Source organism: Rattus norvegicus, chromosome 6 (genome assembly GCF_021556685.1).
Source record: "Rattus norvegicus strain SHRSP/BbbUtx chromosome 6, alternate assembly SHRSP_T2T, whole genome shotgun sequence".
Lineage (NCBI taxonomy): Eukaryota > Metazoa > Chordata > Mammalia > Rodentia > Muridae > Rattus > Rattus norvegicus.
The window spans coordinates 142,993,524-143,137,702 of NC_141539.1; the positions used below are offsets into that span (position 1 = coordinate 142,993,524).

Here is a 144,179-nt window from a genome sequence, read left to right on the forward strand (position 1 = left end):
CAGGCATTTTTGCGATTCCTCTCTGTAGGCTTCTACTTGTTCTCTAAGGGAGTTCTTCACATTTTTCTTGACGTCCTCCAGCATCATGATCAAATATGATTTTGAAACTAGATCTTGCTTTTCTGGTGTGTTTGGATATTCCATGTTTATTTTGGTGGGAGAATTGGGCTCCGATGATGCCATGTAGTCTTGGTTTCTGTTGGTTGGGTTCCTGCGCTTGCCTCTCGCCATCAGATTATCTCTAGTGTTACTTTGTTCTGCTATTTCTGACAGTGGCTAGACTGTCCTATAAGCCTGTGTGTCAGGAGTGCTGTAGACCTGTTTTCCTGTTTTCTTTCAGCCAGTTATGGGGACAGAGTGTTCTGCTTTCGGGCATGTAGTTTTTCCTCTCTACAGGTCTTCAGCTGTTCCTGTGGGCCTGTGTCTTGAGTTCACCAGGCAGGTCACTTGCAGGGGAAAAGTTGGTCCTACCTGAGGTTCCGAGGCTCAAGTGTGCTCGTGGGGTACTGCCTAAGTCCTCTCTGCGGCGGCAACAACCGAGGAGATCTGCGCCGCTCTTTCCGGGAGCCTCCGTGCACCAGGGTTCCAGATGGCGTTTGGTGTTTTCCTCTGGCGTCTGGATGTGCGCAGAGTGCAGTCTCTTCTGGTTTCCCAGGCGTGTCTGCCTCTCTGTAGTTTTAGCTCTCCCTCCCACGGGATTTGGGTGCAGAGAACTGTTTATCCGGTCTGTTTCCTTCAGGTTCCCTCGGTGTCTGAGGCGCAGGGGTCCTGCCGCTCCTGGGCCCTCCCCTGAGGTTCCGAGGCTCAAGTGTGCTCATGGGGTACTGCCTAAGTCCTCTCCGCGGAGGCAGCAACCGAGGAGATCTGTGCCACTCTTTCCGGGAGCCTCCGTGCACCAGGGTTCCAGATGGCGTTTGGTGTTTTCCTCTGGCGTCTGGATGTGCGCAGAGTGCAGTCTCTTCTGGTTTCCCAGGCGTGTCTGCCTCTCTGTAGTTTTAGCTCTCTATTCCATGAGTTTTTAAATAGAGCCAGTCCCAGGTTTTTGAGGTGACATCAAAAATGTGAGATTACTTTGGGGGCTGTGCTTATTCTGGTAGTCAATAATGGCTTTGATAACCTGTCCCAGTGATATAACATACTGATACAGGCCATGATGCTCTCGATCTAGTAAGAGGATTGCCAAGAGAAAGCATTTCAGAAGAGCTAAAATGAGTGGTAGTCTCAGGAGCATTCAGGATCTGAAAGTGCAGCTGGGAGGAAAATGGGTGTATGTGCTTGATGAATTACATTAGCCCCTTTCATTTTTTCAGAAGATTGAAAATGCCAGGTAGCATAGGAATATTTAATTTTAAGAGAGTTATTTACTCCTTAGGTGATATTGGAAAGTGAAAGCCTGGCCATTTTTAAACTGTAGGGGCTGGAGAAGCACAAAGCAGAGAATACTGTGTCCTATAAGACAGTGGTTACCTCTGAAGCTCTTTCTATTTTGCCGGGGAATTCTCTTATTCACCCAGTGAAAATCTACTAATAAAAGCAAATATTTGAGTCCTTTATGTAGAGATATAGAGTGAAATCTATTTGTTAATTTTTCCCTCAGCATAGTTGTTCTACACTGGATGGATTATGGAAGGGAAATAGGTTTGACACCTCAGGATTGGTCTGACAATGTGTAGGATCTGGCTTGGAAAGGAATCACAAAGTCTAAAGGATTTCTGTGGCCAGGAAGAGACTCTACAGTTTGAAGGGCTTTTGTCCCCAGGTGTGTGGTTTGAAAAAATTAATAGGTATTTTCCCATTCAAAGGATCTAAGGGACAAAAACCAGCTAGGTTTCTGGACTTTGGAACCATCCCTCTGGTGCTTATCCCTCATCTGGATGCTGTTGAGCTTCCTGTGGGTATATTATGAACATTGATGGGGGATTGAGAAGTAAGCCTGGAGTAAGCTGCCTGTCCTTTGAAAGATGTCAGAATAGAATGTGATAGGCCGTGCAATGTGTAATGGCTACCTGTGTGGTATCCAGATAGCTTCTAACAGAATCCCAGAAGCATGTTTCATAGAATATGACAGCAAGCAAGGAGGTCCTTGTATCTCCAGATGACTGCACAGGCTTAGGTTATGTAAAAAGCAGAGACTGACTCTGTGCAAATGTTAAGTCTCCAGCTGGAGAGCCCTATTGAGTACAACTGGTTCTGCTTTGGGGGCTGACACTGAATTATCCAGAAGAGCCCAGATCCCATGACCTTTGTAAAGCTTACTAATGCATACCCTGGAAGGCTATGTCCTGCCTCCATAAAACTAACACCATCTGTGAACTAGGTAGCCTATGTGTAAGCAAGTGAGGAATCTTGTAGGTCTGGTCTAATGCTGCAGGTCAGACTAACTGTCTCCACACAGGAATGCTGCGGAAAGGCCACAGAGCTGGGATCTGGCAGTCAGATAGCAGAATTTAAAGTCTGGCCAGGATCTAGTCTAATGTTTCTTCCTCATAGCTAATTCAGATTCCTCCCTAACAAAGAGAACCACAACTCCCTGTGCCTTGAGTCCAACCCTGTACCCAGGCCTAAGATCTGGGATGGAAAATCAACCTAATTCTGGAGAGCCCCACATTTTGGGGTAGAACTCTCGGTGCTAATCATTGTCACTGACGGAGACCAAACGAGAAGTGTTTAGGAAGACCAGAGAAATCCAATGCTGGGGCAGAAGTCCAGAACCTTTATTAGTTTAAGGGTCTAATCCCAGAGCTCTTCCTCTAAGTTTCTTCAAGACTGATAGAGGGCTATGAAGCGTAACAGAAGAATCCTAATTCTGCAAAAGTACTATCACATCAAAGAAGTCCCTGAATTGTTGTTGTGGCTAGGGTCTCCACAGTGAAATTGATATCCCTGTGGTAACTAGAAAGAGTCCTTATGCCTGGGTTTAGTACAAGTCTGGTGTCCTCAACACACTGATGTCAATCAGTGAAGACACCTCGGCAGTCCTGTTAAGCTTCTGAGTAACCTTAGTGGAGCAAGGTCTTATAATTCAGAGGCATCAGGGGCTAAGAGTCTAGATGGATGAGAATCAAAGGAAAACAGTTAAAGTCTAATCCCAGCGGCCAGGAGGCTTTGAAGGACATCTCCACGGTACAGAATCTACCTATGATGGTTAATCTTGGTTGTCAACTTGTTGATTTCGAATCACCATGGAAATAAATGTCTGGACACATCTGTGAGGAATTTATCCAGACTGACCAATCAAGTTTGGAAGGCCCAACCCAGATGTGCATGGCTGGGATTCTAGACTTGGAAGAAGGCAAACTGAGTGCAAGTACTTGTCACACTCTGTGAGACACAAGGTGGCCAACTGCCTTAAACTTGTGCTGCCATGACTTTTCTGCCCCATGGGCTGCCACAGTCATATTGTGAGTCACCATAACTTTCTGCCCCATGGGCTGCACCATCACACTGTGAGTCAACAGTGTGACTCTTTGTTAAGAGCTTTGGTCAGGCGTTTTTCATAGCAACAGGAAAAATAACTGTTATAATGTGTGGTGTCTTTATTGCCAAGATAGGGCTGTTGTGTGAAGAGTTACATTTATGTGATACACTAGTAGCCAGGAAGTTATGAATGAGAGGCTGTGAAACATTCTCTGTTTCCTGATCTAAATGGATATTGGGGCCTTTGAGGAAAGTTGTTAGGGCCCTTAAGGGCAATTGTGACAGGAATGACTGTGAGCTTCCAGGAATGTAGATGTCCCACACTATGGGAAAGAACTTGTTGGGCTTGTAGAAGACTCTATGGAAGGACACTGAGGCCCCAAACATTCTTAGGTTACTACAGGGCAGGAAACTTGGTGTCAGTATGGTATAAGACCCTCTGGAATTAAAAAAAAAAATCCATAAATGAATCTAAACATTTAGACAAGATGTCCCCACCTAGAAGAGGAATTAAGCAGCTAGGTAGGAACAGCAAGGAATGTGTGGTAGTTTGAATAAGAATGGCCCTTACAGGCTCATACATTTGAATGCTTGCTTATCAGGAAGTGAAACTGTTTGAAAGAAAGGGAAGGATTAGGAGGTATTGCCTTACTGGAGTAGGAGTGGCCTTGTTAGAGGAGATGTGTCAATGGAGGTAGGATTAGAGGTTTCAAAAACACCTACCAGGCTCTATACTGCTCTCTCTCTCTCTCTCTCTCTCTCTCTCTCTCTCTCTCTCTCTCTCTCTCTCTCTCTCTGCCTGTAGATCAGGATGTACTCTTTAGCTCCTCCAGCACCATGTCTGCATGCCACCATGCTCCCTCCTCACCAGTCAGCCTCAATTAATTGCTTTCTTTTATGAGAGTTCTGTAGTCATGGTGTCTCTTCACAGTGAAAGAACAGAATGAGTGAAAATATATTTTTGTATCACGCAGGTAAAAGAGAGGTGTAACATGGGTTAGTTAGAGCTAACCATTAATTCTAGTGAGGAGGCCAAACCGGAAAATGGGTTTAGGATGGGGAAAGTTGATTCAGGGTTGATAAGGAATATATTTTCTGTCTCTTTCACATCGAGGGCCTGAATAGTCTCATGGTTCTGTCAGTTCTCAGTGTGACCTTTTTCTGTTGAGTAACTCATGGTCTAGGAACAGAGCTGGGGCAGGTGCCCACTTTCAGGTTTAATTTGAGTCTGGGTTCCTTGGGTGAAGATTGGCCTTCTTCATGAGGTAGAGAGACACATTTTTGTTTTTAGTAGGCACCTACTTTACAGATTGAGCATGGCCCTAGCAGAGGTGTTTATAGTTTGATGGTCTTTCGAACTCTTGACTGACCTGTCCTGGCTTACCACAACAATAGCAGGAATCACTCATCCAAAAACTAGATTTGTTCCCTTAGACTGAACCAGATGGTTACTACATGAATCCTAGGATTTCCTGAGTTAGGAAGAGAGTAACCTTGTGTTAAGGTTTCAATTTTATCTTTTTACTTGTTCAGTGTGGCCCTTCTGGCTTTTGAGTTATTAATGACTTCCAGGGCCATGTTAAATAAGCATGAAAAGGAGTCTATGGTCTCTGGTATAGTTTTTGAGTTTAAGTCTAATGTCTGGAGTGGGTTGACTTAAATAGAATGGACAGATAGTATGGCTGGGTCTTTTGACACTCAGAATCTATACTATTATACTTGTTTATGTTTTCAACTAGCCTGGGTGGAAGGGTTCAAGTACAGCAGGATGGAAGTTCCCTGTGTTATTTCCCACAACTTGCTTTGTTAATAGGTTAATACTGACCTTTTCAAGCCTCTCTAATAAGCAAATAACTAGACAGTTCCAAAGGATCCTTCTTCATAATGTCCTATGTTGTGGCTTATATGAGCAGTGAAGCTCTATGTCAACAGACCTCGGGGGGGGATTGTAAGCATGAGTCTCATCAGCTCAGATATATACTAAAGACTGAGTAGGAGACTGAAATGGCCTCATTTGTAAAGCAGGAGGTTCAGATAATGCAGATGTGTTTCTAGGTTAGATCAATAGTGGCAGTAATCCTTTCAAACACCTTAATAATGGTGGAGGAGTCCTGGATAAACAATCCTAGTTTGTGTTATTTGGGATGGTGCAGACACTGGAAAGGGTACATGTACTCTTAGTGGGGTGCTGAGGTCCCACTAAGCTCCTTGTAAATGGAAGGGATGTTCTCTGAGGGAGAGGAGATGCTTCCTTGAGTTGCCTATGTGAACTCCCTGAGCTAGTGTGCATGAGAGAGAGTGTATCTGGGTAAGGAAGAGAAGATATGGAAGCTGTGCGGGCAAGAAGCAGGAAAAGAGGGTGAAATGGCAGCAAGAGTTGGCAGAAGGAGGGGCAGCACACAGAAGCCAAAGGTCAAGCAGGGTCTTGAGTGTGCCCGAAGGAGAGCTTTGCAAGGATGTTACCTGGGTTTAGTTCAGGGGAAACAAGCTGCTGCCTGAGACTTATCAAAAGGCAAGGCTTGGATAAAGACATTTCAGAATTCTTTCCTAAATTATGACAAAGGAGATACAATTTTAGGATGCATTATTTATACCTTAGAATTATTTATAGCTTAGGAGTTCCTGGCGTTCTGATCTGGGGGAGTTATAAGTACCACAATTTGTCACAAGGAAAAACAGCTTTTTTTTTTAATGATTAAGGATAACATTTAGACCAATTGATTCTTGAGAGCATATCTAGGAGTGAATCAGAGGAAACAGAAGGAATGAGACCTTTCATATGTAGCATTCCCCAGAAGTTCTTTGAGGGCAACAGAGGCCCCTGTTGTCAAGGGTGAGACCTCCTCTTAGCTGGATGACTCTTGAGAATTAGAGATCCTTTCATTTTGAGAAGTGAAACCTGGTTTCAGTCCAGAGTCAAACATGCATAGTTGATCAGGCTGGATTGACTTTGAAGGAAGAACACAAACTGAAACTATGAGTTAGTCATGAGGAATTGGCCATGGGTCGTCACACCATGTTGGAGAAAGCAAAATCCTGGATAACCTTTGGACCAGTTTAGTTGGAGGGAGAAACAACAGTCCTAAACAACATCAACCACTGGCTTTTCTCCTCACTGCCCCAGAAAGTGGTGGCAAATGCTAGGACAGGGAAAATGAGTGAGAGAGGAGAGGTTAGAGTCCTCAAAATATTTGTTGATCCATTCTGGATGAGCTACTGTTTGCAGCCATGCATATTGACAGTGAAGGAGACCCCAGAAAAAAGTCAAGGTAGGGTCTTTACTCTTAGGGACTTTCAGTGGTCATTCTCAATTCTCTATTGCCTTCAGGTTTCAATGAAGAGTGATTTTAGCCAAGATCCTGCCATTGCAAATGGAAGCATAGGCTTTCTGCAAAAGCCTGGAGGCAACTCCTTAGCGTGTACCTTGACAAATAACCACAGTCCAGAGTCACAGCTAGAGTACGTTTGAATCTCACTGGAGAGCAGCTCTAGCCAGCCCACAGGCTGTCACAAACACCAGTATGCAGTGAGATCAATGGAGGCAAGGAGAGAGCTCCCTACCCAGGACACTAACGTGTTGGACTGGAGATGATGTAGCAAGTCAAAGTACAGGAGTAAAATTATTTATAAGATTAGAGCAGCTATAAAGACATTTATTAACTAAAATCCACTGTAGACACAGAGCCAGAGTCACTGAATTCTCAGAGGAACAATGGCTCCCTGAGAGGGAATAGGGCTTCTGTTGTAACAGGGAGGTTGGTGTGCTATTTATTTGGGGTCTATATCTGGATAGGTAAGCTACCATCTCAGTATCTTGGTAAATGGTATATTTTATAGCGCACCAATTGTCTTTAGTGAGATCGACCATATCCAGTGAGATGCCATGGATCATTGTGAGTTAGGTTCTAAAGTTTTGTTATAAGACATCACAAATCACTAGGGTCAGACTTTTAAGTTATCGGGCTCTGATTGTTAAAGTATTAGAATTTCTGTGAGGTTGAGGCAGGGTAGAAAGTCAGAGAAATTTTGGGGGGCATGAGAAGAGTAAATATCTCTTCACAGGAATCTGGCTTAAGTCTCTTACCAACAAAGCATTCCAGCCCAGCTAACTGCATAAGACCTTTCTCTCTCACCATGTGAAATTTCCAAGGAATCTCACAGCAAACGCCATTGACAGGGAAAACACGTGCACCAAATCCCTGTACAGTTCTAGTGGCTCCTGCTTTCTTTTTCCTTACCAGATTATACTCACGTTCAAGACATCTTCAGAACTACCCCATTTATCTCACAGTCCAAATGAGAAGTGGGAAAATTTCCTAGCAACCTTTTGAGAGCCACTGAAATGGTATATGTGGGTAATGCTGAGACAGTTATTTGCTTAGTCTCCCTTGAGGAGTCCATGCTACAGTTGCGTATATCTTACTTTCTTCCGAGTGCCTCTCTTTACCTTGACCCTTGTGTTTAGCCTATATTAAAATCTCTACTGTGCTGGCTAGTCCTGAAATTATTTCACTATCAAAGCCATGGATTTCAGTTTAGCCCGAGTTGGGAATCTCTAAAAGTCTGGAACTCCTAATGCTGCTGAGGGTGGCAGTGTGGAACTATGAACCTGATGAAAGGGGTCAGGGAACAGGTATTTGGGTTCCACAGCCAGCCTAACTCATTGCTTGAGAGTTTCTTGTTCAGTTTTGATAGGAATCATGCACAAGCAAAGTGTAGCAACATTGCTGTTAACAGTTCTGGGCTTTGAGTGTTAGAGACTCAGCTTTTAGTGTTAGCTCTCTCCAAAGCTTTCATAGCAGATAAGGGTTAGCGCCTCTCTCAACAGCTTCTTGGAGAACTCGGCAGGTCTCTTTCCTCTAGCTGTTCTCAAGAGATAGCAGCCCTTTTTGTTACTGGCTCTCAATACAATTCACTCAGCCTGCTCTAGACATTTAAGTAAGAAAAGTAAAACCACAAGAAAGAAGCTTTATCAGGATTTATGCTGCATCACAGTACAATAATACACTATGCTGCTTGGAGCAGTAAATAGGACAGAGGCTTGTCTAGACTGACCTGAGGAGAGTAAGTGAGACCAGTGCTGCCTGTGCAGACAATCAGGGAAGCTGTGGCATGCATGCAATCTCCTTCCTGCTGCTGAAGGAGACTCCAGCATAGGGTCGCCAGTCTTCATAGACAAGCTGGACTTGATGCTGGTGGTGTGTGAGTATCAGAGTAGGAACATCAGAGTGGCTGCAGAGGTAGGGAAGAGAACATTCAGGAAAGTTTCAGGGCATCCGAAGCTGCTGTAGTCATCATAAAGACTCCTGAGCTCGTCGCAAGGTATCAAATGTAGCCAAGGTTTTGAGCAATCCTCTGGAATACCTGTGGGGTTTATCAGAAAGGCTGGCTGTGCTCCCATGTGGCAGCTATCTCCAGTAGCTAAGCCTAGAGGAAAGGCAAATAAGTCCACTTGTTGTAAAATTATTTAAAAAATGCTGGCTTTTACCCCGCACTAGATCTGGCACCACAGCGCCCCAAGATATCTGGTAGATATCTTCATCTCAGTCAGCAAAGCCTCTCACCCACTCTGCTCTATCCCATATCACACTGCCAATGGCTTCTCTTTGAGCCTGGCAGCAGTCTCTCTACCCATCTAGTACCCAAGGCAGGTGGCTACCGTGCCAGACATACACATGTCTCCAGCCACCACACACTCTCTTGAATTCAATTAAATTGGTACATGAAAGAACACACAACACAATAACTCTGATCCAATTGATAAGATATAATTGCCCACCTAGCAATTATATCAGTTAAAAATTCAGTTTGCGGGGTTGGGGATTTAGCTCAGTGGTAGAGCACTTGCCTAGCAAACGCAAGGCCCTGGGTTCAGTCCCCAGCTCCGAAAAAAGAAAAAAGAAAAAAAAAATTCAGTTTGCTCATCTAGGTACAAAACATCCTGTACACATCCATCTCTTAAGAATATTCATAACAACCTATAAATGTGCAGAGAGGAATCTTAACATCTGCCACCATGTTCTCTTGGCTGCTCCTCCTTTTCCAGTTTCCTCTTCCTCTCTAAAACTTTTCTCCCGTCCATCTTTCCTTCTCGTCCAATGACAGGTCTTGTTCTATCTTGTACCTGCCTACTTGCATAATGACATCATCCTACATTTCACCCTTTCTGTCTAATTAAAAAAAAAAAAACTTTTCTCTCAAATATAAGCTGAGCACAACTATTATCATTTCGTAACTAAAAGCATAAAATATATCTAACACCCAGTCCAACATTTTATCAGTTAAACAGAACATTTACTTATCCATTCCAGCTTAAGAAAGGCTTAAAATCTATGTTATATCCTGGCTAGTTTGTATACTATCTGATAACTGTCTAATAAAATATGTATTATCTAAGTTAAACAACATGATAAGCTATGAGACTATAATCAGTCTTCAACCCTGTCAGAAATCTGAGAATGACCAGTAATCTACAAACATAGGAAGCTTGACATGGCTTCCAGAACTGAGAGGTTGTAGAGACAAATCTCCACTAGCACAATCCTCTGTTAGCAACTTGTGAGCGCAAATCTTCAGCCTTCTGGCCTAGAATCAACTGACAGACTCTTGAAATGCAGAAATTTGAAGGGCTGATTACTCTGTCTTGACAGAGATTATCAATCAACTATTCTGCATAATTTGTCCCTTTGTGGACAGTATTAGTCTGTACTTGAAATAGGCAGTTTTGTCCAGTGGCTGCCTAGCCACAAAGTATTGCCTCACCTGGATGTAGAGATGTTCACATTCTTCGTTAAATCCGCCAAAGGGGAACTGTTAGGAGCAGATATGTCTCAACAAAAGATAAATAACTTGAAATGTCATAATTTGTGGATTTCTGACATTTTTGGAAACCATCTATCTATATAAGGTAATCAGAGCTATTGTCTGTTAACTTATTATATCATCTTCAAAGCACTCTGACAAACTTAGAGCCATGAATTTGCTATTTGGCCCTTAACTCACATGTGTAATCAACTCAGAAGTCTGTAACGGTATCAATGGAAGGACAAAGTAAACCTTGTACTTTTAAAATTTTTTAACAAATTAATTCTATACCAAAGTAAAGATATATTTTTAGCTTAGTTACCAAATGAGAGATTATGGCTGTACAACTCAATCTAGCTAACTCCTCCCTGTTAAATTATGACCATTTCTAAATCCCTCATAAGAACGACCTTAGAATAACCACTTTTAGCCCACTCATATGTCCAGGGAATTGGGGCGATGACTCTTCCATAGCCTCTTCAAGCTGTACGTGGGCACTGAGATATTCTTGGAGGATAGAGGGTAGGGGGTAGGGAAAATTGAGCAAATGTAGCCTGATGTGACGGTCTTGACTGGACCCAGCTGAAAGTCCTTGAGGTCAGGAATCCAAACAGGTGCATTCTGCAAAATATAACTCTCAAGACAAATGTTTACAATCGAAATGTGTTTTTGTTTGATTCTCTTGAATTTAGTTCTTCGGGTGGTCTCCTTCTATCAAATCTGATCCATACGACTCTGGAAGGTGGCCAGAGCCTAATCACCCTTTTTAAAAACACAAAGACAAAACCTTTCTCCCAAAATACTGTGTTCCTTAGTCTGTAACCAGAAAAGCTTGTATCTTGCACTGTCCCCCAGAGGAATAATATAACACATAAAACTCAAAGTCAAACCCATTGTGAAGATTTAACAATTTTTTTTCTTTTTTTTTCGGAGCTGGGGACCGAACCCAGGGCCTTGCGCTTGATAGGCAAGCGCTCTACCACTGAGCTAAATCCCCAGCCAAGATTTAACAATTTTAAAGAAGGAAGTAAGTTAAACAATAGTGTGTGAGCCTGTCAGGCTTTTCTAATCTGTCATCTCAGGAAATTAACCCAAAATTCCTGTGGAGCCCACACTAAGAGAACCTGAACTTCCTGTTGTAGTAAATATCAAAAATAACCAAAAACTCTCACTAGCTGGCATCAATGAGACATATGGCCTTTAGCAGGTAATTTATAAAACAAATTAAATACCTTCTATCAATTCTAATACCAAAAAGCAAGTAACTTATCAAACCAGGACTTTAGACTAAAATATATTGATCTGTCAAACTCTCTACCCAGAGCCTCAGATTTTTATTTATTAATAACTTCTATAATATATGTCTGTATTCACTCTGCCCGGTGTTACAGACTTATATCACAACTCTCTACTTGGAGTCAGTGACTAATTTTCCCTAGGTTCCAAGCCATGGGTGAAAATCTCCACATGATTCAGCTAATCTCCGTACTCTCTCCTTCTAAAACCAACTTAATCACCTTCTAATAATACCTGTCATTAAGAAGCAGCTTGTCAGATCCCCCGCAGTCCAGACACCGCCCGGACCTGAAAGGAACTACTCAACAGTTCTCTGCACCCAAATCCCGTGGGAGGGAGAGCTAAACCTTCAGAGGGGCAGACACTCCTGGGAAGCCAGAAGAGACTACACTCTGCCCACATTTCTGGATCCAGAGGAAAACACCTAACACCATTTGGGACACCGGTGCATGGGGGCTCCAGGAAAAGGTGGCGCAGGCCCTCCTGGTTGCTGCCCTCACCAAGAGCTCAAAAGCAGCCTCCCACGAGCAACTTGAGCCGTGGGACCACAGGTAAGACCAACTTTTCTGTTCCAAGCGACCTGCCTGGTGGACTCAGGACACAGGCCCACAGGAACAGCTGAAGACCACTAGACAGGAAAGACTACATGCCCGAAAGCAGAACACTCTGTTCCCATAACTGGCTGAAAGAAAACAGGAAAACAGGTCTACAGCACTCTTGATACACAGGCCTATAGGATGGTCTAGCCACTGTCAGAAATAGCAGAACAAGATAACACCAGAGACAACCTAATGGCAAGAGGCAAGCGCAGAAACCCAAGCAACAGAAACCAAGACTACATGGCATCATCAGAGCCCAATTCTCCCACCAAAGCAAACATTGAATATCCAAACACACCAGAAAAGCAAGATCTAGTTTCAAAATCCCATTTGATCATGATGCTGGAGGACTTCATTTCTTAGACATAAATAACTCTCTTAGAGAAATGCAGGAAAACATAAATATACAGGTAGAAGCCTATAGAGAGGAATCACAAAAATCCCTGAAAGAATTCCAGGAAAACACAATCAAACACTTGAAGGAATTAAAAATGGAAATAGAAGCAATCAAGAAAGAACACATGGAAACAACCCTGGATATAGAAAATCAAAGGAAGAGACAAGGAGCTGTAGATAGAAGCCTCACCAACAGAATACAAGAGATGGAAGAGAGAATCTCAGGAGCAGAAGATTCCCTAGAAATCATTGACTCAACTGTCAAAGATAATGTAAAGCGGAAAAAGCTACTGGTCCAAAACATACAGGAAATCCAGGACTCAATGAGAAGATCAAACCTAAGGATAATAGGTATAGAAGAGAGTGAAGACTCCCAGCTCAAAGGACCAGTAAATATCTTCAACAAAATCATAGAAGAAAACTTCCCTAACCTAAAAAAAGAGATACCCATAGGCATACAAGAAGCCTACAGAACTCCAAATAGATTGGACCAGAAAAGAAACACCTCCCGTCACATAATTGTCAAAACACCAAACGCACAAAATAAAGAAAGAATATTAAAAGCAGTAAGGGAAAAAGGTCAAGTAACATATAAAGGCAGACCTATCAGTATCTACGGCTCCTTGTCTGTTCCTTAGGTTTTCTATATCCAGGGTTGTCTCCCTTTGTGTTTTCTTTATTGTTTCTATTTCCTTTTTCAATTTGTTCATCTGTTTGGTTGTATTTTCCTTTAATTCTTTCAGAGATTTTTCTGTTTCCCTTTAAGTGCTTCTACTTGTTTACTTGTGTTTTCCTGCTTTTCTTTAAAGGAGTTCTTTATGTCTTTCTTAAAGTCCTCCATCATTATCAAAAAAATGTGATTTTAGGGGTTGGGGATTTAGCTCAGTGGTAGAGTGCTTGCCTAGGAAGCGCAAGGCCCTGGGTTCGGTCCCCAGCTCCGGAAAAAAGAACCAAAAAAAAAAAAAGTGATTTTAAATCTAAATCTTGCTTTTCTGGTGTGTTTGGATATCCAGTACTTTCTTTGGTGGGAGAACTGGGCTCTGATGATGCCGAGTAGTCTTGGTGTCTGTTGTTTAGGTTCCTGTGCTTGCCTCTCACCATGGGGTTGTCTCTGGTGTTTGCTTGTCTTGCTGTTTCTGGGAGTGACTTGACCCTGCTGTATGCCTCTGTGTCAGCACTCCTGTAGAACTGTTTTCATGTTTTCTTTCAGCCTTTCCTGAGAACAGGTGCTCTGATTTCAGGTGTGTTGGCGCTCCTGGAGACTGTCTTCCAGCTCTAGGCATGGGCAGGAATCAAAGCGTCCTGCCCCTGATTGCTTGTAGGTCCTTGCACCCAGCGGGCACAGTTGGCACTACGCAATTCTCTCTTGGGTCTGTATTGTGGGCAGAGGGTAGTCTTCTCTGCCTTCTCAGGAGTATCCACACTTTTGAGGGTCCAGCTCTCTCCCCCACAGGATTTGGGTGAAGGGAGCTGTTTGGCTGGTTCAGTTTGGTCCTGGGTGCAGACTAGAACCGTGGGTACCTATATCCTGTGTATGTTCCTATATCCAGAGGCACTGTGCAGTTTCCCCTTGGACCAGGGATGTGGGCAGATATTCCAGAATTGCTGCTATGTTGTGTTCTTCTCAGAACACCAAACTGGTACTTACCATTTCAACCTGTCTCATATCACACTGGGGTTGTATACTTCTTTTTCCTCTGCATATTAGTGTCTGTTGGCCTTTTTCACCACAAATTCTCCATTTTCTCTGTTTAGGTATCTCCGTAAGTCTTTCTGGTATCATTTCCCATCAGTCCTCCAGCTTCCACCCTGCGTTTCCCTCAATATTTCAGTACTGCATCGGTTCTACTAGGAAAGTTGCGAAAAGGTAATTTTCACTCTGTTGTTTCTTTATTAGTCGGCGTTCTAATGCTAAAAGCTTCCTTCTTCATTATCTCTTTTCCATATTTTCATCATGAATTCATCCACCTGTTCAGGATGGCTTGAGGGTTCTTATTTTGCTTACTGGAGTATAAACTGTTCTCTTAGCCAATTATCTGCTCCATTATTGGGACAAGATTCCTAAGGAAAACAACCTAAGAGAGAGAGAGAGAGAGAGAGAGAGAGAGAGAGAGAGAGAGAGAGAGAGAGAATTTTTGTCATGATTTGAGATTTCAATGTGTTGGCCTCATTTACTGTGGACTTGTGTTTGTAGTACAGCCAGTTTAAGTATAACCCTGACTAGCTTACAAATAAATGAGACTCAGACAGTCACTGGGGGTAACCCCTAATCTATTCTCCTAACTGCTGACCTCGCTACCTCCCCAGCAGGTTCCCCAGATACTTGCTGTTTCTCCTGACCATGTTCTCATGGTCCATCTCCCCTCATGGTGGCTTCCTCTCCCTCCTTTCCTTCTTCCTCCTCTCTCTTTTCTCTTTCCCAACTAGGTCACTCCAAACCCACTTACCTCTAATCCCTCCAGCAATTGGCTGTAGCCAATTCTATTTAACCAATAGTTCTAAATCGAGGAACAAGATTTGCAGAACAAAAGCTTGCAAACTGGAGAAGTCACTTGTAGGCCTAGACCTCAGCATACAGAATTTAGTGATACAATATAGCAACAGACCAAAGCTCGACTGTGTTGAGGCAAATAGTCTGCCATAAGTTCAGTTGAACAGAGGTGCTTACTTCACGGTGGCCTGGAAGCATGGAACAAATGTATGTTGTTGTCAACTGGATTGTAATTAAAGTCATCTAGGCGTTGGTCTCAGGGTTTGACTATAACCAGAAATGAACTCAAACTAGGGTATAGAAGGATTTCTGGAGGCTAGGAGGCCAGCATTTATCAGCATGTGAAAAAGCATTGCCATCTGCAGAAAGGAGTCATTTCCCCTTCCCTGGCTGAAGGACAGAGGGCTACCTGTGGTGCCTAAGAGCACATCAAAGCCCATTCTGGCCTCTAGCTTCCCTCAGCATCACAAGTACCTGTTAGGCATTTCAAAGTCCATACCATTCCTGGCCCTTCCCTTCCCACAGCTATTTATTCTCCCTATAACCCACATTTGTTCATCTGAGTACACTCTATATCTTGTCAATTATCCCTCTCTTCTTCCCCTTTCCCCTCCCCCTCTCCATCCCCCTCCCCTTCTCTCCCCTCCCTTCCCTCTTCCTGCCCCTCTTGCCCTTTCCCTCCCTTCTCCTCCCCTTGTCTCTTCCCCTCCCCCTCCCCTTGTCCCTTTCACTCCCCTCCCCCACTGTCTCCCTCCTCCCTTTCCTCCTCCCCTCCCTCCCCTCTACCTTCTCCTACCTCTACCTCTCCCTCTCTCCTTCTCTCTTGATATCTTCTTGCTCTCTCACTGTGCTCTGTTCTCTGGCTACCCTAGCCCTGTTCATTTACAGTCTGCTTTCTTTCTCTGTGCCCTAGACTCTTTCAAATATCTCTGAATATTTTTCTCTCTTATTCACAATAATAGGTTTCTCCTAATAGTGGAGCGGTCCTATGAGAAGTTTCTTTACTGCAATCCCTTCCATACACTAAAATCTGTGAAGCGTGCCTCTCATGTATCTGTGGCGTGTTTCTAGAGAGGCATAACATTTAGAAGAGTATCTAGGGAGGGAAAAGAGCCTCCCTGAATGTGGACAGCACCAGATAAAGGAAAGTTGGAGGAAGGACATTCCATTACTGCTGAGTGTTTCCATCATTGCTCCTTCAACCTTTTGACATAAACCCAACACTGGTGACTCTCCAGGAGTATCCAGACATTTGCTGTCAGAAAGAGTTTACTGAAGTTTTCAGCTTCAAGGATGGAGTAGCCACCGTTAGGTTTTAAATCTGTCCCATGCCAGGATAGAAAACACCAAACCACCATGGTTCCAAGTGGAGAGGTTTAATGAGAGGAGAGTAGAAGAGCAGAAAGGCGGTCGGCCGTGGGCTCGTGGAGGTAGTAGGGGTGGAGTGGGGAAGAGGGCATGAGCAGGGAAAGAACAAAGAGTAAGAGAGAAGTAAGACAGAGTAAGAGAGGGCAAGCAGCCCTTTTTATAGTCAGGCACAGTTGGCTGTTGCCAAGCAACTGTGTAGCTGAGCATACCCGGTTGCTGCCAGGTAGCTGTGGGGGTGGAGCTTAGACAGAATACCAACAGCTACCACATTCTCTACCTATCCTGTGTCCAGATGCCTATTAGGGCTACCTAGCCTTCTGTTATATAAACCAATCCTCCAAAACCCCCTTTTTTGTTCTGTTCCTCTATAGATCTTACTAATGAAAAGAGAAGGCAAATCCCCAAGGACCTATTTCTTCAACTAGACCCCACTTCCCAATAGTTCATATCAATTAATTTGTCAATAGACCCATCTCTTATAGGTTTAGAGCCCGTGATTCAATCGCCTCTGAATGTTGCTACGTTTGGATCGAGTCTTCAGACATGACCTTTGAGAGAGAGTTTGCCTCCAAATGGTAACATCTGCAAATAGCATTGTGTTTTGCTGCTCAGGTTGCTTTAGATTTGTCTAGTACAGGTCCCTTCTGAGAAGCTTTCCAGGTCCTTCATTGCCAAATGGTTCTTTCTCCTTTTTATACTACAAAATATTCCAGTATTATTATGAGTCTAAGTGAGTGTATGTTTTGTGTATGCAGGAACACATATGTCAGAAGAGGATGTTGAATCTCAGTTGGTTATCCCATATCAGGTGGTTAGCCTTGAAATCATATAAATATACATAAACATACAAAACATAGACTCTGTGTGTGTGTGTGTGTGTGTGTGTGTGTGTGTGTGTGTGTGTGTATGTATACTGAGTTCAAATCCCAGCAACCACATGGTGGTTCACAACCATCTGTAGTAAGATCTGATGTCCTCTTCTGGTATGTCTGAGGACAGCTATAAATCTTAAGAAAGAAACAAAGAAAAAAAGAGTGCTTGCTGTTTTTTCAGAGGAACAGAGTATGGTTCCCAGAACCCATTAAACAGCATACAAGAGGAATGAGAAGCATGAAACAGGACCAAGGCTCGAGGAAGTCTAATGCAGCTCACCTCTCACACACCCTGGAGCCCAGAGGCTACAAAAACAGGCAATCTGACTTATCTCCCATCTCAGAGATTTTGAAAAACTGTCTAAATGTATATAATACAATGTGTGCATTCCTAAATATATAACTATAACATATATGTATTATATACATATATACAAATGTGTGTGTGTTTGTGTGTATGTGTGTATGTGTGTGGTTTGAATAAAAATGGCCCAATTGGCCCATAGGGAGTGGCACTATTAGGAAGTATAGCCTTGTTGGAGGAAGTGTGTCAAGTCACTGGGGTTGGGCTTGATGTCTCAGAAGCTTAAGTCAGACCTAGTGGCTCAACGTCTCTTTCTGCTGCCTGCAGATCTAGGATCCAGATGTAGAGCTCTCAGCTCCTTCTCCAGCATCACGTCTGCCTGCATACTGCCATGCTTCCCACCATGATGATAGTGGAATAAACCTCTGAACTGTAGGCCAGCCCCAATTAAATATTTGCTTTCTTTTATTAGTGTTGCCATAGTCATGGTCACAGCAATAAAACCCTAAGATTAAGACTCTCTCTCTCTCTCTCTCTCTCTCTCTCTCTCTCTCTCACACACACACACACACACACACATTGTGTGCGTATTAACAACAATTAAAGAAAAAGAGGTCATGAATTTGAGAGAAAGCACAAAGAGGGGTATGTGGAAGGGGTTTCGGGGGGGGGGAAGGAGGGAATAATGTAGTTATAATTTCAGAAATAAAAATTACTTCCAGGAAGAAAAAAAGAATTAAATGAGCAGAGCATAATGAAAGGATTAAATCTCATATTGCCCTCAGTGGCAAGAGTAGACTTTTATTTCTCTGAGAATTTAGATCGCAAGACCCAGTGGTCAGGCTGTAAGAGAATGCACAGTTCAGTCTGAGAGGTGTTTTGTAATTGAGAGTAGGGAGGGGTAAGAGCATAGCATCTCCAGTTAGACAGTTTTTCAAAACTTTGAGATGGGAGGTAAGTCAGACTGCCTGTTTTTGTAGCCTCTGGACTCCAGCATGTGTGAGAGGTGAGCTGCATTAGACTTCTTCGAGCCTTGGGCCTGTTTCATGCTTCTGATTCCTATTGTATGCCTGTCTAACGCGGGTGCTGGGAACCATACTCTTTTTTTTTTTTCTTAATTTATAGCTGTCTTCAGACACACCAGAAGAGGGTATCAGATCTTATCACGGTTAACCAACTGTGAGCCACCATATGGTTTCTGGGATTTGAACTCAGGACCTCTGAAAAAGCAGTTAGTGCTTTCAATGGCTGTGCCATTTCTCCAGCCCCAACAGCAAACATTCTTAATCATTGAGCTCTCTCTCCATCCTGGGATCTCTTATTCAAACTTATTCAAATTTAGCAGCATTCAGAGCATTAACTTGATGTGGGGAGGTGAGTTGCCATTTGCTATTTTGCATATTTATGGTTTACATAATGTAATTTCATTTGGAGGCACACAAAATAAAGTGAAAGAAAAAAGGAAATACCCTTCTTGTGTGGCAGTTTGAATAAGAATGGCTCCAATAGGATCAGAGATTTGAATCCTGGGTCATCAGGAAGGGGCACTGTTTGAAAGGATTGGGAGGTTGGCCTTGCTGAGGAAGTGTGTCACTGGAGGTGGACTTTGAGGTTTCAAAAAGCCCATTAGTAGCCCAGGGCTTCTCTCTTCCAGCTTTCTGAAGATCTGGATATAAATCTCACAGCTGCTTCTACAGTGCCATATTTGCCTGCATGCCATGGTGCTCCCCGCCACGATGATGCTGTACTTAATCTCTGAAACTGTAGGCCAGCCCCAATAAAATGTTTCCTTTTATGAGTTGCCTTCGTCATGGCATTTCCCTGCAGCAATAGAACTTTGTGGAACTTGCTTGGTTTACTACCCTTTGTCCAGCAGACTACTACTCCCTCTCAAACATGGCATACTTCTGAAATGCTATAATATATATTCACACATATGCAGGGGAAAGTCTTCCACAGGTGACTTTGCATTTGTTCGTTCGTTCAGTACTTACTACAGGAACCAGGCATTTTTCAAACACATTGGTGAATCAAAAACATCAGGTTGCTGAAACTTGGGAACTTTGTTTCCTGTAGGTTTCAGACACTGATGACACTGGTAACTTTGTGTTGGTGGAAGGCAGTGGTTTGTTAATACATTCCAAAAAGGTTTTTACTTGAATCACAAGGATTGTGGCATAAGATCAGACACAAGAGATAGGCAATGAACGGATACATACGGAACAAAATACAGTCCGGGATAACTTGGCTCTGAATCTGCGACATTCCAGTCATAGTTGTGGAATTATCCTCCTGGGAATTTTTCTTAAAAAGTATACCTATGTGTGTCTGTGCACATGTGTACAGGTGCTTGCAGAGGCCAGAGGTATTAGATCCCATGGAGCTGAAGATACAGGCGCTTGTGAACAGCCAAATGTGAATTCTGGGAATCGACTCAGGTCTTGGGTTCTTACAGCTCCTCTCCAGCAAACTTTAAAGTAGATGTCTTTTTTTTTTCTTTCTTCCTTCCTTTCCTTCCCTTTCTTTCTTTCTTTTCTTCCTCCCTTTTTTTTTTTTTTGTGTGTGTGTGCAAGCTTCACATATGTCCTCTAAAAGGAGTGGGTGGGTGGGGGTGGACCCTGGCTGCCTTTTTAAAACAAAACAAAAAAAAAAAACCTTCATGACAACTGTGCTTTCCTTTTTTTTTTTTTTTTTTCTTCTTTTTTCTTCGGAGCTGGGGACCGAACCCAGGGCCTTGTGCTCGCTAGGCAAGTGCTCTACCGCTGAGCTAAATCCCCAACCCCACAACTGTGCTTTTCTAAGCTCACTGGGGCCATTTTGTTTGGTAAATCAGACCTGAAGGAGTACTGGACACAGAGGTGCCAGACACCACACAGTAAGGGTGCAAATCGAATTTTATTGCAGCAGACACAAAGTTCTCATTCCACTCGGGCAGGCCCAGGAGCCATCCTCCTACCCTAGGCACCGGCAAGTTCAAGTTCTCAGTCAGGGAGCTAGGAGTGGCAAGAGGTTGGTTGGCCTAAGCCCCGAATAGAAGCCGCTACACTTTAGAAAAGAACTCATCTCGCTAGCCCTCCAACTCGTCTGGGCCATTGCTCACTTCCAACACCGGCGAAAGCCACGCTTCCCTCTCCAGCCCTCCTACGGAGCAAAGTCCGGGTGTGTCCGTCTGGCGCGCTGCCCACCCTCTTAGAGCGCAGAGGGAACCGCCCCTACAGGTTAGGGGGTGGGGCCTGCCTGGCGTGATGGCGTCGCCAGCTGCCCATTCCTGGTGTAACGACCGGGGAATAGCCGCGCAGGAACACTAGAGTCGGGGCGGGGCGGACCGCGCGATGACACCCTGCACACAGTCCATTCGCCGCCCCAGGTTCTTTTCCGAGGGCGCTGGAGAGTGGGCGGGATCGGGTTAGCGATTGACATCTCGCCCCGCCCAGATTCTTTTCAGCGTAGACTGTCTCTGAACAGTTGATCCCCTTAAGGAAGAGCCGGGCGCACGGTGATTGTGTCACCAAAACACGCTCTCAGCCCATACTAGACACTCTCCCGGAGACGCCTCGGGTGGAGGAGGGCCTCGCGCACCGTGATGACGTCGAGTCCCGCCCGTTTGAGGAGTGGAGCGGTGGCGCCCGCTGTCCCCCTCAGTGGGGCGCTGGCGCGCGGGGTAGAGCGACCTGCTGTCTGTGGGAGAGCCGCGCCCGCCTCAGCAGGGAGGAGTGCTCTGCGCGGCTGGCGATGAGCAGCGCGGGGGGCGAGGGGCCTGAGGCCGGTACTGGCCGGGCCGGGGGCCGTTCTGAGCCCGAGGCCCCGGGCAGCGCGCTGAGTGTGGACTTGCCGGGGCTGCTGGGGCAGCTGGCGCGCAGTTTTGCGCTGCTGCTGCCGGTGTACGCCCTCGGCTACCTGGGATTGAGCTTCAGTTGGGTGCTGCTGGCGCTCGGGCTGCTCGCCTGGTGCCGCCGGAGCCGCGGCCTCAAGGCCAGCCGCCTGTGTCGCGCACTGGCACTGTTGGAGGACGAGGAGCAAGCCGTGCGCCTGGGAGTGCGAGCCTGCGACCTGCCCGCCTGGGTGAGTGTTGTCCCCCGGACCTGAGCAGAGTCAGGTCCGCACCACCCTTCTCCCCTTCTTAGGGACGAGTGGGGGACTCAAGCTCCAGCCCAAGTGAGGTGTCAGCTACCCCTGGCCTCAAATCTCGGTCCCATCCGGGGTCCGCACAACCTGGACCCTGGACCAAGTCAGGTGTGTGACCTTACTGCTGTCTACTTCTTTCGCTGTCTACCTACCTAAACTGGTGTTTTCTGTCAGCACTCTGCTTACCGCCTTTCCTCAGGGGCGGGGAGTGGTGGTGGTTCTGGCCACCGTGGCTCTGAGCAAGGGCCTGCGTCTGAGTCTGATTTGTGTCAGCGCACCCACCTCCCCCACCTAAGTCAGGTGTCCTCATTGCTGTCCCCACCCTCATCCAGGGCGGAGGTGTCCTGGTCGTTATCTGCTCAGAGAGTGACCGTTCTCAGTCCTCTTCCTGGCTTTCAGTCCTCGCCCATCGCTAGCAAAGTGCACAGGTAGTGAATACTTCCTAACTTGGCAGTATCCGTCATTGTTAGTTGCTGGATCCTTTTCCTCCTCTCTCACTACTGCCCTGAAGCACACTTGGTGGTCAATGAGCTGACTGAGATCTCTGTTGTCCCGAGTGATTCTGTAAACCTTTTGCCAGCATGGCGCAGCAGGCCTGGAAACGTCCACATTCTCCTTTCTGATTTAAAAAGTAGTGACAGCCAATGCGGAGAAGTTAATACAAAAATCAAGAAGACTCCTTCATTTCTTAGCTGTGTCTAACATGATTGAAGTGTTCCTGGAAAGCTTATGTTAGAAGAATTGAAGTGTTTGTTTCATTGTTTAAAATACCGGACTGATGACGAGACACTTTCATGTGATCGTTAAGATCCACAGTGAACATGTAGAGGGAGGTTTTGAAAGAGTGAAAAGTAATGATTAAGTTATGACATTATTTTTCCTAAAATTGCTTTTTACTTATTGAGTATTTGAATCTATTGGAGAAGGCTTTTATCATCTTTTTCTCTTCACTGTCTTTCTTAGCAAAGAGTGTTTCAGATAGAAGGAAATAGTGCATATTTTAAGAGAAATGTTGCACAATATTAGGCTTGATGTAATTGTCTGTGGAAGTAGATAGTAGTGAATTTTAGAAGGGAGAATGAAGGAATTTAAGTGGAGAAAGAACATGGAGAATGTTCCACCTTTCCATCTAGGAAACACCTGTGAAATATGGCATGGAATATGCGGTACAAATATAAAAAAAAAAACAAAAATTAAAAAGTAAGAGTTCCCCAAATCAAGAGGAACATAACATAGGTAGCAGTTAGCAACTGAAAGTTAAAACTGTAATAGTGAGGCACTTTTGAAGCTTAAAAATCTGCAGATACATGGTGAATGTGTAGGACAGGGGTGTTTTGGAAAATGAAACCAACTGGTATGATACATCATTTAGCTAGCAGTAAAGGAATGTATTGAAAAACAGGAAGTTAGAGTAGCCAAGGTGAGAAAAAACAAGAAACAGTGGTGCCCTGTAGAATGCTGTAGTGGTGTCTTGTGTCTCTGCTAAATTAAATGCTGTCTAGAAGCTGGTAAAAACTGGTAGTTAAATGACCGAAGAACAACATAAATAAGACTGGAGTCTTCAAGAGCAGGGTGGCACTGACGTCCAGAAATTTGATTATTAAGCGATTGATGTAGACTAGCTTTTAAAACATTGTTCAGAAATGCAAATATTTTCACAAAGGAAATAAAATGCAGTTGCTGCCATAATGAGCCAAAATTTTAATGGAATAAAAGAGTAATTGACCAGTTTTGTCTTTGTTTTTGTTTCTGCTTGTTTTTCGTTTTTAGTATTAGAGTCAGACCTAAGGCTTCCAGCATGGCAGTAAAGTGGTCTACCATTGAACTACATTGACAACCCTGTGCAGAGTTTTGTTTGTTTGGTTTGGTTGTTTGGAGACAGGTCTCCTCAGCCACAGAGTGGTGGGGCTACAGGTATGTGTGAACATGCTTATCTGGGTCCTGGGGTTTCTGGATAGTGGCTTGATATTTGTCTTGAACAAGACATACATGCCAAAGACTGTAATGCACATTGATGACTATGACTCATTGTGGAGAAGAGACATGAGAAGATATGAGCTAGTATAGTACCAACTTCCAATTCCCACCATTAGATAAATTCACCCACAGTTTTTCATTTTATGTAGCAAAAGTAAGGATCGGGACAATGCTGCACTTATATTTTTATTTGAAAACCCAGAACTTGGTAGAATAAAGTGTGATTCTTTCCTGTTTTTACTACTGCCAGTAAATACTGATGTTAAGGCTGCAGGCATAGAAACATCACCCTCTTGTGTACATTGTTGCTTAACGTGGTGAAAGTTGTTCTTTTTGTGTTCATTGTGAGGACTGTTGAGAATCGGAACAGTCCAGTTTCTTTGGATATGTTCTCTTACTGTGTATACCTTTGGGGGGGAGACAGCCTTCTTCCCAGTGTTTTTCTGGAAGTTTAGGAGAATGTAGCTCCAGCCAACATACAATACCATAATCTAAGAGCAAAGTAAATAAAAGAGTGCATGGTGAACAGTTGGCTGTTTGATAATTTCACAGAGTTTTCTGAGACTGGTATCAGCTTGGTATAGAGCTGAATTATTTTCACCTGAGTACTTCCTAGCACTCAGGATGAAGCGGAGGTGCTGCTGAGTTTCTTCTTTACATTCATGCCTGGTTATGCCCAGATGGTACAGGTTGTGCCAATTAGATTGCATTGCCCTATGTGTTCTAAGTGTTCCAGTAACTTAGAACATAGTGCCAAAAAATAATTGGCAAATACCTGGGTTGTTTAAACTACAGTAAATTTAAATTTACTATGTATGTACCTATCAGCCTCTATGTTAAAGCTTTAGTTGTATTATTCTCATTTTAAATTTTGACTTAGATCAAATATGAGTACTTTACAGATACAAAGTAAATCTATAAATCTAGTGTGTAGTTTGCTTTGTGTGCCTATAATTTTACAATGTACTATGTGTGGTTTTTTTTTTTTTTTGTATTTTGTTAACAGTTTATCATATCCTTTTTAATTTCCACGACAAAAGAGGAACTTAATCATACTGTTATGGTGAAATCTAAAAAGTCGTCTTGTCTTCACATTTATGTTCCTTCCAGGTAGAAGTAACTGACAGTCTAGTAGGTAGGCTGGTGATAGCCTCAGGCAGCATATTGTTCACTTCCAGCTGACCTGTGCAGATCTTATCTGCTGAACTTGGGATTTGAGGGCCTGAAAGAATGGGCAGACTGCAGCTGAATGCTGTGGACCATCTTACTTCAGTTTCAGTGTACTTTTATACAAGAATATAACAAAGTAATGATCCAAGGAAGGTTGAGTTCAGAAAAAAGCATGATGAGATAAGCATGTAAACAAACCCCAGTAAGCACGTACTGAATATTAACAGCCCTTTCCCATAACTTTCTCAGGACAGGCCAATTTAAACACATACTATATTATGTGGCTGCTACATAATATAGGTTATAACTGGGAAAGCATGAAAACAAGGCAGAAGGCCATGTTCAGATTCAGGGCACACTGGGAATAGCACTTGGTATATTCTTTCACCACATTAGGTTCTATTGGCTATGTTCTGACATCCAATAAGAAAGAATAAGAATACCTTGTAGGCTGAATGTAAATGTTTGTCACAGGAGGCATGAAATCCCATTCAAGAACAAAAGGCACTTGAGGTAAAAGGCCCTCTGCCTTTTTTCCTGGAGCCTCTCTTTCAGTTCCCCAAGACATTGTTCACCATGTGTCATTCTTTTGACTGTGTTCAAACACATATGATTTGAAGAAAGGATCAGGGAGGGTTTTTTGGTAGGGGGGGTTATGTATAAAAATGAGTGTCAGACCCAGTGGGGATGACATTAGCTGAAATACCCAACACCAGGAAGATAGAACCTACCCAGTGGGGATGACATTAGCCGAAATACCCAACACCAGGAAGATAGAACCTAAAGAGACCACCTCCAGTGGAAGACATGGCTTCCAGTGGAGGGATGGGGCCCATCCATCTAAAAAAATTTTTTTTTCATTTTTTTTTTTCCTGGAGCTGAGGACCGAACCCAGGGCCTTGTGCTTGCTAGGCAAGCGCTCTACCACTGAGCTAAATCCCCAACCCCCCATCTAAAAATTTTTAACTCAGAATTGTCCTGTCAAAAGAAAATGCAGGGACAATAATGGATCAGAGGTTGAAGGAAAGGTCAACCAGACACCGCCCCACTGTGCAATCCATTCCATCCCTGCACACACCAAACCCTGACACTATTGCTGATGCCAAGATGTGCTTGCAGACAGTGGCCTGGTATGACTGTTCTATGAGAGGCTCTGCCAACACCTGGCTAAGACAGATGCAGATACTTACCATTGGATTGAGCCTGGGGACTCCAATGGAAGAGTTGGGGAAGGGCTGAAGGAGTTAAAGGGGATTGCAACCCCATAAGAAGAACAGCAGTATTAACCAAACCTTTCAGAACTCCCATGGACTAAACCACCAACCAAAGAGTACACATGGAGGAACCCATGTCTCTAGCTGCATATGAGGACTGCCTCATTTCGCATCTGTGGGAAAGAGGTACTTGATCCTGTGGAGGCTTGATGCCTTAGTGTAGGAAAATGCTAGGACAAGGCAGGATAGAGTGGGTGGATGGGAGAGCACCCTTATAGAGTCAAAGGGTAGGAGCATGGGGTTGGATTGGTGGAGGGGAGACTGGGAAGGGGGATAACATTTGAAATGTAAACAAATAAAATGGTTAATCAATTTTTTTTTTTTGGTTCTTTTTTTTCGGAGCTGGGGACCGAACCCAGGGCCTTGCGCTTCCTAGGCAAGCGCTCCAACCACTGAGCTAAATCCCCAACCCCAATCAATTTTTTAAAAAATGAGTGTCATATTCAGTATGAACAATGACAATGATGGCATGTTCTGTGAGAGAGAAGCCCCAGAGTCCAGGAGCGCAGCAATGGAGAACAGTTAGAAGTTGTTCTTCTGGACCACCTTCTCTGGAGAGAACTCTACTGAGATCTGTTATGCTTTAAATTCTTCACGTTATAGAAAAGGAACAGTAGGAGGGTGGTGGCACAGCCCCTTAATCCCAGCGTTTGGGAGACAGAGGCAGGAGGATCTTTGAGTTCAAGGGCAGCCTGGTCTGTAGGGGATGTTCCTGGACAGCCAGAGCTACACAGAGAAAGAAACCCTGTTTCAAAAAGAACATAAGTACATAACCTACATACACATGCGTGCGACACGCGCGCGCGCACACACACACACACACAGGCAAAGTCTTAAAAAAAAGTAGGCCAATACACCTTGCAAGGACAACCAGTAGTGCCCATTGACCCTACTTAGATCATAAAGATTGAAGAATACAAGTGCTCCCACTGGACTCTCCCAGGCTCTCAGGTATGAGGAGCAGAAGTGCCCACAGTGGATCTGCCCAAACTATTAGTAATAGACACAGGAATGTTTTCTCTGAACTTTACATAGGCTCTAAAGAATGAGGGGGAAAGGTGTTCCTTCCTTGGGTTGCCCATACTCTTCTGGCAATTTGCAGGTACCTAATTAAAAATATCCCATGTTCCGTAGACATGTAGAGCTTGGGCATAACCAAAGAAACAGTAATGTACTCAGATGTAAGTTTGTGAAATCTGAAAGGGAAACTTACAGCATGTTTTGAACTTATTCCCATGTCACTTTAGTTTCTAGAAAACGTTGAAGCAAAATAGTACTTATGGTGTTCTGTCCTGTACATTTTGTGTAGGTGGAAATTGTGTATTTATAGAAGATTGTTAGCCACTATGTAGGTGCTGAGAATCAAACCCTGGTTGTCTGGAAGAACAGTCAGTGCTCTTAACTGCTGAGCCATTTCCCAGTCTAAGCAGCATAGTTCTTAGAGTGCTAATGTCTCTGTAGTTGTCTTTGCACAAGATCATTTTCCCACCATTTTATTTATAGGTATCTTCTCCTGGTTTTGCTGTCGTTTGGTTTTTATTTACTTATTTTTATTTCATTTTAAAAGAGGCTTGAAAATAATTTATTTTTACATGTTAGTGTTTTGCCTGCATATTTTTAAGTATATTCATGTGTGCAATGCCTGTTGAGTGACAAAAGAGGGTGTTAGATACACAAGAACTGTAATTATAAATGTTTGTAAGCTGCTGTTTGGGTGCTGGAACCAAACCCAGGTCCTTTGCTAGAGCGTCCAGTACTCTCAACCACTGAGATTTGTCAACACTAGTATTCATTCAGCACCAAGTCCTATAATTTTTTAAAATGGGGTCATTTATTTTTGTTAAGTTCTTTTCTAGAATAGATTATATTTGAAGGAACTAGCACAATTCATGGGCAGGGTGTTAAAACTGTTGCTTATGGGTTTGTTTGCTATTTTATAATGGGAAAAATCTTAGTACTTTTCAAGAATTCATAAAACTGTTATTAATATAGAGTTAGCATGATCTACAATAGATACCCTGAACCTATTCCGCCTAACTGAAATTCATATCCTTTGATTAATAGTTCCCTTCTACTCTTTTCTGGTTTTCTTGTCTTGTAAAAGTTAAAAAATTATTAAAATAGTTACGGTTTCATTCTTTTATTTTGTTCCTCATTTGAGAGTGGGTCTCACATATGCCAGGCTAGCATCAAATCACTGTGTAGCCGAGGATTGTCCTCCTGCCTCCTGCTCCTGAGTGTCAGGTGTGTGTTACAGGTGTATACCTCCATGTCTGCTTTGTATGGTTCTGAAGTTCAGGACCAGGACCTCGTATAGCCTAGGTGAGCATCCTGCCAACTGAGTTATATCTCTAGCCCTAAAACTGTTTTTTCATTCAGGAAAGATATATTGAATATGTAGTCCAGAGGCTGGAGAGATGGTCCAGAGATTAAGAGCACTTGTTGCTCTCCCAAAGGATCTGGGTTTGACCACAGACACCCACATGGTAGCTCATAGTTAACTGTAACTCCAGTTCCAGAGGATATATGCCCACTTCTGACCTCTTTAGGCACCAGACATGCACGTGATTCACATACATATATTCAGACAAAACACATAAAAAAATGAATGGACTAAAAAATTAATAAAAATTAGCCTGTAATGTTCAAATGTCCTTTATGTCCAGAAGATTATAAACTAAATGAGGTTGCTGTGTACTTTTCTATATTGGTAAGTATACTAAAGATCATTTGTTTGGGAAAACTCTGGTGTAAAACTTTAATTTTCCTGGGCTCTGAACTACTGATTTTTTTTAAAGGTTATGTAGCCTTTTTTATTAAGTCATAGTTGGTAAAGTATATGCTCTTCTTCCTCCCTCCCTCCCTCCCTCCCTTCCTTCTTCCCTTCCTTCTTCCCTTCCTTCCTCCCTCCCTTCCTCCCTTCCTCCCTCCCTTCCTTCCTCCCTTCCTTCCTCCCTCCCTCCCTCCCTCCCTCCCTCCCTTCCTTCCTTCCTTCCTTCCTTCCTTCCTTCCTTCCTTCCTTCCTCTCGTTCTTTCTGAATGCTTCTAGAGCATTTTGTGCATTGAGTAGGGCAATAGTAATAATCTTTAAATCAATCCAATGTTAAAAAAGTGTTTTCATTTCCTTTTTGAGGTGGCCTTACCTCAAAAAGCCTCGTAGCTCAGGCTTCCTGGAACTCCCCGTGTGACCTGATTTGTTTCTGAACTCAAAGCATACTTTCCCCTAAGTCTCCCAAGTGTTAGGATTACAGGTGTTAACCTCCAGGCTTACTCAGTGATAACAAAGAGTTTCTGGATAAGAATTAAAACTATAAGGTGTACTGATGGTTATCCATGTGTGCAGATAGTTCTAGTCTTGTGCTGTGTTACTATTAATTGTTTTTTCTTAGGGATGCTTTATGGGCATTCTTTTCTGGAATGCCTCTGAACATCTAGTTCAACAGTGAAAGTGTCAGTGCAGAGGAAAGAGTCTCTTTTAGGTCACCGTGTGTACTGTCAGGTTTTTTTTTTTGTTTGTTTGTTTGTTTTTTGTGCCTGGTGACTGAACTCCAGGACTAGTCTATCCCACAGTGCTGGTGTGAGATCAGAGTAGGACAGCATCCAGTAGCCTTCATCCATGTTTGTAAAGCTATAATTGAAACCGAAATTGACTGTGTTTGTTGTTTAGTCAGACACCAATTTTTCTTTTCTTTTTAACAAATTTTCAATTATATTTTTTCTTTATAACATACGTTAGTGGATTAATAGGTATTTGAAACATAATTTTCCTGATGTAAGAAAAAATATACCCTCATTCTAGAACATTTTAAGCTTCCAAGAAGAATAAATGTGGGGGGAAAAGTAACCTCAAATCCTAATTAGTGATAGCCATTACTGATATTTTGGTAGGAAATTTATATCTACAGATATAGCTATACAGTTTTTAGTAATTTCAGGGGTTGAACCCAGGGCCTTTCATATACGAGGCAAGTGTTCTTTCTACTATTGAGGTACATGCCAAGCTCTTTTTTAATTTTAATATTTTTCTCGAGCTAAGTTGTTGACCTTAAGCTCACTGCATAGCTCAGGCTGACCTTGAACTTGCCTCTGCCTTCTGTCTATCTGGAATTATAGGTGTATGCTACTCTGACTAACATTTCTTAGTCCTGATATGTTTGATGTTTGGATGTGGGATATTATATATATATTACACACACACACACACACACACACACACACACACACACACACACACACACACACACACACGCAGGCGTGCATATAGTATTTTTGATACAAAACAGCTCTTGTTCTAAAGTAAGAGGAAGTTTACTTTGTAACAAATATAAGTAACCATGGCCCAGAAACAAATTCAGTTGCCCTGAGTATATAATTGGTTATATGAACTCTCTTTTTCTTCCGTTTTGTTTTTAGTAAATGACAAGAAAAGCTGCAACATCTTCCTTAGGGTTCTGAGCTACAAAAAACAATGTTTTCATGGCTTATTTTAAAACTCCATGTCTCTTAAGTGAACGTTGTGTCTTGCCTTTCCTCTGCTGTTTTCCTTCCTAGCTTTCTTTCCTACACTTTTGAAGGGTTTCACCTTGTTGTCCCTCCCAGTCTCTGGCTCCTGGATGAGAGGATCCTTTTATTACAGACCCTGGAATACCTGGAATTATAGGTGTGGTCCACCATGCCTGACTTCTTATGAGGCACTTGTAAGTGAAAGGACAGGAGTTACCCATAGATTTCTAAAATTTCTTCTGAATTGATCCAAAACATATGCAGACAAATAATGAAGAGAAATCTGGGACATGGAGGCAAGGGTGTTTTTGGGCTTCTGGTTTGAAGAACTGGTTGATTGCTGTGTCTGTGAATTAATTCCTAACCTAAATTGTCACTCATGGAAACATCAAAAGCCTTTTATAAGTTAAAAGTTTGTTGATACCTGCTAATGGAGAACTATCAGAAATTCTGTCTTTGAGACTCACTTCACAAAGGACTAGATTCTTCCAGACTTCATCTCTACTAGAAATTGGCATGAGGATATTCATCCAACGTATTGAAAATTGATTACAATTCCCACAATGACTTAGGTCATTTTCATCCTCTCCATTACATAGTGATTGCATGAACTTTTAAACCCTCAGAGTAAATACAGTCTTAACTTGGTGTGTTTACCAAATACATTGATGGGGACATCTAGTAAACAGTTTATTACCAAGTAATCACTTTTGTATATCTCAGATCTGTCTAATGACATTTTTAACTTTTGGGTTGTATTAACTTAGTAGTAGATACAGAGCTAGGCAATAAATAGCTTTTCAGGCTACTGAAGATAAATCTAGGTAATTCAGGCTCTTGTGTGTGATACTCCACATTCAGGAAGTTACAATCAGCTAATCAGTCTACAGAATCTTCAACCCAAGTGTGGTTTTCTTTTTCAGAAAACAACATTTTACTGCATTTTCCTTTCTCTATTGGACATTATTTTGTGGGTGTTATCTTTTTAATCTTCAGAAATATGACTATGATTTTTGGGATATTGTCTGTCTTATGGAAATATTATTGTTTGATAGAGACATTTGAAAAGCAAGAGTATTAGATATTATGTGGTCAGAAAAGATAAAACTAGATTTTAAGTGATTTCATCTGTTTTTTCAAGTTACAGAGAATACTTGAGTTACTTAAAGGCTATATGGATGATTTTTAAACACATTAGAATGATATAATAATTATATACTTAAACGTCTAAGTGTAAGGTAGTGTTTGTTTTGAATGGTAAGACATTATGAGATATGATAAAGGGGCTTGAGAGGTGAAGGGTTCTAGCTACTCTTTCAGAGGACCTGGGTTTGATTCCTAGGTTCACAACTGTCTATAACCCAGTTCCAAGGACTCTGAGCTCTCTTCTGGCCTCCACAGGAGTCAGGCATGAACATGGTGCACAGACTTGTATGCAGGGAAAGTACTCATCCACATAAAGTAGAGTTGCCTTCTTACAAAAGACATGGTAGGTTTATTCCCAGCTCTTCTTATAAAAAATGACTTTTACAAAAGACATTCCCTCCACAATGAGTCATAACTCCAGAATGTTCTTCCTGCGTGGGCGATATTAAAATTTGTTGACAAGAATGTTCTCATCTCAAATAGTGGTTTTATGTAGTACAATAAGATGATAGTTGCTTTGGGATTTCTGAGACTTGTTGGATTGTCTTATTCTGTAAATTTGCTCACATGGCTAGTTCATGCCTTGGATGCATTCATTTCTAATTGCTAATTGTGAGAAGTAGCCAGCAGAGACCAAGAGTTAAGACTCTGGATCTGGTCCTTGTGAATCACATCTCAATGAGAGCCACCCTTCCTAATTTTGTGCTTTTGGATAAACTGATGGCCTCATCAGAAAGAATTGAAATGACCCTCACTATACCCTGTGAGGCTGGAGTAAGGCAAGGTTCAGTGAAATGCTAGACACAGACAAGCAAACATATTCTTGGGTCACCACCTGAGTTAACAGACATGTGCAGCTTTGACTGATGTGCTCTAGCCTTCTGGCCTTAGACACTTCTCTCACTACTGTAGATACCCTTTGCTGCCTCTGTTCCCACTTCAATTGGAGTAGACCTAGAAGCCCTGAAGTTTTTGTTTCACTATAGTGTATCTATTTTATGTTGTCGCTAAGAAGTTATCTACCAGATTTTTGTTTGTACGCTATTGGGAGTTGAATCTAGGATCCTTGTACGTGGTAGCAAACACTCTCTCAATGGGTTATTTCCATTTTCTACTGTAGCCCTAGTACCTAAGAATTGAGTGTTTTGATATAGAATATATCCAACCAAATGTAATAAAAAAGACCACATAATTAGCAGAAAGGCAACTCTGAGAACTGAGATATCTCAACAGCAAAGCATGGCTCCGAAATACATAGTAGAGGAGTTTAACTTTAGCTGCCAGACCCTAGGTAAACATCAAATATGGACTAGTGCGGTAAGTGTTTTTTAAGAGACAAGCTGGTCAGTAACAGCCAGAGGGTCTGAAGATGAAGAGGAGGCCAAGTTTCATGGAAATGGTGCTAGGAGGGGAAAAGAAAAGTAGAAAAGTAGAAAGGGGGTGAGAGAGAATGTGAATGACAGCTCCAGGTGCAGAAATGGTGGCTCTGCCAAGAAAGATGATTTGAAAGTAGGTCACTGGAGGTCAGGACGGGAGGTTATTAAGTCAGTATTAAATGCCTACCCTGAATCTGCTTGCTGTTTCAGTAGGTTTACCTAGTCCGGATAGTTCATACAAAAATAAAATTGCGGGGCTGGGGATTTAGCTCAGTGGTAGAGCGCTTACCTAGGAAGCGCAAGGCCCTGGGTTCGGTCCCCAGCTCCGAAAAAAAGAACAAAAAATAAATAAATAAATAAAATAAAATTGCACAGCATGTGCCTAGTTTAATTTACTTGGTATATTAAAATATTTGTGTGTGTGTGTGTGCATGTGTGTGTGTGTCTCTATGTGTGTGTGTATGTGTGTGTGTCTGTGTGTGTGTCTGTGTGTCTGTGCGCGTGAGTGTGCGTGTGTGTGTGTGTGTGTGTGTCTGTGAAGGCACACTCGTGCCATGGCATATGTAGAAATTAAAGAGCAGCATGCAGGAGTCGGTTCTACCATGTAGTCCTGGGAACTGAGTTCAGGTTGCCGGTTCTGGTAGCAAGTGCCATCCAAGTTCGCTATCTTACCAGCCTTTAGCTGTTTGTTTGTTTATTTTTTTGAGACAGAGTTTCTTTATGTAGTCCTAGCTGTCCTGGAACTCACTGTATAGCTCAGGCTAGCTTCAGACTCAGAGATCTTCCTGTCTCTGCTGCCCATGTGTTAGAAGCAAAGGCAGGTACTACCACTTCCAGCTTATGGTTTTTTTAAGATTACATTCTTAAAGCTGGAGAGATGAGCCAGTAGATAAGAGTACTTGCAGAAGCCAAGGTTTGATTCCTGGAACCCACATGGTGGTTCACAGCCATCCTGACCTCCAGTTCCAGGGGATCCAGTGGGCTCTTTGTCTTCTTTGGGCACCAGGTATGCAGGTGGTGTACATACATACACATACAAGTGAAACATTCTTACACAGAAAATAAAAATAAATAAATCTCAAAACTTTAAAAATAATATTTTTATTAATTCTTTTAGAATTTTTATGTGATTTACTTTGACTCTTCTCCTTCTAAATCTACTCAGACAGCTCTATGTCTTGTTTTTTTGTTTTTTTTTAAACTCATCGAATTAATTTGTGCTCAAGTACCCTTCAGGGAGGGGGCTACTCTGAACACAGTTAACCTAACAGGGATTACACCCTTAAAGAAAATCGATTTCTCCTGTCCCAACAATTAGAAATTGCTAATAACTCCTTAGCTAGGGGTAGGATTTCATGCTTATCTCCCATAGCAGGCTGGGATTTTTGAGTTTCCTGTTTGCTTCCACAACTGTTATGAACTCATATGTGCATCTGTCCTATTATCTGGAAAACACTTTCCTTTTGGTCCTCCACCTCTGACAAATCTTTCTACTCCCTCTTCAGAAACGATCTCTCAGTGAGCCAGTCAGTCAGTCATATATTCTCTCTCTCTCTCTCTCTCTCTCTCTCTCTCTCTCTCTCTCTCTCTCTCTCACACACACACACACACACACACACACACACACACATCCCCCATTAATTGATGTCTGCAAGACACTTCTCTGATGTGGGCTGAGAGGTTTATAATTCTGTGGATGAACACATCTTTAGGGTTCATTTTAATACTCTGTCCACTTAGAAGAGTAACAGTAGTAGTGTCTGTGACCTGTCTAGTCACAGGTTCTTAGCCCTGCTAATGTATGGGCTGTGTGTGCCATCTTATGGATTAGGCCTGTAGATCAGTCTGAAAGTGCTTGGTTACCATTTTGGTTACTTTTCTATTGCGATGACAAAACATTCAAACACCACGGTCCACTCCCTGGCGCCCATAGGCTGGTAGCCATATAATAATACAAAATGTATTTAGTTCAAATTCAGAACTCTCCATGGTCTTTCAGTCTCAAGACTGTTTAAGAGTCTATCATCTCTTTGGAGACTCAAAGCAATCTCTTAATTATAACACCCTATAAAATCAAAAAGCAAATTACATACTTCCAATGTACAAATTATATACAATGGCACAGAATTTATATTGCTCTTCCAAAAATGGTGATGTGGGCATGGTGAGGAAATACTGGGCATGGTGAGGCAAGACATATTCCAACAGGGGTAATAAATCCTATAACTCCATGTCTGATGTCCAAGGGTTAGATAGTTTCATTCTTCCAGCTTCGCTGACTAGAATATACTTCTCTCTTTTGGGCTGGTTCTACTCCTTGTATGCAGCTCTCCCAGGTAGATATCCCTTAGCTCTGGCACCAGTATTTTGGAGTCTCCAGTGCAATCCAGACTTATAACTTTTATAGCTTCGTACAGTGTCCTCTCTGGGCCTCTATTCTCCTGGTCCACAGCTGGCCTCAGTGGCTTTCTTGAATCATGGAGTAAAACTAGAATCACATGGATGATGCTGTCAAGTTCTGAGACCTGCTTTGGATGGAACCTGTCCTCCACTTTGGATTGTGTTTGCATAAGCTATGGTTTTTTGTTGCTCTTAGGAACATGTAATTCCTTGGCCTTTTTTTCTCCCCCCAGATTGCAGACTTACCTGGGTGGGATCTGGCCCAAGGGCACACTCCCTTTATTACATTTCTCCCTATTTCTGTCAACACAAGATTTGGCTCCAATATGAAATTTCCTGGTGCTCTTTTTCTCTTCAAATGGTACATTTTTATTTCTTTTGCTCTGCTTGCTCTTTTTCATTGTACATCTGCATAAGAGTGATCATTAGTAACCATGTATATAGTCAATACTGGTCTGTCTTGAAGTTGTCTCTGTCAAAGAAACTAGTCTAAAATGTTTCAATTTAGCCTTAGACAGATTCTTAGGACAAGAGTAAAAGCCAGCCACTGTCCTTGATAAAATACCACTAGAATGGTCTTTAGCCCATTTGCTAACATTCCTCTGAAACTTCTTGAGCTGAGGCCTTCATAGCTCTCAACACTTACATTTTCTACGCTCCTACTGTGATGGTACATCAAACCCTACTTAGAACATTCAATCAATTTCCTAGTTCAAAGTTCCAAAGTCTTTACACTTCTGAAAAAAAAAAAAAGAAAAAGAAAAAAAAAGAGAGAAAAATGAAAGCAGTATAGTCAGGTCTGTCAGAGCAATACCCCACTCTCAGTACAAAATTCTATTTCTGTTACTTTGCTATTGTCATGACAAAACACCATGACTAAGATAACTTATAATCATTTAATATGAAGCTTATGATTTCTGGGGTAGTAGAGTCAATACATTTGGCAAAGAGCATGACAGCAGGCCGGCAGGCATGGCACTGGAGAGATAGCTGAGAGCTTATGTCTTGAGACACAGCCACCAGCCAGAGAAAGAAAACTAAATACAAATAGCATGGGTTTTTTGAAATCTCAAAGCCCACATCCAGTGACACACCTCCTCCTATAAGGCCATACCTCCCAGTCCTTCCCAATTAGTTCCACCAACTAGGAGCCAAGCATTCAAGTATATGGACCAATGGAGACCATTCTCATTCAGACCACAACAGTTATTCCCACAACATTCTTGCCACTATTGAACCTGTGGACATGCCTTGCCAAGCTAGTTGTTATAGCTCACAGAGTTCAAAGCTAGGTAAGACTGATGCTTACTTTTCTTCTCCAGTAGCAGCATAAGACCTTCCAGCACTATGAAAGCTAACTAGAAAGGATAAAGCTCCAGGATGAGTAATAAATAGCTTATTTTCTCCATGTTTTGTGATTGAAATTATATGGTATTATTTTCCTAACAGTTGAATAATGCACCGTCTAGTAAATGTACCACATTTTCACTATCTCATCAGTGTCTGTTTCTTGGTTGTTGTTACAGAGTAGCCATGAAGCTGGATGAGCAAGCAGCATTGTAGTAAGATGGAGACCTTTGAGTGTTTGCTCACGAATAGTTGTGTTGGTTTGATGAGAAATGTCCCTCATCATTGTAGGTGTTGCTACTTGGTGTTGCTCTATGGCAAAACTTAGGAGATGTAGCCTTGCTGGATGAAGTATGTTGGACTTTGAGAATATATAGCTTCACTGCCTTATTAGAGTTTTATTGCTGTGAGACACTATGATCACAGCAAGTCTTATAAAGGAAAATGTTTAATTGGGGCTGGCTTACAGTTCAGAAGTTCAGTCTCTTATCATCACGATGAGAATCATGGCAGTGTGCAGGCAGACATGGTGCTGGAAAAGGAACTGAGAGTTCTATGTCTTGATCCAAAGCTAGCAGGGACAAAACTGGATTGAGTTTCCAAGATCTCAAAGCCTACCCCTTATTGTCATACCTCTTCCGATAAAGTCACACCTACTACTCCAACAAGTCCATACCTGCTAATAGTGCCATTCCCTATAGGCCAAGTATTCAAACACATGATTGTGTGGGGCCATTCCTGTTCAAACCACCACAGTCACCGATGTCCACTCTCTTCTTTGTGTCTGCATTTGAAGATGTAAGCTCGCTCTCAGATTCCTGCTCTTCCTTGATTCCTGCCACTTGCTTCTATGCCTCTTTTCAGTGATGAACTCTTACCCTCTGGAACTATAATCTCAAGCAAACTTCCACCTTTTATAAACTTCTTCTGGTCATGGTGTTTTATCATAGCGACAAAAAAGTAACTACTACAGTAGTTTAGTAGGATCATGTGACAGATCTCTTTCTAGCTTTTCAAGAAACCTTTCACACCGACCTGCAGATTGTTTGAACTAGTTTGCACTGATACTAACAAGGAATGAGTGTTTCCTTTTCCAACTATTTATTTATTTATTTATTTATTTATTTATTTAATCTTAGCCATTCAGATCCGGATAAGATGAAATCTTAAAGTAATTTTAATTTACATTTCCCCAATGGCTGATGTCCTAGCTAGTTTCATGTCAACTTGACACAAGCTAGTCATCAGACAAGAGGGAACCCAATTGAAAAATTGCCTCTATGAGATAGGGTTATAGGTGGGCCTGTAGGACATTTTCTTAATTAGCGATTAACTGGGGAGAGTTCAGTCCACTGTAGGTGATGCCATCCTGAGCTGGTTGTCCTGAGAGCTATAAGAAAGTAGTCTGAGCAAGACGCCAGTAAGCGCACTGCACCACGGCTGCCGCATCAGCTTCTGCTTTCAGACTCCTGTCCTATGTGAGCTGCTGTGAAGCTTCTTGGGTGATGACAGTGATGTGGAGTTATAAGCTGATAAGCCCCTCCCCCTCCCTCCCCAAGCTGCTTTCTGTCATGGTGCTCCATCACAGTAGAAACCCTGACCAGGAGAGAAGTTGAATGTTGGAGAAAATGTTTTTCATTCGATTTTCATATTTTTCAAACTCCGTTTAGTTCCTTTCTCCAACATTTAGACATTTTTTCATGTTTAGTTTTTTTAGTTCTTCATGTAGAAACTAACCTCTGTCTAGTATAAAGTTGTCCTCCCACCCCCACCCCCCAACACACACTCGGTGAACTGCCTCTTCCCTGGAGTGAGACTGTTCTTCGTTATAGAGACGCTTTTTCCTTCAGGTGGTCCTATTGATCAGTTGTGAATGCGCAGAGGTCCTGTTCAGAAAGTTTTTCTTGTGTCTATAATTTCAAGTGTATTCCCTCTTTTCTTCTCTACCCAGTTCAGGGTTTCAGGTTTTATATTGATTCCTGAGGTTTATGCAAGGTCAGGGTTGAGGATCTGGTTTTATTCTCCAGCATGTAGCTATCAGTTTAACCAGCACCATGTGTTGAAGATAACTTCTTAACCTCTTTTATCCAATGTGGATTTGTTTGTTTGTTTTGCTTTATTTTTGCCTCTTTGTAAAATAATTAGGGGACTCATATCCAGGTTCTTAATTCTGTTCTATTGATTAATGCATCTATGTTTATGCCAGTAACATGCTATTTTTATTGCTATACATCTGAAGGATTAACTTAAAAGTCAAGGATGGTAACACCTCCAGCAGTTCTTTTATTACTCATGGTTGTTTTGTCTATCCTGGGTTATTTTTGCTTCCAGATGAAATTTAAGATTATTTTCAATATCTGTGAAAATCGTCCTGGGATTTTGATGAGGACCGGAACTAAATGTGTAGATTGATTGCTTTTGGTGTTGATTTCCATGGTATCTGTTGTTATTTCCCCCTTTTCATCTCTAATTTTGTTAATTTGGATCTTCTTTCTCCACCTTTTAATTTGGATAAGATTTGTCAATTTTATTGATTTTTTTTCTCAAATCAACTCTGTTCATTAATGTTTATATTTTTGTTTTTGTTTTCTTGTTTTATTTTACTCTTGAGTTGGGTTATTTCCCACTATCTACTCCTTTTGGGTGTGATTTCTTCTGTTTTTCTAGAGCAGGTGTGCAGCAAGTTGCAAGTATGAGCTCTCCTCAGGGTGGGGTTTTTTTTTTTTTAATGTTGGCAGTTAGTTCTATGAACTTGCCTCTTAGAACTACTTTCATTGTGTCCCATAAGTTTGGGTTTGTTGTGTATTAATTTTCACTCAATTCTAAAAACTCTTAATTTCTCTCTTGATCCATTTTTCATTTAGTAGGAAGTTGTTCAGTTTCCATATTTTTATAAGGTTTCTCTTGTTTCCGTTGTTGATGCCTGGCTTTAATCTGCGGTGGTCAGATAGGATGCAGGGTGTTATTTTGATTTTCTTGTGTCTATTGAGACTCACCATGTGTCTGAGTATCCAGTCAGCTTTGGAGAATGTTCCATGAGGTTCAGTGAAGAAATGTTCTGTAAATATCTGTTAGATTCATTTAGTTTATGACATCTGTCCCTTATTTCTCTCTCTCTCTCTCTCTCTCTCTCTCTCTCTCTCTCTCTCTGTGTGTGTGTGTGTGTGTGTGTGTGTGTGTAGGCTTGTTGCCCAGGCAGAAATTAAGACTGAGACCCAGTGGCTCAGGACCAGCATTAAGCTGGGGTGGGGGGTTCAGGGGAGGTGTTAAAGCTTCTTCCCCCTGGCCTGTCTTTGTGTTCTACTGAGGCTTAGCAGACTTCATTAAGGCCCCTCTCCTTCAGAGCATAGCAAGCGGACTACGAATCCCTGCCCTTGTTTCTTTTGGCTGGAGAAAGGATGCAGGGGTTGCGTTCTGGAGTTCAGACCTCCAGTTCCAGAAATAGGGTTAGGCTGGAGCCTCCATGCACAGGGAAAAAAACTTGACTTCATCGGTTCCTCAGAGCCAATAGATTGGATTTTTTTATTCCATTATTTCTTTGTTTTGTTTTTGTCTTCATGATCTGTCCTATTCGTGAGAGTAAAGTATAGTAGAGTATTAAAGTCTCCCATTATCAGTGTGTGAGGGTCAATATATGATTTAAGCTATAGTATTTTTGTTGTTTTGTTTTGTTTTTTAATAAACTTGTATGCCTTTGTGTTTGGGACATAGATATTACAAAATGCAATGTCCTTTTGGTGGATTTTTCTTTTGATGAGTGTGTGGTGTTCTTGCCTATCCTGACTAGTTTTGGTTTGAAATCTATTTTGTCAGAAATTAGAATAGGTGTACCTGCCTGTTTCTTTATTCCATTTGCTTGGAATATGTCTTCCCACTTTTTAGCCAAAGGGTGGTGACTTTCTTTGAAGGGCACTTCTTGGAAGCAACAAAGGGATGGGTTCTGTTTTTTTTCTTCTAGTCAGTTATTCTATATTCCTTCATTGGGAAATTGAGACCATTAATATTAATAGTTTTTATTGAACAGTGTATATTAATTCCTGTCATTTTGTTATAATGATGATGTTTTCTTGTTTTTCTTAACTGATCTAGAATTGTTTATTCTCATTCTTTCTTGGGTGTGTTTTTTCTTCAAACTAGAGTTTTTCTTCTGTTTTTATTATGGAGAGTGTTTCTTTGTTCTTCAATCCCAACTGACAGTTTTGCTGAATTTAATACTCTGAGTTGCTTCTGTAATCTTTCAGAATTTGTAGAACACTGTTCTAGACCCTTCTGGCTTTTCTAGTCTCTATCGAAAAGTTGGGTGCCATTAAGGGTGCTATTCAATGGGCCTGCCTTTTATATATAACATGGATGTTCTCTCTTGCAGCTTTCAATGTCCTTTCTTTGTTCTATGATTATTATATAATGTAGGGAGGTTCTTTTCTGCTCCTGTCTATTTGATGTTCTATATGCAACTTAATAATATAGGCATCTCTGTCCTTATATATTTTGGAAATCTATGATTTTGTTAAACTTTAAACCTTTAAACTAGGTTTATTCTTCTAATCCTATGCTGTAGGTTTGATCTTTCAAGAGTAAGCGAAAAGATTGTAAAAGCCAGAGGTGATGAAGACTCCAAGAAAACAGTGTCTCCCAGTCCCCGCCGGACTGATGCGCATATGAACTCACAGACCTGACTGGGAGGCTCCATGCTGCTGCAGGGGAAGCTCTGCTTTCTCTGTGTCTCAATTCACAGTTTGCAGCTGCCAGAGGTCACTGAGTCAGCAGCAAATTCTTAGTCCCCATTCCATCACAGAATCTGTTTTGAGCTTTCTCAGAACAAAACCTTGCAAAAGCTCTAATTTGCTCTTTGGGGAACTAGAAGAATCTTATCTTTGGAGCTTAAGAATTTATTGAGTTCCTCATTAGTAAGGTAGCTAGCTTTCTTTCTTGTGCCCAGCTGTCCCAGACTTAAGTTCCTGTCTCCTTGTCTTTGAGATACCTCTTTCCCCACCCCCTTTTATCCTGTCATTTTCAGCCTCATTTAGCTGGATTTCTCAGCCTTTTAACCATACTTCTAGGAGAATAGCCACAGAATACTGACTCTTCATTGCTAACAGATCCTTCTCTGCAGTTAGCACTTAGGTCCTTCCTGTTTAGAAAACTCCTAACAGTGTTTTTAGGTAGAGGGGTCTGTGTATGTGAGTGAGTGAGAGAGTGTGTGAGTGAGTGAGAGAGAGAGAGAGAGAGAGAGAGAGAGAGTGTGTGTGTGTGTGTGTGTGTGTGTGTGTGAGAGAGAGAGAGAGAGAGAGAGAGAGAGAGAGAGAGAACGCGAGCGAGAGCGCTGAGCTGTCCACATGCATGTTTCATCTTTATTGTCTCACTGCACACTCTGTTGTGACATAGCCAACATGGAAGATAATTTGGGGTTCCTAGTGGTGAGGTTCTCTTCCTCAGTCATCAGTAAGACTCACTTAGGTACCAAATGGATAATTAAATGTCTGATTAGTGCTGAATTAGACTAATAATTTATTTCTTGTTCTCTAGTAATACTTGATTCTATCAAGTTTTAGGAGGTACCTGATTAAAATTAATAAACAGTGGTAAGATGAAAAGACTTTAGAGATGGATTATGGTAGGAACCACACAATAGTAGTGAATGAATAAAGTTTGTTTTGATCCTAGGTTTTGGCACCAGATGAATGAAAAAGACAAAAGGAGATAAAAAGAAATAAAAAAGGAAAGGATGTGACTAGTCTGAGGTATGGTAGAGGAGAACATTTATTGTAGGTAAAAAGGAGACTATAGGTAGAGGCAGGGGCCTCTGGAAGAATCCCAAATGAACATGAGCAGACTGAACCAGGCCGTGTGAAGAAGGGGGAGAGATGAAGGGGAGAGCCAGACCAAGAGGCCAGGAATGTAAAGGGTGGATGCAAAGACAGGTAACGAGATGGTTAGATTATATAGGGGAGGGCAGCCCAATTACTGGGCTGGAGAAGTTTATGCCAGCCATACCTCTAATAGGTAGGGTCTTAGGGATGCAGGGAGAACCTGGCTACCACGCCCACTTTGATATGTTAAATAGGCCATTTGTCTCAGGGACTATACATGGACTGACCCAGGGCTCCAACTGCATATGTAGCAGACAATAGCCTTGTTGGGGCATCAGGGAGGGAAAGCCCTTGGTCCTGCCAAGGTTGGACCCCCGGTGCAGGGGAATATGGGGGGGGTGCAATAAGGGGAATGTATAGGGAGAATACCCTTACGGGGGAGGGGGAGGAGAGGGAATGGGGGCTTATGGACAGGAAACTGGGAAGGAGAATAACCTTTGAAATGTAAGTAAAGAAATATATTTAATAAAAAACTTTTAAAAGTTAATAAATAAGATGTGTTTGATGTCAGTTATTCAGTTAAAATGGCTAAAATGATCATTTATGATATACATGTTTTGCCACAGTTTTTTTTAAAAGATTATTCTGAAACCAAAAAATGATGTTGTGGTGGTTTGAATGAGAAGGGTCCTCATATATTTGAGTGTTTAATCACTAGTTAGTGGAACTGATGGGAAGGATTAGTTGGTGTATTAGGATTCTCTAGAAGAATAAAACTTACAGAATGAATGTATATAGATGTAGGAAGGAGATTTATTAGAGTGACTTACAGGATGTGCTTCAGATAGCACAACAATGTCCGTTACTAATGGAAAGTCCAAGAATCCAGAAGTTGTTCAATCTGTGAGGCTGAGTGTTTCAGTTGGTTTTCAGCATACACAGGAATCTCAAAGAAGTAAACTCTAATGCCTGTGAAGGAATGGACGTGCCAGGGAGAGAGCGGAAAACAAAGAACCACACAAAATGAACCATAATGCAGAAAGTACCCAAGAATGTAACAGGCAGAGACCAAAAACCCAAAAGTTAGAGAATTAAGGATACTGACTGTAGTAATCCTCTCAGCTGTGGTAGAAGTGTGTCAACAACTGTGCTGGTTTCATGACTTTTCCCCATTTCCATTGGATATGGCTGTGCCAGAGAAGACTACTGACTGACAGGGCAGACCTCAGGACATTGTGCTTCATAGGTCAGTCTCAGAAGGACCAAGTGTGCGGCTCTAAATACATGTAGTTCTTATTGTATTGATGAGATTGTAGAAATAAAGAACAGGTTAATGTTTACCAGCAATGGCAGGGGACAGTGAAAGGGGTGCCTGTGTAAAGGAGCATCCAGGGGACCATTTATGGAATTTTGAAAGTTCTGTGCCTTGATTCTGGTGGTAATTACACTTGATGAAATAGGTAAGAGGGCTAATATTGCATCATCTTCCTTTCTTGTAGTAACAGTCATTGGGGAAATGCTTTTGTAACCTCTATAATTATTTTAAAAACAAAAAACTTTAGGGGTGATTTTGAGCTCGTAAAGCACAGCGTTTCTGATGTGTAGATTTTTTTTTCACCCAACAACTAATTCTCTGTAGGTAGTAGCTGGGTTTCCTATAATTCAGTTCTACAGTGGTCTTACTCAGAATTAGTGGCAGACCTCACAGCTTCAAGGCCCTATTCCATGGGATTAACCAGCTTCAGATACCAGCCTACTCATGTTACTTCCCAGATGGCTCTTATGTTCAGGGTTCTTAAAAACAAAACCAAACAAACAAACAAAACCAAACAAATCTCTCTCCCTGTCTGATAATTTTCTAAAATGACTCATAGAACTTAGAAAAGTATATTTTATTTACTTTTATTGGTTTCTCACAGAGGATATGTTACAGAACAACCAGGCAGAAGAGATACATTTGAGACAGATATTGAGATGTGACATGGAGTCTCTTTGTTCTCTTCAGTCACACCACTCTTCCAGCATCCCTGTGTGTTTACCAACCAGAAGCTTTCTGGACCCAGAAATGTCTTTTCCCATCTGGCACTGGTATATAGGCAGGACTGACTTCATCACTGGCCTTTGGGTATTATTTTGACCCCAAGTCTCTAGTTCCAGAGGTTAGGAGTGGAGCTGGAAGCCCCAGCTTTCAGGGTCTGTTTGGTCAGTCTAGCGCCCAACATTCCTACAGCTATTTGAAAACCTACCAAAAGTCACCTGTCCTAGTTACTTTTCTATTGCCACTTCAAAACACTGTGATCAAGACAGCTTATAAAAGGAAGCATTTAACTGGGGGCTTGCTTACACTTTCAGAGGATTAGTCCATGAAAGAGCTGGCAAGGGAGCATGGCAGCCAGCAGGCACGGAGCTGGAACAGAGGCTGAGAACTCACATCCGATCCACAGCCACGAAAGAGGACAGTTAACTGAAAACGGGTGGGCTTTTGAAATCTCACAGATGAGGCCTCTTCCAGGAAAGCCACACCTCTTAGTCCTTCCCAAACAGTTCCACCACCTGGTTCCATCACTTCTGGTGACCAGGTATTTAAATATTTGAGCCTATGGGGGAGATTCTCATTTAAATTACCATACCATTAAATTAATTCTCAATTAAATTAAATCACCTAATTAGAACAGAAGATGCTTCTGTTTATGAAATATCACCCAGAACATTCCATGGGATTTAGGAGCTGTCAGGGACTAGCAACAAAAGCTGAATGTCTATTTTTCAATTCTATTGCAATGCTCTTATTATCTAATTCTGGTTTTTATATGCAATTATGCATGCATAATGCATAGATTACCAAATTTTCAGTAAAAATTGAAGCAAACTAAGAAATGGATCAAGAGATATACAAACTTTTATCATTTTTTTTCTGAAACTGAAGTTTGGTCATCACTTAGTATTCCTTTTGTTTTTGTTGTTAGTCTTTGGTTTTGAGATAGGATCTTTCTATATATCCTGACTGTCGTGGAACTCACTATGTTGACCAGGCTGGCCTTGAACTCTTAGAGATCCTCTTGCCTCTGCATCCTGAGTGCTGGGATTAAAAGTGTATGTTTCCACACCCACCTATTTTGTAAGATCTATTTTTATTCATGCACATATGTGTATATCTGTGAATCTGTACATCACAATGTGTGCGGTGTCTGTGGAGTCAGAAGGGGTCCTCAGTTCCCAGGAACTGGAGTTACAGTACTGAGGCACTCTGTGTGAGTGCTGGCCGTCAAACCCAAGTTCTTTAGAAGATGAGCTAGTGCTGTTAACCACTCAGCTATAAGACTCTAGCTCTGGTTGAACTTAACCTTGATGTGACTTCTGATTGGGACACTTATGCTTTTTTTGTTTCTTATCTTAATTCTAAAGGATCTGAATCCCATTTTCATAATCATACATATATATTTAATGCTACAATTGCATATCAATCTTGTTCATTCTAGTCAAAACACAAGTGTGTTCAATTGCTTGGCAGTATTGGATTTGGATTTTTAAAAACCAACCAGATTGTCTGTATTAAAGATAGACTTCCTCTTTTTGGACTCATTTTAGCATGTGATATTGATGAAGCTGATGCCAAAAATCCCAGTTTTAATCAGATTATCAAATAACTGTAACTTTCTGTTAGTAGTAACAAAAGGATGTTTAAAGATTTTGAAAATTTTATTAAAATATGCTTTAACTTTAAAAAAAAAGTCATTTAATGAGGTGTTAATAGCCCTAGCTATAAGCTATAAGCTGTCACTGTGTTGATTCTGCCATTGACTATCATCAGTCCTGACTTAGATTTTGCTGTCATGCCATACCTATGATGTACTGGCTGGTTGTGTTTGTCGACTTGACCCAAGCTGAAGTTATCACAGATAAAGGAGCCTCAGTTGAGGATGTGCCTCCATAAGACCCAGCTGTAAGGCATTTTCTCAACTAGTGGTCAAGGGGAGAGAACCCAGTCCATTGTGGGTGGTGCTGGTGGTCCTGGGTTCTATAAGAAAGCAGGGTAAGCAAGCCAGTAAGTAATATCCCTCCATGGCCTCTGCATCAGCTCCTGCTTCCTGACCTGCTTGAGTTCCAGTCCTGATTCTTTTGGTGATGAACAGCAATATAGAAGTGTAAGCTGAATAAACTCTTCCCTCCTCAACTTGCTTCTTGGTCATGATGTTTGTGCAGGAATAGAAACCCTAAGACATATGATGAAACATAAAATGGCTTAAAATCAAGCAGTTATATGAATTCTGTATGCCTGTTGTACATATGAAATTCAGTATGCTATCTATTACTGAAATAGAAGAGGTTTTTAACCAAGCATGTTGGCACAAACTTATAATCCAGCACTTAGAGACTAAAGCAATTTGATCACAAGTTCGAGACAGCCTGAACTTTATAGTTAGAGCCTTTCCCCTGAATATAATTGGCTTTCAGATAGTTTATACTTCTTGTAATAGACATTATACTAGAGTCACCTAGTTTAAAAATATATTCTACTCTGTTTCCTTAAAGTAGTTATCTGTCATTCAATAATAAGGAGACAGTGAATTATCAAATATAAAAGGCAAATGGCTTTGGACACACTGATCAGACACGTCCTCTCTGTTACTTCCTGTTCCTCCTTCAACTATCAGGAGTCAGAGCTACACCTCCCTCCCAAGCTCATCCTGCTGGCTTTCTTTCTTTCTTTCTTTCTTTTTTTTTTATTAACTTGAGTATTTCTTATATACATTTCGAGTGTTATTCCCTTTCCCGGTTTCCGGGCAAACATCCCCCTAATCCCTCCCCCTCCCCTTCTTTATGGGTGTTCCCCTCCCCATCCTCCCCCCATTGCCGCCCTCCCCCCAACAATCTAGTTCACTGGGGGTTCAGTCTTCCTGCTGGCTTTCTTAAGCAGCCATTCCTTGATTCAGACCTTTGCAGTTTGCAGTAACATAGGAAAGTTAAAATTTTACCTTAACTCTGTTAGCCCCACTTTGTGAGGAGACTATACTAGAATGATTGTGATCACCTATTGTCTCAGGTAAGGACTTGAGAGATGTTAATGCTGTGAAACATGCCTTAATGCTGTGAAACATGCCTTACTGAAATTTCTCCTTGGTAACCAAGCACCTAGGAAAGAATTTTAAATGTTCTGGTTTGGAAGCAGCCTGAGAAGTATATTTAGTATGTCAGATTACATGCTTATAGTGACCAAAGCTACATTACCATGGCACAAACCACTGACAAAATTATAACCTTGTGGATTAAAGAAAAATTTATTTATTTTATGTGTATGGGTAATTTGTCTGCTTGTGTGTTTGCTATTTTTCTCCAGGCCCTTGATCTCTGTTCCTTTTCCTGTCTGGTGCAGCCCATAGGACATAAAGAGATGCACTTGACTTTTTGTATCTTTCGTACCTGGAAAGCACAGGGAAGAGCGTTGCAGATGTTGGGTTGCTTGCATGCCAGCTAGGAAGGCAAAGGAAGGAAGATTAGCTATGCCACCATGGGCAGCTTGACCTCACCTTATTTAATAGTTCCAGCAATAGTTCTTGAGCAACCTTTCTGTCTTGGCCTCCCCATTGCTGGAATTACTGGTGCGAGACCCCAAACTCCACTCTGCTAGGCAGCTTTGTTGTGTAGATAAATATTTTGAGCATTTTTAACTTTCTTTAAGCACTCCCTCTATTTGCATAGATTTTAAGACTGGTTTATATGCAGACAAAAATCATTAACTATTTAAAATATTAAAAATATCTCTAGCTAGCATCTTCTCAAACTAAACTCTCTGTGTGCAGACCCTCTGTTGTAATAAGCTGAAGTATACAGTGTGCGTCTAAGTGCAAGTGTTTCCATGAAGGATTCATGGAGAGCAGCTGAGACTTGGCTGTGAGTTTTTGCTGCACCACTTTATGCTCCCTGCCATAGGCTGGGCACTCCTAAAACTTCCCTTGCCACCCAGACCCAATCGGGAAAGTGACCCTGAAAACTCACATGGCTGGTTGACTTTATCTCCTGTTTCTACTGTGTCCCCCTTTTCTTCTTCCAGTCCTGGCCATTCTCTCTGCCTCCTACCCATTCAACTCTAAGTGCTTTGCCCCATGCCCAGCCATTAGACCCTGGCATCTTTATTGATAGATTAAGAACCAGTTGGGGACAAGGAACTTCAGTTTCTGGACACAAGGATTGAAAGCATTAGCACCAATCTCCAACCCTTGGCACTCTGAGAGGCCAGGAGAGGCCACTGGTGAAGATGCAGCTTCAGTGGCAGTTGATACGCAGGAGTGAAGTGGTCATGTAGAGAAGTTGAGGCATGGCACCATGGTGATAGCCTATGAGAGGTTATTGGTGAAAGTGCAGTCCACTTGTATCAGAAGACCCCAGCAGTTTTGGAAATGCCAGTTTCATAGGACAACTCCATAGCAGCAGCAATGGAGCAGCAGCCGGAACATAGAAGACAAGCTGCATATGCTACAGAGGGCAGAGCTGGAGAAGTGACCTAAGCCCTTTGCAGGAGCCCAGAAGATTGTGGATTCCAGACATTGACCTCTCAGTTATTTATACTGTTGCTTAGTTTCACTTGGTTCAGATTGTGATTATACCCTCGCTCTTCCCCCTCGAAGAAGGTATTTAATCTAATTTTGATTTCTTATAGGAGCCCACAACTGAAAAGCCTTGAATTTTTAAGAGATTTTGAATTTTTAGAGAGATTGGATATTTTAAAGAGTCTGAAAATTTAATTTGTAAAGACTGCGATCAGTGAGGGAGGGCCCCATCCATTGTGGCTGGTGTCATCTCTGGGCTGTGGCACTGGGATCTATAAAAAGCAGGCTGTTTCATTGTAACAATAAAACCTAGACTAAGTTACTCATCTACTAACCTATTTTCAAGACTATGCTAGGAGGGCAGGGAAACAAAACTACTTGCTTAAATCTCTCTGTTTACATACTTTAGTGGGATCTTCCATATGCTATAGGATGGTTATTGCATTAAAATGGTGTCTTAGTTAGGGTTGCTATTGCTATGATGAAAGCCCATGACCAAAAGCTACATGGGAAGAAAGGGTTTACTTTGCTTATGCTTCCACATCACAGTTCATCATCTGAGAAAGTCAGAGCAGGAACTTAAATAGGACGAGACTCTGAAGGCAGAAGCTAGTGTAGAGACTGTGGAGGGGCACTCTTACTGGTTTGCTCATCATGGTCTGTTCAGCCTGCTTTCTTATAGAACCAGGGCCACCAGCCCAGGAATGGCACCACTCACAGTGGGCTGCATCCTTCCTCATCAATCACTAATTAAGAAAATGTCTTACATGCCTGCCTCTAACCCTGTCTTGTGGAGGCAGTTTCTTAAGTGTGTGTGTGTGTGTGTGTGTGTGTGTGTGTGTGTGTGTGTGTGTGTCTCCTCTCAGGTAACCCTAGCTTGTGTCAGTCAAGTTGGCCTAAAACTAGTTGGCACAGATGGTGTGTGAACTTGTCACCCAGCTGTGTGCTATGGCTGGAGATACAGCAGTCGAGGTGTGAACTGAGGCCCTGCTCATAGCCAGGCTGATAATCCCCTTTACTTTTCTTTCTTTTTTTTCCTGTCCTGCTTCACTAGCATCCTTGTCTACAAAGGGCTTTAGGAGCTACATGTTAAGGGCAGGGTCAGGGACCATGTATGTGTATGAGGTGAGGTGTGTGTGTATGTGTGTATACACACAGTGCACATATGTGTGTGGTGTTAAACATGCATACTGTCTAATTGTGGAATGTTAGTGAACCATCCAGGTAAGATCAGATCCCTAAACAGTGCTCTTCCCTCTCCAACACAAGTCTCTAAATGATGTATGCATGAGTTCTTCAGGTAGAACTTCAACATGTGTGCAGTAAGTAGTCATCCAGTGGCAAAAAACACTGTGAGGAAAGTCAAGGTTCCCAAGTGTTCACAGGTGATGGTTTTTGTTCTGGTGCACAACTGTGAATAGAGAATCCTTCAAGTTTGAATAGCATCATTCCTGGCCATAGTATCTGGCCAAGCTGGATAGCATTCACTTTGCATTAGCAGCCAGTGTTGGAAAGCAGGAAGGCTCCCACTCTGGAACACTCCCAGGAGTCATTGCATTGCAGTGTATTGTCAGACTGATGTCTGGTTAACTTGATGATTTGAAATTTTCTTTCAAATTTGGAATATATTGCTTACATTTTAAGAAAACCCTACTCTCTTATAAAGTATTCTTCAATTTGTGAAAATATAATTTTCATACAATTTTTATTATTTTATTAAAACTAGTACTTCTATGTTAGGAACCTTTCTCTTTCTTTCCTTTTGATTTGAGACAGTGTCTCTGTAGTACCCAGGCTTCCCCTTTCTGCCTCCTTTAGCGCTAGGGTTGTAGATGCATCTCAACACCCAGCTTGCAACATTGCTTTTTCTTTCTTTTTTTCTTTTTCTTTTCTTTCTTTTTTTTTTTTTTTTGGCAGTTTTTGTGGTTTTATTTGAACACAATAGGCACACAAGCCATCTATTCATTCTCTTTGCTGCGTAGCCTGGCGTTGGGATTGGTGACTCTGATGGCCAGCTGTGCTGCTCTTGCTACAGTGGCTTTTCGGTTCTTAGAAGACACATTGTGAGCAATCTCAGCACAGTAAGAGTTGTTGCACATCAGCAGCACTTCCAGCTCCATGACACTGTGGACCAGAAACTTCCGGAAGGAAGCCGCTAGGCAACATGTGCTTGGTTTCTTGTTACTCCCGTAACCAATGTTGGGCATCAGGATCTGGCCCTTGAATCATCTCCGCACCCTGTTGTCGATGCCTATGGGTTTCCGCCAGTTTCGCTTAATTTTCACATATCGGTCCGACTGGTGCCTGATGAACTTCTTGGTCCTCTTTTTGAAGATCTTGGGCTTCACCAGAGGCTGAAAGGCAGCCATGATGCTGCAAAACAGATGGCAGCCACCTCACAGGCAGTGCCGAGGAAGAAGGCAACATTTCTTGATCTTAATGTAATGATTAGCAAATTAATATTTGGTTGTCACAAAGAATTAAACTGTAACAACAGAAAAGAAAAATCAAGATTTTTTTTTTTTGGTTCCTGGTTCAGTACATATTTTTGTGCCCTGCATCTATTTACATATATTTTATGTATTTACATATTTACACATATATACACAGACACAAATATAAACACGCACACATATATGGCTACACAAACAATGTTTTAAGATTGCACGGCTCCTATAAATCACTTTTTATTGGTTGGAAATCTGGCTGTAGCTTGTATTACAGGAGAGTTCATCCTTAAACTTTTCGAAGACATTATTGGAAGCCAGAAGTTCATTTGATGGTATTTACAAATATGATTTAGTGTAATGTTTTGTCTGTCATGTGGCAAATGCTGACTTTCAGAGAACTGTAGCACTGTCAGTGGAGGTCTGGTTGGTCTCTAGGTGGCAAGTGCTGTGAGGGAAGCTGACCAAAACTAAAGTGAGCTGGTTCTTAGCGAAGGGCTGGCAGGAGAAGGTGGGAAGAGCATCATTCCATGTCCACAGCCATGGCTGCTCTGGCTTTACTCAACTGGGAGTATGAAGGTGGGGTCTTTGAGTTGTGACCCAGAAAAAATGACTGCATTTCATTGCTTTTGAAGCTCAAGCCAAGAAAGTTAAAAGGATTCGATAAACACATATGCACTCAAAGTCTTCAGTAAGGTGACTTGGAAAGGAAGTTCCTGTTTTCTAGAATATTGTTCTGTTAGCTAAATTTAGTATTTGGGAGGCCAGGCCAGGAGAGGCCTTTGGGGGAAGCAGGTGAGGGCAGTCAGACATCAAAGGGCAAGTATATTCAGGAGTTTGACCCTATAGAAATTTCAATGTAGTGTTCACTCTGAAATTGCAGAAGTTTCCATGTTAGCGAACAGAAGATATTCAATACTTGCCTTTGGTCTGTTGCTTCCAGTGGTTGGTTGGTTTAGAAGGAAAATGTAGAATGGGAGAGAGCCTCACAATAAATTAGAAGGATCTAAATACCTGCTTTAATGCTCTGCCTGCCACTCACTATCCCGTTCCTGATTTAACTACTAAACTACTTCCAAGTAATGCAAAGGAATGACAGTGTACTGATTACAAATGAATTGATTTTATGACCTAATTTGATGTCTAACAAGACTGCTCTCCTCGTTGTAACCATGAACGTTCATCCTCTCTCTTAGGGAGAATGAAGCCTTTTCTTGTACACTTGTTGATTTGGGTTAAATTTGCCCCTTTGATGACAGAGCATAGCATCTAGAGTTAGGCAAGCATGAACAGCCGCCCACTGACCTGACCCTTTAGCTTGTTGAATGTTGTCTTCCCCAACTTCTAAGCCATTGTCCCAATTCGGAAGGCTTTTGCACTCCCCTCCACGCCAGTGGATTTATGCTTATCTAATTTAGAAATAACTATGTCTACTCACTCTAGCATGTTTCATGGTTCAACCAAACATCCTTCACATTTTATGGTTCAAGGGAAGTAAAGCCTACTTATGCTTTTGTAGACACAGAGGGAAGCCATAACTACCAGTGTTACTACCCTGCTTATTTCCCTCTTGCTGACACTGCAGGAGGAGCAGTCGGCCTCTCAGGACTTCTGAGAGCCAGTATAAGCTACTGGTGATTAACAGCTTGATAGTGACCTCTCTTATGTCCAGGGATTGGCCAGATCCTATTTTCTGTTGTTTGCTTTCATAATCAAACTTGAGAAGTAGAGTTGGGTCTGAGAAACCTTGGAAGCCCCACGTCACCTTTTCACACTATATAGTGCTCAACTTCTGGTCAACTTCCTTTAGCCAGAGGACACCATTATTGGGCCGGGTGCTTTTAAAATTCAGGAAAGTTAATAAGCATCACATCTCCTTGGTCTCCAGTACAGAGTCTCTTGTGATCTGCTGTATCTCCAAATTCAAACTCTGTGTCCTGTGTTCTCGTTTGAAAGCTTCCTTGTGACTGAAAACAGCAGTAGCTTCCTTTGCAAAAATGGTTTATTTTAGTTACAACAACAGAGAAAACATTCTTTACCTATTTTTAATGTAGGTTTCTTTTTTGCATTTTCAATCACTTTCCCAGTATGTAGGCCTTGCCTGTGGAGAGCTATGATCACAGTGTGCATTTGGGAGAGGACAGACTGGTAGATGTGACCCTTGCATAGAAAAAGGGAAAATAAAAAAGGAGAGGTAGATTTTTGAAGTCTGAGTCTATATTTCTAGAATGATTGGAAGATAATATTTTTTTAAAAGACATTTTTCTATACTCTGATGTTTCAAATGCTAAGGAATACCCACTTTGGTCGTGTAAGGCAGAGAAGGCTCTGGTGATATTTGTGGGCCTCCAACCCTCTCCCTCCAGAATATGACAAGTCAGGTACCACACATTTCACTTTCTCTTCTCCCAGACTGTGCCAAAGCATTAGAGCAGAGTGTTTTAAGGAAGTTTTATATAAACACAAAATAGTCTATCAGTCATTTTGTTTGTGATTGTCAGGAGTCATTAAGTCATGTATGTGTGTTTTCTTTCTCAGGTTCATTTTCCAGACACTGAAAGAGCAGAATGGCTAAATAAGGTAAGATTAACATATTCCAAATATTCATTGGGAATTAGAGGGCCAGAGACCACCTTCCCATATTTGGGAGTTTGTGTTAATGTTGAGTTCAGATTGCAATGAGCAGGACTCTGCTCCCCGGAGGACTGTTGTGAGCACTGACTTTGCTTTAAGGAGAAAAAGACTAATTCATGTGCTTGCATGGCATTGCCATCTGGCCTTATACCTTCTTTCTTGAATAGAGGCTGTTCACATCTGCTTTATAGAAATCACAAGCAACCATTCTGGAAACATTATTATGAAGAAAAAAATAACTCCCAAGAAATTACCAATCTATAATACCTTTTAGAAGATGTCTTTGTTTCAGTAAGCTTTAGATTGAATCTCTCTTACCTTGTGTTTTGAGCATCTCTAAGACAATATGGTAACCCTAGCTAGACAGAAATCACCCTATATAGCAAAAGTTAATATATGGTTATTAAAGTGCAGGAGTAATTACTGAAGTCCATGCAGTTTTTCTTGGGTTTAGTTTAGTTTGGTTGTGGTATTGAGATCAAACTGAGCCACACTTCCAACCTATTTATTTAAGTTTTCCCACAGTCAGTTGAAGCCATGGGACTTTTAGTGATTATTAGATGTGCAGACATGTTTAAACAGAATGGCTAAATAAAAGCGCCCATCTGCAGGATAGTGACTAATCAGTAGTTTATTGCTGAAGTAAATGTTTAATGTTTGGAATACATTTTGCAGGAATGATATTGAGTAACAAGACCATTTCTTCTTTTGTTTTAGTTCTCAAAGCCAGCCTCTAAGAGACTACATGATTTTAATATTTCTTAGTGCTTGACTACATTATGTATCGTGTATTATGGCAGTTACCTGACATGAGATTCTTCCCTTCCAGACTGTAAAGCACATGTGGCCTTTTATTTGTCAGTTTATTGAGAAGCTCTTTCGAGAAACCATAGAGCCAGCTGTGCGCGGAGCAAATGCCCACCTCAGCACCTTCAGCTTCACGAAAGTGGATGTGGGTCATCAGGTCAGTTCTGTTCTTCTTCACTACCCTTCCTTATACACACAGTGGGATTGCCAAGAACACATGTACCCACTCTACAGGCCCTGAAGGGAATTGTTCCGTAGGAAGACCAGTTCAAAAGTCGACAAATTTCTTAGATTCTTCTTTCCAAGAATGTAGTTTGACTTTTCTTGCTTTTTAGGCTGTGGGCTTGTTGCCTCACTCTTTTTTTTTTTCTTTTTTTCTTTTTTTTCTTTTTTTTTTTTTTTTTTTTTTTGGAGCTGGGGACCGAACCCAGGGCCTTGCACTTCCTAGGCAAGCAGTTGCCTCACTCTCATTGTACTATTTGTTTTGTCTTTTTTCCCCTTTTTTGGAGCTGAGGACCAAACCCAGGGCCGAGCACTTGAGCAAGCGCACTACCACTGAGCTAAATCCCAACCCCTTATTCTAGTTATATTGTTGTTTCTTTTTTACTTTTTAAATTTAATTTTTACTTTTGTTTATGTATATATGTGTGTGTCTATGTGAGAATATGCCATACATGCGTACAGGTGTTCATGGAGGCCAGAAGATGGTCTCAGAGCCTGGAGATAGAGTTACAGGCATTTGCACAAATGCCTAATGTGGGTAGAACCAAAGTCAAGCCCTCTGGAAGAACAGCAGTGGTCTTAACCACTGAGCCATTTTCCCAGCCCCTGTTTTGACTTTTTAAAAACAGTGACAATTTTAAATCCAGTTTACTAGCTTTAATAAATATATGTATGTATGTGTATATATGTGTGTGTGTGTATGGGTATATGCATATTTTCTGTGTGTGTGTCAGTGTATAGAGAAGTGCTCTCTCTCTCTCTATATATATATGTATATATATATATGTGTACATTTAAACAAATATTTTTACATAAAGTATTGACTTTGATTTTATTCATATTCATTAGTTTTTCAATATTTCCTAAAAGTTAGATGAGAAATCACTTCTTGATACATATTTGTTGTAGAAAATTTTATGATTAAGTAAATTCTAGCATATGATAATTATTTTAAGACAACATTGAGTTTTTGCATTTACGGGTACTATTAGTTTTTAAATTTTTTGACCATTTCATGCTTGTATTGTATTTTATGCATGCATTGTACCATATTCATACCTTCATGACCGTCTCTACCCTCTTCCCACTACTGTCGACCCACTTTTTCTTTCCAGCTAATTCCCTCCTCCTTTTATGTCTTTCTCCCTCCCCTCCCCCTCCCCCTCTCCCTCTCCTTCCCCCTTGCCCTCTCCAACTTTTTCTCTTTCTCTGTGTCTACCTCTGTTTCTTGGCTTCTTGAGAGTCTTGCTATGAAGCACAGGCTGGCCTCTCAATACAGCTTGTGGACCAGGGAGATATTGCAATGGTTCAGAGCTTTTCTAGAGGATCCAGGTTTGATTTCCAGAACCCATAACAATTAGTTTACCATCACCTATAGTTCCAACTCAGAAGATCTTATGCCCCCAGCATGCACATAAGTAAAAATAAGTCTTAGTAAAAAAGAAATACAACATATTTTATGATCTGTCATTTGAGGTTGCATATTCAGTTTTCTGAACCATACATTAAGTATTCTTTTGAGACAGAGTCCCACTCTTTAGCTCAGACTGGCCTTGAACTGGCAATCCCATGTTTCAGCTTCTTAAGTGTTTGGTTATAGGCCTTCAGTACCACACTCAACTATACCTTATCTTTTTTTTTTCTACTCAAAAGCCCAATTTTTGGGAAAATTTAAACTGAAAACTTGTAAAACATAAATTTAAAATAATGGGAAGTATTAATAAGGATAGTGTAAAAGAAAATTAGATTAAATCAAAAGAGATAAGGGTAAAGGGCTTGATAGTAAAAGCAAACGTATTCATCCCATGTACTAACAGCACTATCCATGTTGCTGAGTCCTCACTGGGTGTCACTTACCTCACAGTACCCGTGTTGCTGAGTCCTCACTGGGTGTCACTTACCTCACAGTACCCGTGTTACTGAGTCCTCACTGGGTGTCACTTACCTCACAGTACCCGTGTTGCTGAGTCCTCACTGGGTGTCACTTACCTCACAGTACCCGTGTTACTGAGTCCTCACTGGGTGTCACTTACCTCACAGTACCCCTGTTGCTGAGTCCTCACTGGGTGTCACTTACCTCACAGTACCCGTGTTGCTGAGTCCTCACTGGGTGTCACTTACCTCACAGTACCCGTGTTTCTGAGTCCTCACTGGGTGTCACTTACCTCACAGTACCCGTGTTTCTGAGTCCTCACTGGGTGTCACTTACCTCACAGTACCCGTGTTTCTGAGTCCTCACTGGGTGTCACTTACCTCACAGTACCCGTGTTTCTGAGTCCTCACTGGGTGTCACTTACCTCACAGTACCCGTGTTTCTGAGTTCTCACTGGATGTCACTTACCTCACAGTACCCGTGTTGCTGAGTCCTCACTGGGTGTCACTTACCTCACAGTACCCGTGTTGCTGAGTCCTCACTGGGTGTCACTTACCTCACAGTACCCGTGTTGCTGAGTCCTCACTGGATGTCACTTACCTCACAGTACCCGTGTTGCTGAGTCCTCACTGGGTGTCACTTACCTCACAGTACCCGTGTTGCTGAGTCCTCACTGGGTGTCACTTACCTCACAGTACCCGTGTTGCTGAGTCCTCACTGGGTGTCACTTACCTCACAGTACCCGTGTTGCTGAGTCCTCACTGGGTGTCACTTACCTCACAGTACCCGTGTTGCTGAGTCCTCACTGGGTGTCACTTACCTCACAGTAATCTCACGTGGATGCCACTGTTAACTCTATAGAGGAAAACAGAAGAATGCAAGCTTAATAAATTGTCAAAGTTAAACTGTCTCATAAAACCAAAATTGCACTTGTAGTCTAATGCTTAACGTGTCCTTATTATGTCTGTTGCTTTATGGTTAGGTTTTTTTGCTTTTAGGCCTTTTTCTGTTTTAAATTAAGCTATTTCTTGTTTCAGCCCCTTAGAGTCAATGGTGTTAAGGTTTATACTGAAAATGTAGACAAAAGACAAATTATTCTGGACCTGCAGATTAGGTAAGTTTTCATTTGTGTTATGGTTTTGCCATGGCTACTGACGTGTAGTATTCATTTAGCAATATGTATAAGATGAAGGATAAAATAACTATCTTGGCTTTCCTTTATTGACTAAATTCTTCCAGGTCTACATGCTAACAACCTTTGAGTTACTAACAGTCTAGATAACCATCATTCATTAAATGTAATGTGGCTGGAGAGCTGCCTCAGCAGTTAAGAGCATTGCTGGACTCTTCCAGACAGCCTGGGCTTGATGCCTGGCACCCACATAGCAGCTCACAACCATCTGTCACTCCAGCCCAGGGAATCCAGTGTCCTTTTCTGGCCTCCATGGGCACATGCCAGGTCACAGACATAGGCGCAGGCAAAACATCCATATACATAAAATAAAATAAATTTCTAAAAATGTATTGGTTAAAAGAAATTACACACTCTATAAGAAAACTATAATAATAGTTATAGCATAGATTAGTAGCATAGATTACTATAGCATAATAGTAGCATACATTAATGCTATCAACAAGTAGAATTTATTCCCAGAATACAAATGTGATTCAGATATGAAAATCAATCTGTAAAATTCACTGCTTTATTTTAAGAAGGAAGTAGTATAGGGGGTAGGAGACCTTCATGGTTATCTCTGTTGATACAGAAGATTCATCTAACAAAATTTAGTGTTATTACATGTTCAAAAAAAAAAAGTTCAACCTAGGAATTCCAATTGAAAAGGAGTCTTTACAAATAATTAGATCTTACAGGAAAAAAAAATCACAGAAAGTTTTAAAGCCAGGTGTGATGGCATTTAATCCCAACACTTTGGAGGTGACTGGACTACATTTGAGTTCCATAGTAAGACTCTTCTTTTAAAAATAAAACAAACCTCTTAAAAGTAAAATGAATTCAGCAAAGTAGAAAAATGCAGTTAAATCAATTGCATTTCTGAACATTAATAATGAAAAGTCCTGAAAGGACATAAAGACAATCTCACCTGTAACATAGTGAATAGATAGTTGGTAAAATGATAACCTTGTTCAGTCCCCAGACCTACTAAGGAAATGAGTATGGTGGCAAGTTAGTAGTCCCAGGATGGGGAAAGCAGAGACAAGAGGCTCTCGGATGCTATAGCCAGCCAGCCAGCCCGCCCATAGTGAGCCCTAGACACCAGTGAAAGACTTTCACAGTAAACAAGGCAGATGGCCGTTAAGAGTTCAGTCTTCTTTTCTGAGGCTAGACTAAGAATATTTTTTTTATCATTTGTAAATTTCAAAAGTACATTAATAATAAAATTGTATAGAATTTTTACCTGTTACTTTTATTTTAGAAAGAAATGTTCAATATCTGTACTATGGGAAAATCTTCACTTTTAAAATATTTGACACATTTGTAAACATCATTTCCATCAGTGGAATAAAAGAGGAGGCACACTCGTGTCTCATGTTACCCATGCTTCAGGGGGCTCCCTGATAGTCCCCCTGTGTCTTAGGTTAGGCTGGATCCTAACCTCTCATGTCTGCTGTCATGAGTAGATGGCAAGCTCCATGGAAGAGACACCTTGTGCTCATTTAGTGTTTTAGCATTAAGTAAATTACCTGAGTGACTCCTTTCATGGGTATCAGTCTTAAGAAGCAGCTTTAATAGCATAAGTACTGTACTATATTGTATGCTTCAGACAAAGATCTTAACTACATTGGCAGCGAGATAGAGGAGAAGTTAAGAATCAGGAAATAAAGAAAACATGTTAGGCTTTATGTTAGTTTAAAAGGAAAAATATGACAGTCTTTCATTTAATTAATTAATTTTACTCCTTTATATCCTGATCACTGCCTCCCTCCCAGTCAACCCCTCCCCTTCTCTGATCAGGTGGGAATCCCTCTAAGTATCCCCCCAACCCTGGCACTTCAAGTGTCTGTGAGGCGAGGTGCTTCTCTCCCACTGAGGCCACAAGGAAGCCCAGGTTGTGGAACATATCCCATGTATAGGCAACAGCTTTTGGGATAGCCCTATTCCAACTGTTCAGGATCCATATGGCTCCCCATGTATGTTCTTGAGTTGGTAGTTCAGACTCTGAGAGCCCCAAGGGTCTAGGTTATTGGACTTTGTTGGCCTTCCTGTGGAGTTCCTGTCCACAATCCTTTCTCCTGTTCTTTCTTAAGAATCCCCAAGCTCCATCCACTGTTTGGCAGTGGGTGTCTGTATCTGTTTGAGTCAGCTGCTGGGTGGAGCCTCTCAGAGGACAACAGCTCCTGTCTGCAAGCATAACAGAGTATTATTAATAGTGTCAGGGATTGGTGCCTCCCTCCCCTGTAACTGCATTACTTGTAAACAGGATAAATTCTGGGTTGAAAGTTTTGTGGGTGGGTCGGTGTCTCTACTGCTCCATTGGGGTTCCTGTCTGGCTAACAGAGGTGGCCTCTTCAGGTTCCATATTCCCAATGTAGTGAGTCACAACTAAGGTCACCACCATTGACTTTTGGGCACCTCCCTTATCCCAGGTCTCTGTCTTATCCTGGAGATGTCCCCTACCTCCTTACCCCTGTCAGTCACAGGTTTCCATTCATTTTAATTTTATAACAGGTTATTGGTGAATTTAGCAGCAACATGGAGAACAATTTTGTTCATGTACTTAGATCAGCAGATCTCAACCTATGGGTCATGACCATTGGAAAACACATATTTCTTACGGTCTTAGGAACTGAGACCGAGACATTGCTCAGTAGTTATGAAGTAGTAATGGAAATAATTCCATGAACCATTTTAAGGAGTTAAGCATTAGGAAGGTTGAGAATTAATGGCTTAGACCCTTCCTGATCATTATTCATCAAATAGGCTTATGATTACCCCACTTCCAAGAAGCAAAGCATGGGGGTTGTGCTGGCAGTTGTCTGTTGGTTTGACACAGGCTAGAATCATTTGTAAGCAAGGAACCCCAATTGAGAAATAACTTCTATAAGATCAGGGCTATAGGCAGGCCTGTAGAACATTTCCTTAATTAGTCGCTGATCTGTGAGGGCCAGCTCATTGTGTGTATTGCCATCCCTAGGGTGGTGGTCTTAGGTTCTATAAGAAAGCAGGCTGAATCCTGAGTGAGGTAACCCAATCACAGAAAAACACACATGGTATGCACTCATTGATAAGTGGCTATTAGCCCAAATGCTTGAATTACCCTAGATGCCTAGAACACATGAAACTCAAGACGGATGATCAAAATGTGAATTCTTCACTCCTTCTTTTTTTTTTTTTTTTTTTTTTTGTTCTTTTTTTTTTTTTTCGGAGCTGGGGACCGAACCCAGGGCCTTGCGCTTCCTAGGCAAGCGCTCCACCACTGAGCTAAATCCCCAACCCCCACTCCTTCTTTAAAAGGGGAACAAGAATACCCTTGGCAGGGAATAGAGAGTCAAAGATTAAAACAGACACAGAAGGAACACCCATTCAGAGCCTGCCCCACATGTGGCCCATACATATGCAGCCACCTAATTAGGCAAGATGGATGAAGCAAAGAAGTGCAGACCGACAGGAGCCGGATGTAGATCGCTCCTGAGAGACACAGCCAGAATACAGCAAATACAGAGGCGAATGCCAGCAGCAAACCACTGAACTGAGAACGGGACTCCCGTTGAAGGAATCAGAGAAAGAACTGGAAGAGCTTGAAGGGGCTCGAGACCCCATATGTACAACAATGCCAACCAACCAGAGCTTCCAGGGACTAAGCCACTACCTAAAGACTATACATGGACTGACCCTGGACTCTGACCTCATAGGTAGCAATGAATATCCTAGTAAGAGCACCAGTGGAAGGGGAAGCCCTGGGTCCTGCTAAGACTGAACCCCCAGTGAACTAGGCTGGTGGGGGGAGGGCGGCAATGGGGGGAGGATGGGGAGGGGAACACCCATAAGGAAGGGGAGGGGGAGGGGCTAGGGGAATGTTGGCCCGTAAACCAGGAAGGGAATAACACTCGAAATGTAAATAAGAAATACTCAAGTTAATAAAAAAAAAAAAAAAAAAGAAAGCAGGCTGAGCAAACCATGGAGACCGTACCAGTAGGTGACACTCCTCCATGGCCTCTGTATCAGCTCTTGCCTCCAGGTTTCTGCCTTGATTGAGTTCCTGCTCTCACTGGCTTTGCTAAACTGTTATGTGGAATTGTGAATGAAATAACTCTTCCTCCCCAACTAGCTTTTTGGTGTTTCTTCATAGCAATAGTAATCTCCGCTAAAACAGGTGAGGTGAAATCCCAGACCATCCCATGCAGAATGCATTAGAGTTTCATGTTTATGTTGGAAATGAATGCATGCTTTGCATTATCATAGTAAGGAACCATTTGTTTTACATTTGTGTTTGAAGTTAATCTCTGAGTAAAGTGAAGGTTCAAAATAAGCTGGTTTTTTGTGACTAAGGAAAAAGGTGGTGAGCTCCACTATTGACAAAATAACCTTTGTTGTGTTTTAAACAAAGGTTTCTTATACGCATAAAAACACTTTCCATCAAATGAGTGTTCCAGAAATAACACATTGTTATTCATATTTTTCTTTGAAACTACATGTTTACATGCTTTTAAAATTTTTGCTTTTTGAGATAGGATCTGAGCTCTCTGTGTACATAAGGAGGACACCATTCTCCTGCTTATTCCTTTGAGTGCTAAGAATCCAATGTATCGTACACCCCCGATTTAGGTAAGACTGTGTATTAAACCCAGAGCTCTTATATGCTAGACAGCTAGTCCACCCACCGAGCTCCATTCTCATCTATTTTATTTTCGTTTGTTTTGTTTGTTTTGAGACAGGGTGTCACACTGTATAGTCCAGACTAACCTTAAACTGGTAGTCCTTCAGCTTCAGCCTCCCATGTGTTGGGCATCTAAATTTATCTAAGATTTTCACATGTGGGAGAAGTAAGAGCATATGCAGTGTTCCTCACAGGTGACACGGCAGTGTTGAGCCTGACAGCACTGTGTCTGTAACACCAAGAGTAAGACAATAAATAATCTTGTGGTATTGGTTACATTTTCAGTCCATTCTGCCTACAGTATGTCTATTTTACCATCGTGTGGTCTGATTATGTCCTTTACACTGCCTAATCTTAACAGACAGCTAAGAGGATGAGTAATTCCACTCACTTTATCTAATGAAGAATTTTTCTGTGCTAGTTTTGTAGGAAATTGTGAGATTGATTTGGAGATCAAAAGATATTTTTGTAGAGCTGGTGTGAAAAGTATACAGGTAAGTTTTTCAAATTTTTCATTTTAGAGTTTTCTAGGCTGTATTCAGAAAGAAAAATATGAGTTTTTATTAGCTTGGAAGGTTTTCGAAGTAAGTTTGTATTTGTGGTTATAGTTGAATAAAGTGAGAAGCCATGTGCTTAAAAATCACCAAGTGACTTTAAAGAACTATGTTTTCTGACTTGTGATTTCCTGTCTGAGTGCAGATCCATGGGACAATGCGGGTGATCCTGGAGCCCCTGATTGGGGACATGCCTTTAGTTGGAGCTTTGTCCATCTTCTTCCTTAGGAAGCCAGTAAGTGCATTTATTTCATGACGTCATGCTTATCTTTGCTCTCTGGGCAGTAACATGGATACACGGAAGGATAGAGTGGAGGAACAAAATCCTGCCATTAACTTTCCCCTATCTGATGCATGGTTCCTGAGTCTTTTAACTTCTGTATGCCTTAAGTGGGGGTTTTATCTCTTGATAAAGAATGGTCTTTCCTGAATATAAAAATGTTTGTGGAAGTTAGGAAAATCATTTTTAGCTAAGTAAGTTGAAGATACATTTGGCCTGTTATTAAGTATGATTTTATTCCATTTGCTTATTTAATCCTCATACTTGCAAAGTTAAATATTGTTTCCTTGTACTGATCTGGAGGTCACACGGCGATTAAGTATTATTAGAGCTTTGGCATAGACCCAGATTAGTCTGATACAGGTTTTATATTTCTAAACACTTTAAGGTAATGCCATGCCTGTAAATCTCCCTCTGACTCCCTCCTGAGATAAATACGCCTTCTTTGGTGGTGGACGTAAGGGGAGTATTTGATGAACTACAGGTGCAGCTCTGTGTTGTGCTTTTACATGGAATCTTTTGTTGGTCTTTTAATTGTTGGCTAAGCATGGTGTTGTCATTCATACTTTTAGATTGTATTTCTTTTCATCTTTGTTCTAAGTGCTCTGTGCTTGTTACACATTACTAGAATGGAAACAGGAAGACAAAGCTATTTCTTACCCTTACCTGAGTCCTGCAGCCCATGATTAGTGCTACCTTCAGTGCCTTTTTCTTTCTTCCTTTTTTTTTTTTTTTTTTAATGCTGAGAATCGAAGGCAGGGCATTGTGCATGCTAGGCAAGCTCTCTCATTCTAGCTGCATTTCCCTACTGCCTAACTGTGCATCCCAAGTTCCAACCATAGGAACTTAATGTCCTTTGAAGCAAAGTAGTTACTGTGTCCTCCACTTTTTCTTTTCTCGAGAATTCTCTCTTGATCTATTTTGTTTCACTTCTAGAAGGTTTCTATCTTCTAGGACAAGTGTGCACTGTAGTTTTGAAAGTTGTACAGTAGTGACCATTAGTGCTAAAATGAAGGGCATGTCTGTTTCCAATGTTCAGAGAGTCTAGATGAGCTACTTCTTAGGGGGATACTGCTTATGATCCTTGGCAAGTTTCTGGGAGGGACTACTAACATCATGTGTGGGCAGAGAAAGAAGACCCAGATCTGTGTGGTCTTAAATGGCCACGGGTAGTTAGGAGTATTTTTCAAGGGATGGATTTTTATAGGACAATTTGTCTTATCTAGGTGGGCAGATTATATCATTATCAATTGGTTATGAGTTTATTGTGTGGACATTTTGTCGAGTGAGAATTTAAGATATAAATCTGATTGCTAAATTACAAACTTATTGAGTTTTTATTTTAACAGGTAACTGGGAGTTGTGACTATAACCACAGGGGACGGATGCTGGGAATGTGAGCAGGGTCTGCAACAAGAGAGTCGCAAGAGGGTGGCTGCTGCTGGGCTCAGAGAGTAGCTGAGGGTAGCGTGTGGTGATTGGAAGCTTAGCAGATGAGACGCTTTGCTGACTGAGATGAAAACACCCCGCAGATGCCATGTGGCCCTCCAGAGCTGGCTATACCGTGGGATGATACAATCTTTTTTAATATTTACTGAAACAATCATGTGTGATTTAAAATAGATTAAAATGATTTAAAATTTGGCTCAAAAGACCTATTGAAAATTATTGGTTTTAAAAATACGGTATTCCTAGGCCAGACTATGCGCACAGGCAGTGCTTTGTGCATGACTCACACTGTGCCCTCACAGTCGTGTTGTGCGTCCTTACTTCCTGTGTTGTAGAACAGGATGTACGTTACAACTCCAAAAGCTATCAAGGACTTCAGTCATTTTTACTTTATTATAATTTTGAGAAATAAATCTATAAAAGATTTAAAATACATCTTTTTTTCCTCCTACCAATTTTTTTAAAGAGCAGTTTATGTAAAAACAGACTCCATTCATGAGTATTTAAAACGTTCTTTAATAAGTTGCTAAAAACTATCTGTCTTTGGAAATATTCTTAATATAAAGATCCTATCCCTTAGAAAAAGGAAGACCTTTAGTCTTCCTCAGAACTTAACTGTGCTCTTAAATAGTTTTGTTCTTCACAGATGACGGCACTTGTAAAATAAATTACAGCATTAACTCCCAGCGACAGGCTGTTGGAGTGCCGAGAAGAAAAGGATAGAGTTGAAGTGTTCGGTCACCTTTTCCTTATATGGTAAATAAAGCCACTGAACATGCTTTAGAGGGAAGGGAATTTTCTTCAGTTACTTTCAGCTGGAAAATATGAGAACTTACTGCTGTTAGCTGCCAAATAATTCTTCTTTAGTCTAGTGAAAAATACAGCTAGAAGGGCTTTTTAGTTTTACTGTTTTTTTTTTTATTGCCCAGTGACTCAGAAACAAATACCATAGACTCGTATAAAACAGTTTCATGTTTTCTGCCTTCTAGTTTGTTTAATTAGTTTTGGTAATGTGGTACTTGTGGAGTGACCCCTGATAATTCTTGACATGATGAAGTTTGCAGCCAAGTGAACAGTCTAGGTGGAACAGTGGTGCTTCGGCAACAGGGAGCACAGCAGTGTGGGGTCTCTGTGACAGCTTTGCACTGCCTCACCTCTACTTGTCTTCTTTTTGTGCCATGTCTGTAGGTCTCAGTCCCCTGTCTGTGACAGAGGAGTGACACTACCACCTAACACAATTAAATGTCTGTGCTCTTAAAAGCACACAGTAAACCTTTACATTTTTTTTTTTTTTTTTGGTTCTTTTTTTCGGAGCTGGGGACTGAACCCAGGGCCTTGTGCTTCCTAGGCAAGCGCTCTACCACTGAGCTAAATCCCCAACCCCAAACCTTTACATTTTTAAAGAATTAAATATAGTTAGCATTTTATTGAGGTTCTAACACTAGAGTGATGCTAGGGTAAGGGTAAAAGTCTGAATAAATATTCTGATAACGAACGGACAGGATGGACTCCAGTGGTAGAGTCCTTGGCTCCTGTCTGTCAGGCAATAGGCTTTGAATCCTTGGGAATGAAAAAAGTTGTGATAACCAAAAGGAGGGTTAGGGAGATAGATTAGTCAGTGTCTTTCGCATGCTTCAAGGACCTGATTCCAGATGCTGGACCTTTGTAAAACACCTAGATATGATAGCATGTGTCAGAAACCCAGTGCTCCAGGGCTCATTGCTCAGCTGTGAGAAAGCTACTCTAGAAAGCTGGTTAACTCTGTGTTTAGGGAGACCTTGTCATAAAAGTAAAGAGCAATAGAGGAAGACACCCAGTGTTAATCTCTAGCCTACACATATATGTACTTGTGCACATGCACCCACACAAGTACATACATAAAACATAATTTAGAGTCAGGTGGATTCCTTTTTGTCATTAGAAGTTTATAGAGAACCCAATCTAGGTAGAGATTTTGGATATGCCTAAAGCATACATCCTAAGGGTTTATATCAGCGCAAAACCACAGCTCTTATTTCAAGGGGATAAAGATAGTTTATTTTGGAGTCCACTATGAGTATCCTCAGCCTGGGAACACAGATTTAGGTTTTCCCAAATTCCATGTTCCAAATGTGGTAACAGTTTGAGGAAGTTTTTATAGTAACAGAACAAAGTCATAAATAAAAGCACCTTTCAAGTAATTGGTGGAAATTTAGACAGGCAGATGAAAGAAAAGTAGTGCAATCTCTGCCTTAGGGTTCAGACACTATCTGATAAGACTCTTAGTAGCTGGTGAAAGCTGCTGTGGTCTCCAATACGTTCTAAAAGGTTTTCCCTGAGAGTCACAAAGATGTGAAGTCAGACACAGATGTGGACAAGGAGTGACTATTAAGGAAGTTGAAAATAGCCCAGAATGAGTTATAATTAGATCCTGGTCCTGGACCATGCTAGCCCTATATCCCAGCTGTTCTTATCATTACTCAGACGTAGAGAAGGGGCAGAGGAGATGTGCTCCTCTTCAGGACTTTTATTCACAGGTTGTTTTCAGAGCCTTCACTTAACCCCAAAGAACAGATTGTGAAGCAGGTCTTTTCTAGAAGTCTCCACAGAACAACTTGGGCATGTTCTATGCAATTTTCTTTGTTAAGTAGAACTATCTTCCATTTAGAGTTATAATAGGAAGAACTTGAATCTTACTGGGCTAGAATCCCAGAACTTAAAATATTTTAAGTAAAGGGAGTGTTAAAGAAGGAGAGGGATTTCTAAAATGTAAAAATTATGTTTATTGTACAGTTAAATCTCAGAACCAAATTGGAACCAGGAGTTTGAATTTTTTTGTAACTAGAGGGAGACAGTGTACTGTAATGGTTAACTGGCTTTTGGAGGCAGTGGGAAGGCAGTGCAGTATGACAGGTTGAAAGATCATAGCTTTTGCTTCCTTCTCTCTCCCTCTGAGAACAGTGGGCTAGATCTGTGTCCCCGTTCCCCCCACCTCCCATCCCCTCCTTCCCTTCTCTCCCAGGTCTGGGATTAAGAGAGTCTGTAGTACACAGGCCATTCTACGATTCTTGCAGGTAAGTCTGCAGACAGGCCTATAGATTCAAACCACACCTTAAGTAATCCAAGATTATTTATTATGCTGAGTTTACTCTGATCCTCTGAAACCTATGGTTTGATGTTTTTAATTATTTGTACAGTTTTGTGCACCCTCCATAATCTTGTACCATCCTGAGTCTCAAAGTAGAGCTATCATTGACTGCTTTCCTTATCTATGCTGAGTGTATGCTATAGGTCTTCTGTAGGATAGGCTAAGCCTAGGATTACACCCTGCCCCAACCCCCAAAGACCGCAGTGCAAGGCTGTGTTTGTGCCCATCTATGGTGACAGCTGCTCTCCTTCTTGGCCACAGCCCTACAGGAAATGTTCTTTCTGGCCTGATGTGTACAAAATGCAGATGTATATATACAAGGCCCACGTTGGTTTCCATGCTCCTGTGCTGTGGATCTCTGGGTCATTCTTCAGCATTTCCTTAGAGCCTAGCATGAGTTGTCTCACCAGCCCCTGTGGGGGCTTACTTCATTCAGACTGCTTCTATCTCTCTTCAGAGTTGTCTCAGAGAACACATGTCTCCTGGGTGGACCCTAAGGACTCAGCTTTCCTGTGCTGTCAGAGCAGTGCTCTTTGCAGGGTTTTTTCCCTTCCACTTGCCTAAGTCATGAGGCTTTAAAACAACAGGAAGATACTCTTTAGCTTTCCTGCCAACCCAGAGCTACTAAACAAAGACATGGGGTAAAACCCCACTGAAGACTTGTGGAGCCAGGCATCAGCTTGCATTTATAACCAACTTCCCAAATGACCTGCCTGAGACGTGTGTAGTTGCTTAGGGCCAGTTGCTGCTGTCATGCTACCAGCTTTACTGCATCCCTCAGGCAGTCCCATCTTGAAGTAATAGTGAAGAACATCTCTTGTTTTTTGGTTTTTTTTAACATTAATTTAGTGTGTGTGTGTGTGTCTGTGTGTGTCTGTGTGTGTCTGTATGTGTGTCTGTGTGTGTGTCTGTGTGTGCTAGCGCACAGTGGTACACATGTCAAAGTCAGATGGCAAGTTATAGGAGTTAGCTCTCTTCTTCTACCGTAGATCCCAGGTCTTCAGAGTTGGCATCCCGATGGCTCATTTCTGTGATTTTCATGAAATGGGTGCACATGTTTTCTTGTTCCAGGTAAAACATGATGTTCTTTCATAAGCATGGACAGTATTCTGCATTGTGCTTCTACCACCTCCCAGAGATGGCTTACTGTGTTTGCAAACACATTCCAGTATGCATCAGCTTATTGAATTACAGATCTTTAGTCATCCAGGGGCCCTGGCTTTCATTGTCTTAACATGTATTCGGGAAATCAGGAGGGACCTGACAGTTGCATTTCCAAGGATGCTTCTCAAACGGCTGCCACGATTGCATTCCTCCTGGCCTTTTTCCATGTGTCCTCATGAACTCACATATGTACTCTCTCACACACATGCTCACCTGCACTGCTCTATAGACCTGTTCTCACACACTTGTTTATGTCACTCGTGTTCACAATCACCTGCACTTTGACAACTGATCTTTCTCACAGCCTGTGCTGGTTTGAATAAGAATGACCCTCATAGGCTCTTGTATCTGAGTGGTTCCCCAGATTGGTAGAACTGTTTGGTTGTACCAGTGGTATGTCCATTGATGCTGGATTTTGGGTTTCAAAATCTCACACCATTCCCACTTAGCTCTCTGTGGTTAAGGTATAAGCTCTCAGCTGCTACCCCAGCTCCATGCCTGTCTGTCTGTTGCCACCATGATGATGATGGACGCCAACCCTTCAGAACTGATTCCTATCAATGTTTCTTTTAATAGCTGCCTGGTCAGGGTCTCTCTTTACAGCAATTAAAAGTAATTATGAAACCCACTCATACTTCTAACATTCACTTTCTCTCACACTCACACTCATACTCATACAGACCGTGGGCATGCTCATTTACACAATTCTCTCACCCATGTATACATCCTTTCATTTCTTACACTCTGTTGGTTACTTTTCCTTTGGCTATGTTAAATAACCCTGATAAAAGCAACTTATAGGGGAAAGGCTTGATTTCAGTTCCCAGTTTGAAGATTCAGTTCATCATGATAGAGAGGTCATAGAGCAGGAGTCTAGGGGGCTTGTGACATTTCCTCCTCAACCAGGAAACAGCAAGAGATGGATGCTTTAAATAGCTTTCCCCTTTTTATTCAGTTTTGGACTCTGGCCTATGAAATAAATGATACCACTCTATCTAGGGCAGGTCTTCCCCTCAATTAATCTAATTGGATAACCATTACAGACATTCCCAGATGATTGTCTCCTAGGTAATAATCACTGTTAGTGTTCACATATGAAAACTTTGGTATGCTGTGTTTTCATGCTACATCCTCTCTCTGCCTACTCATTTTTTTCACATTCACTTTTCTCTCAGGTTCATGCTCTCTTTTACACACTTTTCCTTTCTAACATTCCACTCTGTTACTCTTAATTTGTTTTTATGCATGAACTTTTTCATATTCATCCTCACACACAGGCACACTTACATTCTTACCTTCCCTCCCTCACCTAACCCTAGTGCTTTGAACATCCCCATGGCCCAGAATCGTCCTTATTGGCAGCAAGTGTCTTGTAACATTTACCGTTACTGTATCTTGTGTTTTTATTTGTACGTTTTCATTGGCATTTTGTTTGTCGCATAATTCTGCTGGCAGTTGAAGTTTTTTTTAGCTAAAGCTAGTCCCTGTTTTACCTGAGTATTCTAACAGGTCCCCAAACACCATCTAAAATTGGTTTCACCCTCACTTTTCAAACATCGGTCTTTGTCTCAGCCAAGTATTTAATAGATCCAAAAATGTCATGTAGCTACTTAGGTCTCTAATAAAATCTCATTATAAGGCAAGTCTCAAATATGTATCATAAATAATGACAATGTAAACAAATACTACTAAAAGAATTGTTAATTTCAAAATGTTTAGGATAGAACTCTTCTGCTTACTAGTGTTAAGACTACTGAGATGGAATTGAGGATGGACATGCTTAAGATACATTGTGCATATATGCGTATGCCAGGCAAGTGTTCTACCACTGAGCTAACCCCAGCCCCGTGTATGATATTTTCAAAGCATAAAGATGAAAAATAAGCCTCTGCTCCAAAGACTATAATAAACAGTATAGTGGCATATAAACTATGCCTAGGAAACTTGCAACCAAGGGGTTTCTTTTTCTAAAGAAAATTATTAAATGACACTTTTTGGGTTCATCCCCTTTATTGTTCTCTTACTTATACTGATCCCACCTAGTCTTATTTAGACGCTTCTATATGTGCCCCTCAATAAACTGACCCTTTCCTAGAGTCGGTATGGCTTCTTTGACTCCTATCTCTTTGTGCAGTCCTACCATAAATAGGTGGCTTCTGGTAAGAGTACATATAAGGTGCTTAGATTTGAACTTGAGTTAAAAGCACACATTTTACATTACATTGCTGGTATATTTTTATTTCCTAAAGTAGATTTGTGATCAACTGAAAGGGCTTTTATAACTAAATCATAAAATTGTGCCATAAATGTCCTTTAATTTTATTTTAAAGGGTATATTTTAATCTTTTTAAATTGTTTTTCATATATTTTGGTCATATTCTTTCTCCTACCCCAAGTCTTTCCAAACCATTCACGCCTTCCTACTCAACTTGTTTTCTCTGGCTGTTAAAAAAAAAAAGAACTAAACAAACAATGAAACAAAATAAAAAAGACAAAAGTGCCAAACAGTAACAAGAGAGAAAAAAAAGCCAACACTAAAACCATGAAGCCCATTTTTGTATTGATCAACTACTCTTAAGCATGAGGCCTGTTTTGGGACATTTCTTTAAATAAAACTTAGTTTCCCTCTCCCCGCAAGTATCAATTGCAAATAGCTTCTTGATTCAGGGCTGTGACTTTGTGCTACTGTGCTGGGATTTTTGTCTAACTTGACATTGGCAGGTCTTCCCCATGCTGTAGTCTCTGAGCTCATGTGTGCATCAGCCCTTTTGAGTCTGGAAAGTGCTGTTTCCTTAGAGTCATTACCACCTCTCTTCTTTTCTGCTTACTCTTTGCCATAGATGCCTAAGTCACGAGGGAAGGGTTTGAAGAGACATCTCATTTGAGACTGAATGCTTCACTGTCTGCACATTTGTCTAGTTGTGAGTTCTGTGTTTATTAAGAACCTTTGCAAGAAGCCTCTTTGATGAAGGCTGAGTGACGCGCTTACCCATGGGTATAGCAGTATGCCATTAGGAATCATTTTATTGCTGTGCACATTTGGCAAAATAGTAGTAGTGGGTTTTCCCCTGGGTTTCAGGTTTTTGGTCACCATCACAGTATCAGGTGTGAGTGTTAGGTTGGTTCCTTTCATAATATTTTTGCTACCATTGAACCAATATATCTTGCAAGCAGGTTGCTGTTGTAGCTGGCAGGGTTTGTAGCTGGATGAGATTGATGATAGATTTTTCTCCTCTGGTGGCCTGTATATACCTTCCAGTAGTGTTGAGAGTTTCTTTTCTTTGTTATTGGATATATTTCTTTTTTCTTTTTTTTTTCTTTTTTTTTTTTTTTTTTTGGTTCTTTTTTTCGGAGCTGGGGACCGAACCCAGGGCCTTGCGCTTCCTAGGTAAGCGCTCTACCACTGAGCTAAATCCCCAGTCCCTGATATATTTCTTTATTTACATTTCAAGTGTTATTTCCTTTCCCGTTTTCCTATCCGTAAGTCCCCTAACCCCTATTCCTCCCCCATAAAGGTGTTACCCCCCCCCCATTAACTCCTCCTTACCACCCTCCTTCCCCCCCCCCGACTTTCTCCTGCACTGGGGGCGTCCAACCTTGGCTTCCCCATCTACTGGTGTCCAACAAAGCTATCCTCTGCTACATATGCAGTTGGAGCGCTGGGTCAGTCCATGTCTAGTCTTTGGGTAGTGGTTTAGTCCCTGGAAACTCTGGTTGGTTGGCATTGTTGTTCTTATGGAGTTGCAAGCCCCGTCAGCTCTTTCAATCCTTTCTCCAATTCCCCCAAAGGGGGTCCCGTTCTCAGCTCAGTGGTTTTCTGCTAACCTTTGCCTCTATATTGGACGTGCTCCGGTTGTATCTCTTAGGAGAGATCTGTATCCAGTTCCTGTCAGCATGCACTTCCTAGCTTCATCAATCTTATCTACTGTGGTGGCTGTATATATGTGGGCCACGTGTGGGGTAGGCTCTGAATGGCTTCAGTCTCTGCTCTAAACTTTGCCTCCATATCCCCTCCTATGGATATTTTTGTTCCCCCTTTTAAGAAGGAGTGAAGCATCTGCACTTTGGTCATCTTTCTTCTTGAGTTTCATGTGGTCTATGGATTTGCATCTTGGGTAAATCAAGCTTTTGGGCTAATATCTACTTATCAATGAGTGCATACCATGTGTGTTTTTCTGTGATTGGGTTACCTCACTCAGGATGATACTTTCCAGTTCCATCCATTTGCCTATGAATTTCCTGAAGTCGTCATTTTTGATCACTGAGTAGTACTCCATTGTGTAGATGTACCACATTTTCTGAATCCAGTCCTCTGTTGAAGGGCATCTGAGTTCTTTCCAGCTTCTGGCTATTATAAATAAGGCTGCTGTGAACATAGTGGAGCATGTGTCTTTGTTGTATGTTGGAGCATCTTTTGGGTATATGCCCAGGAGAGGTATAGCAGGGTCCTCAGGTAGTGTAATGTCCAATTTTCTGAGGAACCTCCAGACTGATTTCCAGAGTGGTTGTACCAGTCTGCAATCCCACCAACAGTAGAGGAGTGTTCCTCTTTCTCCACATCTTCGCCAGCATCTGCTGTCACCTGAGTTTTTGATCTTAGTCATTCTGACTGGTGTGAGGTGGAATCTCAGGGTTGTTTTGATTTGCATTTCCCTGATGACTAAGGATGTTGAACATTTCTTTAGGAACTTCTCAGCCATTTGATATTCCTCAGCTGAGAATTTTTTGTTTAGCTCTGTACCCCAATTTTTAATAGGGTTATTTGGCTCTCTAGTGTCTAACTTCTTGAGTTCTTTGTATATTTTGGATATAAGCCCTCTATCAGATGTAAGATTGGTAAAGATCTTTTCCCAATCTGTTGGTTGCTGTTTTGTCTTAATGACAGTATCCTTTGCCTTACAGAAGTTTTGAAGTTTTATAAGGTCCCATTTGTCGATTCTTAATCTTAGAGGATAAGCCATTGGTATTCTGTTCAGGAAATTTTCTCCAGTGCCCATGTGTTCAAGATCCTTCCCCACCTTTACTTCTATTAGTTTGAGTGTATCTGGTTTGATGTGGAGGTCCTTGATCCACTTGGACTTAAGCTTTGTACAGGGTGATAAGGATGGATCGATCTGCATTCTTCTACATGCTGACCTCCAGTTGAACCAGCACCATTTGCTGAAAATGCTATCTTTTTTCCATTGGATGGTTTTGGCTCCTTTGTCAAAAACCAAGTGACCATAGGTGTGTGGGTTCATTTCTGGGTCTTCAATTCTATTCCACTGATCTACCTGTCTGTCTCTGCACCAATACCATGCAGTTTTTATCACTATTGCTCTGTAATACTGCTTGAGTCCTTTTATTGTTGAGGATAGTTTTAGCTATCCTGGGTTTTTGTTATTCCAAATGAATTTGCAAATTGTTTTTTCCATCTCTATAAAGAATGGAGTTGGAATTTTGATGGGAACTGCATTGACTCTGTAGATTGCTTTTGGCAAAATGGCCATTTTTACTGTGTTAATCCTGCCTGCTCGAGTTCTCCATGTTCAAGGATGTAAATGGGTGATGTCTCAGCAGTATGGTCTCACTTCCATGTTGTGTAGGGTAATTGCCCACATAATGGCTTTTTAATCTTGTGCCCTGCAGGTGTCCAGGCATTTTGGGTTTTTATTTGTTTGTTTATGTGGGTTTATTTATTCATTTGTTTTTGGCTTGTTGTTTTGTTTTGTGTGAGACCTAGTCTCTCTAGAGGTATAGCCTTTTACTGTCCTGGGACTCACTCTCAATACCAGGCTGACCTTGAATTAGAGATCCACCTGCCCATGTCTTCAAAGTGCAGTAACTGAAGGTGTGTGCCACCATGCCCCACAGTCTAGGCTGTCCAATAAGATCAGAATACTTTGCTGAGATAAGGAAATCCTGCTCTCTTTTAAGTGCTACAGGAATTATTTGACCTAATGCTAGAAGGGGAAATAGAAAGAAAAATGAGCCTGTTAGTCATGGTGCTTTCAGTTACCTGTGTGACTGATAGAGAACCAGATGCCTTGAAATCAATGGCTTTTCCAGCTCTATGGTCCTGATCATGAAGCTAGTGGTTTGCGAGTTTGCCTAAGCCCTAGAATCAAGTGGATTTTGTTTTGCTTTGAGTGTTTTGTTTAATGTGTTTTGAAACTGGTCTCTTACTGTGGAGCCGCATTTAGAGATCTCAGTCGGGGGCTGGGTTGCTTTTACCCTGGGTTTGTGACTGCCTTTTGACCAAATCCAGAAGTAGACCTGGGAGAGTCTTGGTTTACGTACAATTCACAGTCCAGATTCAAAATTGACTATTCTTTTCCTTTCTGGGGTGGTGGTGGTGGTGGTGGTGGTGGTGGTGGTGGTGGTGGTGGCAGAGGCGACAGTGGTGGTTGGTTTGGTTTGGTGTTTGTTTCTCTGTGTAGCCCTAGCTGTCCTGGAGCTCTCTGTACACTAAGCTTTCCTCAAACTCAGAAGATCCACTTGCCTCTGACTCTCAGGTGCTGGGGTTAAAGGCATTTCTTTCATTTTTCTCATGCTGGAAAGCAGTCATGAAGGATGTTTTTGAAGTGAATTCCTTCTTCCCGTTAGCTTTGCTCTGTGCATATATGTACTAGATCACTGCTTGTACGCAGCTGAGTTCAGAAGGCACTTGAACAGTGAGCCTTTCCAGCTCTGTGTGTAATACAGAGACGCTGCACAGCGTCACTTAACGCGTCCTCTACGAGTAATAAACACTGCGTATTTTATTGTGCACAACATCTATTTGGAGAGAAAATCAGTATTTACAACCAGTAGCTTTAACTGTTTATGTTTACTTAATAGAATCCTACTTAAATATATAAGAAGTTCTAAAATGACTATAAATATCCAATGAAGAGACAGAACATGTTCTATTAATAGGAGTTTGCAAGTAAAAGATTAAAAATAAAGTACCATTGTTCAACTACCAAGGAGTTTTAATATCTGGTTTTGGTAACAATACAGAGAAGAATTGTTTCTATCCAGTACTTTTGCTGGCAATAGAAATTTAAGTGGTAATTTTGAAGGTCACTAGGTATATACTGAAAGTGAACATAATCCTTAGTGTCATGTTCCAATTCAGAGTTTTTGCTCTTTGTGGTATTTATGTGGAATTTCCTTTTGTACTCTGGGTCTTGTGGATGGGATCCAGATCATCAGGTTTTGTGAGGCAAGCACTTTTACCTGTGGGCTTATCTTGCTGACTCATACCCCCATTTTTAAATGTCAGGCTGTATGTATGTATATAAACATGTATATTCATGCTGGACAAGAAGCCATACAACTTTAATCCCAGCACTTGGGAGGCAGAGACAGGCAATCTCTGTGAGTCTGAGGCCAGCCTGGTTTTCTTGAGTTCTAGGCCAGCTGAGGGTACACAGTGAGATTCTGTCTCAAATAAACAAATAACAAAACTAACGAAACAAAGGATAATCACTGAACTGTTAGCTTTGATAAAGGAGAAACTGAAGATACTCCAGGGATCTGTGCATAAGAGGAAGAGCAGACAAATTATTACATGTTTTAAGAAGAGAAAACTATGGCATTAACATAGACATAGGGCAGGTCTTGATGTGTGATGACAGCAGTCCTCCTTTGTTGTAATACAAACTGGGAAAAGGTGCTGCAAAACTTATTTCATTTACACAGACCTGTGTGCATTTGCTGTGATACATGGAAACTGTTTTGATATTTAGTCTTTTTTCTCCTTTTTAACAAACAGCTTTTAGAGATTAACTGGACAGGACTGACTAATCTTCTGGACATCCCTGGACTAAAGTAAGTGTTGGCCTGCTTGTGATTGCTACCATGTTCTTTCCCAGCCATTGCTGCCTTTTGTCACTTTTATTCTTGAGAGAGAGAGAGAGAGAGAGAGAGAGAGAGAGAGAGAGAGAGAGAGTGAGTAGGTAAACATGGAACCTGAATATGAAGTTCCTAACCACAGAAGTAGAAGCTCTTGTCTATTCTGTAACCATTTAGTGAATAAAAACCATGGAAATTGTCCTTTAACAAGCACTTGAGTCACCAACAACACATTGTCCTGTGAGAGAGTTATCTGAGTCACTGTCGTATGTCTGACATGGTAGACTGACACAGAATGCAATCTGTCTGTTACTACTTAGGAGGAAATTACAGTTTTCAAACCTTTTTCATGTTTGCATTATTCTGTTTAGAGGCTGAAATGCATGGCTTATTAATTATAAACTACATTTGCTTCTAGTGGGTGTTTTGTAATCTGTGGATTTTTACCCTTAAGTAACTTACAAATGCATTTCCAAATCTTCGATTTCAGACTACTTCCTATTTCTCTATGCTTGTTTATGCCTCTGAAATGACTGCTGAAACAAGATTTTGTTTTATGACCAGTATAAAACAGCAGCTTTAATAATGTGAGACATAGTCACAAATAAAATGTATTAATGATTCACCAGGTTAAGAGAGAAATTCTATTATCTTTAAAAGATCTGTGGACAGAAAAGTATAACTTTAAAAGGTTTGTTGATGAGTGCTGAGTTCATCAGACTCTTGATTACAAACAAATGACTTATTTAAATTGACACAGGTAATTTTGTTTTATTTGCAGTGCTGGGGATTAAACTCAGGATTTTGTATTTGTTATGTTACCTCTGTGCTACCCACTCAGATTCCCAAATGATACTTTTCCATTTTTAAATAATAGTTTTACTATTCAGTGTAGAAATAGCACCTTTAAATTCAGTGCTGTCAGGCAGTCAGAACATGAGAATTGCACATCTGCTCTGAGCCAACCACTGTTCTTATCACTTGGGCATAGATGAGAATGACATTGTCGAAGGTTCTCCAAGACAGCTTAACCTGCACTGGCCTTTGCAGCTCATAGAGCATTCTTTGAGGGGTGTCAGGCTCAGGCAGATGGTGATGCCAAGTGAAATGGACTGTTGAGGCAGTCTCACAGGTGAGTCCTTGCGCTTGTCTTCAAATGGATTCTTGCTGTGTACAGCAGCTGTTCTGCAAACGGCATAGTGTTTCCTGCTAGTTTTACAGAAACTCCAGGGTCACCCTATGTATCTACCTGTCTTGGATAGGTTCCTGTGATTTTTCAAGTCAGGTTTTAGTTTTATTTACTACAAAGAAACCAAGAAATGTTCAATTACTTGAACCCCTTCCCTTCCAGTGAATGATCCCACACAAAGGGAGAGCTTACACTGGAAGCAGCAATACTTGCTAGATTATGTTAGCCGGAGGTAAGCCACAGGTGTCTGTAAAGGTTAATATATGAAGCTTCTTTTACTTGTCGTTATTTAGCATCATAGGTGGACTGAAGTAAGCAGGCTAATTGATCATCTTGTCTGTTATTGTAAATGACATAGTATGAGTTCTGTATGCAGCAGTGTGGCTTAGAACATGTGTCCTGTCCCCTCACAAGACTTCAGGCAATCCAAGACCATCTTATTTACCAAGGATCTCTACCCAGTCCTGTGGACATACTCATGAGAATATGCACATTTATTTATTTATTTACCAAGGATCTCTACGCAGTCCTGTGGACATACTCATGAGAATACGCACATCTCATTTGCGTGCAGAACTAGTTTCATCTCACTCAGTGATTTATAATGTAAGCCCAGTCTTTTTTCTTTTTATTATTGATTAAATTATTTATTTACTTTGCACCCTGTTTGAAGTTTCTCATCCCTCCTCTCCTCCTAGTCTCTCCCTTTCACCTCGCCTCCCCCTACCACCCCTGTTTCCCTTCTCCTCAGAAAAGAGAAGGCCTCCCATGGTTGTCAACCAGCCTTTGCATACCCAGTTGCAGTAAGATAGACGAAGCTTCTATTGAGGCTAGACAAGTCAGCCCTGTTGGGGCTGGCAGTGTAGGCAGAGACAGTCCCTGCTCCAACTTTAGGAGTCCCACATGAAGACCCAACTGTTCCATGTGTGCAGAGAGCCTATGTTTGTCCCATGAGTGCTTTCTGCTTGGCTGTTCACTGTCTATGAGCCTGACTTAGTTGATTCTGTAGGTTTTCTTGTGGTGTTCTTGACCCCTCTACTTTCTTTAAGCCTTCCTCCCGCCTCTTCCACAGGATTCCACAGCTCCAATGAATGTTTGACTGTGGGTCTCTACGTGAGTTGCTGGATGAAGAATCTTCTCTGATGACATATGTGCTAGGCCCCTGTCTGCATGTACAACAGAATATCATTAATTGGGTCAGGGCTGGGCTCCTTCTCATGGTTAGTCATTGGTTGGCTTGTTCCTCAAATTCTGCTTCATCTTTTACCCGTGCACATCTTGTAGGCAGTACAAATTACGGTTTTAAGGTTTTGTAGCTGGGTTGATGTCCCAGCCCTCCATTGGAAGTCTTGTCAGGTTACAGGAGATACAGGTTCAGGCCCATATCCCCATTGGTAGGAGTCCTAGCTAGGGTCACCCTTGTAGATTCCTGGGAATTTCCTTTGTCCTACGTTTCTAGTTCCTCCCAGAGATTCCCCTCTCCCATCTACTTGTCTCTCCCAGTACTCTCTCCCTCTGTCCTTCCCTCACCTTATCTCTCCTATTCCCATCTCCATCCCTCCCCCATCCAGTCCCCTCCTTCAATCCACACATCCCGTGTCTAATCTCTGTTTCCCCTTCCAGTGAGATTCCAGCATTCCCCTGGGCCACAGCTCCTTTGAGTCTGTGGTTTGTAGCATGGTTATCCTGTGCTTTGTTACTAATGCTCACTTACAAGTTAGTACATTACCATCTTTGCCTTTCTGGGTCTACCTTACCTTACTCAGGGGGATGTTTTCTAGTTCTATCCATTTGCTGTAAGCAGATTTTTACAGTAATATCTTCCAATTATTAATGTGTAAATCTTATGTGTGCATTACGAAGTATGTATTATAGTATATTACATATAGAACTATATCATTAAAATACATACATAAAGGGCCTGGGATTAGTTGAGTTGATGAAGTGCTTGCTATGCCTAAGGACCTTAGTTTGATTTCTGTCACTTATATAAAAAGCCAGGTGTAGTCACAAGTACTTACTTTCCTAGCACAGGGTTTGATGCAGGTGAGTCACTGAAACTTGCTAGCCAGCTAGCTTAGCTACAACTTAAAATTTAGGTCCCAGTGAATGCCTTACCTTAGAAAAACAAGATGGAAGACCTCTGTTCCCCACATGCAGGCACATACGCAAATGTGCATGATGCACACACACACACACACACACACACACACACACACGTTTAAATATATTATACATTCAGAGATAAATATGTACCCAGTGTATATGATGTAAGCTATCATATAATAGGGATATAAGAATATCCCTTTAGAATAAGGATATATTTAGACATACTATATATAATTTATATAATTTATATAACTGTACATTTATATAAAATGTAGTAGTCTATAGGATAATAAATTTTATGTAATATAATGTAAAATTGAGATGGCTGATCTTGAGACCATGATTTCCTGTTAAGCCAGATGGATACAGTAGTACATACGTGTCAGGAACCCCGTGCACGGGAGGGTGGGAAGAGCCGAAGTTCCGTGTTATTCTGGTCCACACAGCAAGTGTAGGCTCTCCCGCACTATGTGAAGCCCTATCAAGCATACCTTATTTAAAATATTCAAAAAAGGGCTAGAGAGATGGCTCAGTGGTTAAGAGCACTGACTGCTCTTCCAGAGGTCCTGAGTTCAATTCCCAGCAACCACATGGTGGCTCAAAACAATCTGTAATGGGATCAGATGCTCTCTTCTGGTGTATCTGAAGACAGCTTACAATGTACTCATATACATGAAATAAATAAATTAAAAAAATATTCACAAAAGGTAAACATTTAGTAATTGAGTCCAATCTTTCCAGGCTTTGTAAGATAGTATATATGTTGTATTCATGGGTTACAAAACGAATCTGAGTCATTACAAAATAGGAATAATGTCTGAATCAGTTCACTGTGCAAGACATTTTTGTTGTCATGATATAAAATCCCTCTTAGATTTCAGTAAAAGAGCTTATACTATATAGAGAATATGAAAGAGGATAAGGTTCTGGGTCAGGAGAGGCAGAGGATGGTGGTATGTGCACAACATTATTGAAAAGCAGACTTGGAAGCCAATGTCTGCAAGAAAAGTCGTGGATGCTTGGATGCTGGGGAGGGGTCTGAGAGTGGCATCTACACCTGATAATTGTGCAGAGTGCTGTGTAGCTGCTGGAATATTGGACTCAGGGACAGCTGGGACTGCCAGTTTCTAGGCATAGTACTGCCAGCTAAAGGCAAGTACTGTTATCCCAGCAGTGAGGATATGCAGAACGCTTCGTTAGGAAGGGATCTTCTGTTTTAGCAGGTATTTCAGTATAAACAAAAGCAGTTCCTTTAAGGAGAAATGCTGAAGGCAAGAAAGTGTTGGTTTAAGGCTGCGTAGGATCCTTACCTCCTTACAGAGGAGCAGGCGTGCAGTACCTGCCAGCACACACCTTCACAGCTCTTCAGAAGCATTAACAGATGGCCCACCGATAGGAGGAATGGTGCTGTGTGAGATGGAGTCCTTTTCTTTTATTGAACCAAAAGACTTATGAAGAAAGGCCCATACCTATTGTCACACATGGATCAGTTTTGCTTAAGTGATTATGATGACTGACAGGACATATTTACATGTGTAATCACATACATATGCTAGTAACTTAACACCAGAAGATTCTGGCAGTAATCATGGTCCTTTTTAGTAAAAGCTCTTTAGAATAAGGAAACTTGCATGGATATGTCTCCAAAAGTATTCTCATGCACACACTGTTTAATTCTCATATCTCCCTTGAAAAAAAAGGCAAAAGTAGATATAAAATGCTTTCCTATAGTTTTTTATTCATATCACTAAGTTTACTTTACAGTGATATAATAGTAGATCAAAATTATTTACATACGTAGAATTATGTCTACAGGATGAAGAAAAAACAACTAATTTATTTTACTTCTTGGAAGCAGTATATAACACTAAGCATGAAATGAGTTTGTGTGTGAATATATATATATATATATATATATATATATATATATATATATATATATATATATATGCATCTCCCCATCCCCATTGGTATAATATATAAATTATTTATCTAATTGTTTGTTCTTTATCTCCCAACTAATAGCGGCTTATCTGATACTATCATTTTGGATATAATATCAAACTATCTAGTACTTCCCAATCGAATCACCGTTCCTCTTGTCAGTGAAGTTCAGATAGCGCAGTTGCGGTTTCCCATACCAAAGGTAAGCGTGCATTTCTATCCACTAGTGTCTAAAGCTATACTAGGACCTGTTTAAGCACAGAGTGTTACCTTTAGACTTACCTTGTGGTTCTGGACAGCCCTCTTGCCACTTGTGTGATACATTGCTAGCTGCCCTGCATCCCCAGAGATGCTCTAGGAAGTCTCTGACCCTAAAGCTGTCCAGAGACCTCAGGAGTTCTTATGCTTCAGACATGTTTCTTCAGGGTGCCAGTAGGGCTCATTCTACAAATATAGTCACGAGTCAGAAGAATAGCAATAGACAACAGTCATCTCAGGAGGTGTATGCTCTATTTCTCTTCTGTGATGATATAATTATTGTCAACAACAAGTGAGATAATTCTGATAATACAGTGAAAATTCTGATATGATGATGAGTGTAAATTTCTTCTCAGGCATTGGAATGGACTATCTCTGGATTACTTTATACATGTACATGCACACGCACACATACACACACAGAGTTGTCAGGGACGTTAGTCTTGCTGTGAAGAGATATGGCCACAACGGCTCCCATAAAGGAAAAGGAAGCCGTCTGATTAAGACCGGCTCACAGATTTGTCCGTTTTCAGCATGGTGCATGGTGGGAAGGATGCTGACGTGCAGGCGTGTAAAGAGAGTAGCACTGGCCTGCCTTGGGCATCCGAACCCCCAGCGCCCATTTCCTCCAGCAAGGTCACGCCTCTTAATCCTCTCAAATAGTGCCACTCCCTAAACATTTAAATACGTGAACCTATTGGGGCCATGCTCCACAGTGACAGAAGAGGCCCTTGCATAACAGCTGCGCTAAAAAAAAAGGGAAAAACAAATTTTAAGTGTGGAGGTACTACTGGGCATGTGACTGTATATATTTCAGTTCCTATAAAATGTGGAGCACGGATCTAGGTCAAATGTCTGTGGAGTCCCCTTGAGTAAACAGAACAGCTGCAGACAAAGGGGAAGTGTTGCTCTGGTTATTAGAGGGCAGGTCTAAGTATCAGCCAGTTGTTATGGACCCACAGATGTCAAGGAAACAGTACTACACTGGCCTGTCTACAAGGGTACATACTGTTCTCTTTGCGTTTACTAAAACAGGAGAAGGTAGCTGGTGCCGTTTGATGGCTGTGTAGTTTTCAGTTTTATTTCCTGAAGTAGAAATAACATTACCTTGATGCTTTTTACTTTTTTCATTTAAATTTCAACAATACCCAAATGGACAGACATGTGTTAGCATGCATACATATAGATGCATGCTCTGCACACACACACACACACACACACACACACACATATCCTTCTTTCTTTTTTATCTCACTTTGCTGCTGAGGCTCAAGCCCAAGACTCATGTTCTCAGCCTGCTCCTTACCTTTTTTTTTTTTTAAAGAAAGCACACTCCATTTAATTTGATGATAAAATTATATTGTAGGTATTCAGATGATGTGATAACACTACATATAAAAAAAGAAACTTTCTTTAAAATATAAAAATTTGTTTTGTGCATTAAGTACAATAAACACTGGAGCTGACCTAGATCTTAACAGTCTTTGTTCTCTGACCTTAAAGCTGTAGACATACACCACTATAGGCAAGAGTCTTTTAGTGCTTTCTAAAGTGTGTTCATCTGTAGAGAAGCTTGTCTTGTCCTCAGAAGCCAGGAATATTAGCCTGTAGTTTTTTTTAAACATTTGGAGGAATAATATCACCAAACTTTATTTGTCATAAAAGAAATGAGTAAATAGTTTTCTCTTACAAATAAAATGACTTTGGGGAAGAACTGTTTATTTTTGATGAGCACTACTTACCTCAAAGTTTCAGTTTCTTCCTTTATAAAGTAGGCTTGATAACAGTATTACATAAATTGGTCTAAAAGTTGAATGTCATGGTTGCTGAATAAGAAATGCTTAGTAGCCAGTCTGATATACCCCAGCATGTTAGTTATTTCCTACTCAGTCTCAGAAGGTAATAATTTTTGGTGAGTCTTGTGGCCACGTGTTATCAGCTTCCTGGGGATAAGCATGCTGCCCCATTGGTCCCTCTGCAAGCAGTGTTCCTTCTACCAAGAAGACTTGAGACTCTCACTGCATTTCTGCTGAGGAGTCCTTGCTGCCAATCAACAGTCTTACCATCTAGTGGGATGACATACTGTTCTCGTTTTCATGTAACAGCTGAGCAGTCATAGTCTCTACTGAGGGGTGTGTGTGTGTGTGTGTGTGTGTGTGTGTGTGTGTGTGTATACATATATATGTATATGTATATGTATATGTATATGTATATGTATATGTATATGTATATGCATATGTATGTATATGTATATGTATATGTATATAATATGTCTTCCACAGCAAATGGTCAGTTGTTTGTTCCTCCCTTCAGGGTGTCCTAAGGATTCATTTTATTGAAGCTCAAGATCTTCAGGGAAAAGACACCTACCTTAAAGGCCTTGTCAAGGGAAAATCAGACCCCTATGGAATCATCCGGGTGGGCAACCAAATCTTCCAGAGCAAGGTCGTCAAAGAGAACCTTAGTCCAAAATGGAATGAAGTATATGAGGTGAGCAGTGGGATCAAGGCATGGTAACTGAGAGAGGGCACAAGCAATCTTATTCCAGACCTGCCACACCAAAGTGTGGCTGACTTGGATTACTTTTGAAGGTTTCTTAATTTCTCATTTTTGAGAAATTTTGTACTTTCTCTCCTTCCTCAAAACAGTCTTGTAATGTGAATACATGATAGTTTTAAGCGGTAGTTGCGTAAGGCTACCACAATGATTCATAGCAATATATTTTTAATATAAATAGGTTTTTGTGATTACAAAATATTGTATGTGGTTAAAACACATAAACATAGAACTATACTGTTTTATACATTTTCATTTAATATATCTAGACAGCTTTATATCTCAGTGGATAGATAACTGATATTATTTTTTGTTACATTTTGTTTTCATTTTATTGTTTTATTATTTTGTTTTTGTTTTTTGACATTTTATTTCCTTCCCTTGAAATGGGGTGTGTGTGTGTGTGTGTGTGTGTGTGTGTGTGTGTGTGTGTGTGTGTGTGTATTTATTTATTTATTTATATCTTTGACTGGCCTGTAACTTCTGATTCTTCTGCTTCTGTAAGCCTCCCAAGCACTTACAGGTGTTCATCGCCACACCCAGCTAGGATCTACTTGACTTTATGGTCATTCCATTGAATTTCTTGACCGGGACAGGCCTGGGCAACTGAGTGTAGTGCTATAGGTAGTGCTCCTTAAGTATGCTGCCATATGCATACATTACTAGATCCAAAACTAGAAGTTTTCAGAGGACAGAATTGTTGAGAACAGTGCTGTAGTCTACCCTTTCCTGCCAACCTCAGGCCTCTGTCACCTGGCAGTTCTGTACTCTTAGTGGCTCAGTGGTTTTCAAGATTAGCATCTAAATGGCGCCAGTTCAGAGTTTAGGACTATTTCCTGCATCTTCACCTTAGATCTTTGGTATAGGTGACTTCACACTGCCACCTAGTTTCAGGGGTTTATGCTTGGCCCGCTGACACAGACTTCAGATAACCAGAAACAGGGAGGCCTTGCTCTGTGGGCAAATATTTTAGAATGGCCTAGTCATCAAGAAGTGTGTGTGTTCTGACAGGAAGAAGTACACTTTTAAAACTGCTTACCACAAGAGAAAGTGCACGGTAGTATCTGTTATAATCATCATACTTAGTATCTGATGGGGTAGTAAAGCTGCCTAACTGCTAACCGTTCATTTTCAGGCTTTAGTCTATGAACACCCTGGACAAGAATTGGAGATTGAGCTCTTTGATGAAGATCCAGACAAGGATGACTTCTTAGGAAGGTGAAGAAAGAGCTTGGGAACACCCTTCTAATCACTCTCATTGGTGCAAGCTTTAAGATTCATTTATTTACATATATACATTTTAAATGACCTTTACATAGGACATCTATTTTACTACATATTTTTAAAAGTTTTTTACTTCTAAAAACACTCTGTTGTCCAGCACAATGGCTCGCACTAAGGTCCATTCCACCACCACCACCTCCCAGTTAGACTGAGCAAGCTGGAGAGCTGGTGAATGCAGCTCCCTCGCTGCCCCCCCCCCCAATCCCCTCTTTGTGCAGGGAAGTCTGAAACTACTTCCTTCGAGGTTGTAAATGTGGGCTTAGCTTTAAGCATCTCAGTTTGCTAGGGTGCAGTCACGTAGCATGAACCTATACTGGGATGGTAAATAAGAGTTGTTTACTCCAGTTGGAGAGCTAATATAACTGGGAAAATGGACTTTAAAAAACTTCCTGACTGTTGGGGATTTAGCTCAGTGGTAGAGCGCTTGCCTAGGAAGCGCAAGGCCCTGGGTTCGGTCCCCAGCTCCGGGGAAAAAAAAAAAAAAAAAAAACTTCCTGACTGACAGATGGCTCAGTGGTTAAGAGTCCTCAGTACCCAACACCCGAGTCAGATGGCTCACAGCGGCCTGAAACTGCACTCTAGCCTCTGTGGGCCCCTGCACACACCTGGTTTTTACACACACATACACACATAGTAAGGTAGCAAAAATAAATATTAAAAAATATGTTTCCAGGACTGAGAAGATAGCTCGGTTGGAATGCTTCTCATGATTCATTCCAGAAGCAAATTGTATTTATAAAAATAGTTCCAGTCATCATACTGTAATCTCCATTACTGTGAACTCTACACATCTCTGCCCTAATGCCGCCAGTGCATCATAGTGTGTCCACAATAAAGTCTGTTATTCTGTGCTTTTTACATCTTGTGAGAAATGGCTCAGTGGTTAAGAATACTTGCTACTCTTCCCAAGTTCAGTTCTTAGCACCCATGTCAGATGGTTCATGGCTGTCTGTTTTATTAGTTCTTCAACTGGAATAAACAAATTGGTATTTACTGTCCCAGTATGTGGGTATATCTCAGGCCTCCACATATGTGGTAAAATAAATGTCATATAGCAATGAGAATAATTTTATGGTTGGGGGTCACCACAATATGAAGAACTATATTAAATGGTCACAGCATTAGGAAGTCTGAGAACCATTGGCTTAGTGTTTAGAATGCTTTTATTGAAAGTACAAGAAACCATGTCCCCCCAACCACCAAAAAAGGCTGGAAAGGTAGCTCAGTGGTTAAGAGCACTGACTGTTCTTCCAGAGGTCCTGAGTTCAATTCGTGGCAACTACATGGTAGCTCACAACCATCTGTAATGGGATCCAATGCCTCCCTCTGGTGTGTCTGAAAACAGCTTCAGTGTACTCATAGATAAAATAAATCTTAAAAAAAGAATTGGGGCATACTGACACATACTTGTAATCCCTGGGGATTACATGGGGAAAGCAAAGACAAGTATATCCCTGGGGCTAATGAGAGCCAGCCTAAAGTACTTGGTAAGTTCTATTCTAGGTCAGCGAGATATCGTGTGTATGTTTGCATGTGCACACATAATGTCTATGTAATTAACATTATGTAATTGAGTTTCTTGTGGAGGGGATAGTGAAGGATTAGGTTACATTACCAAGGATTATGCCTCGTCAAGTATAGTCTTGTATGTTATTCTCTGACTTGAGAATCTCTAAGACCCATGTATTGTGCTGTGATCTCAGAATCTGTGATTGCATACATAGGCTAGGTAGGAGCAAGAACATGGTGCGATCAAATAGTACGTAAGCCTGTAGATGAGAGTCTGGTGAAGTAACTAGGAGCACGCTGTCATTGACTAAGTAACTAGGAGCACGCTGTCATTGACTAGGGCTAAGACTGGACTGATTGACCCTGGAACCTAGATTGTAAGGGAGAAAGGAGATGCATTCCAAAGCTCAAGTAGACTAATCCCTTCATCATCATTTCTGGCTCCAGTGTGGTAGTGCTAAGATTGAATTAAGCAGCATTGTTTAGTGGTAACAGAACCTTCTCTTAAATCTCTTAAACCTGCTAAAGAGCTTGCTGTAGTGTGGACTTATAATTCATTGTGCAAATAACTGTCCACAGTGATGATGATAGAACTAAAGGATAGCATGTCAAGACCCATCAGCTAGCTAAGCATGGTGGTGCACACCTTTATACTAGTACTTGGAAAGCAAAGGCAGGCAGGTCACTTGAGTTAAAATCCAGCCTCGTCTACATAGTGAGACCCTGTCTAAGAAACAGAAAATCATCTGCAGCTGGGGAGATCAGTGCATGAAGAACTTGCCACATAAGCTTGAGAATCTAAAGTTCAGACCCAGAACCCACATAAATGCCAGAAGAGCATTGCAGCTCCATATAATTCTAGCAATTGGAAGACAGAGACCAAAGATGGCCAGAACAAGCCTACTATTTAAACCAGCCGTATCAGGCTCTGGGTTCAGCTGGAAGACTATTGTAATGGATGAGTGTTTGAGGACTCCTGATGTATGTTTGTCTTAGGCTTCCACATGTGTGAACATTGTCAGTTCCTGACATTAGTCATAGGCCTCCACATACATGCACACATGAGCCCTGACAGTGTTAGCCTAGTGTATGTGTTCAATACTTTGACACAAAAATTTAACCCTGTTATTTCTTACTCTTGATTTTCTTGGACATAAGTTGTAGGAAGCATTGAGGAAAGTTTCCTGGTAAATTGTATTGGGTTTTTTTCTTTTCTTTTTTTTTTTTTTTCATTTCTAGAGTACTTTTTCATAGACAATGCTCAACTTCTTCAGTTGGAAGAAAGCGCATTTCTATGTTCTAAAATTTTTGTTGTTTTATTCTTATAGTCTTATGATTGATCTTATTGAAGTTGAGAAGGAGCGCCTTTTAGATGAAGTAAGTTTCCCTTGACTTTGGTCCACTTAATAAACACTGTAAGTACTTCCTGTGTGCCAGAATCATTGACCTACTGCTTTTACCTACCTACCTAGTGTGAGAAGTTTAGCTACCACCCAAGGAACAATATTCACTACACAAATGTTTGAAATGTAAGGGTATAGCTCAGTAGTAGTGTGCTTGTTTAGCATGTGCAAAGCCCTGCACAGAAAGTGTGGGTGAGCACACACTGTAAACCTGACTTTTATTGTGGACAGACTATGATGCCTTGGAAGAATTAGGGCAAAGGTGGTAAAAAGTTTACAGTTGGAAATTTTTGCCGTAGTTGGAGTGAATAGCAGAGATGCACAGAGCTGTCAGAACGTAAAAGATTCCTGCAAATGCACTAATAATTTGCAGCAAAAGGTTATTACTTCAAGCAGGGAGAGTGATTCATAATGCATTAAAAAAAAGAAAATACATAAAGGAAACCTGCACAATAGCTTCTGAAAGATAAAAGATGGGTGAGACTTGGGCAAATGTAGCCTAATCAGCTAAGCTGGTGCTACCCCTCTGTTCGCAGCAGCACCCTTTCCCCCACCTTGGCGTGCTTCCGTCCATTTCTCAGTGTTTCTTGTACATCTGTTAGGTGCCAGTCACTGAGCACAATGGTGAACAGGAGAGGCAGAATCCTGCCCGTGGCACTCCTTTTTAGCATTGAGTGTTTGATGGTTGTTGTTTAACTACTTTTAAACTGAAACAACTATGCACTGTTTTATCAATTGATGTATAGCAATGAAGTATAGTAGTAGAAAAAAACAAGTGTCTGAACTTGATTCTGCTATTTAGTCTTTGGGATGAATGCTATACACTGTTGACCTCTAAATCCTGTGTGAGTCCATATACATGGACATAAGCCTTGTTAGTTCTGGACAGTACTGTAGCTCTTGAACCTGTGTGTAGCGACAGTTCTCCTTACATCCTAAGGGCATAGGGGTCTTTGAGATGGTGTCTGACCAACCCTGCACATTGGAGCATGAGACATAAAATGTGCTCCTTCAGGGCCAGTTAAGAAATGTTGGTGCCACAAGGTCAGTGAGCAACTTGCAACATTTTTAGACTTGGTTTAATCAGAATTCCAGAAACACTTTTGCTGAACTTAAACACTTTGTCTGCAGTGGTTCACTCTGGACGAGGTCCCCAAAGGAAAGCTACATTTGAAGTTGGAGTGGCTTACACTGATGCCTGATGCCGCAAACCTTGACAAGGTGCTGTGCAGCGTCTTCTCTTCGTGACCACCTACCCCTGATTGTTAGGACCATTCCCTTTGATTGTGTTGGTACTTATTTTTAAAAAATTGCATTAGTAATTTTATTTATTTACCATAAGTCACTACAATGGTAAACAGGAATAAAAGTATAGATAATACAATTTATAGGTCATTACCTGTTCTGAGACCTTTAAATTTTATGCTTGTGGTAGCACAGGAACTTGAAGGGCTGTATGTCATCTTAGTGCTTGATTTTAATTGGTTTGTATGAATAATAGTCTTGTCATTTGGCAGACATCAGTCCAATTCTTGTTCTGCTGTATATATTAGATTGTTTGTGACTTTTATCTTCTTGAGCACAGTCTAGTGAAGATAGTTGCACTCTTGTAGACACACATTCACTCTTGTGCACTCTTGAAGACACATGCTCACTGAGACTTTTCTCGAACCACGTAGGTGCTGGCAGACATCAGAGCTGACAAGGATCAAGCCAATGATGGCCTTTCATCTGCACTGCTGATCTTGTATTTGGATTCTGCACGGAACCTTCCGGTAGGTAATACAGAACTAACTCCTGTGAGACTGTTTCTTACTTGGACACTACTACTTTGTCCAGCTACAATATATTACCTAGTCTTGTGTGGCAGCTACAGAGAGAGGGGCGTAAGGTAGATTTGCTTTGCACATGCGCATTTTTATCTAATTGTTATAGCCTAGTCGTCCTGTTAACATGAGGAGTAAATGAAGCAGCTCTGAACACAAGCCCTAAGTGTGTCTTAGGTATAGCACAGTGGAGAGTGAGCTGCTGAGCGGTGACTCTCCTCAGGGTTAAAGTGGAACACTATTAATGCCTCCAGGTAGGTGTGCTGACCTTCAGGTACCTGGGATACTCTGACTGAACAAAGACACAGACAGTGTCAAATAATAATGTTTAACTTAAAAGCCTGTTTATTTGTTTATATCAGATTGTTTTGGTTTTAGGAGGGAAAAGCTATAAAATAAAAAGTAATTTGAACATGTTAGGGGTAGTGAATTTTTTGCTGTCCTGCTGTAAACCCCCCTAGCTAAAGTAATATTATCCTCATTATAAATTCTACATTATTAAGTAACATTTTAGGTGCCAATGTGCTTGCATTTGAGGGCATTCTGTATGTCATTGTGTCAACAGCTAGTTTTGTTGAAAGAAAGAACACTGACATCAGTTACAGGTGGGGTACCCACCAAGATTGTCCACTGCATACTCCTTCCTTCATAGTAAACGCTCAGTCATGTAAGTGCATTTGTGAACAAACTCCAAACAAAGCAAGCAAGCACTGTGCTTATCTTGCCTAACAGTCTTTCTGGGACTTTTATCCTGTTAGCTTATGAAATTGCATCATTCAACACCTTTTAGTTTTTGAAATGTTTATGTTTATTTGAGCTTTGTGAACAAAAAAATGATATTAATATTATTTGTACATTAGTACATTTTATTTCAACTTAACAATTGAAATATGATTGACCATTTTGTAATAGGAATATATAGTTATTGTTTTGCTAATACATACCCTTTCTTAAATAGTTTAATCTTTCAACCAGTCTTTCCACTAAAGTCTGTGACTATACCTATTTTTATTTCAGTTTTGGAATATCTACTTTATTGTTATGTAGCCTTTCTGTAGAATTCCTCACAGAGTAGAGCTTTCTGCTTTTGACCACAACAATATTTGATATAAAAGTTGCAGTGTTTTATAATGCCTGAGGGAAGGTCCGGTTGGCAAGATAGCTCAGTGTGTAAAATGCACTTGCTTTCAAACCTGGCCACCTGTGTTCAGTTCCCAAAGCTCACATGATGGGAGAAGAGAACTGACTCCTTGGGGTTGTCCTCTGACCTCCACATGAATGCCATGACAAGTCCCAACCCCAACTAAATACATGTAAAAAATGTTTTAAAAGAAGTGAATTACACAGTTTAGGATATAGACACTAGTGATGATTATAGTTGAAAAAAGAGACTGGGCTTTTCTGTAAAGCCGTGTGTTTTGTCACTTCCATTTGAAATGCAGATAATGTCCCAGCCAGGAGCTCATGAGGGGGCACGTGCTACTCCTCTGTTCTGTTCCGAGAGAACTTCACTCACAGTGTGCTGTGCCCATCAGAGGCAAAGGATCCGCAAAGCCACTCCTGCTGCTTGTTGGCTTTAATGAGGAGGCTTTGCTGGCCAGTCCCTGTCTGTCCTGGGATCCGTTGACTCTCTCTGCACCCTGTTTATCTGTGCTTCTGGTGTGTGCCCACTGACCACAATCCACCATTCTTTGCTTTCTCTTCCTGTCTCCATTTTCCTAAGAGTATCTACGAGGGAAACTTTGGGTGTGGCTACTTAAAAGAGAGGCGAGCGTCGGGACTAGTGTTTTGTGAGAATACTACCTCAGTCTATAGAGCACTATTTGTGAGTCCTCCAGCTCCTTCTTCTGTGTTCATTGAAGACTGCCCGAGTGTGGCCTGGAGCTTCTGTGCAGTCTGCTCACTGGAATGTTGTGCATGATGGTTTCATTTTTTTGCATGACTTCAGTTACCGTGTCTTCATTTGATGCTGGTTTTGTCAAATGTGACTGTGCTGAGATGTCGGGAGTCCATCTGACATGAGATGAACTAACGTGAACTAACTCTACTGCTGCTCGTCCGTAGTGTTTAATAGTCCTGAGGGACATACAAAGGCATAAGGTTAAATTGATTTTGGGGTTCATCTCAAGAAGAGATACAAACATTGCTCTAACTTTCACAAAACTTGTCTGAATCTAATTTTCCTCCTCAAGAAGGATAGCAGCATTAGAATTTAGGTGGTCTTCTAGTCCACACCACCATGTCCTCTCTGTCACCAGTTATGGTCGGTCACATGAAGCCACGAGTCTGCACATCATGTAGAGCCTGCTTTTGCCTCATAGCCCAGCCAGAGCCTCTGCAGAAGAAAGCTATAGGGGGTCCATGATTTCTTTCTTTCTAGCAACTTAAAAGAGTTCCCCAAGTTTGATGGCATTATACCTGCTCCCATCACCTGCCTGCTGTTTCAACTCCTGTGCTGTTCAAGGCTCTCTGGTGGCTGCTGAGTTAATTTCCTCTGGGGTCATAGAAAACTACAACAGACCCTCTAGTCTACTAATTAGTGTACAGAATCGCCCTTTAGATTAGTATAATTAGTGAGATTTTTTGAGACTTCTTAAGGAAGGGAATGTGGGTATATAGCCCTGTTTCATGGACAAAGAAAAACAGTTCCCTGAAGAAGAGGCCAGTCACACTGCTAATAAGCAGCTCCTTGACGTCTCTAACTCTGTACTCAATCTGCTTAAGGCTGTTTTAAAAGGCAAAAGAAAGCCTGTGTAGAGGCATGTCCTCCTGTAACGCCTGCACTCTAGGGGTTAAGGCACGAACATTTCCTCTTTCAGTATTGTGGCCCTCTCTCAAAAACAGAACCAGAAAGGGGTGGCAGGGAGAACCTCAGAATGATAATGCCAGTAGAAGCCATCACTTTTTAGAAAATGGTTATGCTTCTGTCTTCTTAGGAAAAATGTCATCAAAAACTCATGTAAGTGATGAGGCCAATCTGTAATTCTGTCAGTGTGTCTCCAGTAAGGTTTTTAGGTCCCTCTTCTTTTTTTTTTTTTTTTTTTGGTTCTTTTTTTCGGAGCTGGGGATCGAACCCAGGGCCTTGCGCTTCCTAGGTAAGCGCTCTACCACTGAGCTAAATCCCCAGCCCCAGGTCCCTCTTCTTAATCTATAACTGCCTTTTTTTTTTTTTTTTTTTTGTACAAAGAACATATTTTTGAGTCGGCTCGAGTTGCTTTGTAGTTCTGACATCAATGCTCAGACTCTCAGGATTCATTCTCTTCAAAGTCATGTTGAGCTGCATGATGAAGATGTGCACGCCACATAGAATACTCTGTGGAGTAAACGCATACACACTTTTTATTCACTGGTTTCCAGTGTAAAGACAACACAGAGCATGTGGCTGACTAAGACCCGAGGTCTGGGACCTTATCACTGTAGAATGCTCACTGCTCCTGTTCTCTTAACCCTGTGAGTGAGTGAAGATTACCTGAGATGAATGGTGTCTCCACGCTTGCCCTCCTTACACGTAAGAACACGACTATGCCATAGCTACCATAGCAGACCCGTAAGGACAAATACACTTTTTACAGGTAATTTTAGGTTTTGTTTGCGATAGGGTCTCATATATCCCAGTGTGTCCTGAACTACCTGAACTTCTGATAATCCTTCATCTACTGGGACCATAGGTATGCACCACAGTTCAGATTTTTTTGAGGTACTGGGATCTGAGCCCAGGGCCTCCTCTATGCTAGGCAAGCAGAATCAAGTGACCTCTATCCCTAGTGCGTGGTTCTTTATTGGGGGTGGGGAGAAGGACACGTGTTGCTGTCTGCAGTGACCGAGAGGCCCAGGAATACATGGTACATGGCACCTGACTTCTGAACCTTACAGTATAGACATCTGCCAGTATTTCAGTAATTATTTCAGTAGCTAGTCTTTCCCTACCCCTTGTGCCATACAGTTCTCTGTGACCTCACACAGCTGTCGCACTCCTAATTCACACCGCCACTGTTGTTTTTGTTTCTCAATAATTGATGCATGCTAGAATAAAAGTCCATTTGGTCCAGCTGCTTCTATCCAGTGTGAGCTTCAGGAGAGGCCCTTCCATACCTGGAGAGCGTCAGTCAGGCTCCCTCTGAACCAGATGCTTTGTTGGAGCTACTTAGGGAGTGCCTGGCCAGGCTTCGTCCTGACACAGAGGCAGGAGTCCTGACACAGAGGCAGGAGCTCGTTAGGGGGTGCCTGGCCAGGCTCGTCCTGACACAGAGGCAGGAGCTCGTTAGGGGTCTTTGGAGAGCCCTGTAGCCCTGCTTGAATGAATTGTCTAGATTTAGACCCACTTAGTATAACAGGAGCCCAGCTAGGTCCTTTACCTCTCACTTCTCTTATACCATAGAAGACTGGGAAGCTATTTCTCCATCTTCTTTCATAAAACTTAGCTTTAATAAAACATTTAAAAAAATAAAAATTAAGAATCAAATTTAATGTCATTTTAAGTCAGTTACAACTAAAGTGGCAAAAACCTTTAACCTCAAATGTGAATTCTGATAGCTTCTAAAACAAATGGTTTGAGAATGAGCAGACAACTAGCTGAAAAACTTCAGTCAGGAGGACATACACCCTAGAACAGTAAAATGTACTTAAACCCAGGAGAAACTTATGATGGTTTTGTTGCCAGTGCCTCAGTACCTCAGGAGTTTACAAAAGAGATAGGCTTCATCTCTGGATGATGCTATAGCAAAAACACAGATGGCATTGCAATGGTGTCGGTCACCAGAGGGGGACCAGCTCCACCAGCACCAGTATGGAAGGCATGGTTGCCACTGTACTTCATATTAAACCCCTAATTGTGGGTGACATTAGGGTCTCGGGCAAAGGATAGTAAGCAGAGCCTTTCCTCAAGTCGCACTGTAGATTTCTGATAACACTAAAAATCAGAGGTGAAGAAGTGAAAGGTTACCAAGGATGAGGACGGTGTCCTAGTATTTTAGAGTATCAGTCATGGTAAATCTTGAGTGTAAATCTGGCAGTTTGTATGATTTTTGGTCTAGTTTAAGTATTTGTTCTCATGAATTTTTGTGTCATTAACCTTACATAAACTCCTCATTGCATGTTTTATTAACCCTGGTGTATTCATTTTCTTCTGACCTGAAAGAGTAACCCATTAGACTTTAACCCTGGTGTCTTGAAGAAGTCTGCAGTTCAGAGAGCTTTAAAGGTAAACGGAGTGTTCCCTTGAGGCTGCAGTGCTAATCAAGACATATTGAAAGAGATGGTACTTTGGCTTTCCTAAATGTGTGGGCAGGTGACCTCCCACCCTAGCTAATGATTGTCCAAAAGTAGAGATCCTACTTTTGTTTTCCCAGAATTTTTACTTAAAAGAAATGATATCAACCACAGTTAAATTTTAAAATTTCAATATATGAAATTTAGATTTCATTCTGTCATAAAACCATTGAAATATTTATTGTGTTTTGCTTGAATTTGAACTTGTGAGTGGCAATCTAAAAGTTCTTTTTAAAATCTTAACCAAATTTTACATTGTGATTTAAAGATGAACCTTGCAAACTGTTGGTGATGCATACTTAAGGAATTGCCTCTTCCAATATGTTGAGTAGGGTCTCACTGAATCAACCTCATGGCTTTGGTGCTGTGGGCTTGGGTGATAGATCTTTCCAGAAAGTTCAATTTTTATCAAATGAGGTATATTGAAAACTAAGCTCCACTTCATATCCAAGATAATTCAATAGCTTATATTCTCTGGCTAAATTGTTAATGTTTGTTCTTAATTAAACTTTAATTACAGTAAGAGCCAGGAACATTTTAAGTATAATTGTCTTAAGAATATTCCAAAAAAAAAAATAGGAATATTTTAATCAGTTTCATCTAGCAAAGTAAGTTAAATTTCTAAAATGGAGGAGACTGTCAGTGAGTTATCTAATACCATATTTGTAAACCTTACTGTGACCTGAACTAAGGGAAAAATGGTGTAGTTTTAGTAGGGCATCCATTGTACTCTGAGAGTGCTGGTTAACACATGGCTGAAACAACTATGCCTCGGCATAGTTGGGACCTAGGGCTACTTAGGAAGGGGCCTGTAGCAGCATTCTTTGCTCACCATTCTTTTGCTGTCTTATTAGACAACAGAGAATAGAGGTCAGGAAGGAAGGCTCTGAAGTCTTGTAGCTCAGCATTGTGACTCAAAGACAGTATTTAATATATCCTGTTTACAGGGTGGAAATAATATCTTCTTCATGGGGTTAGCAAGGAAATTAAAATATTACATATAAAAAATATGTGATAGGTAGATAAATAGGTGTGCTATAATTATCTGGCTTAACACATCAGCTCATTTACGCCTAAAAAGTTCTAAAAATGGTATTGTGCCTCCTTTGTAGACATAAGGCTGAAACGTAGATTCAGTAGTCTCAGTAGACAAGAGTTAAGAAGAAGAGATTTAATCTCAACAGTATAAGACTATGTTTTGGGAGATCATGTCTATATAGTATGTTAAGTTCCACATGTGACCTAAAAGACTATATGTTTTTTATCAAATTTTGTACTTTCGACATGTGCTTCTGTAATTTAAGTGTTCTTTTATGGTAGAAAACTTAATGATTTTTAAAAGTTTATATATATATATATATATATATATATACACACACATACATATATATATATATAATTATATAATTTAAACCATCTGTGTTAAGGCACACCCTTATGCTACAAACCATTAAAAAGATTATAAAAGTGCCAGCTAAATATATTTATTTTATATTTACTGCCACTTTAGATTAGAATGAATAGATTTTAATGTGGCATTCACACACACACACACTCACAAAAGTATGCACAATAAATTAATTAAGGCAGTGACAACTGCAAATTGTTCAGAGGCCGGTTTTTAATGTTATCAGTTATAAACTTCATTTTATTTTTAAAAATATTAGAAGGAGACTCACCATAAAATTGTAGATTCATTAAATCTTTAAAACTGAATGGTTCCATTTTCACAAATACAGTCTTAATATTAGTTAGAAATAAATTCATGTACCAAAATAAATTCATGGGGTTGGGGATTTAGCTCAGTGGTAGAGCGCTTGCCTAGAAAGCGCAAGGCCCTGGGTTCGGTCCCCAGCTCCGAAAAAAAGAAAAAAGAACTAAAAAAACAAAACAAAACAACAAAAAAAAAAACCAAACAAAATAAATTCATGTACCTTGGGGTAGACGTGACTTGAATCAGTGTGATTTTATGCTCTAGAACTGTGTAACTTCTCCTAGTAGTTTGAACACCTTGTACTTAGTATAGGCAAGGCCTGTGTGCCCTCCTTGAAAGTCAGTTTCTCAGCTAGCCAGGAGGAGAAGTGAGATGGCATCCCTATTCCCAGAGGACTTGTGTGCTCAGCTCAGGGTTAGAAATTCTCATGTTAAAGAAGGAGGAAATGAATTTAGGAAAAATCAGTTGGCTTTGATATTTTTAACAGTATTTATTTCATTTTGCAGAATTCATTCACATCAAAAAGATGAACCAGAAAATAGATTATCACAGTAGGTTTGGGTCAGTCATATCTTCTGAATAATCAAATGATTTTGACATCTATTTCTGTCATTGCTGCAGTGTTGAGGATTGACTCTAAAATTATTTAACTAAAATACTTTTTGTGACCGTCTAATTTACATTAACATTTAACTGCATCTTTCTGTGGGGCTAAGTTACAAATAAACCTCATGCCACATCTCTTGTGTTTTACTGTATTTCCTTCTATCAGCTCTCGCTAAAGTATGCTTCTTGTCAGTTTTTGTTTACAAATTTTTAAATCATATTTATATTTGCTTAATTTCATATAATTCTAAACTGACATTTATTCTTCTGGTGGTGTTTACTTAGCAGCCGGTAAGCAATATCCAACGTCTGATAAATGTTTACTTGAACAGGATGGTGGTAGGTTCAAGGTGTAAAGGTGTGAATTTGAAGCCAATGTTTTATACTGCAGCTGGAGAAGTATTCTGAGTTAACGTTTTTTACATTTGTCTTCTCTTTATTATTTATTTATGTTGATTGCACTTACATTTTTGTTATCTTAATAAGTCAGTTTTTAGAACTGTAGTTAATATTAAAGTTTTAAATTTTAAAAGATTGTATTGCCTTAAAGTAGCTTACTTTTGAAGTTATGCAAACACGTGACTGACCGTGTCTCAGTTTGCTTCATGATGGGCATAATAATGGTGGCGGGGTTTGCTCAGCAGCTGTTTACTCCTCCATTGTCCTTTGATGTTCTCCATGTTTGAAGTATCAGAGGTAAATAGAAGTGACTATTGTTCATAAAAGTGAACTGTAATCTTGGTTTTTAGAGAGACCCATTTCAAAGTGTGTTTATTTATTTTATCTGGTTTTGTTTTGTTTTGGTTTGTTTTGTTTTGGATAGTCAGGGAAGAAAATAAACAGCAACCCAAATCCTCTTGTCCAGATGTCAGTCGGTCACAAGGCTCAAGAGAGTAAGGTAAGAGCTCGAGCTGTTCTCCATGTAGCCCCAGCTGTCACTGTCCCCACAGGTGCTGTCCAGGCGTGTGACATGTGATGTGCTTCCACATGCAAGCCATTTCATAAATGCAAGCTGCTTAAGTGTAACAAATACATTCTCTAACTTTAAATAACATAGAACATACCATATAGAAAGACTTTTGTTTGATTTCATGCGGAAGATATGGAATCACTCCCAAGCCTTTAAGTACTTAATAATTATTTAGTTTAAAGGAAACACATTGTAGTTCAAATTCAGCAAACACAGACTCAAAAATTCAAAGAAGGTCTTGTTGTATGTTCATCTTTCCTGATCAAGGAGGGAAAATTAGAAATTACTCATTGTGGTAGGGCATTGTTAAATTCTACATGACAATGCTGTCAAGCGGGGCCATGTGGAGTGCAGTGCCAGGCACCAGGGATGGGGGAACTGAAGACAGTAGAGCGGCAGAGGTCTCTGGATAGGAGGCATGGACGCCCCGTCATGTCATGTCATACACCTCACAAAGCGCGTGCTCCATCCTTTGAACACTTCTGTGCTTACTAAGATGATAGTACATACTCAGTAAATGTATGTGTTTTGATTTAATCACCCTGTGCTTGTATATACATTAAATGAACTTGTTCTTACAGATTCGATACAAAACTAGTGAACCCGTATGGGAGGAAAACTTCACTTTCTTCATTCATAACCCCAAGCGCCAGGACCTTGAAGTTGAGGTATTTTCTTTATTGCATTCTGTGCTTATATTTTGAAATATGATTGATAAAATTATGCACATCTACAGTTTCTAGCTGAGTATATAGTACACTGGGACCCATTACTGCAGTCAAGGTAGAGAAATCCTCTTATTCTCTGTGTGACTCATAGCTCTCCCAAACCTATTGCCTTAATTAGGGTTTTTATGGCTGTGACTAAACACCATGTCCAAAGAACAAGTTGAGGAGGAAGGATTTATTTGGCTTACACTTCCAAATTGCTGGAATTACACTTTCATTAGTGAAGGTAGTCAGGACAGGCAGAATCCTGGAGGCAGGAGGATCTGATGTAGAGGCTGTGGAGGGGTGCTGCTTACTGGCTTGCTTTCCATGACTTACTCAGCCTGCTTTCTCCTAGAACCCCAGGATCAACAGCCCAGGAATGGAGCTACCCATAATAGGCTGGGCCCTCCCCCACCAATCACTAATTACAAAAATCCAGATCTTATGGAAGTATTTTTCAATTAAGGTTCCCTCCTTTTAGATGACCCTAGTTTGTATGTCAGGTTGATACAAGGTTAGCCAGGATGCCCATCTTACGTTTAGAACTATGTCAAGTTAATCTTCATTTGTAGTATCAGGAAAGGGTCATGATTATTTATTTCTTAATATTTAGCTACATAATTGTTCAGCACACTGTTGAAAAAAATTATTCTTTACTGTATATTGAGGTTAGAGCCTCTATTGAAGTCCAGGGCCAGTATGCAGTTTGCGTCTGGAATATTTCTGCTCACAGTTCTGTACTACCACTGTGCCAGCACCATGGCTCTGCTGCTACTGTGGAACGAGTGCATCGTAAAACAACTGTGTAAGCACCGAAGCTTCCTTTCTACATTGTTTTGAGTACTTCTGAGTCTACATTCCACATGACTAGTATCAATCGTAGATTTATTCAGAGAACCTATAATTTCAATAAGGACTCCTAACATTATAGAACCAGTGGGTAGAACTGACATCTCCACAGCAGGAAATAGTCCAGTGGGGGGCATGGATAATGTGTATTTCATTGTTGGTGTTTTTTTTTTTTTAACTTAGTAGTCTTTCATTTTCCTCAGTGGTATTTTATAGCTTTCTATGTTCAATGTAGGTCTTACACATATGTCAGACTTATCCCTAAATTTTAATACCTTTTCATGATGTTGTGAATGGTTTTATTTTATTTCCTTACTTACAATGAAGATAGGACCTTGTTCATTCCAGGCAAGAGCTCTAGCAATGTTTCCCAGCCATTAAATGGTTCTAATCTTGTATTTTATATGTGTCTATGTATGTGTGTGTGTGTGTGTGTGTGTGTGTGTCTGTGTATGTGTGTGTATGTGTATGTATGTAAGTATATACACACATGTACATACACACAGACACTGTAGTAGATTCCTCAGTAATCTTTTAGCATTTAGAAAACCAAGGCAGGAGGATCATAAATCAAGACTAACCTAAATTATCTCGTAGCAAGACCATATCTCAGAACAAAACAAACAGCAGAGCCAGTAGGAGACTAAGGCAATAGAGCAGACAGCAATAACTGCTTGTTGTGCAAGCATGGGATCTGAGTTTGAACCCAGAACCTATGTGAAAAGCCAGGCATGGCGGCGCAAGTTTATAATTCCAACTCTAGAGATGGAGACTGGTATATCCTTCGGGCTCGCTGGACAGCTAGCCTAGTCTACGCAGCAAGTTCAAAGCCACATGAGCGACGACATTTCACCATGGCGGGAGGGCGGGGAGGTATCCAGTTTATACTTACATATTGATACAGTCTCATACAGCCCACTAAAAATGGCTTCCTTTTTGTTGTTTTTTTGTTTGTTTTTGCTTGTGGGAATGGCAGTGGATTATATCACATGCTGGGATTATAGGTGTTTGCCACCTGGCCAGGCCTTCTTCCTTGTTGTCCCACTAGACACTGTGAAACTATCTAGGATTGTGTGTGGGGGACATCATGGTGTCTTCTAGTAGTGATTCTTCTCATAAGAATTGGATACCTTTTTCTTACTTTTCTTGGCCAGCCTCCCTGTTCAGCCCTCTTTACAGAAGTAGCCCATGAGTCTGGTCTCCCTAGAGACCTTTTTCTCCTAGTTTGCTTTGTCTTCATGAATAGATCCTGACTTTCACTAAAGACTTTGTACATATGTTGAGATGACCATATGCTTTTCAACTGTAAATGTGGTGAAATATATTGTTGATTTTCAAATGTTAAGTGTTGCAAATTTTCATTTGGTTTTCCACATTTAATACTTAAATACCTTCAACACAATATTTTATTGGGGATGTCTTAGGATTTTATGGCTGTGAAGAGACACCATGACAGCAACTCTTATAAAGGAAAACATTTCACTGGAGCTGACTTACTGTTCAGAAGTTTAGTCCATTATCATTGTGGTTAAAAGTATGGCAGTGCGTAGGCCGATGTGGTGTTGGAGAAGGAGCTGAGAGCTTTATATCTGATCGGCAAGGGCAGGAAGAGAATGAATCACACTTCCTTCTTCCAACAAAGCTATGTCTACTCCTGTGGGGCCATTTTTATTCAGACCACCACAGAGGATAAGCCCCACTGAGTCATGATTATTTTTACATATATCCAACTGTCTGGAGATTTGGCTGAAGCTCATTGTAGAGGCCTGGATTCTGTTCCTAGCATCCACATAGCAGCTCTCAACTGCCTGTAATGTTAGTTTCAGGGAATCAGATGCCTTCTTCTGGCCTCTGAGGACTCCTGCACACATATAATATACATAAACTCACTCAAATACACACACACACACACACACACACACACACACACACACACACACTTAATAAATAGGAAAAAAGAAAAACATTCTTGCTTCTTAATCATGAATTGTAATTTTGCTTCCTTTTTTTTTTTTTTTTTTTTTTTTTTTTGATGTCAAGATAATGGTAGCCTTTTGAATGAGTTAGGGAGTACTTTTTCCAGAGTTTTCTGGAAGAGTCTTAAGAATTGTTTGGGCTTTGCCTTTATTACTTGGATTTTTCATTTTGAGGAGGTGGTCACAAACAAACTCAGTTCTTGCTCTCTCGGTCAGCTCTGTATTCTTTATGAACTGAGGTGTTTTTCCTCTTAAGGAGTCTGTTCATTTTGCGCAGTTGGTTCTTCCTTTGATCAAACTGTTTTGAACAACCACGATGGGTGACATTCTCATAGCAGAAGCAGTGCTGCAGATTAGTGTTCATGAGAAAGAAACCGGGTGTTCTAAAGAAGATGCCCTCCATTTTCAAAACAAGTGTGTAGCCTTTGAACAGGGAAGACGTTAGGACACTTAAAAATGCATTTTCTCCACAAGTATGTCTTTAGTAGAAACTTTCGCATTACTGTCACTGTGTACTATATGATTTCAGAGTGTAAAAGGTGTTTCATTCTGACCTTTAGGTTTGTGTAGACCATTACTTTCTAATTTTTTTAAAGATTTATTTTATGTTTATGAGTGTTTTGCTAGCATGTATGTATACCTGTGAATGTCTGGTGCCCCTGGAGGTCAGAAGAGGTCCTTGCGCTCCTAGGAACTGGAGTTATGGATGGTTGTGAACCACCTTGTCTGTTCTAGGAATCAGATGTGGGACCTCTGCAAGAACAAGTGCTCTTAACTGCTGAGCCAGTTCTCCTTCCTGCCTCTAGACTGTCGATTCTTACCTGAAATTTCTCACAGTAGATTTATAAACAAGATGTCCTTTGTTGTGTTTATCATGATTTTGTGATGAGGAAAGGTACCTGTGGTATAAATACTGTTGTATTCTAAGAGGTTCCCTAACAGTTTTAGACACGCTACTTAAATAATATGTATGAAATGTATTGTGTTTTGTTTTGTGTTGGTGTGTCTTTGATGCTGATCTGTGGACTATTCTACATTCAATAGTTCCTTTTTTGTTTTCCTCAGTGTTCAAAGTGTTTTCTGCCTGTATTTTTCAGGTCAAAGATGAGCAGCATCAGTGTTCTCTGGGGAGCTTGAGGATCCCACTCAGTCAACTGCTTGCAAGTGACAACATGACCATAAACCAACGATTCCAGCTTAGCAACTCGGGTCCAAACAGCACCTTAAAAATGAAGATTGCCCTACGGGTACTACCTAGTTCTTAGCAGGGCTCAGTAGTGTGAGGGAAGAATACAGTTATGCCTCAGTCCCAGCCTGGGCAGAGGTGGTTCTACAGGCATGCATCAGGTGACATAGTAACAGGTCGACAGTTAGAGGGGAGCAGAAACTGTAGCAGAGTTGTGGGAGTACAGTCTAGACTCCATTCTGAACAAATGCTTTATTTCTAGATTCATTGACTGCCCAGGAGTCAATAGAGTTTGCTCCTCAAAGTTGGATCTTCAAAGGTTGTTCAGAAGGCAGTTTGATAAGCACCTGTAAGAGGCAGAGGTGACAAGAACAAAAATGTTATTGTTTAGAGTAGAAATACTTAAGTACTTAGTGACAGGAAATGCCACTAATTAAAAGTATTCACCAGCAGTCTCAACTAACCTGGACCTCTGAAATCTCTCAGACACTGAGCCACCAACCAGGCAGCATACAGCTGGTTGGAGGCCCCCAGCACATATACAGCAGAGGCTTGACTGCCTGGTCTGGCCTCAGTGAGAGAAGCCACACCTAACCCCTAAGAGACTTGAGGCCCTAGGGAGTGGGGTCTGGTGGGGTGTTGTTGGGGAGGGGGATGGGGACATCCTCTTAGAGACATTGGGGAGGAGGAACTGTTGGAGGGCAGACCAGGAGGGGGTTAACCACTGGACTGTAAAAAAAATAAAAGTGATAAGGAGGAGGAGAAGGTTAACACCCCCACCCCAAAAGTATTCAAATTGGTCCAGGAGATGGCTCAGCAGGTAAAGCCCCAGCCTGACCCCCTGAATTCAGTAACTGAAACCCTTGTATATGATAACTGAATCCACAGGATTGTTCTCTAACCTTGGCAAACTGCGTGGCACACATACCCCTATAAAAACAAGATCGTATAGACATTACAATAAAGAGCCAACTTTTTGCTTTAGTGCTGGGGTGTGAACCCTTTCCCTCCCACATGCTAGGCCAATGTTCCACCACTGAAATACACTCCAGCCCTAAGAATGAACATTTTGTTTTTAATTAAAACAGACTTAGTCTGACAGGGTGCTGTCAAAATGTTCTTCTTGCACATGATCAAGACATGGCACAACCTTATAGTGACAAAATAATGGTGACCCCACCGCTGCCAGTCCCAGAGCCCTCCTGGTTATGGTGTAAAGTGTGTGGAGTCTGTGAAGTAAGCTCAGGTGTTGCTGTAGCCATGGTTAATAAAATCAGAGACTCAGTAGCTCCAGAGCGCCCTGCTGCGGACAGGCCTGCCTTACCTGGTATAGCTATGGTTAATAAAATCAGAGACTCAGTAGCTCCAGAGCGCTCTGCTGAGGACAGGCCTGGCTTACCTGCTGTAGCCATGGTTAATAAAATCAGAGACTCAGTAACTCCAGAACGCCCTGCTGAGGACAGGCCTGCCTTACCTGGTTTGCCCTTCACAGTCTGCAGGATGATGCGGCTGTCTCTTGATTACTGTATTACACTTGTCTGGGAGTTTCTGGTATAAACCACCTGGAAGAATGAGAGATTTTATCTTTTGTGAAGGGTACATGGCCTTCTGGTTGACCAGTAGGTGCCTTGTCCCATAATTAGAATATGTTTAAGTGGAAGAGATAAGAAGGCATAGAAAAGTGTTTGTATTACAGAAGTAGCTTTAATTGCTTAAATTTTGCCCTTTTTAATTATTCGTTTTGTATTTTAGAGACAGGTTCTTTCTATATGGCCCTGGTTGTCCTTGAATTCTCTATGTAGACCATGCTAGTTTCAAACTCATAGACAGCTGCCTGCCTCCCAAGTGCTGGGATTAAAGGCATGTGCCATAATGCCTGGCAAAATTTGCTTTTTTAATACTCTGAAATATCTTATTTCAATAACTGCATAGCTGAACACATTAGAGTTGTAAAATTTTAGTTGATTGCTAACACTTACAGAAGTATTCAAAACCATCATCAAACTGTCACTGCTGTCCATGACTTCCCTCTAGGTCCTCCATCTTGAAAAGCAAGAACGGCCTCCAGACTACCAGCATTCAGCTCAAGTGAAACGGCCCTCTGTCTCCAAAGAAGGGAGGAAAATGCCTATCAAATCTCAGATGTCTGCCTCACCAGGCACTGGTGGTACCAACACTGCTCCATCAACACCAGTCATGGGAGTCGATGATAAGCCTGCCATGGAGGAGAAGCCCCAGCCCCCTGAGGCCAGCCCTCTTGGGCAGCGTGACCTAGGCAGGAGCTCTTCTAGCCTCCTGGCCTCTCCAAGCCACATTGCAGCCAAGGAACCCACCCCAAGCATTGCCTCAGACATATCACTGCCCATCGCCACTCAGGAGCTGAGACAAAGGCTACGTCAGCTTGAAAAGTAACTAATGCTCCCACCCTTGTTTTTCATTTCGGAGTTTCCATCCCATACACCACAGGGAGGGAAATAGGATCTTAACTGCTCTGGAAGAAGTTTGAGTTGTGCTATTATTTTGCTCCTTGAGTCTTTGACTTTCAAACACTTTGCTGTTTTGTAGGACCTTATTAGAAGAACAATAGTGAAGTGAGGTTTTGCAGATGGAAAAGGCAAGAGAATTGAGCTGTGTAGATACCATATACTCAGTTCATGCCAGGGATGGACTCCTGCAGGATAATCCATCACTAATGTGCTGAACATTGTGTCACCTGCACAGGTTTAGCAGAGGCTGGTCTTTTCTCCCTTGCAGAACACGAACCTCACCACCACCAAGTCCGTACCTTTTCTTTGGATATTTGTCATGGTTTATTGGTGGTATTTGTGCTCCTTCAGATAAGGAGGAAAATAGTTACCATATGCATCCGATATATGGTAACCTCTTACGACACCTAGTTATAAGGAAATAAAAATAGTGGTTATAAAAGTACTTCAGGACACAGCATTGGCCACATCTGTGTCTCTGAGGCTCCACTGGCCTATGCTCACCTTTTGTGAGCTTCCTCACATGGATCAGGTCAAGGCTGGGGATGTAGTGCAGAGATGGAGCACTTGCCTGGCAGCAGCCAGAGGGAGCATCATGCACAGGATTGACGTTTGTCTCAGGGAGAGCTCTGTCTCATTTGTACCTTGAGTGCTCATTTGGAAAGCTCTAGTTAAGACTTTTTAAGGAATATCAAACCCTCAAGTAAAATAATTTCAACTTGGTATATATTCAAAAGTTTCGAATCATGTTTAAGTTAGATCCCATTTTGTCTAAATGAGTGGACATTATCTTACTGTATACAGCACACCTTTTTTGAAGTTGGGGCAGAGATGGTGACATGTTGTTTCCACAGTGGGACAACGCTGGGGCAGTCTCCTCTGGGGCAGATCCAGCTGACTATCCGGCACAGCTCCCAAAGGAATAAGCTCATCGTGGTTGTGCACTCCTGCAGGTGAGGCCAACTGCCACTGGGACTGTCAGGTTATTTCTATCTCACGTGATCCCTTCCCCTCCACTGAATCAGTAGTAGTGTAGATATTTTGAGCTTATAAAAAATCTTTTGAAAACATGGGTAAATAAGAACTGGCGGCATTGACACACAAGCTCCTGAAGAATGTAGAGGTCAGTCCAGTAAGGGATTATATGGACCCTCCGTATCCTGGCTGCCGAGACACTGACTCACCAGTGAGGGTGGGCACCGCAGAGGCTGCTCCCTTGGCTCTGAAGACAGTTTGCTTGTGGTTGGGGGTAACTGAATGTGTTTGGCTTATACTAGTTATCCTAGGGAAAGAGCAGGGGACAGGTTCATGGAGGAGGTTGACCCTGTGTAGAAACTATGATTGGAGGTGCTACAGAAGTAGCCCATGTGGCCATTCAGAATCTTACTGACAGAAGGACAGTCTATGAGAAACAGAGCAAGGGCTGTGAATGTTCGCCACACTCTGGGCTTAGGTAGCAAAGGCAACAGTTACTCTGGCAAAAACTGTTAAAAGGGAAGTTTAAAAGTGATACCAGAAGCTAGCAATCAAAAACTTTGGGAAATTTGATATGTGTTACTCCTTGTGGTTCAGATAATATGAAGTCAAAACTTGATAAAATTATTTTAATATGAAATGTTTTATCTTTTAAATTATAATGTCTAGTCTTCTCTTCTTTGCATTATTAGAAACCTCATTGCCTTCTCAGAAGATGGCTCTGATCCATATGTCCGCATGTATTTATTACCAGACAAGAGACGCTCAGGAAGAAGGAAAACACATGTATCAAAGAAGACACTGAACCCTGTGTTTGATCAGAGGTAAAGTGACACTTCATTTAGCCAGGAGGCTACCTGGAGGAACTGTTAGGTTAGGGCAGGCCTGATGAGGCCTGTGGAGAAATAGTATTTATTCTCTAGCATATTCCAGCATAGCATATTCTGGCACATGTTGCTTGCTAAGAAGCTTTTGACCTTCGCTAGAGGTGTTAAGCATCACATACCCAAGTTAGGATGCTGCCCAGGGAGACTGATGACTACAGTGACTAAAGGCATATACTGCCACTGCCCCCCACTAAAAGTTGAATCTTACTGACGACTTTGAAGAATTTTGACTTGGTGACATAACACTAAGACTGCATTTTAAATCAAATAGAATTTAAAGAGGCATTAAAATTTAAATAATTTTATTTAAATAATTTTTTGTTTTTTAATATAAGCTAGTAACATAAAATACTTTTCTAAAACAATTTCAAAAATTAGTGGAGATATAATTTTTTTGCAAATCATAACAGTCACTTTAATAGAAGCTGCCTTTGTGTGGTCACGAGAGATCTTTGGATCCCCAGTCTGTGCAGACTGCCCCGTCCCATCGTTCTCTGGCAGTGCAGCAGCTGCTCGTGGAGGAGCGTCAGTGTGCATCAGCCCGCTCTGTTCCCCCCTTAGTGTCACCTTCCCCCACTGTTTCCAGGCAGCACTTTTATGTAAACTACAGTCAGCTGGGTCAGCACTGAAAAGGCAACAAGAGAAAAGGCAGTGTTTGGAACGATCTCCGGCACAAAAGTTTTTAGTTAGAAGGAAGTGCAGCAGGATCTTCAGGAGCTGACGGGGGTGTGGTTTCCATTTCAGCTTCGACTTCAGTGTTTCGCTGCCCGAGGTGCAGAGGAGAACACTGGATGTGGCGGTGAAGAACAGTGGCGGCTTCTTGTCCAAAGACAAAGGGCTTCTTGGCAAAGTGATTCTTTTTAAGTCCTTGTATCCTACACCTTGTAGAATTAAATGCAGTTTAGATCATAGCTTACACAGTGGGAAGGGAGGCTCACTTGGGTTAGTGCATGTTTATCACATTGTGGTAAGACATCAGTATGTAGCTGTTTCCTGTATCCTTACTATTGACTTATTACTCATCGTAAACAAGCAACTTAAAGGTGAAGAAACATTGATTCCTTTTTTTTTTTTTTGAAATTTTAGAAACTATTCAATATTACATTGGAAGAAAACATGAAGGAAAATACCCTCAAATAGCCTGCTGCCCCCCCCCCCATTCAGCTAACCATGTACTTCCTTCAGCATGCCATTGACTTTCTTTCTCCTAATTTTCTTTTGTTTTTTCCATCTCACATTTAATTTTGGTGTAGGTTTATTTATTATTTTACAGTGTAAAGAGGTTTAGATAGGGAAAGGAATTGTAGATGTCTCTTTGTCAACAGCAAAGTGAAAAACCTGCTATCAGCCAGGCCATGGCAAATACTTAAGAGAGGCACTGTAAAGCAGGGAAGGTTTTTTTTTTTTTTGCCTCCTGTCAGAAGTTTCGATGAATGGGCTCTGGTTTTCTGGGCCAGTTGTAAGGCAGAAGGTCATGGTGGGGGCCGTGAGACAGAATAGAGCTGTCCACCACACAATAGACAGAAGCACAAAGATGTGCAAGGAGACCAAAGAGAAAGCACAGCTTCCAGAGTGCATTGCTAGTGACCCTATCCACCCCCAGTTTCCCACTGCCATCATAGTATGTATGAGTCTGCCAGAGGACTAACCCATTGGTTAGCTCAGAGCCTTTGGGTTTAGTCACCTTGAGAAGCCCATCAGTTGGTTGGCAACCAAGCTTTAAAACACGAGCCTTTTATAGTCACTTCATGTCCAAACCACACTCTGCCATTAATGCCATGTTTGCTAGTATCTCCATAGCTGCCTCTGGATGTGTTTCACAGTCATTGTAGGACTATTAGATACGAGAAGAATCTCTTGGATAGACTCAGCCATGGAAAGGTTAAAAGGATTTTTAAAAATGAGAACCTCAAAACATGAGATTTCCATATTGTTCAGAAATTAGAACGGGTAGGAAGGAGTGGTGAGTGATGTAAAGGAGTTACTCAGTAGTCCCACAGTGCCTTCTTCTACCCACAGGTGCTGGTTGCTCTGGCATCTGAAGAACTCGCCAAGGGCTGGACCCAGTGGTGAGTGCCCCTGTCCCACGTTGCAGACAGTTCCCAGAGAAACCTAGCTGTGTCCACCATCCCAAAGCCTGACCCGAGTCTGTTGTACTTTTCTGTGCCTTCTCAGGTATGACCTCACAGAAGATGGGACAAGGCCACAGGTGATAGCGTAGCTACGCTGGACGGAGGCCTATTTCTCAGTGTATCGTGTGCCACCTCAACATGGAACAAGCCTTCTCACAGATGTACCAATGCTATTTTATAATTTTAAGTATGGACTTATGCATACCTTAATAATTTATAAAACTTGGCATTGTAGGAAAATTTGGCCAATATCATTGTTTAGTCTCCCTGTTGAGTTTCCTCCAGTGCCTCACCAGGCACTGCGATGTGCAGTGGTGGAGTGATGGTTCCTGTGTGGAGCTCTGTCAGCCGCACCTCACCCGCCGGGAAGCAGGCACCTGCACTTGTTTCTGCCTTGTCCTGCGTCCTGGAGGTGCACTACACCATGTAAATAGATTCTTTTTTATAATATCTACATGCTGGTTTGGATAAAGAAGAAAATGTATTAAGAAAATACATATTTTCTTCCAAGATTTATTAAATTCTGTGACAAATAATCATTTTCATCTTTTCAGCAAAAAGTTCTTATAGATCTGCTGTGTGGTATGGCTTTTTTAAGGGAAAAATGGAAAGATTATTAAATATAGAATTTTTATGTCAATGATAAAACAAACTTCAAATTATTAACATTATTATAAATAGGAAAATACAGTGAGAAGTCAGGGAATGGCTTATTTAAAAAGTCGTATAACTGAGTAATGGACAATACCAAGAGCATTGCCAAGGCTCTTGAGAATCACAGTATACTCATCTGAAATTTATTACATAAGAAAGAAATGTGCTGTTTATTTGTGTAATTGTTTGTTGTAACTGATTCATAGTACATTGAATAGTACAGAGAGATACATACATGCTACGTGTTGTACCTCACATCTGTAATCCCAGGGTATGGGAGGCCATGCCAGGAAGATCCAAGTGTTAAAGGTCAGCTTGGGCTATATAGCAACAGAAAAAGAAACATACTTTATACTTTGCCCAAAGCATAGGATCTAATCTCCAATATTAGGGTATAAGATGTTATCAAGATTGATGCAAGCCCAAGTTGTTTGTCCATGTTTCTAACCGTGTGAAGACAGGTCTGCTACTGTAAAGTGGTGAAATGGGATGGATGTGCAACAAAGGTGCTGTGCTTAAGATTAGCACTGCACTTGCTCTTGATGGGAGAACCTGGCCCTAAACTCACACACAGGATACACCTCTGGTGGAGCTTCCTGTGCGTCCCCGATACATGACAAAGTTCCTGAGCAATGTCCGCCAGCAGCGGTCAGGCTTGCGGTTTTCTGGATATCCTCTTTTTGTGCCATGCCAGATGTTAGTACAACTTTTATTTTGTAATCCTTTTCTTTTTAGATTGGGAAAAGCATGTTTTACATATGTAAGAGTCCCCAAACCTCTTCTGGGGTGAGGTTATGTCACAGTATTATAAGCTATGCGTGTCTGTAAACAAAAGATGCACAAGGAAGGCTTTTTTCAGTATACATTTTTAACCTCCAGGATGAAAAGGGCTTCTCAGCTGTAAGAGCATTTAAAACTATGTACACTTATAGCAGGAAAATACAGCTTTGTAATCAAAATTGGAGTAGTTCCATTCACATGCTTCCTGGAACTAAACAACCTACGGGAAGCTTATGTGACCAAGCATACCAAAGTGCCTGTGCTGAATATAGAGTGTCCTTTTACACTCTCCTCGTGTCTAGAAGATGAAGGTGCCTCAGTTTATAATGTACCACGTGCAGTTGTAATGGAATCTGGCTCTTCTCAGCACATCCCGGGTAGTTATAAGGCCAGAGTAATCCCTCTCCTGCCATTTGACATCTCCTCTGTATCCAGTTTATAAATCTTTTTTCATTGGTGAGCAGAATTGTGAGAAAGTTTATGTGTATGTACTCACAAGAACATATATCACATAAAATATTCAAGGGTGGCATTTTTAATTTCAGGACAAAGGCAGGTAATATCCTATTAAAAAGAGTTGCTTGACCATGGTATTAGATGTTTTTCTTAAGGTCTTTTTAATTAGGTGTATTGAAGGGCTTCTGTCTACAAAGGAGATTTCTTTTTTTTGCTGAAATTTTATCATGTCAGTGTTTTTTCACCAACAACCTATCTATCTTAGTTTTGTACCCATATACTTAATCTATTCGTGTGTATTGTTTAATGAAATGCTTTTCATAACTAATTAGGCAAATTGACTATAGTTAAGGGTACAGTACCCTAATAAGTCAGTGTGATGCCCCCTGTACATCATCTGAGTCTTCAAGTAGCATCTCCAGTCCATGTGGAAAGGAGAGAGAAGGTCCAGTAATGCTAGCCCACCTGGTTGTAGTTCTGCGTGCTGCATGAGGAGGGCTGACTTGCCATCAAGGCACACTCCAGTGTCCTGAAGATATAAAATATTTTTAGTTCTCAAAATGTTAACTTTTAGTTTTTAATGACTTATCTAAGAAAAAAGAATGTTAAGTTTTCTACTTTGAGCCAAACCAATGAGGGAAATTAGTGGTTTGAAGTACAGCTCTGGTAACTTATTCATGTGGTGGCTCGTCCTGTGCCTTAAAGTACAAAGGTGTTTTCAAGTTTCAGATGAAAACAGAAGCAGCCTTGCAACCATATTTCCCCCATTTGTATTTTGCACTCTGTATGTCTTGTGCAGGCCGTCCCTATGCAGAGGTGTTTAGGATTAGTTAAAAACCTCAGGCAGCTGCGGAGAGTACCAACTGCTGCAGCGACCGGTTCCATCTGGATTGCCCATGGTAGAGGTGGACCACAGAGGGTGGTATTTGTTTTTTGTTTGTTTTAGTCATAAAATGTCCTTTTTGCTTAATTTTATATAACAGCACATGTATTTATTCAATAAAACTTTTATGTTAGTGTACTTGTAGAATGTTTTTTGTTTGTCTCTCGAAATGAACAAGTCTAGCGTGGGAACAGTTAGTTTGGAAAGCCCACATGCCGTATCAGGTATACTTGCTGTTTGTGCATCTTTCACCGTCCACGTGGTTTTATATTCCTCTTGTTCCCATCCTAACTTGCCTCTCCTCCATGTAGCTACAGACTCTTTGAAGGGTAATGATTGAGTAGGAAAAGTAGACTAATAAGTAAGACTGAAACTCGAAGAAGTCCCCAGACAAGGTGCTGAGATAGAAGGTGTGAACAAGGGCTTCATTGTTTGGTTTCTGATTGAGGAAAAGTAAAAAGGTGCTGTGCCAATTGTACACTTGTCTGTTCCTCTCATATGTATTAAAGTTTGGGTGTAAATGGTTATATTAGTTTTATGGCACTGTGACCACAATGCCTGACTAGTTAGTATTTGAGTGGTATTTTTCCACATATTTATTTATTTTTCTTTTTTCTTTTTTCTTTTTTCTTTTTTTTTCGGAGCTGGGGACCGAACCCAGGGCCTTGCGCTTGCTAGGCAAGCACTCTACCACTGAGCTAAATCCCCAACCCCTTTTCCACATATTTAATACCAAAACTTGTGAGATAGATAAAATAACCCAGCTATCCTCAACAATATTTGTTAAAAGTAAGGAACTGTTAAGTAATATGAAATGCTGTTAAAGCACTGTGACTATAAATGACAGACCTTTATTTTAAGCACCAGCTTTAATGTTCATTTTTCATTTAAATAAGCTAAGGTATTCAAGGGCCAGGCACATATGAATCCTTGACAGCTGGTAGACCCTTTGCTGGACTCCACTTGCCCGGAGCAGGAGACTCTCAGTCCGGCAGCAAGCCAGGTGCATGCTTTGAACACTCATCAGATGCCGTGAAGAAGCTGTCTGCAGCCATAGCTGCTCTCTGCAGAAGACCAGTTCCACACGTGACTGTGGCTTCTGTTGGTCCAACTTTATGACCATCACAAGTCTCAGTGAAATCTAGGCCAGGGTTGGGGATCACCTCCTCTGGTGGCACATCAGAAAGTCTATGGGTGATACTCACACTGTTCTTCATTTGTATGAGTTGCCACACTTTCTCTTTTCCTGGTTCTATAATCAGGCTGTTCAGTTCATTTTTCAAGTCAGCTGGGAGACATCCTCTTGGGCTACCTCTCACTGTTACACATTAAACCTATTTACAGGTGTCCGTGTCTGTTGATTTTTTTTTTTTTTTTGCCTACTTTTGAGCTTCTTCATTAATACTTTTGACTGAGCTGGTAACACAAAGAGATGTCTGAATTGGCAATAAAGAGTAGCAGTGGTGGAGGAAATAGGAGTCGTAACCACAGAATGCCTGAAGAGTTCCAGAAACTATCTGGGACAGAGATAAGGGGAATAGAAGCAATAGAGGCAACAAGGGATAGTGAAAGTAGAGAAGATCAAAGAGGTGGGAAAGCCAAAGCTGACAAAAGATTAGCAGGCTGTGAGGACTCTGCACCTTTGGCTCTCTGCCCTGCCTCACCCTCCCCCACCCCCATCCCCACACCAAAACAAACAAAAAATCTGCAGGCCCTAGTCTCTGGGTGAGTTCCAGAAAATCACTAATGGCTTAGAGACCCAAGACCGGAAAACTGTTAGACAGTAGTTATCTTGAGATAACATCCCCCCAAAGCCTATTCTGGCCTTAACCTACCAAACACCATCTACTGTCGCTGCTGCTGTTGCTGCTGTTAGGGCTTCTGGTAGTTAAAAAAAAAAAAAAGCAATGCAACTCCAGCCTGAGTTCCAAATGTTTCTAACTCTAAAGTCTGGAACACTGGGCTCTTAGCCACAGGCACTTAGATACATAATCCTACATGGGCCTTCCCATCCTGCCCACAGGCCTTGGTCATACAAGGGCATGGGTCTGCCAGTGCCACAATACTACTTTGCCTATTCAAACTTCTGTCCAGCTAGAGTCTTTATATTCCTATTCCACTGGTGCTCCATCTCAGCTGTGTGTTTCTGGTCTGGTTCTTCTCATCTTTCTTGTTGATTGGAGCTGAAGAAATGAGTGGAAGCAGGTCTTCACCACTTGTGGTGACCAACATCCTCATACATATTGACACACATTTGTTGTTACCTGGCCACATTCCTCTAAGGTGGGTATCTGAGTCCTTTTCTTCCCTGAGAAGAACCTGATGCCAGCAGGGAGTGTTGTAGTTACTGCCAGAGCACTTAGAAGAGAATTAGGATCAGCAGGGGCCAAAGCAAACCTAATTTCACTTTTCCTCTACATAGAACAATATGATATTTTTCAACCATAAAGCAGAGTGAAAACAGAGCACTTTTAAGAAAATAGATCATCATGTTGAATACAATAAGCCAGACTCAGACAAAAGATAGTGTGTTTTCTCTCACGTGCAGAAGGCTTAAGTTTTAAAAAGTAAGACAAAAAAGAAGTGGAATTGTTGGGGAAGACAAAGAGAACCAGAGAGAATGGAATGACGGGAAGGGGTAAATATTATCAAAGTATGCTAGTAGGTTTTTAGAGGTCAGAGTGAAATGCACTTGTGCAATGAATCTACACCATATAAATGTATCTGTTGTATATATGTATGTGTATATATCTGTATGTGTGCGTGTGCGTGCGCACACACACACACACACACATACACACACACACACACACACACACACACACACACACACACACACAGACACACGCCAGAGGCTTGCCCCAGCCTTTATGGTAGAACAGTAGAACAGTACTGGGCAAGACATGGCATTGGATGATCTATGGCCTTGTAACCCTCCCTTACTGTTCTGGGGGCCAGAAACTGATAGCTTCTGAAAACTTAACTCTTTCTTACTGTTTGTGCTTTAATAAGCACTGGTTTCTTTTATCTGTAGCTCAAGGACCTCTTGCTGGCCAGGTGAGAGGCTGGAAACTCATTAACTCTTTGTGAACCAGAGATGTGATTTAGGAACCTACTGGAATAAAACATAGCTCAGCAGGTAAAGGCACCTGCTGCCAAAACTAATGATCAAATCTCTAGAATGCTCAGACAACACACTCTAGCAAGTTGTCCTCTCAACTCCACAGGCACATGCATGGTCTCTGTATGTCTATATATCTACGTCTCTCTGCAACCGAAGTACAAGGATGGTTTTTTTTAAATACCTGGAATAGGCTTTCTAATTTGGCAACACCTACAGTTAACTGAAGCCTCTTCAGTTGCTAAATCCTCTCAGAGAAGCTTGGAAAGTACTAAAAATTCATCTTGGAAACTATTTTACAAACTTAAGAAGACAAATTTAATGATGGTTTTGGCATTTTGGTTTCTTTTTTAAACACAGAAATACTATAATAGTTTTTGTTTTAATCCCAGCTACGGGATATGGGGCTGCTTCAGATTGTCCACAGCAACTAACTGTTGTTTGCCTTGTGCTCTAGCAGGGGTGGGGTTGGGTGATTTTCTGGTAGTTGCTGCAATTGTGTGTCATTTGGAACTTTGGGGACTTTTCGGGGGGGTATGTAAATGCTAGAGCCCCAAGAGGTGGGTTGGGTTGTTGGTGGTTACTGTTGGTCATGGTTTGTTATGTAGTCATGCATAAAGAAAACAACAAGAAGAAATTAGATGTTCTGACCGTGATGATCAAACTTGCTCCAAGGAACTTGATACCTCTAACCAGCAGGAAGTAAACTAATGATAATATCACCCCCTCTTTCTCCTCTATCATTTTTTCTCTCCTATCTAGAGTTGGGTTGAAAGGGTGGAAGAAAGAGGTGGAGAACAGTGGAAGAAAGAGGAACCCACAAAGTAGCTAACTCTGGCTACAGACAAATGCATTTGATTACCCTGGTTCAATAATCGTGAGAGACAATGAATTTTGTCACTGTATATAAAACGATTTACAATTTGTGGGAAAAAGGGGGGAAATTATTATTCTGGTTAGGACAGAAAAATTGTCTGTCCTAACATTTCTGGACAGATTGACAAAGGATAAGAATCAACCTGTGGAAGCGCTAGCTAAGACTGTTAGCTAGAAGGGATATGGAGCCTGAACAAACCATCTCCTATAACCGGGCAAGACTTCCAGTGGAGGGACTGGGCTACCAATCTAACATCAAAACCTTTGACCTACAATTTATCCTGCCTACAATATGGACTATGGTAACAGTGGCACAGAAACTGGGGGATTGGTCAACAAATGACTATTCCAGCTTGAGACTCATGCCACCAGAGGGAGCCCCTCCCCAAACACTGCTGGAGGGCCAGAAACCAGAAGCTAGGAAGAAAGGAAGGAAGGAAGGAAGGAAGGAAGGAAGGAAGGAAGGAAGGAAGGAAGGATGGATGGAAATAAAATGATTCCTGATGATATTCTGCTATACTTGTAGACAGGAGCTTAGCTTAATTTTCGTCAGAGCGGCTTCATCCAGCAACTGATGGAAACAGATGGAGAGTCTCACAGCCAAATATTAGGCAGACCTGGAGGCCTCCTGTGGAAGAAGGGACAAGGACAGCACAAGAAAACCCACAGAACCAGCTAACCTGGGACCATAGGGCCTCACAGAGACTGAACTGACAATCAAGGAGCCTGCATGGATCTAACCTAGATCCTCTACATATATGATATGGTTCTGTAGCTTGCTATTCTTGTGCGACTCCTAACAGTGGGGGTGGGAGCTATCCCTCACTGGTTTCTTTGGAGACCCCTTTTCATCATACTGGATCACCTGGCTCAGACTTAAAAGGAGAGGAGGTGCCTAGTCTTGCTGCAACTTGATATGGTTAACATGACTGGTTAATGTCCCTGGGAGGCCTGCCCTTTTACGAAGTAGAAAGAGGGTAGAGTGGATGGGGAGAGGAGAGGAAATGGAAGGAGAGGAGAGAAAGGGAACTGAAGTCAGGATGTAATCTATGAGACAAAAATAAGTAAAATTTTAAAAAATGAGCTTTGTGGGCTGGAGAGATGGCTCAGCAGTTAAGAGCACCCGATTACTCTTCCAGAGGTCCTGAGTTCAATTCCCAGCAACCACATGGTGGCTCACAACCACCTGTAAAGAGATCCGATGCCCTCTTCTGGTGTATCTGAAGACAGCTACAGTGTACTTATATATAATAAATGAATAAATCTTTAAAAAAAATGAGCTTTGTGATAAAATAACCAACCTCTAGCGTCTCGGAATGTGGTGAAGGACAACAGGGAACTCAGTGACAGAATTGGCTCCACCCTCAGCAGAACGTGAACACCCACACCCTGAAATACTGACTTCCACTTCTGACCAAGGAAATTAATCCTTGGTTGTCTGCTAAACCTGCAGTGACTTTCTCTGAAGGAAATGCCAAGCAAGACAATACTGATGTCCCTCAAGGCCCACCAATAGTTGCCTCTAGAACTGTAAGCAGACTTAGGCCAAAGCAGGCAGATAAAAAAGAGGTAGAAAGTGTATTCCATAAGGAGGTGTGCCACACTACTAAAGAGCTTAGTGAGTTTGCTAATTTATTCAAGCAGAAATCTGGGGAATAATCTGGGGAATGGATTTTAAGGTGGCATAATGGTAAAAGGAAAATAAAAATCAAGCTAACTATGTTGATATGGGCCCATTGAGTGGAGCGTCTAGGTTTAAAATGGATGCTGGGCAAAGTTTAAAACAGTGTCGAAGGATTGTTTAAATGGTTGCACAGCATTTGTTGAGAGATGCCCTACTGAAAAGTTTGAGATGCCTGATAGCCCCTGGCTTTGTGTTGATGAAGGGATTTCTAGACTTGGGGAAATTGAAATGCTAGAGTGGATACATTGTGTAACTTTAATTCTTACAATGGAAAAGCCAAGATGTCCTTCACTAACCCTGTAAGATGCAAAATGGTGAGTGGGGCATCAGCACACTTGAAGAGCTCTGTTGTAACTCTTGTCTTTGTGATAGATCTTCAGGTTGGAGATGCTGCTTGGTTGGATGAGTTTAATGCAGAGGATTTAGTTGGACCGTGAGGTGGTAGGTTCAGGTGGGTGTTTGTTGGTACTATAATGGGCAGCATACACAAAGCAATGTCAGTTATGGCCTGACCTGTATGGCATCACAGGCAAAGTGAATTTTACTGTAGCCTGACTCAGATGGACCTTTGGTACTGGCTAATCAGTCATGTTTCCAGGCGTGAAAGTGGTAAGAAGGCTACTGCCTTTTAGTTTGTTGAGTATAAGCAAAAAAGGCCTCAAACAAATGGTGGCGGGGGTGGGGGGCTTCCATTGGATTGTGCTAAAAGGGAATCTCAGGCTGTGAACCAATTTTCAGTCTTGAGCCACTTTAAAGACCCACAACCCCCTCAATGTGGGCATGAACAGCTTCTGAGGAAAGATCTTGGTAACATACCTGAGTTTTACTGTTAGCCTTTTTCTAGTCTCTCCCCAGAAGGACCTGTGGCTTTTACAAGGGTAACTGTACATGGGGCAAAAATAATCAGACATCACTAATCTATTGGAGACTGGTTTTGAATTGATGCTGATTCCCAATCATTTCTTGGGGACATCCCAAGAAATGCTGTGGCACTTCAGGTAAAGTAAGGGTTTATAGAGGTCAGGGAATTAATGGAGCTTTGGCTGAAGTTAGACTCACAGGTCCAGTGGGTCCCTGAACTCATCTGTGGTGATTTCCCCAGTCCTGGAACAAAGCTGGGATAGATATACTTAGAAATTGGCAGGATTTCACCTTGATTCCCTGACCTATAGAGTGAGGGCTATTATGGTTAGAAAAGGTATATAGAAGCCATTAGGGTTGCCTCTGTCAGGCAGTATTATGAGTCAGAACAGTATTGAATCCCTGGAGGTATTCCAGAAATTAGTGCCACCATCAAGAGATTGAAAAATGCTGGGTTAGTATGTGCCAGCTTATCACCCCTTAACTCTTCTATCTGGCCAGTGCAGAAGACAGACATGACAGTGGACTATCAAAAATTCAACCAAGTAGTGGCTCCAATTGCAGCTGCTGACCAGATGTGGTGTTCTTGCTTGAGCAGATTAACACATCTCCTGATTACATGGTATACAGCTATAGATCTAGCAAATGCCTTTTCTTGGTACCCATTTATACGGACCATCAGAAGCAATTTGCTTTCAGTTGGCAAGGTGATCAGTTTTACCTCAAGGATATAGTAACTCTCCTGCCCTGTGTCATAACTTAGTTAGAAGGGATCTTGATCACCTGTCTCTTCTATTAAATATCACATTGGTTCACTATAGTGATGGCATTATGCTGATTGGACCAAGTGAGCAGGAACTAGCAAACGCTTTGAACTTGTTTTTAACACATATGCACATCAGAGGATTCAAACCAAAATTCAAGGACTTTTCACCTCAGTGAAATTCTTTAAGAGTCTAGTGCTGTGGGGCATGCAAAGATATTACTTCTAAGGTGAAGGGTAAGTTATTGCACCTTGGCCCCTCGCAACACCAAGAAAGAAACCCAACATTTAGATCACCTATTTAGATTCTGGAGAGAGCACATTCTTCAATTAAGTGTGTTACTCCAACTAAGTGATTCAGAAAGCTGCTAGCTTTGAGTGGGACCTGGGACAGAGGGCTCTTCAACAGGTCCAGGCTACTGTTTAGGCTGCTCTACCACTTGGACCATGTGATTCAGCAGACAGGATGGTACTTGGTGTCAACGGGAGATACTGTTTCGAACCTTTGCCAAGCCTCTGTCAGTGAATCACAGAAGAGACATTTGGGATTTGGGAGCAAGTTTCTATCATCATCAGCAGACAGTTATTCTTTGAGAGACAGCTCTTGGCTTATTATTGGGCCTTACTGGAAACTTAACATTTTACAATGGGTCATTCAATTACCATAAGAGATGAGCTGTGTGCTTCATAGCCTGCTGAGTCATGAAGTAGGACACACTCAGCAGCAGTCCAATATCAAATGGAAGTGGTATGTATTCGATCCCGCTGAAGAAGGTCCTGAAGGTACAAACAAGTTACACAAAGAAGTTGCCCGGGGTTGGGGATTTAGCTCAGTGGTAGAGCGCTTGCCTAGGAAGCTCAAGGCCCTGGGTTCGGTCCCCAGCTCCGGAAAAAAAAAAAAAAAAAGAAAAGAAAAAAAAAAGAAGTTGCCCAAATGTCTATGGTTTCTAATTCCATTATAAAGCTGTCATCTGTGAAGCATATGCCTATAGGCTCATGGGTTTTATCCTATGATTAGTTGACAGAGGAAGAGAAGCCTGGTTTGCTGATGGTTCTGCACATTATGCAGGCACCACCCAGAAGTGGACAGATGCAACATTATAACTCCTTTCAGGAACAACCTTTCAGTGAAAGACACTGGTGAAGGGAAATCTTAACAGAAGGCAGAACTTTGGGCAGTATATATGTTTATACATTTTGTTTGGAAGGAGAACTAGCCAGATGTACAATTGTTCAATGATTCGTAGGTTATAGCCAATGAGTTGGCTAGATGATCAGGGACCTGGAAAGAGCATGATTGGAAATTTGGAGAGAAATATCTGAGAAAGAAATGTGTGGATACATCTCTACAAATGGGTGATATGTGAAGATACTTGTGTCCTATTTAAATGCTCATCAGAAGATGACTTCAGCAGAAGAGGCTTTCCATAGGCTGTCCTATTCTGTGGACAGTCTTTTTTTATTTTTTTTTTTAGGCTAGCCATCCCTATCGTTGCCCAATAAGCCCGTGTTCAAAATGGCCTTGGTGACAGAGATGAGGGATACGCATGGGCTCAACAATATGGACTGCCATTCACCAAGTCTGACTTGACTCCAGCTGCTGCAGAGTACCAGGGATGCCAGCAGCAGAGTCCTAACCCTGAACCCCAAGTGTGGCACCAATCCCCAGGGTGACCTGTCAGCGACCTGGTGACAAGCTGGGTACATTAAACAACTTCCTCCAAGGAAAGAACATGCTTTGTTCTTACTGGAGTGGATGCTATTCTGAATATGAATTTGCCGTTTCCTATATGTAAAGCATCTGCCAAATCGCCGTCCATGGACTTACACTATACCTTACCCACCATCATGGTATTGCACACAGAATTGTTTCTGACCAAGGAACTCACTTCACAGCCAGAGAAGTACAACAGTGAGCCCACAGTTCTGGAATCCACTTGTCTTACTATGTTTCCTAGCATCCTGAAGCAGCTGGCTTGATAGAAAGATGGAATGACCTTTTGAAGACACAATACAATGCGGACTACGTGGCAGCAGTCTGGAGTACCGTGCTAGGGTTCTCCAGAAGGCCAAATAAGCTTTGAATCACTGTCCAACATATGGTACGGTTTCTCCCGTAGCCAGGATCCAAAGGTCAGGAATCAAGGGGTGGAAGGGAAATGGTTCTACTCACTATCTCTCCAAGTGACTCACTAGGAAAATTCTGCTTCCTGTTTCTGGAACCTTAAATTCTGCTGGCCTAGAAGTTTTGTTTCCAGAGGTGGGAGCATTTGTGACAGGAGCCAAAACAAATGTTCCAGTGAACTGGAAGCTCAGTCTTCCTTCTGACTATTTTGAGCTTCTGATGACTTGAAGCCAAAAATCTAAGAAAGTAATAACAGTTTTAGGAGGGTTGGTTGTCTCAGATTAACCAAGAAGGAGTGGGAGAGAAAGACTATGTCTGGAGAACAGAACAGGGGATCCTTTAGGGAGTTTTTTGGTGCTGCCATGTCCTGTGATTAAAGCCAATGGGAAACCACAACAGCCTAATCCAAGCAGGATGACAAAGGGCACAGACCCATCAGGAGTGGAAGTATCGGTCACTCCTCCAGGAAAAGAGCTAAGACCTGCTGAGGTGACTGCAGCGGGTGGAAGTACAGAATGAGTAGTAGAGAAAGGTAATTGTAACTACCAGCTAAGGCCACGTAACCAGTTGTAGATATTAGGATTATAACTGATATGAGTGTTTCTGTTGTATTTCATTAAGAATGTGTTTGTACAAATATTTGTGATTTTTCCCCTCAATTTCCTTATCTTATAACATCAGTTAAAAGATTATCAGTGGTTATAATATTTTTTTAAGTTTGAGATACTCAAAAAAATGTCCCTCAAGGGACATCGTTACCTATTCTAAATGTATAATGTGTTTGTGGTCATACAAAGAATAGTTATATTATGTTAGACGTAATCATGACTTGGTTATTGTCTTCAGTTAGAAACTAATCACAACATAAGGAGATATGATTGTATGTCAAGTTGGGTAGCCTTGCAATGGCTATTCCTTTCTCTTTTACACAGTAAACATTTTATTTTACTTTAACTATAATAAATAGTAAAATAATAAAATAACAATAAACAGTGTTATTTTACACCTCCTCTTCCAAATTTTTATAAATACATTTAAATTTAAATAAACGTGTCTTCGTGAATTGCAGTTCTTTGCTGTCAGGAGGAAAAGAGCACTTTGGTGAGACCCCTGGGTGGTAATCATGCTTTGTTTCTTGAGTGGTGCTAATTAAGCAGCTACATTCCCTCCAGGGAAATGCAACAAGCTTTAGCTTTAGGATTTGTTCATATGTGTTTACACATATAATATTTAAATAAGAACATACTCCAAGAGTATATACATATGTTGTATTCTGTGGGAATATAAAATCCCAAAATAGCAAAATAGTAAGTATACTTAGACTTAAGCAAATGGATATTTTCATAGTGGTGGGCCAAAGATAATTCAAATGTTTGTGTATTCTGAAAGTCATAACAGGTACTCAACTAATTATTTTTAAATGTGGTATATAATGATTTTTTTAAATTGCCCTCCTAGTATCCCCCTCCCCATTCAAGTCCTTCCTCCATTACACCTTCCCCTTCTCTTTTGAGAAGGGGGGTCCCCTCTGAGTGTCATCCCCCTCCACTAACACATCACCCTCCCCCCACCCTTGCACATCAAATCACTGAGGGACTAGGAGAATCCTCTCCCACTGAAGCCAGACAAGGCACAGAATCCACAGGCATGCAGGCAACAAGCTCAGGGACAGCCCTGCTCCAGTTACTGGGGGACCCTCATGAAGACCAAGCTGCTCATTTGCTACATGTGTGGGGACAGATGGGGTTAGATCCAGTCGGTGCTCCATCTCTGTTGGTGGTTCAGTCTCTGGGAGCCCCACAAAGATCCAGGTTGGTTGATTCTGTTGGTCTTCCTGGAGTCCCTGTACTCTTCAGGTCCTCAGTCCTTCTCCCAGTTCTTCCATGAGATTCCCAAGCTCCGTCTAATGGGTGTGAGTGTCTGCATCTTTCCATTGGCCGCTGGGTGCAGCTTCTCAGAGGACAGTTATACTGGGTTCCTGCCACTGCAGGCCATGCCAGGATGACCAGCTATGGTTGTGCGTAGACCTGACTCTGCCATAATGACTACTCTTGATTGTCAACTTGACTACATCTGGAATTAACAAAAACACAGATGGCTGAGCACAACTGTGAGGGATTGTTTTTCCTTAATTATAGCATTTGAATTGGGAAGGAACACCTTTAATCAAGATCTTTGAGGTGGGAAAATACACCTTTACTCCAGACTTTATGTTGTTCTTTTCCAAGACAGGGTTTCTCTGTGTAGTCGTGGCTGACCTGGAACTCTCCGTACAGACCAGGCTGGCCTTGAACTCTCAGGGCCCCCCTGCCTCCTGAGTGCTGGGTTAAAGGCATGCTCTACCACCATCTGGCTTACCTGAGACTGTTTTTTCTGAGGTGGGAAGATTCTCGTTTGGTAGGGGCCACACCTTCTGCTGTCAGTCTGTATAAAGGGCTTGTCTGCTTTCTCTTGTTCTCACTGGCAAGTCCATTCCTTCTCTAGCATAGAGCCTACTTCTTTGGGATTCTGGCACATACAGCGGACCAGCTGAGACATCCGGATTTGTGGTCTAAACAACTCCTGGATTCTTGATCCTTCCTTTGGTAGATAGCTATTGTTGAGTTATCCGGACTAGCTTACTAGCCTATACGCCACTCTAATAAATCATATATGTGATTAGATATCATATGTATATGATTGTATATTTTATGTATGATATATATATTCATTCAGTAAGTTCTTTTACTCTGGAGAACCCTGACTAATATACATATCTAAGATAAGAGATTTGCCATTTATGTGTGTTATAAGCACTCATTGCGAAGTGTTCAGAATCTTCTGTATTTCTAAAGTTGTGAGTTACAAAATCTTTTCTATAGAAGATGTGCTGATTCTGAGCCACCCGATACCTGCAAAGATGCCAGGCTGTGACTGTGCAATGGTTCTGGTCAGTGCTGACTCCTCCTCTGCTTCCATGGGGTCCCTCCCACCAGCAGGTAGCCAGCCACAGTGTCTCACAAGACTCAGGGTGTATTGGAGATGAAAATCTGGCTGGGAAGATTGGTTCATGTCTATAATCTCAGTCCTTGGAAGGCTGAGGGATGAGAATAGGGAATTCAAGGCCACATAGGGAGTTTAAGTCCAGCCTTGGCTACATGAGACCCTACCTCCAAAAAAAATGTTTACGTTACACTTGTTCTTAGCACTCTTGAAAGAGTTTATCATGGCAGGGTGGACAAAGTCTTCCCCTTGTGAGCCCTGGTCCCCTCGGCCTCTGGATTTGGTACTGGTGTTCGTCTCTTTGCTTGTCAGCTCTTCTTGCTACCCCATGGGCCCCTCTCAGCATTCTAATCTTTGCTTAGATGTCATTGATTCAAGGACTTGATTGGCGTTCTGTCCAGCCTCCTCCCCAGGTGTGGACTTGTCTGGTTTGGGCTGGCCCAGATTTGTCTTTTTTTTTTTTTTTTAAAGATTTATTTATTTTATTTTATGTATATAAGTACACTATTGCTCTCTTTAAACCAGAAGGGGGCATCAGATCCCATTTCAGATGGTTGTAAGCCACCATGTGGTTGCCAGGAATTGAACTCAGGACCTCTGGAAGAGCAGTCAGTGCTCTTAACCGCTGAGCCATCTCTCCAGCCCCCAGATTTGTCTTTTTGAGACTTTGTTTTCAGCTCCTGCCTGGAGGAGTCTTTAAATATCATTACCCCTTGGAAGACTTCCTCTGGTGACTCTGGACTGTGGGGGTAGCAGCCCCAGAGGGAAGCCTCCACTGGTGCAGTATCTGATGCTGTGGTCATAGCTGTCTCCCTGTTGGATGGGGAGAAGCTTCTAATGCCAGCTCAGAAAAATCGTGATCTGAGCCCCACTCTGAGCATCCGTACTGATGTGCATGCTTTATAACATCTCTGAGATATAATAATTTCAACCATGAAAATCTCCCTTGTGTGTAAATGATGTGTCCATTGCTGCTCACTTCTGACAATGTGCGTTACCCCAAAGCTCACCACTGTGAGCGGTCATCAGCCGTCATTCTCTCGTCACTGTCTTCCACCCCAGCCAATCCTAATCTGCTTCCTGTTTCTGCAAATTTGAGAAGAATTGGAGCTTTCACATAAGAGCATCACTCCCTATGGCTATTAGCGCCTGGCTTCTTTCACCCAGCACAATGCTTCAAGGTCATCCCTTGGTTAGCATGTGATTGTGTTGTGGCTGAATACCATTCCACTGAACAGACAGAATAATTCTCTGTGTGCATTTGCCTGTTGATAGGCATTTGGGTTGCTTGCCTTTTTCGGTCATGTGATAGACCTGAAAGACTTGTAATCAGATATTCATTGGAGGGATGCTGGGAGGACACCTCAACAGACAGTTCCCAGAGCAGTTTCAAATGAATTTGGACCATCAGCCATACAACTTCCAAGTTTCCTCCTTGCACACTTTCTAAGATCATTTTCTGTTATTTGAAATTAGAAGAGCCTACCACTCCCTGGAAGCCGTAGGTAGGATGGAAGCCAAATATTACTCAAACACTGTTAAACGTGGTCGAATCACTGTTAATGTTAGTAGTAAGCCTTCATCCTAATTATCTCTTTTGATATTTATTTTCCTCTAAATAATATAAAATGTTGGGGCAGGATAGTCTGACTCCCTGATTAACAACTGTTAGACCCTTCCTTGGTGCCCTGGCTGCCCAGCCAAGAAGCCATCTGCAGTACTCTCATGTAAACACTGACGCCGACCGGAAGTCCCACACCCTCGGATCCCGGCCCGCAGCAGCTCTCTGCTCCCAGACCCGGTGAGAGAGAGACCCAAGACCCTGGTCAGGTGGGCACTCCTGAGGCTGCAGAGCGGAAGAGACCACCAACACTGCTCACCCCTGCCCACATCCCTGGCCCAAGAGGAAACTGTATAAGGCCTCTGGGCTCCCGTGGGGGAGGGCCCAGGAGCGGCAGGACACCTGCCTGAGACACCGCTGGAACCTGAAAGAAACAGACCGGATAAACAGTTCTCTGCACCCAAATCCTGTGGGAGGGAGAGCTAAACCTTCAGAGAGGCAGACAAGCCTGGGAAACCAGAAGAGACTGCTCCCTGCACACACATCTCGGACGCCAGAGGAAAAAGCCAAAGACCATCTGGAACCCTGGTGCACTGAAGCTCCCGGAAGGGGCGGCACAGGTCTTCCTGGTTGCTGCCACTGCAGAGAGCCCCTGGGCAGCACCCCACGAGCGAACTTGAGCCTCAGGACCACAGGTAAGACCAACTTTTCTGCTGCAAGAAAGCTGCCTGGTGAACTCAAGACACAGGCCCACAGGAACAGCTGAAGACCTATAGAGAGGAAAAACTACACGCCGGAAAACAGAACACTCTGTCCCCATAACTGACTGAAAGAGAGGAAAACAGGTCTACAGCACTCCTGACACACAGGCTTATAGGACAGTCTAGCCACTCTCAGAAATAGCAGAACAAAGTAACACTAGAGATAATCTGATGGCGAGAGGCAAGCGCAGGAACCCAAGCAACAGAAACCAAGACTACATGCCATCATCGGAGCCCAATTCCCCCACCAAAACAAACATGGAATATCCAAACACACCAGAAAAGCAAGATCTAGTTTCAAAATCATATTTGATCATGATGCTGGAGGACTTCAAGAAAGACATGAACACACTTAGGGAAACACAGGAAAACATTAATAAACAAGTAGAAGCCTACAGAGAGGAATCGCAAAAATCCCTGAAAGAATTCCAGGAAAACACAATCAAACAGTTGAAGGAATTAAAAATGGAAATAGAAGCAATCAAGAAAGAACACATGGAAACAACCCTGGATATAGAAAACCAAAAGAAGAGACAAGGAGCTGTAGATACAAGCTTCACCAACAGAATACAAGAGATGGAAGAGAGAATCTCAGGAGCAGAAGATTCCATAGAAATCATTGACTCAACTGTCAAAGATAATGTAAAGCAGAAAAAGCTACTGGTCCAAAACATACAGGAAATCCAGGACTCAATGAGAAGATCAAACCTAAGGATAATAGGTATAGAAGAGAGTGAAGACTCCCAGCTCAAAGGACCAGTAAATATCTTCAACAAAATCATAGAAGAAAACTTCCCTAACCTAAAAAAAGAGATACCCATAGACATACAAGAAGCCTACAGAACTCCAAATAGATTGGACCAGAAAAGAAACACCTCCCGTCACATAATTGTCAAAACACCAAACGCACAAAATAAAGAAAGAATATTAAAAGCAGTAAGGGAAAAAGGTCAAGTAACATATAAAGGCAGACCTATCAGAATCACACCAGAATTCTCGCCAGAAACTATGAAGGCCAGAAGATCCTGGACTGATGTCATACAGACCCTAAGAGAACACAAATGCCAGCCCAGGTTACTGTATCCAGCAAAACTCTCAATTAATATTGATGGAGAAACCAAGATATTCCATGACAAAACCAAATTTACACAATATCTTTCTACAAATCCAGCACTACAAAGGATAATAAATGCTAAGGCCCAACATAAGGAGGCAAGCTATACCCTAGAAGAAGCAAGAAACTAATCATCTTGGCCACAAAACAAAGCGAAGAAAAGCACACAAACATAATCTCACATCCAAATATGAATATAACAGGAAGCAATAATCACTATTCCTTAATATCTCTCAACATCAATGGCCTCAACTCCCCAATAAAAAGACATAGATTAACAAACTGGATACGCAACGAGGACCCTGCATTCTGCTGCCTACAGGAAACACACCTCAGAGACAAAGACAGACACTACCTCAGAGTGAAAGGCTGGAAAACAACTTTCCAAGCAAATGGTCAGAAGAAGCAAGCTGGAGTAGCCATTCTAATATCAAATAAAATCAATTTCCAACTAAAAGTCATCAAAAAAGATAAGGAAGGACACTTCATATTCATCAAAGGAAAAATCCACCAAGATGAACTCTCAATCCTAAATATCTATGCCCCAAATACAAGGGCACCTACATATGTAAAAGAAACCTTACTAAAGCTCAAAACACACATTGCACCTCACACAATAATAGTGGGAGATTTCAACACCCCACTCTCATCAATGGACAGATCATGGAAACAGAAATTAAACAGTGATGTCGACAGACTAAGAGAAGTCATGAGCCAAATGGACTTAACGGATATTTATAGAACATTCTATCCTAAAGCAGAAGGATATACCTTCTTCTCAGCTCCTCATGGTACTTTCTCCAAAATTGACCATATAATTGGTCAAAAAATGGGCCTCAACAGGTACAGAAAGATAGAAATAATCCGATGCGTGCTATCGGACCACCACGGCCTAAAACTGGTCTTCAATAACAATAAGGGAAGAATGCCCACACATACGTGGAAATTGAACAATGCTCTACTCAGTGATAACCTGGTCAAGGAAGAAATAAGGAAAGAAATTAAAAACTTTTTAGAATTTAATGAAAATGAAGATACAACATACTCAAACTTATGGGACACAATGAAAGCTGTGCTAAGAGGAAAACTCATAGCGCTGAGTGCCTGCAGAAAGAAACAGGAAAGAGCATATGTCAGCAGCTTGACAGCACACCTAAAAGCTCTACAACAAAAAGAAGCAAATACACCCAGGAGGACCAGAAGGCAGGAAATAATCAAACTCAGAGCTGAAATCAACCAAGTAGAAATAAAAAGGACCATAGAAAGAATCAACAGAACCAAAAGTTGGTTCTTTGAGAAAATCAACAAGATAGATAAACCCTTAGCCAGACTAACGAGAGGACACAGAGAGTGCGTCCAAATTAACAAAATCAGAAATGAACAGGGAGACATAACTACAGATTCAGAGGAAATTCAAAAAATCATAAGATCTTACTATAAAAACCTGTATTCAACAAAATTTGAAAATCTTCAGGAAATGGACAATTTCCTAGACAGATACCAGGTATCGAAGTTAAATCAGGAACAGATAAACCAGTTAAACAACCCCATAACTCCTAAGGAAATAGAAGCAGTCATTAAAGGTCTCCCAACCAAAAAGAGCCCAGGTCCAGACGGGTTTAGTGCAGAATTCTATCAAACCTTCATAGAAGACCTCATACCAATATTATCCAAACTGTTCCACAAAATTGAAACAGATGGAGCCCTACCGAATTCCTTCTACGAAGCCACAATTACTCTTATACCTAAACCACACAAAGACCCAACAAAGAAAGAGAACTTCAGACCAATTTCCCTTATGAATATCGACGCAAAAATACTCAATAAAATTCTGGCAAACCGAATTCAAGAGCACATCAAAACAATCATCCACCATGATCAAGTAGGCTTCATCCCAGGCATGCAGGGATGGTTTAATATACGGAAAACCATCAACGTGATCCATTATATAAACAAACTGAAAGAACAGAACCACATGATCATTTCATTAGATGCTGAGAAAGCATTTGACAAAATTCAACACCCCTTCATGATAAAAGTCCTGGAAAGAATAGGAATTCAAGGCCCATACCTAAACATAGTAAAAGCCATATACAGCAAACCAGTTGCTAACATTAAACTAAATGGAGAGAAACTTGAAGCAATCCCACTAAAATCAGGGACTAGACAAGGCTGCCCACTCTCTCCCTACTTATTCAATATAGTTCTTGAAGTTCTAGCCAGAGCAATCAGACAACAAAAGGAGATCAAGGGGATACAGATCGGAAAAGAAGAGGTCAAAATATCACTATTTGCAGATGACATGATAGTATATTTAAGTGATCCCAAAAGTTCCACCAGAGAACTACTAAAGCTGATAAACAACTTCAGCAAAGTGGCTGGGTATAAAATTAACTCAAATAAATCAGTTGCCTTCCTCTATACAAAAGAGAAACAAGCCGAGAAAGAAATTAGGGAAACGACACCCTTCATAATAGACCCAAATAATATAAAGTACCTCGGTGTGACTTTAACCAAGCAAGTAAAAGATCTGTACAATAAGAACTTCAAGACAAGACTATGCGGGGAGGGTGGCAATGGGGGGAGGTTTGGGAGGGGAACACCCACAAGGAAGGGGAGGGGGGAGGGTGATGTTTGTCCGGAAACCGGGAAAGGGAATAACACTTGAAATGTATATAAGAAATACTCAAGTTAATAAAAAAAAAATAAAATAAAAAAAAAAAAGAACTTCAAGACACTGAGGAAAGAAATTGAAGAAGACCTCAGAAGATGGAAAGATCTCCCATGCTCATGGATTGGCAGGATTAATATAGTAAAAATGGCCATTTTACCAAAAGCAATCTACAGATTCAATGCAATCCCCATCAAAATACCAATCCAATTCTTCAAAGAGTTAGACAGAACAATTTGCAAATTCATCTGGAATAACAAAAAACCCAGGATAGCTAAAGCTATCCTCAACAATAAAAGGACTTCAGGGGGAATCACTATCCCTGAACTCAAGCAGTATTACAGAGCAATAGTGATAAAAACTGCATGGTATTGGTACAGAGACAGACAGATAGACCAATGGAATAGAATTGAAGACCCAGAAATGAACCCACACACCTATGGTCACTTGATTTTTGACAAAGGAGCCAAAACCATCCAATGGAAAAAAGATAGCATTTTCAGCAAATGGTGCTGGTTCAACTGGAGGGCAACATGTAGAAGAATGCAGATTGATCCATGCTTATCACCCTGTACAAAGCTTAAGTCCAAGTGGATCAAGGACCTCCACATCAAACCAGACACACTCAAACTAATAGAAGAAAAACTAGGGAAGCATCTGGAACACATGGGCACTGGAAAAAATTTCCTGAACAAAACACCAATGGCTTATGCACTAAGATCAAGAATCGACAAATGGGATCTCATAAAACTGCAAAGCTTCTGTAAGGCAAAGGACACTGTGGTTAGGACAAAACGGCAACCAACAGATTGGGAAAAGATCTTTACCAATCCTACAACAGATAGAGGCCTTATATCCAAAATATACAAAGAACTCAAGAAGTTAGACCGCAGGGAAACAAATAACCCTATTAAAAAATGGGGTTCAGAGCTAAACAAAGAATTCACAGCTGAGGAATGCCGAATGGCTGAGAAACACCTAAAGAAATGTTCAACATCTTTAGTCATAAGGGAAATGCAAATCAAAACATCCCTGAGATTTCACCTCACACCAGTGCGATTGGCTAAGATCAAAAACTCAGGTGACAGCAGATGCTGGCGAGGATGTGGAGAAAGAGGAACACTCCTCCATTGTTGGTGGGATTGCAGACTGGTAAAACCATTCTGGAAATCAGTCTGGAGGTTCCTCAGAAAATTGGACATTGAACTGCCTGAGGATCCAGCTATACCTCTCTTGGGCATATACCCAAAAGATGCCTCAACATATAAAAGAGACACGTGCTCCACTATGTTCATCGCAGCCTTATTTATAATAGCCAGAAAATGGAAAGAACCCAGATGCCCTTCAACAGAGGAATGGATACAGAAAATGTGGTACATCTACACAATGGAATATTACTCAGCTATCAAAAACAACGAGTTTATGAAATTCGTAGGCAAATGGTTGGAACTGGAAAATATCATCCTGAGTGAGCTAACCCAATCACAGAAAGACATACATGGTATGCACTCATTGATAAGTGGCTATTAGCCCAAATGCTTGAATTACCCTAGATCCCTAGAACAAACGAAACTCAAGACGGATGATCAAAATGTGAATGCTTCACTCCTTCTTTAAATGAGGAAAAAGAATACCCTTGGCAGGGAAGGGAGAGGCAAAGATTAAAACAGAGACTGAAGGAACACCCATTCAGAGCCTGCCCCACATGTGGCCCATACATATACAGCCACCCAATTAGACAAGATGGATGAAGCAAAGAAGTGCAGACCGACAGGAGCCGGATGTAGATCGCTCCTGAGAGACACAGCCAGAATACAGCAAATACAGAGGCGAATGCCAGCAGCAAACCACTGAACTGAGAATAGGTCCCCTATTGAAGGAATCAGAGAAAGAACTGGAAGAGCTTGAAGGGGCTCGAGACCCCAAAAGTACAACGATGCCAAGCAACCAGAGCTTCCAGGGACTAAGCCACTACCTAAAGACTATACATGGACTGACCCTGGACTCTGACCCCATAGGTAGCAATGAATATCCTAGTAAGAGCACCAGTGGAAGGGGAAGCCCTGGGTCCTGCTAAGACTGAACCCCCAGTGAACTAGTCTATGGGGGGAGGGCGGCAATGGGGGGAGGGTTGGGAGGGGAACACCCATAAGGAAGGGGAGGGGGGAGGGGGATGTTTGCCCGGAAACCGGGAAAGGGAATAACACTCGAAATGTATATAAGAAATACTCAAGTTAATAAAAAAAAAAAAAAAAAAAACCCAATGGATTCTTATGGAGCAGATCCACAAACTGAAGGCAGAGGAGGCCTGCAAGGAGCTACTGGCTGACCAGGGTGAAGCTCACAGGTCTAAGACCAGGGAAGCACAAAAACGCGTGAGAGGAGCGCCTCCAGGCCAAGAAGGAGGAGAATATCAAGACTCTGTCCAAGGAGGAAGAGACAAAGAAATAAAGCTTATTTCACGTCTTTGCATAGTGACCTCACTGTAGCCTCACAAGATCAGTCATTAAAATAAAACAAGCCTTAAAATAAAAAAAAAAAAAACTGACGCCTTTGAACATTCCATAGAACATCACCTAGCAGTGAGGAGGCTACACTGCTACCACATCCACACACTGCCATAGTACAATTCTAGCTCCTTAAAGCACAACCAGACTTCTCGCCAACACAAACCATAATAAATTGCAGATAACCTTATAATATTTTTTGCCTAGGGCACTTTCCTTGATACTCCAGGAATTGGGCTGTTACTAGCGTAAAGAGTCTTTTATTTGCATAAAAGGATTTCTGTAATTGGTGAAAGCGCAGCTTTCATTTGCATAAAAGACTCCTCCATTATCGGTACAAACTTAGTCCATTATTTACATGGAGGACTGCCATAATAGGTACAGAATTTGCTTGGATGCTTTCTGACCATATAACCAGGCTGCTTGGTAGCTGGTATTGCAACCTTAGGCCAGTGCCAAGTCTTCTCTGGAGTGGCCTTTCCTTGTCTACTTTTGATCTTCGCCATTAGCAGAACAGAGTGATCTAGTAACAGCTGCAAGTAAGGTTGCTAAGGTTACAGCTACCAAATAGGCCTTTCGGGTTGGGATCTCACGACAGCTGTCACTGCTGGTGCCTTCTTTTCCCTTCCTCACAAAGGCAAGAATGCTGACACAGTATGTGGCAGTAGCAATGAGCAGCAACTGAACTTCCAGAGAACAACTGGGACCAAGGACAAGATGGGATGATGGAAGTCGACAGAAGACACCGAATACCGATGAGCTGAAGGGATAAGGGTTATAGTACTCAAAGCCTCCGTGTAAGAGAGCCGTGACACTATTACCATCTCCTCCTGCTGCTGCTCAAGGCTTCCAAAAAGCCAAGGAATAAAACGTCTGCAAAGTTGGGGCTGGAGAGATGGCTCAGTGGTTAAGAGCATTGACTGTTCTCCCAAAGGACCCAGGTTCAGTTCCAGTTCCACCTGTTTGTAACTCCAGTTCCAGGAGATCCAACACCCTCACACACAGATACATGCAGGCAAAATACCAATGAAGATAAAATAAAAATAATTTTAAAGAAAGAAAACATCTGCAACACATGTAGGCTTCTCTGGTTAAAAGCAATAAGCTTTTTGTGTGTGTGCCTGTTTCCTTCAAGCAGGGTGTGATTGTTGCTATCCTGAATCATATCAGCTGTGTTTGTCTGTATGAGATCCCATATGGAGTGGGGAAAAGGCTCACAAGCTTCTCTCCTCCCCAAGGATATAATAAGTAACAGCACTCTCTTGGAGGAGGAGACTCTTCGATGGCGGTGTTGTACTCCAGTAGTGAGACTTGTCTGAATCGTCACCTGGGATGTGGCTGCCTAAGTCACATTGGCTCATGTAAGTAGCTTCTCACCCAGGCTCCTGGAACCTTGCTGAACTCATTGATTTGTCACACTGGACTTGAATGGGAGCATTTGTTCAATCCGTTATTCCTCTTTGTATCTAGGGTGAATAGAAATAGGCTCCCAGGAAAACTCACACAAGGCTTGGCACCCAAATTAGGCCTTCAGAGCCAAACATGAGTCTTGGGGGAATAATTGCATGTCTGCTTCAATAAGCCACACACCCGAGGCTGAGCTGTCTGAAGGTTGAGCGTCCATGGAAGGAATCCCACGGTGGTCATCACCCTCTATGTATGAAGTAATTAATCTGCTTGATGAATGGGACCTGCCATTTGCGTACAGGATGCTCCCCAAATGGATAATGAACTAGGAATTATGTTGCAACCCTGAAAATAGCACACATAGGACAGGATTGTGAGCAGGCCATGCTGTTAGCTGTATGGCCTTTTCTGTGGCCAAAAGAGACATGCAACTGAAGCCTTGCTCTCTGCTCAGAGAGAGCTTACCTCCGTAAGGAAGGAATGGCAACTGGGGAAAGACATGTAGTGTTATCCTTCACATTAACTTTTGACATGGGATGAAAAGTGGGGAAAATAGAGGATGACAGGGTTGGCCATTTCTTAATATTGCTGGAGCGTAGAGGAAAAGAGCATAGATTCTGTGATCTATATAATTTGACACCTTTGGGAAGAACTGGACAGTGCAGAAGGGAGAAAATGAAGAATTATTAAAGATATTTCTTATCTCCAATCTTTAATACAGAAGAAGTAAAAATTCATGATCCAGCATGTAGATAAGGGATTTGATAATGGAAACTGATAACCAGGGGGTGTGCTGCCTCCGAACTGATTGAATTGGAGAAAGACTTTTTTTAAAAATTTTTTTATTAGATATATTTCTTTACTTACATTTCAGATGTTATTCCCTTTCCCGGTTTCCTGTCCATAAGCCCCCATTCCCTCCCCTCCCCATTCCCCATACAGGTATTACCCCCATACATCTCCCTTACCACACCCCCATATTCCCCCGCACTGGGGGTCCAACCTTGGCAGGACCAAGGTCTTCCCCTTCCACTGGTGCCCCAACAAGGCTATTCTCTGCTACATATGCAGTTGGAGCCCGGGGTCAGACCATGTATAGACTTTGAGTAGTGGTTTAGTCCGTGGAAGCTCTGGTTGATTGGCATTGTTGTTCTTATGGGGTCACAAGCTCCTTCAACTCGTTGAATACTTCCTCTAATTCCCCCCAAGGGCATCCTGTGGAAAAGGCTTTTAAATAAGAAATGAAAGAGCTCCCACAGCCTGACTCATGAGGGATATCTCATGCTCACAAGAGTCAGGTGGAAGATCCTGCCCATCCTCTGTAAAAAGCTTCATATAGGATCAGCCTGAGCTCTGTAGATAATTGAGAAATTCAGTAATATTAACACGGGTTTCTCCTAGAGACAAAGGCTCCATCGTCTGAAGTACTACGGGATGGATCAGTCTTGGATGAACTGGCTTGTGCAAGCATTAGGGACACTCGGTAGTACTGTTCATGGTCCTCATGAATATCAGATACCAGAAGACAACAGAGGAAAGACAGGCATTTTTGTGGAAAATGGGCACGAGAGAGAGAGCATATTTCAGATTCAGTGCACTGGACTGGGTGGGTCTGTCTTCACATGAGGGCTGAGAGTAGTTAATTTGGGAGGAACGCAAGACTGGTGAGTTTTGTGGCTTTGTTGGGTTCTATGGTGGGGTCTACTCCTTATGCACTAGGAGAGGCACTAGTGGATCTGTATGATTTTTAGACTGTCTTGTAAAGAGGGTTTTTAGGCTGCTGAAGCACCCAGGAAGGAGTAAGAAATTGAAAAGCAAGTGCTGGTTCACTTTCTTTTAAAGACATGGTCTCATATATCCAGGCCAGCAGAAAACTATGTAGCTGAGACTGACCTGCTTCTAATTCTCCTGCTGTTATTATAGGCATGTCCCATCACTTCCAATTTGATATGGGGCAAAAGTATCCAGTATCAAAGTATCCAGGGCTTCATTCACTCTAGGCAAACACTTCAACTGATCTACATTTCTAGCACTCTGACAGGTCTCTTATAAGTAAATAATGCAAAATTTGTGTCAAGGCAGAGTTCTCATGGGGGATAATGATTTTAAAAAAAGACAAATTTCAGTGCTTGTGAGCCTTGAAAATGCTCTAACTCTGGACAGTTCACTGATGGCATAAATGACAGCACAGTGCAGGTGAAAAAGACTAAGTTGTCCCAATGACAGAAAAGTATTCTTCTCACATGGGCCATGCCGTGTGCGTTTCTTGCAAGGAAGAATACTGATGATGAAGATTGCTCACCCAGTCCCTTTCAGAAGCCAGTGCAGCACCAGCCTGAAGACAGTCAGACTCAGGGTGGTGGGAAAAGCAAGCAGGAGCTTAGGTTGTCAAGGTTGGTGGCAAACGCCTTTACTTGCCAAGCCACCTTGCAGACTCCTAGTGATCTTAGTCGGGACAAAATCAGGCATCAGAATTTTCATAGGCAGTTCATACGTTCTCAGCAGTGATGACTAAATGTTTTCCTGAGGCTGTCTTATTCTTAAGAGTTACACCATGGCTGAAACTATGCCTCAGTTTTGCAGCAGTCTCCACGAGAGACCAGGAAGAACTCGAGCGGATGCAGGCTCATCTTTCCTTATCATTTTGTCCCTAGAAAGGTCAAGAATATAAGGGAAATTACAACCAGAAGAGGGAAGGATAGGACTTATTTTTGTGGCCACATTAGAGCCTCACCATTCAGGTCTTTCTCTGCTCCCAGTTCCACTTACCTGAGAAGTAGGCAGCCAATCCTGGAGACTCAGCCTTTCTCACCTCTGTCCCTTTTCCAAAGACTTCCCACAGACCAGCCCTTCCATCTCAAGGGAGTCCCAGAGCTTGGTTTGTCTCTTGGGTCAGCAAGAGTGTTGCACAGTGTTGAACCCAGCTAACAGGCCCACCTGAAGCTTTTGGCTTTGCTTTTGCTTTAATTCTTACTGTGAGAGTATGTTATCCATATCTGTGCTTTCTGAGATCTAATTCACTCTTAGAAACGGTATAGCATGAAGCCACCCAAAGGAAAGAAATATTTCTCCAATCACTTCCTCATTAGCTGCAAGCCACGAGCCTTTCACAGAATCCGTAACTCATTGATAGCTGGGTCCTGTGCAATTCTGGTTCTCACAGAGGGTAGGAAACCTTCACAGCTACCCACACGGCAAGGTTTTGTCCGGAATGACTTGAAGAACTCGCTTTGGTCAGGACTCTGTTGGTTCTGATTTACAAGTTTACACAATCATGATGAAATTGTAAAATTTTGCATACTTCTCTTTCTTTGTTTAAATAAGAAAAAATTTAAAAGCTCCCTGTATGTAGCTGAGGCTCAGTTGAAACTAGCCACATTCCTGCCTCGGCTTCCTAAGTACTGGGACTACAGTCGTACGTTACCACGCATGCTTTTGTATGACAAGTTTTGCATGATAGAAATATATTTCTGGGTGAGTTTTTCAAGGAACTGTTAGCATTGGTGTCCTTTGGAGAGAACTGCTATGAGTCCCGGAACCAGATTGCCTTACTCACTTTGAATGAGTCTTGTAATTGTCTAACCTATGCAATTCAGAACAAATATCCAGGCTTTGCCCTTCACATTTGGTCCATTGTTAAAGGTATTGCCATCATCAAAGGTATTATTTTAGTCGATTTTAACTATTTCAGTCTGTTTTATAATTATTTGCTATGAGGTCCAATTTTAACTCTGCCCTTTCTCAGTAGCCACACTGAAGGGTTTTAAGGACAGAGGTGACTTCACACATTCTTTCAGAAGACAGGTCTACAGTCTGAAGTGTGCTGGGCCTTGAGTTGTGGCTATAGGCGAGAGAATGACCGAGTGCCTGACTTCTAGAATCTAGTGGGGGAGGGGAGAGGGGAGAGGGGAGAGGGGAGAGGGGAGAGGGGAGAGGGGAGAGGGGAGAGGGGAGAGGGCAAATGTCTCACAGGTAGTAGAAGAGTGTAAGTTAGGTGCAAAGCATTGCTTACCATAGAAGTGGTGTCTTGAGATGAGTCTTGCAGTGGGTTATGCAGGAGAGGCACCTTCCTAGAGGAAAAGGCTGCATGAGCAGGGTGTGTGTGTGTGTATGCTGCCATGCACCTGGCATGTTCCCAGTTCTTCACGGATATAGAGATACGGGCCTTGTAAGTGTAACAGTAGGGGACTTCTAGCAGGTACACAACCTGAGATGTTCTAGGTCCCCAGAACTCCCTTTGATCAATTGCTACCTGATACTTGAGAAGGGTCTGACACCTCCATCCCAAAAGGAAACAAAAAAGTCTCCTGGTCTGTCACCTCTAGAAGTAAGTCTGGTTAAGAAGCCTTCTGTTTGGACACATAGGCGAGGTCAGACATACATGGCTGCTGATCCAGTGTCCTGGGTCCATGTGAGATCTGTCTCTTTAGGTGTATGAGTGTGTGGTGGTCACCTGTTGTTGTAAAAATATAAAAATAAAAAAGGTATGGTTGTCTTTTATCCCGCTTGGTCCGCACTGCAGTACCCCAAGATATCTGCTAGATATCTTGGCGGAAACACATCCTAACTCTGTGGCGGCCCATTGTCTCCTGCTCCTGCACACTTTCCTACATTCAAACTGTCACATAAAAGAACACACAACACAATAATCTTAGATTCAATTGATAAGATATAATTGCCCACTTAAACATACAAAGCCCAGTACCATCCATCCCTTAGGAACATTAATAACAACCTGTAAATACACAGAGCAGAATCTTAACATCACTTGCCATAGTTTCTTATCCTCTCCTCTCTCCTGCCTCTTCCTTCAAACTTCTCTCCTGCCCATACTTCCTTCTCCTCCAATGACAGGCCTCCTTCTATCCTGTACCTGCCCCTCACCAGTACTTTGCAAATTCAATGGGGAGAAGGCTCTGGTGAAGTCACCTGATTCCTGAGTATGTAACTAGGCAGCTGTCCTTGGGGCAGTGGAATTAGCATCAAAATACAGATAACTTCAGGGCAAACCACAACAACCTCCCTCTCCCCCTCCCTCCTCCATTTCCCTCCCACCCGTGTGTGTGTGTGTGTGTGTGTGTGTGTGTGTGTGTGTGTGTGTGTGTGTTTCTATGTGTTTCTCTCAGTTCTATTTCCCTGTATTGGACAATGGCTTTCTCTGGTGAATTCCCTGGCTTAAGACCTATGTCCCTTCCTGTCTGGGACCTGAATCCTTTTGTCTATGCCTGGTTGCCTAGAGGTTGCCCATCCCACTCCAAGAGCATAGGTGAAAAACTCAAAACCCATTGTCTTAGTCAGGGTTTCTACTCCTGCACAAACATCATGACCAAGAAGCAAGTTGGAGAGAAAGGGTTTATTCAGCTCACTTCCACATTGCTGTTCATCACCAAAGGAAGTCAGGACTGGAACTCAAGCAAGTCAGGAAGCAGGAGCTGATGCAGAGGCCATGGAGGGATGTTAGTTACTGGCTTGCTTCCCCTGGCTTGCTCACCCTGCTTTCTTATAGAACCCAGGACCACCAGCCCAGGGACGGCACCACCCACAATGGGCTGGGTCCTCTCCACTTGATCACTAGTTGAGAAAATGCCTTACAGCTGGGTCTCATGAAGGCGTTCCACAACCGAGGCTCCTTTCTCTGTGATAACTTGTGTAAAATTGACACCCCAAACCAGCCAGTACACCCATCATTCTCCCAAAAAAAAGTAGAAAAACTGCCCTTGGGTCAGACAGGTGATTGCTGCATGCAACCTGGACAGAACATATTTTCCCTTCTGTTCAACGCTGACCACAGAAACAGTCTTCATTCACTATGTCCTTTTAAAAAGGATTAAAGACTGCTGGTAAAAAGGTTGTGTCTTAGCCCCGGATATTAGAAAAAGTTATAAAAGTTAAGGGTATAAGTAGGTCCCAGTTGCTGGAGATAGCTCAAAAGATATTTAACAGAGAACCGATTGGAACAAGACCTATTGCATAAACTGAAAGCCACCATCACAGTTTCCAATAATGAGATATAGTTAGAACAGACATACAGCAAAGTTTTGGTCAGAGCAATATCTCCTAGCTGAAAGTTCTGTCCTTAGCCCAACTGACTCCACAATGGAAGTGCCATTCAGGCTGTAAAACAGCATGGAGACAGCATTACCTGCCAAAACTAAAGTACAGGCCTAATCCATCCACATCCATAGTGCTAGGAAAGTCTCCAAACCTACTACCCTTGCCTTTTGGCTTCTGCAGTTCTGTTTCTGACTCACTGCTCTTGCTAACTGAAGTGTGTCAACTCAGGACATGGTTTCTGTGCTTAAAAGATCACTCTGAGAAAGACTTGGGGCTACACAGGGATCCTGAACACCCCTGGCTGGCTAATAGAGGCTTTCTGTGTAATAGAATGTATAGAAATTAATGGAATAATAAATACATTGGCTTAAGTCCATGTCTGAGCCGTCTTCTTTGTTGACTATCCCATAACATTAGAGAATGAGAAGACATGGGTGACCTATTTTATTTTATTTAGAAAGGATTTCCTTTATCCCAGGCAGGCCTTGAACTGTGTAACCAACGATGAACTCACTTTCTGTTTCTCTTGGTTCCACCCTGGAGTGTTGAGACTGCAGGTGAGCTCCATCTGTTTATGTGGTGCTAATCGTTGAGCCCAGGGCATTGTCGGAAGACATTCTGCCAACTGAACTATATCACCAGCTCAGTTCTCATTGGGTTGTTTGCAGGTTTTTTTGTTTTGTTTTCGTTATTTTTTTTTTTTAAATACATGGCAAACCAGGGAAGCACATGAGTTACTGGCCTGTCTAGGTGCCTAGCTCTGAGTTTTCAGAACTCACTGCTAAAGTCACTGTCCGTTTCTTAACAGGAAGGAAGCATACCAGTCAAGAATGGAAAAGTGAGTGAAGAAGGGGAACAAGACAGGGGAAACTGATTTCTTTTGGACTTGAGTCAAACCACAATGAGAATGGCAGGAAGCCCAGAACAGTGCATAGCAAGTCCAGGTGGGAGTCCAGCTTGAGGCTGGTTGTTCACACTTTGACTGCAGATGAAACAGTGAGAGTGGTGAGGTAGGGTGTCCAAATTCAAGGGACTGTAGGGAAACAAGGGACTGGATAGGGAGGTGGTCAGAGATTAAGAGGTTCCTGTATGAAGAAGCAGGTAAGAGCTACGAATGGTAGCTTGCTGTGGGTGGGTTGACCCTGCCTCTGTGGCTCTAACTACTTCAAATTTCCTAACTGACCTGTAGCCTCTCTCCACTATCATCTTATACTGTTAAGACCATACTTTTGCTTTATCAAGATAAATACAAGTTTATGGCCGCCTTTTCTTTTGTACTCAACAGGCATCTTGTCCTATGTTGGATAGGCTGGCTTCCCCTGGGGTGAAATCTTTAAATTCAATCCAGGCAACAGAACTCAGTCTAGACCTTTTGAGCATTAAGTACAGAAAACGTTTCTGAAGGGACTTTCCATGAACTGGCAACAGTGACTTCATTTGGAGAAAAACTGACAGGGAATAGGGAATGGCTGAGGGAGAGTTAGCAGGGAGGTGGAAGGAAGCCAGAAGCTGGGGAGAGAAATGTAGGTTGGAGGGCTGGCTTTGGTTTCCATGTGCAGGAAACCACAGACAGGAAAGGTCATGAGTGGACTCAGGCATAGGACCAGTCTGTTTCCTAGCCATGGAGAGCTTCCCAGTTCCAGCAAT

General features: G+C 41.6%; 1 protein-coding gene, 1 long non-coding RNA gene and 1 pseudogene across 15 annotated transcripts in view; 1 reads left to right on the plus strand and 2 right to left on the minus strand.

Moving 5' to 3' along the window:
- The first annotated feature begins 21,168 nt into the window (after positions 1–21,168).
- On the plus strand, positions 21,169–114,189 carry Esyt2 (extended synaptotagmin 2). Of its 12 annotated transcripts, XR_015621832.1 has the most exons (24): positions 21,188–21,609; positions 54,209–54,250; positions 55,134–55,268; positions 58,244–58,320; positions 63,465–63,537; positions 63,743–63,832; positions 77,356–77,411; positions 82,759–82,879; positions 85,249–85,425; positions 86,627–86,709; positions 89,613–89,661; positions 90,819–90,908; positions 91,367–91,462; positions 96,651–96,713; positions 99,002–99,046; positions 99,925–99,999; positions 100,653–100,739; positions 104,704–104,853; positions 106,827–107,200; positions 108,133–108,231; positions 108,946–109,077; positions 109,885–109,990; positions 111,160–111,209; positions 111,316–114,183. XR_015621832.1 is itself a non-coding variant. In XM_087552961.1 (23 exons), the coding sequence occupies exons 1-23, from the start codon at positions 21,280–21,282 to the stop codon at positions 111,359–111,361; spliced, it is 2,640 nt and encodes an 879-aa protein (XP_087409087.1). In that variant the 5' UTR covers positions 21,188–21,279; the 3' UTR covers positions 111,362–114,183.
- On the minus strand, positions 51,160–53,833 carry LOC148005525 (large ribosomal subunit protein eL32 pseudogene; annotated as a pseudogene). The gene has a single exon (XR_015622623.1). The product of XR_015622623.1 is annotated as a large ribosomal subunit protein eL32 pseudogene (transcript).
- A 23,121-nt stretch (positions 114,190–137,310) lies between the features above and the next one.
- The window catches only part of LOC148005526 (uncharacterized), a 7,419-nt gene continuing 550 nt past the window's right edge, over positions 137,311–144,179 (minus strand). The window contains exons 1-4 of one of the 2 annotated variants that reach the window (XR_015622625.1): positions 143,047–144,179; positions 140,860–140,931; positions 140,491–140,548; positions 137,311–139,128 (exon numbers count right to left, since the gene is read on the minus strand). The exon at positions 143,047–144,179 is cut by the window's right edge and continues 550 nt beyond it. This is a non-coding gene — a long non-coding RNA (uncharacterized LOC148005526). The remainder of the gene's footprint in view (positions 139,129–140,490; positions 140,549–140,859; positions 140,932–143,046) is intronic. The other variant, XR_015622624.1, reaches the window with a different exon arrangement.

Coding starts and splice junctions, on each gene's coding strand:
- Esyt2 (XM_087552961.1), top strand. CDS start 21,280: ATGAGCAGCGCGGGGGGCGAGGGGCCTGAGGCCGGTACTGGCCGGGCC. Junction 77,412..82,758: donor CTGGACATCCCTGGACTAAA/GTAAGTGTTGGC, acceptor CCCAACTAATAG/CGGCTTATCTGATACTATCA. Junction 85,426..86,626: donor AATGGAATGAAGTATATGAG/GTGAGCAGTGGG, acceptor GTTCATTTTCAG/GCTTTAGTCTATGAACACCC.